The 144,179-nt window shown below is 37.8% G+C and overlaps 1 pseudogene; it reads left to right on the forward strand.

Annotated features, from left to right (window-relative positions):
- The first annotated feature begins 74,365 nt into the window (after positions 1-74,365).
- Positions 74,366-75,096, forward strand: LOC127230891 (leucine-rich repeat-containing protein 51-like; annotated as a pseudogene).
- Positions 75,097-144,179: the final 69,083 nt, after the last annotated feature.

The following is a 144,179-nucleotide window of genomic DNA, read 5'->3' on the forward strand; positions in this document are numbered from 1 at the left end:
TTGCTTCCTATAACTTTTACCAACTGCCTCTAATTTTACACTCTTCGGCCTCTTAAAAAGTATTTTTTTCCTTATATTAAAAATAGATTTTCCTCACATAATATACCCTGATTATTGTATTTCTCTCCCTATACTTCTCACAGTTACACCCCTCTTTCACCTCGTCTGGATCCACTCCTTTTCTGTCATTATAAAACAAACAGATGCCTATGGGAGAAAAATAACCAACTAAAACAAGATATAACAGAAAACAAAAACTATTTTTTTCTCAAATTTTGTGGAGTACAGGTTTTCAAAGTATGACCTGAAGATTCTCTGGATTTCCTCTGTGTTCATTGTAATGTCTCCCTTTTCATTTCTGATTTTGTTAATTTGCATGTTCTCTTCCAGCCTTTTGGTAGTTTGGATAAAGGTTTGTCTATCATGTTGATTTTCTCAAAGAACCAACTCTTTGCTACATTGATTCTTTGTATTGTTTTCCTAGTTTCTACTTTATTGATTTCAGCCCTCAAATTGATTATTTCCTGGTGTCTACTCCACTGGGGCGAGTTTGCTTCCCTTTGTTCTAAGGGTTTCAGAGCTTAGAGTTGTGCTGTTAATTCTCTAGTGTGACTATTCTCCAGTTTCTTCATGTGGGCACTTAGTGCAATTAACTCTCCTCTTAGCACTGCTTTCAAAGTGTCCCATAAGTTTGGGTATGTTGTGTCTTCACTCTCATTGAATTCTATGAAGTCTTTAATTTCTTTCTCTATTTTTTTCTTGACCCAGGAATTGTGCAATTACACATTGTTCAATTTCCATAAGTTTGTAGGGGTTCTGCAATTGTGTTGTTGAATTCTAACTTTAAAGCATGGTGGTCTGATAAGATACAGGGGGTTATTCCATTTTTTTTAATCTATTGAAGGTTTTTATATTGCTGAGTATGTGGTAGATTTTAGAGAAGGTTCCATGTGGCACTGAGAAGATGATATATTCTTTTGTGTTTAAGTGGGTTGTTCTGTAAATGTTTGTTAAACCCAATTGGGTCATAACTTCTGTTCCTTTGTTTCTTTGTTAAGTTTCTGTCTGGTGGTCCTGTCTAGTGTTGAGAGTGGGGTGTTGAAATCTCCAACTATAAGTGTGTGAGGTTTCATATGTGATCAGAGTTTTAATAACATTTCTTTTACGTATGTGGGTGCCTTTGTATTTGGGGCATAGATGTTTAGAATTGAGACTTCATTTTGATGAATTTCTTTTCTGATGAATAAGAAATGACCTTCTTAATCTCTTTGGATTGATTTTAGTTTAAAGTCTAATTTGCTAGATATTAGGATTGCTACACCCACTTGTTTCTTGGATCCATTTGATTGGATCTTTTCCCAATTCTTAACTCTGAGGTAATGTCTGTATTTGAAGCTTAGATGTGTTTCTTGTGTGCAGCAGAAGGATAGATTCTGTATTTGTATCCATTCTGTTAGCCTGTGTCTTTTTATAGGTGACTTAAGACCATTAATATTGATGGATATTAGTGACCATTGATTGTTAATTCTTGTTTATTTTAGATTTGTTGTTGTTGGAATTGTGTGTGGGATTCCCCCCATTTTTCTTTTCACCTTTGGTAAAGTTGGATTATCTATTGCCTATGTTTTTGTGGGTGTAGTTAATTTCCTTGGGTTGGAGTTTTCCTTCCAGAACTTTTTGTAGGGCTGGATTAGTTGATGTGTATTTTTTAAATCCTGTTTTGTAATGGAATATCTTGGTTTCTTCATCAATAGTGATTGAAAGCTTTGCTGGGTATAGTAGTCTAGGTTGGCATCCGTGATCTTCTAGTGTTGGCAGAATATCTATCCAGGACCTTCTGGCCTTCAAATTTTCCATAGAGAAGTCAGGTGTAATTCTGGTAGGTTTGCCTTTATATGTTGGCCTTTTTCCTTTGCTGCTTTTAATAGTCTTTGTTTATTCTGTATGCTTGGTGTTTTGATTATTATGTGGCAAGGGGACTTTTTTGTTGTCCACTCTATTTGGTGTTCTGTAAGCTTCTTGTAATTTCATTGGTATGTCTTTCTTTAGGTTGGGAAAGTTTTCTTCTATGATTTTTGTTGAATATATTTCCTGCGCCTTTTAGTTGGGTTTCTTCACCTTCTTCTATACCTGTTATTCTTAGATTTGTTTTTTCTTGGTGTCCCATGTTTCCTGAATATTTTGTGTCAGGGATTTGTTGGACTTAAGATTTTCTTTGGATGATGAGTCTGTTTCTCTTAGTGTATCTTCCACACCTAAGATTCTGTATTCTATCTCTTGTATTCTGTTGGTTATGCTTGCATCTGTAGTTACTGATTGTTTACCTAGCTTTTCTATTTGCAGCATTCCCTCAAACTGTGTGTGTGTGTTTAATTATCTCTATTTCATCTTTCAAGCCTTGTACTGTTTGCACTGTTTCTTGCAATTTTTGGTTTTTCCTCCATTTTTTTGTTTGTTTTTTTCTTCCATTTCTTTAATGGATATCTCTCATTACCTCTTTGGGGGGTCTAATCATCATTACAAAGTTGTTTTAAGGGTCATTCTCTTCTGCTTCATCTGAGTTGGACTGTTCAGGTCTTGCTGGTGTGGAGTCCCTAGACTCTGGTGGCATCATATTTATCTTTCTATTGTTGACCATGTTCTTACATTGTCATCTATCCATCCCTTCTTGAGTGTGTACCAGTGGAGTCTCTCCCTGTCTTGGTGGGTACATGACCAAGGTTCTCTTTCTGTGGGTGCAAGCAGGCCCAACACTCTGATGGCTCTCCTCTTGCAGTGAGTAGAGGCGGGAATAGGACATTGGCAGATTTTGGATGGGCTGGTCCATAGGGTCAGAATTCCATGTGTGTGCATGGTCTCAAGGCCTCAGGCAGCTCCCATCATGGTCTCAGAAGGTGGGGTGGAAACAGGATCAAGCTATTCTCTCCTGGCTGGATCTGGGGCTAGGATGCTGGCAGACTATGGATGGGCTGGTCCACTGGGATGGGTTCCTGGGTGCATAGTCCCCAGTCCGCAGAAGGCTCTGAACAGGGCAATGGAAGGCAGGATCCCTCCAACAAAACTAAAACTAGCACATTGAAGTTGTTCAGTAAAAATAAACAGAAGGAAGCGAGCCCAAGAATCAGAGACCCACTCATTCACATACTAGAGAAATCCATAAAAACACTAAACTGGAAACCCTAATATATATGCAGAGAACCAGGTATACACTCATGCAATCCTGGGACTGCTGCCTCAGTCTCTGTGATTTCGTAAGAGTTTTGATCATGTTGATTTAGAGGGCCTTGTTTTCTTGGTGTCTTCTACCTTGTCAGGCTCTTACATTCTTTCTGTTTTCTCTTCCATGGGTTTCCCTGAACCCTGAAAGCAGAGATTTTCTAGAGACATCCCATTTATGTTTGGTCCAAGGTCTCTTACTTTTTGCATTATTTCTGACCATGTGGGTCTCTGTATTTCTTACCATCTGCTATAGGAAGAAGAAGCTTCTCTGATGATGACTGAGCAAGGCAATGGCCATATTTGTCTTTCTGGGTTACTTCACTAAAGGTGTTTTCTAGTTCCATCCATTTACCTGAGAATTTAGCCCTTTAATTTTTTTTTTTTTAAACAGCAAAGTAATACTTGTTTATATAAATGTACCACATTTTCTATATTCACTCTTCTGTTAAAGGACATCTGGGTTATTTTCAATTTCTGGCTATTAGGAACAGAGAAGCAATGAACATGGTTAAGTGAATGTCTCTGTGGTAGGATAAAGTGTCTTTGGACTATATGTTCAAGAATAATATAGCTGAATCTTGGATTAGATTGATTCCCATCCTCTTAAGGAACCACTATATTGATTTCCATAGTGGCTTTACAAGTTTGCACCCCCACCATCAGTGGATGAGTGTTCCTCTTCTACTCCACATCCTCACCAGCATGAGCTGTCATTTGTTGTCTGATCTTAGCCATTCTGAAAGGTGTAAAATGAAATCTCAAAATAGTTTTGATTTGCATTTCTCTGATGGCTAAGGATTTTGAACATTTTTTTTTTTAGTCACTTGTGGTTCCTCTTTTGAGAAAATTAGTTTTTTGTGTGTGTTCTTTATGTATTTTTCGTATTAACCTCTATTATATGTGTTGTTGGTAAAAATCTTTTCCTATTCTGTAGGCTGTCACTTAGTCTGAATGATGTGGCCTTTGCTGTGCAGAAGATTTTCAGTTTCATGGGGTCCCATTTATAAAATATGGCTTTTAGTATATGTCCTAATGGTGTTCTTTTCAGAAAATCTCTTCCTGTGTCAATGAGTTCAATACTATTCACTACTTTCTTTACTTTCAGGATCAGTGTATCTGGTTGTATGCTGAGGTATTTTATCTGTTTGGTGTTTTGTGCATATGATAAATACAGATGTATTTGGATTGTTCTACGTGTAGTCATTCAGTTAAAGTGACACAGAACAGGTTCAATTAATCTTTCTTACAATTGCTCCTAAGATAACTTTTATTCAGTGGCTAAAACAGAAATATCTGTTCCTTACAGAATAGTTCCAAAGCATCTTATTTATTTCTCCCATTTCAGATATATCTATTAGTATACCAGTATATCAGTGTTTCTGGTTTCCCTTCTATTTACCTTGTGTTTGTTCACCTTGACCTTAGTCTTTGAGCCAACTTTTCTCAAGATCCTTTTTAGTCTTCAGTGAGCTCTTTAAAATAAGTTCCAAAAGAGTTAAGAGACAGGAGGAACAATACTCCACATTCTTTTAAACATGTAATAATTATACACATTTAAAGAATACAATATGCATATGCAATTCATATGCATATAATACATAATGATTAAATCCAGTTTAGCATTTTGAGTTAATGATGTATCATTTATTTTTGTTAGGAAACTTTAAACTTTTATCTTATAGTTTATAAAAAAAAAACACATTTGGCATGTTCTATTGTAACCCTACTGTACCAGAGAGTATTAATCATACTCCTATTAGTCATATCTGGTAATAGTTATCCAGACTTCCTGGATAGATTTGTTCCTCTTTTTCCCCAAGATTTGTTTTTAAGACTCTGACTCTTCCTGGCCATAAACCCTAGAGAATTTGGGGTGACAAGATTCTCTTGATTGTACAATTGTAGGTCTCTTAAGGTAGCTTCAAATGACAATCTATTGAATGGAATAAACCTAGTGTTCATGAGTTACAAAAAAGGAAAAGTTAGTGAGGGCCTTGAGGATTTGAACTTCTGTTTTTCATGCATACTTTAGACTTGTTAGAAAGTCTTAAGAATACTGTTTTCCATCTCCCCAGCATCAATTTACAGGTGTGTGCTAATGTCAAGCTTTTATGTAGTCTTGGAGATCATTTTATTGGAGAAGTCATCTTTTCAGGTCCACAGTCTCTCCATTAAGGGCCTACAGCTACTCTATGGATGTGCAAATGAAATACACCAATATTGTTAGCCTCTGATGTTAAGAAATATTTGTTATTTTGAACTTTTATTTCCTTAGTGTGCTATTTACTCCTTGAATGACCCAAATATAAGGACTTTGTTGTACACGATTTAACTTATGGATTAGTAATTTATTTATTTCATGATTTGTGATATATCTGCAATTCTAAGCAGCACTAAAAAGAATCCTTACTAAAATGTTAGCAGAAATTTTTATGATGAGGGAAAAGTTCCCTATATAAATTTTCCAAACTGACAGGCCCTCCTTATATCTGGCCGCTGAGCATATAAGGTGTTGCTAGTGCAGTATCTTAAATGTGACTGGGTCTAATTTAATTTCAAATATAAATGTGTGAGTAATAGCTATCATAGTAGTCATGACAGATATAGAATTCTGAGCTTTTATTAAGCAGCCCTCACTTGTTGTGATTCATCTTTGTTTTATTATTGGAATGATTTGTGATGTAGAGTTAGATATAATTTTTTTGGCATGCTTCCACCACCATGGACTCACTTTTATTCTTAGAGATGTTAAAAATCTTCTTTCTTGGGGGTATATATAGATACTTTTATTTCCTTCTTCTCTTAAGCCTTCTTAGAATGAAATTTTAAGATTCAGCATGGCACACAGGAAGAGATCTATTTGAACCACAGATGGGTGAGCATTTGCTAAAAGGAGCAGGCATAGATTTTTCTCCTTCTCCCCTGTCTACCTATTCCTCATGCTATATATCCAAAGTCTATTAACCATCATTTCAGTTTGTATGGGAAAAGTCTTTGAAATTTCAGGATAAGATTCAGTCTGGAGAAGGAGAAAGATGTCTTCAATTAGCAAAGTACAGGATATTAACCAGAAAATAATGCTTACTATATGGATATATTTCTTAAATAAATTATTAAAGGCTGCAGTCATGGAGTGCTAGAAAGCCACATTGCTTTACTGAGGCCCTGATCTCAGGATTGGAAAAGTTTTTATAAGAGCGTATGAGAAAGACATCAGTTGTAGCCACATCTTTGATTTTCTATCCTGGGTTGCTAGATGGACAAGTCATGATTACAAGGTGGTAGTGGAAGTGGTGGTGGTTGTGGTGTGAGTACACACATATGCACACACACACACACATACACACACACACACACGATATCTGTGGGCCAGTCAGCGTCTGTAATGACAATTGTTCTTTCCTACTTATGATTTTATATTCTTCATTTCCTTATGAATTTTTAATACATGCAACAAGGAAAATACAAGGAGCCTCATGGTGTAACTGTGATACTGCTGGGATAACCGAATGTTTTATTCACAGATTGCTAACAAAGGATAATAATTATAATCTACTTGCAGGCCTGAGTGTGAGGAATGTCTTGCCACCCTTGGTTCCCTCTGGTGCAACTTCTTCATGGTAGTGGAGGTTAGGTTGGTCTGACAGGCATAGCTCATTCGTGTACTGACTCACAGTGACAAATCTGGGACACCACATCCTTTTTGTTTTGCTGTTTAACAGATTTAAAGAATTGGTAAAATGATCAGACCAGTCGTCCAAGAACATTTGCTTGGAATAATGCATTAATAAGTGATTAAGTGTTTTGAAAAAAAATAATTCCCAAGTACTTTTATTTTATACCTCCTGACATAAGTGGCATATTTAAGGCTCAATTCTCTCCTCTCCCTCTCCCTCTCCCTTTCCCTCCCTCCCTCCCCCCCCCCTCTCTCTCTGTCTCTCTTTCTCTCTCCTCTGACACTGTTGGAAGAGACCAATTAGCTCTGGCCATTGTATTCCAAATAATTACTGATTACCTCATACCCTCTCAGAAAAGCTCTGTTGCTAGGAGAATGAAATCAAATAGTGATCTGTAGGTAGTTTCTAGTGTTTGTGGTTGTAAAACACTGCACCCAGCTCCCTTTATGCCTGTGCTGCTTAGCCTTTCTCAGCCCATGGTGATGGACAGTAGTACTTAAGCTTAGAGAAGGAGGCCCTGAGGCCCTTCCCGCATCACTGCACTAATAGACCCTGAACTTGACTGAGAGAGCAATTAATTCTTAAGCCACCTTGGCAGTAGAAGCTTCCATGCAGACTTTTCTTTGTGTCTTAGAACCAGGCATACACATCTACCCTTGTCTCCACTTTGAAAGGCAACTATATAGAGGGCAGAAGGAAAATAGAGCAACGCAGTGAACTTTCCTAAGATTTTATTTGTATTTTTACTCTTTGGTATATGTTCAGTATGCTCCAAGAAGGCAGGTAAATCTATCTATTTCTCTTACTGAAGAAAAATAAGGTTTCCTTCATTCCTCCCCTCTTTCCTCCCTTCCTCTAGTCCTCCCTTCCTTCCTACAGCTCTCCCTCTGTTCCTCCCTCCCTGCCTGCCTCCCTCCCTCTCTCACCTGCACTTCATAAATAGTGTCCGAGTACTTACTGTGGTCTAGCCTGAATACCTACTGTGGTCAGGCACTATGTTAGATGGTGATGACTGTCTAAGGCATCTAGATAGTAATGAGATGTCCTTCTGGAGTTCCTAACCTTTGCACTGTTGCCAGTATCACTCCAACACAAGTTTGTTGAGATGAGAGACACTGATTTTAGCTGGGGAAACAAGGCTTCCTGGAATCATTGGAGAACCGCAGAAAAGGAGAAGCCCAAGTGGAAGCCAGGCATTAATCATTTGAAAGAAACACATTTAAAGGTTGCCTGCTATTGTGTTAAAACCATTAGATGTGATTAACACTCTGGTAACTCAATAAATAGGAGCCTTGGTTCCTTTGAAAGAATTCTGGGTGGTGTGTGGAGGAAGCAGAATGAGAAACATAATTAGAGGGTAGGTGGAGAAGCAGGAGGGCACTTCCAGAGTGTTTACTTGGGGACCAGCTTTCTTAAAATGCAACCCAGCCGGTTCACCCTCCCCTTGTGACATGCCCAATGAGGCTTTATTCTTGTCCCATAATTGAGGGAGATTATAGCTTAGAAGCAATATTTAAAAATGGATTATCTAAATGTATACTGCTTATTATCTTGGCTCAGAACATTATGTGTTTAGGTTGTAAAGTACTTTAAGGATTAAGGTGTAATTAATTTTTTATCACTTTAATTTCTAATGTTGTTCCCTATGCCTCTTTGCCTTCAGTGTTTTCTAATAGAAGTTTTCTAAGGATACCTGAGTATTTTTTTTAACCCCACAGCTAAGAAATACCTCCTGGTATATAACACTTGTAGTAGCAATTCAGATGAAAGTATGGATATGGTAGAAGGAATGCTTTCACTTGACAAAACACCTTTCTTATATATTCTATAAGTTTATTATAAGATCATTACTTAAGCAAAGTGATTTTTGGTGTATTTTTTAAATTTTTATTTAGACAGTGTCAAGTGGGCCAAGTTGAGCTCTAACTTGCTGTTTGGTTAGAATAGATTCTCTTACCTCTCATCTCCTGAGTGCTGGGATAAAGTGAACACACCCTTCTTGAACTAGCTTTTTTCAACTAAAAAAATGGTAATGGAAATTCAGTGCTATTAGAATTGATCTTCATAAAAATCTAAGTAATAAACAGTTTATACATTGTAGACTCAGTGACTTTTTCCACTACAGTGCAGTTAAATTGGGGGTTTTGTTAGAACCCATATCATATTCTAATTGTACTTTAGAAAAGTTCTATGAACAGAAGAGCAAATACCCAGTAACCAAAGAGCCAGAATTCCATGTACAAATCCTAGAAAAGACAGCACTAAAAGCTGAGCTTTTCTGAGATGATCGACTTCCAAGCAAATGACTCTCTTACCACTGTAATGATGCTGATTAACAGTGTTATATACCACCTGTCCTGGGCTCTCGTAAAAGCTTTTAGGAAAATCCAACCATCCTTCTTTTTCCTGGAAAGAGTTTAGTACACAGAGCCATCCTTCCCTTATTATTAAAAATAGCTCACAGATGCCTTCTTTGTTTATCCATGGTGAGGCTGAGCATAGCCCCCAAACTCCCTTTCTTTACCTCGTAAATGAGAACAGCTACTCTGTTCTCAGTCTCAATTAAGACCAAATGCTTATTAATCAAGCCTTGGCTAAATTTACCTACTGTCCCTAGATCATTGAATTTTGCCTGTTCTCATACAATCCTTGTTTGGTATTCCATTCCAGAGTGAGCTGACCCCATAAGGAAATGATGTCTGGTATACAAATCTAATCATAGCCACCTTTGCAAGCTAATTTCATACACCAGACTCTTTATAGTCATGTTCACACTGCTCTGTAAAGGAAGATTTCCCCCTTACCCCAAGCCTTGAAGCACTTGGTCAGAGTGATTTTGCCTTTTGCAACAGTTCGTTACTGGCCTCTTGCAATTACCCTTTTGGGTTGAGTAATGTCTTAGTGAGGGAAGATTTTGTTCTATTTTAAATACTTAAATTTGTCAGGGAATGTGATAGTGTGTCTCAAGGAATGCAGACAAATTGAGAGGAACTTTCATCAAAATAATTTAGACATAAATCTGCTCTCTCCCTCCCCCTCTGTGTGTATGTGTGTGATATGCATGTATGCAGTTCCATTTGTCCAGGTTGGTGAATGTACACACTGAAGTTGAGAGTCTGTCACAATCACTTCTCTGCCTTGTATTTTGACAGCATTTCCACTGACTATGGATCTTGCTCTTTCAGCTGCACTGGCGGGTTAATTAGCCCTAGGGATTCACCCCAGGTATCCTCTTGTCTCTAACTCTCCAGTGCTGGGGTTACAGCAATGTGCTACCATGCCCGAGTTTATGGGGGTCTAAGTCTAGGCCCTCATGCTTTCATAGATATTACTTTATTCATGGAGACATCTTCCCAGCTTGAGAAGAAATAATATTTTTTTGGGGGGGGTTCACATATTTTGATATCTTCCTTTAAAATATTGGTGTTCTGCAGGGGGCAGACTATTTAATTCTGGTATTACAGCAAACTATGAGATTATAGAAAAAAAAAGACTTTTTAACTAGAGAAAGGGCATGCACATTGTAGTTTTGATTTTAAACTTAATGCGGTCAAAGCCAAGTAGGGTTGAGGCCTAGAAGCTTATTTTCCATTTAAAAAATACATTTACCAAGAGATAACTGGACAACGAGAAAGGGGGATTAGACTTCTAGGGGTGGTGAATGGTGGGACAGTTGCTAGGAAATTTGTGATAAATATTTATTTGGGATTGTTATGTAGAGAAGAGTTAGTCTCTTCCAGGAATGAGGAAGAGAAGCACCCACACAGCAAATTGGGGTGTTCATATGCAGATCCTATATATTGCTCTGGTGACAATGCTAAGTAATTCTTATGTTGATATTGAATATATGGAGGGGGCTTATCTGATCCCCTTCACATTAATTGCTTTGGCTCTCTCATCACGGAGGACAGTTCTCTGTGTTCCACACATACTAAGTAGATATTCACTTTAATGTATTAATAATCATAGTTGTACTCTCGAGTCTGCTGCTGCAGCTATTAGAGACAACTGTTCTGTGGTTCTCCTCTCTGAGTCAGTAACTATGGAGAACAGTAAACAAAGAGGCAGCTCTTCCCCCTGACTTCCTTCCCAAGGTCAAAGCCCTAGAGTGTCTCACTTTGCAGAACATTCTTCATGTGGCTGCTACCTAGCCTGTTGGGCTTAATTCTGTTTTTAATGAGTTGCACACCTGTGTTCCTGGCTGGTTGCCCTCCACACAGTGGGAAGGGGCTGGGGGAGTGAATTCCATCTTCACCTAGGCCCTAGGATTGTAAGTGTGTCTGCCTGCATTTTGTTCAACATCCCAAGGATGGATGGTATTCTGAACCTCTTTCTATTATGCTACGCAACCAACATGGGTTTTATTATGCAGATATTATAAAGACAGTAAATTTGCTCAATCAAATACAGGCTTACTGCAGTCTAGTGAATTTCCAAATTGCAGAAAGTACTGAAGGAAGCCATGTCTGAGTCATGTTTTGTTTTGTCAATTTCTTGCGTAGGAAATTTACTGAAGCTCAATTTAGAAAGGATGGTGGTGAAGACTATGACGTCTTGGCCTTTGGCTTCATATTCAAAATAAAACATGTAAAAAGAATAAAAACCTTAAAGGATGTCATAAACTGTCAGCTCACCACTCCGTGAGTTATTTTAATGAGGATCTGTACTGAGTGGGATGTGGGTGGATGGTGACAACTCAGATTTCAATTTGATTGTTATCAGATTCGAAGAAAATGCCTGGATAGATTTTATCAATAATTAAAGGGTATATTAGTGATGTACTGTATATGCAATATTTAGAATTCATTCCAGGGAGACATTAGAGAATATAAAAGAGATATATAATATCTTCCTGGAGATGGTAAAATAGACAAAATTAGAAGTCCTACATTGGACTCTATCTATAGATACATGTTAAGGTGTATTGAAATATGTTATGTCACCATGAACAGTGGCCAATCTTAGCAGGATTCTGATTGTGGATCCTGTTTTATGGGATGAGTTTCTTCTCACCTGACAAATCTTATGCAAGTGTCATCTAGGATGATGAAGACCTGGGCATAAGGACCAATTTTAAGTCCCTGAAAATACACTCCTTTGGTATAAGGGTTATTTTGAGTAGATGACAATCAAAGAAGAGAAAACACTGAAGGACAACCTTTTTCGTGTCTGCTTAGAACTAGGGTGTAAGTTTTCTCTTGTAGAGATTCTCCCCTTCCCTGCTCTGACCTAGAATGACCCTTATCAACATAGTCAGAGAGACAGCAGCAAGATGGAGTCAATGGTGAGTCTCACCATTACTCTTGTATTTCTTTGTTTCCCCCCATGTGTTTACATTTTTCCCTCTTAATGACCACTATCAGCCAAACCCCCTTTTTTGTCATGCCTTCGTCAACAAATTTATTGACTTTTCAAAGCAAAAATAAAAAAAAATAAAACAAAAATGTTTTGTCCCTAGTGAGTCTAACCATTCTCTCAGTACCACTTATTTTCTATCAAGGCCTCTAAACACACAAGTATTAAAGGGTGTCTTTTCTCCTGTTGCATTGTACTTTGTTAATTCTTCAGCCTCAGTCCTAGAATCTAAAACGTTAGAACATGCTTACCCCTTCCTTCCCCCTTTAGGCACCATATCAAACCTGGCTTTTTTCCCCCCTCTGTGAGTGTAAGCAAGGGCCCAATAAAACCACAAAATGTGTGTGTGTGTGTGTGTGTGTGTGTGTGTGTGTGTGTGTGTGAGAAATAAGTTAATATAACTGGGCATTTTTATGCTAGGTTTGATGACATATACAAACCTATGGAGAAACAAAGGATAAAGAATATGAGCTATGAGTGGTACACTGGGGAAGCTTTCAATGGTTTTCTCACACAACATTCGAAGGGTACGGTCATAGTGTTCTGAGCTCTTAATTTAAATTCTCATTATCTCTTTCATCCTTATGGTCTCCACCAAAGAATTCAGTTGATGCACACAGAAGAGAACAGAAGACAGATAGACTTTTGATTACAAAGTGAAGAATCCCAGTAGGCAAGAGTGGATAATAGCTGAAGGGACCATATACTAATGTACATTTTCATCAGATTGTATTCTATTCCCAAAGTCTCTAGAGCAGATACCTTTTTTTTCTGATTTGTATTTTCCTATGGGTTCAACAAATTCAGTTCATTTGATTCTGACTAAATAGTTTAATACTATATCCATGTTCTTACTGGAAAGGCTACTTGGTAATAATCTTCTAAGTTTTAGGTTGTAGTCTGTTAATGTTATCTATACCAAGAGACAGAGATATGAAAGTGGGGCCATTATATTGACCAGAAAACAGAGTCCTGCTGTTTCAATTTTGGCTTTAAAAGTTGCTAATTATGAAGGGGGTGTCCACTCCAATGGTCCCCAAGCCTGCTAATATCTAATTAGCTACCTAACAATATCTTATTTTGACCTCCTTAAGGAGACAAAGACAGGAAGATCAAGTCCTTTCTGATAGATCTTAAATTCATCCAGCTTAAAAATTTCCACATGACAGGAACTATGTTTTAGAGTAATATGTCCTGAAACTCATCACTTTGAAGACTGGTGTAATCTTCACCAGAATAAATTTTCTTGCCTCAAAGGAAAGATAACTGGTACCTCAAACAACATGTAACATATAATAGCCACTTGATGCATATTTGATAACTGAGCAAATAGTGTGTGTGTGTGTGTGTGTGTATGTGTGTGTGTGTATATATATATATGTAAAAAAATAACAAAACAAACAAAAATGCTGTAACAGTCAGGAGTGAGTCTAACACCACACACACACACACACACACACACACACACACACACACACACACATACATATACTTAGTCAAAAAAAATCCCCTATGTATGATATGAGGCATTTGTGTGGGGACTGGGGGCCCAGACTATATGTAGCAGACTTGGGACTTGGGCATGGGACTTTATCTTTGTCAAGAATACATCAAGTCACTATTTGTAGCTATTGTGAAATGGGTACTAAAAGGAGATTTTTATCTGAAGAATGAGCACTTTGTGCAAAGTAGGATAGTGCATCTCCTAAATGCTCTTATTTTAACGCTGTCATTTTTTTTTTTTTGCGGGGAGATGCTGTAGCTACAAATCCAGCTCTTGCTCTGTTTAGTTGCCTTGATTAGGGAACAATCTAACATTCCTAAATTATTCACAAGTCCCAGGCACTGCTGAGGACTAACAAATATCAAATATGGTAATTGTCATCCAAGCAGGAAGAAGAATTGATTTAAATGTGCACATTTAAATGAACAGGAATGTAGAACTAGAAAAGTGACCCCAGCTCTTCCTTAAGTGCCCACACAATTAAGTGAAAATGGTTTCCTAGGGTGTCCCATGCCAGCTGTTCCTCAAGCCTCTCAAATGTGAAGGAAATGTCATTCACTGTGCCATCCTAGGGTAGAGGGTCCGACACTCACTGAAACAACTGTAGTGTTTGTCCAGAGCTAATTTGCATAAACCCATGTAAAGAAAACATATTTTGAAAAGTTGATTGCTGCTTCTTCCTTTTTAAAATATACTCTATCTGTAATAATTAAATTCCAAGTACTTTTCCTACAGCCCGGACAGATAACCGCACATTGGCTTTAAGAGAAAGATGGAGGTCACTATATAATCATCAGAAAGGTCAAATAAACGTAATAATTCATTTGTTTTTTTCTTTGATAAGTTTTATAAGTCATTCTAAGAGTCTAAGCACTACACTGTGGTTAAACCAGGGCAAGCAAGGTCTCTGTCTCATAGAGTTTGTATCCTCCTCTGCAGATACATAATAAGCAAAATGAGTAAGCAGTCAATACTTGTCAAATATTAATAAAATCAAGCTATGATGAAGGTGGAAAGGTGGAAAGACTTAGATACCTCACCAAACAAATCTTAGCAAATAACTATTATCAATGATGTTCTCTTGAGAAATCCACAAGAGAGACAAATATAACTCCAGCATTATGTAGAATGCTGGAGACCCCATAAGATTTGAGCCCTGAGACTTAATTCTGCATTTGGCCTGCTGTATGTGGAAAATTATCTGTATCCAGTGGTTTGGAATGCTCAAAAGTATTTCTTTTCCTCTGTGGAATTTGAAAGAATGGTAAGAATAATGTGAAGGCTAAGTCTTCCTCCTGGGAACAGGCAGGATAATAGTCATTCAAAAAAAAAAAAAATGTCCACATTGGAATCCTCAGAATCTCTGACAGTATGCCTTTCCTGGTAAAGGGGAATTGATGTAGCTGGCTTTCTGACTTCAACCTAAGGAGCATTGGCCACATTATCTGGCTGAGTCAGTATACTCATATTGATGCTTTAAATGCAGAAGGAGGCAGAAGAGTTAGTGTCAGAGTGGTACAACGTGTGAAAGAGTCCATCCATGACCATCTTTAAGATGGAAAAGAGCAAAGAGCCAAGGAATTAAGTTTACTTACGCTGGAAACAAGAAAGCAGAGGTGCTATTATGAGTGCCTGATAGAAAAGACGATTCAGACATAGTCTATAGCCAATTGAAATTTTCTCTTCCAGTAGTCCCAACTGTTTAGAGCAAGGGATCTTTAAAGGAAACTCCCACAAAAACGAAAAGGAAACAAAACAAAACATATCTTGGTATCTTCCTCAGAAGCTGCAGAGAGAGATTTTGTGTAGGCAAACTGTTCAGCAGAAGCTAAGATAAGCAGTTAGCTGGAGAGGTAGGTTTGCATGAGCAGGCAGTTTAACTGAAACTATGGTAAATTAGTAGGAGCATCTTGACCTCAGTTTCCTAGAACAGAGTTGGGTAAGTTCCCAAGGGATTTGCTATCAAGGATGAGAAATTGTAGTCAAACTTAAAATAGTCTCAACATGAATATAAGAAGGAAAAATCTCTGTACTATCTTGCCCTGTAACAACATCTGAAAGAAAAAGCTATGTATAGTCTTTGCTTTCACCCCAGTGAGACCCATTTTAGCCTTCTAACATTCATAAGTGTAAGATATTGAATTTTTGCTATTATGAAATAATAAAAGAATTAAAATAATAAGACTTTGCTACAGTAATAGTGAAAAATTCACATACTAAATAAAGTAGATATAGAATAAACCAGCCTGATACCTTCAATCAAAGACAGCGACAATTAAACATGCAGCCCTTCTATACACAAAAGAGTCTTGGCAAGTGAGTTGAAGCAAGAGAATTACCTAGATGAGGGACAGAAACATAAACAATTCTCTATTTTTTTTCAAGTTCTTTCTGTGGTTACCATCTTAGCTCTTCAGATTGAATGTGAAGATTTGGGGTAAGGCTTTTTTTACTTGCAACATTGACTTTTCTATAACCTTCATTTTTGTACTTATAACTTCTTGCCATGTACAAATTTATTCATCAGACTTAGCTCAGCCCTCAGTGAATAATTGCCAAACAGGTGAATAAATGAATGAGTGAATGAATGTTTTCATTTCATTTTTAACAAAGAGTTATAACATGCCAGTGCATGTGTGTCAGTGGTGCATGCTAAGAAAACCACAAGTTAAGCTTGACTTTGTGCAAACAACTTTACAAGCTTGACAGATCCATTTGTTATGCAGGGTCATATTGTTGTAATTATTGTCCCTTAGCATAAACATATGTCAGGAGCCAAGCATTAAAATGCAGCAAATCTTTGGCATTTAATCTCTCTCTTTGTTGCTTGACCTGGTCCCTGGCAGACAAGATATTCAGTCTGAGTAGTCCTCTGCAGGCCCACCAGAATGCTGGCATAATGAGAGCTTAGCCTTTGAACTGGGAGAAGGACAATGCAGCGGCTGCTTTCTCACAGGAGATAGTGGAACTCAGCTGACTTGGATGGCTGGGGTGAGAGTGAGCTGGTGGGAATGAGAGGGAGAGTGAGAGAATGGAAGAGAATCCTGTGAGTCTTCAGGCCATTTTCAGTCTAAACATGTGCCACAGAATTCAGTGGTTCCTTGTTGTATAGGACACCTTGCTTTACCCTGAACACCATGTAAAATACCAAGAGGGAGGCAGCTGTGAATCACTCAAGCTGTCATTGATTTCCTGTTTGTCATGTGTCAAATACTGCACTGAGCACATTGCAAGCAGGATCTCACTTCATTCTCCAAACAGTTGTGAGGGGACAGAGCAATTACTAGCTTCACTAAACCAATGAGGAAAATTAAGCCTAGTGACAAAAACTTGCCTGAGGGCACACTATAAATGGCAGATCTGAGGCCTGATTCAGAAGCCATTTCCCTTAACCAATGCACAGTTTTGGTCTTTAATGACTGAATCTAATAATCTAATTGCTCCACTTTTATTCTAGTAGAGAAAATAAGACACATTAATACTGAACTTAATAGACAAAATGTGATAAATGCTGTACAAAACAAAGGAGGTCTTCAGCTTTATGTGGAATGCAATCCAGGCATTATTTAAGCCCCAGGAGTTAGCATACAATCTTAGCACCCACTGGGTTTTTACTCTCAGTCAACTGCTTTTCCTCCACTTATTTACTATTCATAAAATATTTACTGAGTACCAGTTACTCATATGATACCTTTGCTAGTATATAGGGCCAACAAGAAATAAAAAAGACAAATATTCCTGCCTTTTTGATTCTTGCATTCAAGAAGAGTCAGCAAAGGAGGAAGGAATAAATTACCTGTATGTACTTCAAGCAGAATTGTGGGTGTATATAATCACACACACACACACACACACACACACACACACACACACACACACACTTCTTTAAATGTTAAAGGGTATGGAATACAACAATAAAAATAGCATAAAGGGGAAATAGGTAATTAAATGTGATCATGAGTTGGGACAACCTGAACATCTTCATTGAGTCCTCTCAATGGTCCTTGAAACCTTAAGAGGTGTCTGCAAAGTTTGTGCCCTCTTTCATTCTGGAAAACTAATTTAGAGAGATCAATTAGTTTGTTCCAGAAGCCAACAGAGTCTTTCTCTGACAATGGGTGCTTTTTGGACATTGTTTATGATGCAGATGTGACCAAGACCTAGAACCACATTATACACAACAAAGCAAAAATGGCATCAAGAAACTCTAGGGGCTGGGGAGATTGCTCACTGGTTAATAGCATTGCTGCTCTTCTAGAGGACCTGGCTTGAATTCCCAGAACCTCCAGGGTGGCTCACAATTATCTATAACTCTAGTCCTAGGGGATCCTACATCTTCTTCTGACCTCCTCAGGCATCAGGAATGCATGTGGTACACAGACATACACACAGACAAAGCACCCATACATAAAAATAAATTGACGATGAGGGAAACAGGGGAGGACAGTAGGGTGCTAAAATTGGGATTGATATGTAAAACAGGCTTGTTCTAATTTAAATTATATATATATCTATATAAAAGAAATTCACAATAAACTTGATTTTTAAAAAAGAAAAAATAAATTGAAGAAACTTCAGTTATAGGTATGTAAATCTCTTAAGAGAATGGAGTTCAAGTTTGTGAAGAATTCACTAATGTGAACAAGGAGAGTCTGCTGGAGATCAATGGCCCATGACAGTAGGGGCAATATCATAAGGAGATTAAACCTAAGATCTAGGAAGGTTCCAACTACAAATTCAGTTAGCTTACCTACATAGTCCCCTCAAACCATGATCAGGCAACATGCTTGAGTTCCTATTGCCAAAGGGCAAAGGCCACCCTGCTAAAGGCTAAGCCCAGATAAAATATGTTCAAACCAAGCCTCAGCTGCATCCTCAGTTTCAGCTTCAAGTCAAGGTCCAAAAGGTTTCTATATTCCATGAAAATGTCATAATAAAGATCTCTGCCTAACAATGTGAGGATGGCTGAGCTTGTGTAGCCACTGTGACACCATTTTCACAGGGCTGGTGTCATTGTGCAGTCTAAACAAATAAGACTGGAGCAAAATTTTAAAATGGTGTTTGGTAAATGTAACAGGAAAACCAACTTGGATGACTTGGTTTTATCCCCCATCATATGCTGTTCTTATTGTCCAATAACTGCTGTGTCCTGCTTCTGCCTCTCTTCAAAACCACAATTGTTTCTCCTAGGCTCTGTTGGACATTCCCTAGAACCTGCTGTACTTGGAGTCAGTGAAGCCTCACTCCACAGGACCAGCTCAGTCTCAGCTACAAAATCCCCTACAAAGACTGTAAGAGCATCATCTGCCACCATCTGTTTACTGGAGGCCACCTCTAATATAGCAAAAATGACATCTGTGCAGCTTCGGGGACTCAGCATCTGTTGCTCCATTTCTCGTTTAGATCTCCTGAAACATATCTACCAGTACTATGGCCTTTGTAAACCAGTAAGGCCAGTGCAGGCATTACACTTTCAGCCTGAATATTGTTTTCCAGCCTAAAATACTAGCCCAATTTACTGACATCTCTTTCATCACAAGCTACATTTTATTGAAAATGGAAAGAGAACTGGACTGGACATTTCCAATTAACACCACAATGTGCAGTCCTCAAAATCCTGATGTTTGAGGGCCCTACCTAAAAAATGTTTCTGCAGTTTCTCCAAGTCCTATAAGAAATCTTTAGTGGGTGATTAGGTTCCTAAATATTCACCCAGTATGGGCCTTAGGAAGACTATCAGGTAGTTGATATTTTCACTTTTTTATTAAATAGTATTTTGTCATTCAATCCTTAGTACCCAGTGAGAGGATACAGACTATACTAGCAGCATCATCTAATAGACAACAAAAAACGTTAAGTGGCCAAGAAGCTTAGTCAGCCCAAGGATATATCACCAGGGAGCAGCAGAGTGGGATTAACTTGATTCCTGCTGTAACTCTTCCATGGTAGTTTCTCTAGATGCTGAAGACACATCTAGACAAGAGATTCCTGACATCTATAAACTTAAAGCCTGTTGGAATAGATCTGCAAACTAATCAACATGTCAATATGAAGTCATATTGACATTTGTAAAAGTTGGTTAATGTGTAGATAAAATAGTGAGAGAGACATCCAAAGAATCTGAAAGTCTTTCCTTGTCTTTCCCCTTTCCTACATGATGCTGGAGACAGGGATATAGCAGGAATGGGCTGTGCTATCATTCTGTTCTATATGGCTAAGGCTCAATCTGTGAATGGTAGAGAGCCCATAGCTTGAGTTTTTCAGAGGGTCTAAAGTGACCTTAATTTATATGCCTGTCACTTGCTGTGACATAGAAGGCTGAGTTCCCTCTCCATGGAGTCTGGAGAAGGTCATCTGCTGTGGAATAGTCCTTTTGTGCACCGTGAAGACATGCTGCTCTCATTGTTGTTAAAGAGCTGCTGACCAATAACTAGGCAGATACAGATTCGGTGGGACTTGTGACCAGAAAGAGAAATGGGGAAGAAGGAGAGTGAAGTCACTAGCAGGAGATGAACGTGCCATGTTGAAAAGAGGTAGAGCATTGATAAGAAACATGAGTTAACCTAAGATGTAACAGCTAGTTATCAGCAAGCCTAAGCTATCAGCTGAGCATTTATAATAAATAATAAGTCTCCATGTGTTTATCTGTGAGCTGGTTGGAGGGACAGTGCCAACTGGTTGAATAGAAAAACTTCTCCTTGTTGTGAAATATCATTTTAAGATGTATTACCTTTGTTTCTTCCATGAAATGTTTGTTTTAATGATTAACAGTTGTATTGTACTGTTTTATGTTGCATTTGTTCAACTCTGTGAAGCTGTGTTACTTTTTGCCCATGTAAACATCTGATTGTTATAATTAAGAGTAGAATGGCAGGATAGGATAGGAGGGTCTGCAGGTGAAAGAGAATAAATAGGAGAAGAAATCTGGGGGAAAAGATCAAGGAACAAGAAAAGAAGGAGAGGAGGTCATCAGGAGCCAGCTACATAGCTACAAGAGCAAGCCACAGAGTAAGAAGTAATGAAAGGTATATACAGAATAGGGAAAGATAAAAGCCCAGAGGCAAAAGATAGGCAGGAAACATAAGAAAAGTTAACTAGAAAAAATACAAGCTAAGGCTAGACATTCATAAGTAACAATAAATCTCTGTGTGTATTTATTTTGGAGCTGGGTATCACACCCTCCCCAAGGAACACAAAGTTAAGAGTGAAAAACAACTAACCACACCACCTACACTCTTAAGGACAGTTTCCAAAGGCCATGGAAAATGTAGGCAAGTTTCAGAAGCCAGAAGGTCTAACAGAGCTTGAAGATACAAAGAAATGGAGTAGTAATCGACTTCTGGAAGAGATCAAGTTTGAAGCTGCCAGCTGCCTTAAAGACTAAGTTTTCAGTAGCCTGACACTATTCTTTCATTGGTGCTGGGTTACTGTAAACACATACATGGAAAAAGGAACAAATGCCATGTCTGGATACAAGGAATATCAGATAATTTATAGCTAGCTTCTTCCAGTTCTCTGCATTTATGAAGGTTTCAATGTATTTCTAAGAAAATATTGCCACTATTCATTATTTTCAATATATCTAAGTGCTCAGATGAAACAAATATGCATGCTCAAAGATATACATTGAGTTTAATATACACATATAAACTGTTATTTTCCAAATGGTATTTTGAAAAATAGTGGAGGGTATTGAGCTATCTCTTGAAATTTTGGAATGCGAGTAATTGAGTATTAGGATGGGAAGTGGGTAGGCTGAGAATCATTGTGAGTTGTTACAGGAAAATGGAAAGGGGATTCTCAGTCATTCCAATGGGAAGGTCTGGGGAAAGTTCTGAGAAAGCAGAAAATGACCAAGGCTCAAGAAAACAGGACTCCTAGGTGCAGCATGAGAGGTAGAAGTTTCTAGAATAGTCCTAGGAGAAATAGCTAGTGGAGATGAGTGCAGATGTGCTCTTGGTTAGGGTCCTCAAACAGAGTGGACCTGGGAATGAAGAACTTCTTACACTATTGAGGGGAGAGTTACATGGCATTAGTTGAATCAGTTAAGCGGTCATTCCTACAAGAGTATATAGATAAAATCTAATTTCTTTCTATTCTTCATTAGTTTCCCTTTAATAGTCAAAAAGCTTTGCTTTGTACTATGAACACAAATATAAATAGTAAGAGAAGGATTATACGATAATTTTACATTTGTGGTTTAAGATATTGAGTACCACCATGATGGGAGACTTCAACAACAGATACATGTTCCAATATGGCACCTGATGACCACATGTAGATGCTGATGCCCTGAAATGCTATTGTGCTTACAAAATTAATTTAGTCAAATGAATTGCCTCCTGGTGATTCTATTGAATATTTTTTAAAATAGCTATTTGAAGCAAAATCCATGATATACAATATTAATCTTAACTGGATAAGTGTTGTATCTGAGAATTCCCTTACATTCCAGCAAATTTAGTTGTTTATTGAGAGGAATTAGGCAGTTAAGAAGAAAGGGCTTATGTTAATAAGGGGCAAATGCAGAGGACTCAGTTTAAGCACATAAGACACAGAGTAAACATGGATAGAAACTGAGGAAACCAGCCGCTTGCCCTGAGCAAACAAGAGGCCGAACCTGTATCAGAATGGCTTAGTTTGGTTTTGTAGAGAAGTTCAACGTGTTTTCCAGCTTTTCCGCAGATAGCAAGATGAAAGAAGTCACTATTATTTATATTCAACTGGTATAATTTGTCATTCTGCTTTTTCTGGTGGCAATAATGGAAGTGGTGAAGCTAGACTGTGTTCTCCAAGGTATAGGTACTCCGGCCAAGAGCGGAAGACTTGCATCTTGCAAAGCCTCCATCAGCCAGCTTCATATCTACCTCCCATAAATTATCAAGAAGGAACAAGTTCATTGTCTTAGCACCAGGGACAAAAGTCTTTTACGTGGCACGGAACTTTCTGACTACTGCAAACATGGCAGCTTGCCATTCTGTGTTTCACAGGTGTGTCAGCCCCTTTAACAGCCTGGGTCAGAAGTTTGAGGCTATGGCCCGAAATTTCAACTTTCTTATGTGCCGTGACTTGAGGTGGGCCCATGTCCAAGGGTAATTGGACCCACTGGTCTGTGGATTTACTTGGATCTTTTGTAGTTTTAACAGGCTTGGGAAAAGGGAGTTGAGAATTTCTGTTCCCAAAGACAGTTTCTCTAAAGGAATTAGGAAATGTCTTGACTTTGGGAAAGTATTTCCATGCTACTTCTCTGAACGCCTGGGTAGGGGCTCCAAGGAAGAGACTATTAAACTTTGTTGTGTTAAAAATTATCTATAATTGGCATGTGATTGTCATATATATGTATGTTATAGTGATGTTTCTACACAGGCAAAGAGTGTGGACCATTGCATCAGGGATACAGTACTATTTTCCTATCTTTACCACTGTTTTGTGTTAGGAACTTTCAGAATCCTTTCCATTAGCTATTTTGAAACAAGTAATTATTGTCACCCTTAGCAGTCCTACCATGCTCTTTGGAATTTGAAGCTCTTCTTCCTCTATAATTGTCTTTCTCACTTAACTACCATCCCTCCATCCTCCACACATTTTATCCTTTCTAGCCTCTGATAAAAAAAGTTTTAAACAGAAAAAAATGAGACCATAAACAAAATAACATAATGAAAATTGCAAAATAATATAGTGTGTATGCACATGTCTACCAAACTGAAATCTTAAAACTTAGGCTAGCCTTCAAGAAAGGGGACTTCGCCAAAAGACAGCATGTAATAAATGGATAGAAGTGCAATAAAAGCAGTTGTGACATAGAATAACACTCTTATCTCTTCATTCTGTAGTTCTTTCTAGATACCGAGGTTGGCTAGGTTATTAAAACTTCCAAACAACCAAGTGCATGATTACTGAACCATAGAATTTCCCATGATTCTTAGTGAGAGAAAAATTACACATAAATAGTCTCTGAACCTTATCCTTCCTTTCTGAGAATACAACTACCATAAACACTGTGTGAGGGTGTCCTGAGCACCTGCTTCTGGAACCATAATTAGGAATAGAAAAGGGTATAATAGTCTAAGATGTACAGTAAACTTTTCCCATAATGGGTCAAATAATGAACAGTTTAGTCTTCAGAACCATGTGACATTTGTTTTAATTATTTAAATTGGTAGCAAAAGGGGTAAGACTATGTCAATTAGTGAGCAATAAAAAAAGTAAATGACATTGTAACCATTCAAGCTACTAAAAACAAAGTTTAAACCTTGTAACAAACAATTAGTGCAAGGGTACTCCCCACTTAGCCTTTTAAGAGGTTCAGTGTTGCTGGATTTATATTGAGGTCTTTGATCCATCTGGACTTAGGTTTTGTGCATGATGATAGAAATAGCTCTATCTGGAGTCTTCACATCAGCATCCAGTTATGCCAGCACCATTTGTTGAAGGTGCTTTCTTTTCCCCATTGTATAATTTTAGCTTCTTTTTCAAAAAACCAGGTGTTCATAGGTGTGTGGATTAATATCAGTGTTTTCAATTTGATCCCATTAGTCTACCTGTCTATTTTTATGCCATGCCAAGCTGTTTTCTGGACTATAGCTCTATAATAGAGCTTGAAGTCATAGATGGTGATGCTTCCAGAAGTTCCTTTATTGTACAAGGTGTTTTGGCTACCCTAGGTCTTTTTTTTTCCATATAAAGTTGAGTATTGTTTTTTCAAAGTCTGAAGAATTGTGCTGGGATTTTGATGGGGATTGCATTGAATTTGTAGATTGCTTTTGGCAAGATTGTCATTTTTACTATGTTGATCCTACCTATCTAAGAACATGGAAGATCTTTCCATTTTCTGGTATCTTCTTTAATTTCTTTCTTTAAAGACTCAAAATTCATATTATATAAGTCTTCCACTTGTTTGGTTAGGATTGCCCCAAGATATTTTATGTTGTTTGTGGCTATTCTAAAGGGTGATGTTTTTCTGATTTCTTTCAAATCCCCTTTATTGTTTGTATATAGTAGGGCTACTGATATTTAGTTAATATTGTATTCTGCCACTTTGCTGAAGAAGTTTATTAGCTGGAGGAATTCCTTGGTAGAGTTTTTCAGGTCACTTCTGTAAACTATCACATCATCTGCAAATAGTGAAAGTCTGACTTCTTCCTTTCCAATTTGTATCCCCTTGATCTCCATTTGTTGTTTTATTGCTCTAGCTAGTATTTCAAGTACAATATTGAAGAGATATGGAGAGAGAGGAAAACTTTGTCCAGTTCCTGATTTTAGAGGAATGGCATTGAGTTTCTCTTCACTTAGTTTGATGTTGGCTGTTGGTTTGCTGAATATTGCTTTTATTATGTTTAGGCATGTTCCTATTATCCCTGATCTCTCCAAGACTTTATCATGAAGGGATGTTGGATTTTTTCAAAGGCGTTTTCAGCATCTAGTGAGATGATCATGTGTTTCTGCTCTTTCAGTTTTTTTTATTTGGTGGAGGAGGTGTGGGGAGGGGGAGGAGGAGAACACGTGGGGTTGGGAAGGCTGAGTTGGGGGAAGAATAGACACATACAATACCCAAACTACTATCAAGAGTGAAAAACACTCATCACAAAAAAATAGAGACCCAGTTTGCTTCATTTTATTTTATCAATTTTGCAAAAAGCTTTACTTTTTAACTTGTAAGAAATAACTGATGATATCCTGTCCTACTCTGAAGAGAGATGGAGTGAGTGAGACCCATGAATGCCAAAGTGGCCAAAGCATCTGAAGGGATTAGAGGAAACTAAAGGGGCAGCATTTGTAAAAATATATAAAGATCTGCAAATATTTAATACCTCAAAACAAAATCCATCAATAAATACGTTAGTGAATTGCACAGGCAGTTCACAAAAGAGGAAGTATAAATAGCAATACACACTTTAAAAAGTGTTCAACATCCTTAGCCATTAAGGAAATATGAAGTTAACACTACCCTGAGACTCCAGTTGGTCCCAGTCAGCAAAGCTATCAAGAAAACATTGACAGGGCTGTTGAGGAGTGGGAGGGGACAACTCCTTACATACTGCTGCTGGGAATGTGGGCAGCTATTACAGACATCAATGTGGAGCTTCTCAAAAAACTAAGATGAGAGAATGACATTTGATCTAACAGTATTCCTGGGCATATACCCGAAGGACTCTTAGTAAATTTACCACAAAATGTACATCCATGTTTATGGATGCACTACTGACAAAAGGCAGGATGGATGTGGAACCAACCTAGATGTCCATCAATAGATTATCAAATAATAAAAATGTGATATATACATATATATGTGTATACACACACACACACACACACACACACACACACACACCATAAGTAAAAATGACATCATATTTGAAAAAGAAGTTGGGTCAATCTAAAAATCATATTAAACAGTGAGACTCAAAAAGAAATAATTCAGGGTTAAAGGGTAAATTTCTGTTTGTTTTTTTTTAGGATATGAAATCACTTGTCCCCTAAATGCACAGTTTTAATTAAAATAAATGAGCCACCAGGGAAGCTGAGGAAAAAGACATTTCAACACTATTTTTCTTGTGTAAGGTTTTTCATGTTTTCTTCATAAAAACTGAATTTCCCTTCTGGGCTTTACAGTATAGTTTGTATAATTATTTTGGAGAAATGAGAAATATGAGAAGGAAAATGGGGTATTTTAGAACTGACCCTGAATCTATGCTTCATCTGGCTGATTTTGTTCATTCTCCAAACACCATTCTAGCAGCACAGATGTCAGGAATTACGGTGATGTAAAATTTTGTATTTCCCATTTCTGACACTAATTTTCATAATGTTGGCAGCATCTATGGTCATTTGTTTTTATTCTTCCTACTGGTTGATGTGTAGGAGTGAGTGTGAGTGTGTAAGTGTGTGTGTGTGTGTGTGTGTGAGAGAGAGAGTGTGTGTGTTCATATGTTTCCTTAGCTCATTCTTTTAATTTCTTCTACATTTCAAATGTTAATATACCTTTGAAAAAGGGTAATATACAATAGAACAATGTAATATGCAATAATATTGGGTAACATAATAAGTGTGTAATGTTCTCTGACTGAGGAGCATGACTATGATATAGATTACTATGCTCAAGAAACTTGCTTTGTATGAGACAGACCTAATGTTTGTCTGTAAGCCACAGTCTAATGAAAGAGCCTCTAGTAATGGGTCAATGCTAACAAATGTTTTTCTCATTAGATAGACACCACAGAGTCTTGGCATGGCTGTTGCTAGCTTCAGTGTTAATGAGAGGAGACCATAACACACACTAATATCAGATTCAAAATTTCATAGAGTAGAACTTTTTGAGACTATAAAACCTAATGAGGCTAAATATGAGATGGGAGATCTCCATGCACTTTGCTATCTTGTTATAGCAAAACCCTTAGTAGAAACAGTTAAAAGAGGCATGATATGTTAAACTCCAAATTCGCAGACACAGTTTGAAATTGGAACCACACTTAAAGTAAAAGATTTTCTTGTACAATCTTGTACTTTTCCCTAGACTCCAGGTTCAGAGTCTATTAAAGTCAATGCCAACTGCTTGCACTATGAAGTGCAATCCAAGTCAGTGAATGCAAAATCAGCTCTAGGGTCACATTTTGGTGTTTCAACATGAGCTGTGCTTCCCATCAGCTGAGTAACATTGGGGAACCTACATATAATCTGTGACTTCACCTTCCTCTTTAAAATGGGGACAAAGAATGTACCTTTAGTAGGTAAGCCCCAGAAACTAAGGCATAGGATATGCTTAGCCCATTTATAGTACTTAGGGTAGTACATGGCTCATAGTAGACATCCAGTAAATGCCATAAAACATTCCAAGAATGTCTGCTAGGACAATGTAAAAATGTAGTAACATTTGCATGCCTTTGATGATATTTCTGGAAACAAAGCATCAATCCAAGGATTAACTCCATGAATGCTTCCTAAAGTGCCCAAGACTTGGGCCAACTGGGATATATGAAGGTATCTGCAGAAGGCATATTCAGAAAGTGATATAATCATCTGGAAGAATTTCTTGAGAATGATAACTGAGCTGGTTCTTGCAGAATTTGATAGACGGGAGGGAGGAAAGAGGGAAGGCACAAGGGTGGAAAAGTAGGAATCAAGTTATTTGTGTTTGCTGATGTAATTCTGTACTTCATGTGAGAGCCATTGTAACTAGACTGATCCAACTTCTCAGGTACATTAGTTATCCAGGGATACTGTAACAAAAACACCACAGACAAAATAGCTTAAACAACAGATGTAAGTTATGGAACATGAGAAGTCCAAGATCTAGCAACTTGGCAGAACTGCTCTTTCCTGAGGCCTTTATACTGGTTTAAAGAAGTTTTCTTCCTCCTGTTGTCCTCATATGCCCTTTTCTCTGTTCCTTAAATACGTTTCTCATAAGGACTCCAGTCTTGTTGGATTAGCGTTCCACCCTACTGGACTGATTTAACCAGAAATGCAAATTTAGTTACAAGGAATATTAGGACTTGCATTAGTCAAGATTGTACAGAGAAATAGTATTAGTACGTTGCTTAGCTAGAGATACATGTGAGGGTTTTTTCCTTCATATGTACAGTTTCTATGTGTATATGCTCATAGATGTGCATTCTGTAGAGGTCAAGGGTTGATTTTAGGTGATTGATTCAATAGCTTTATACCTTATGTTTCCACCAACTGTGAAATTCATTAATTCACCTAGACTGGCTTAAACAAGACACATAGAAACTGTAACCTGGGAATGGACTTAAGAAACCATGGTGTCTGAGAAATTTCAAGATAGATAGTATAGTCTGGAGAATTGGTGATGTCAGTGTCATATCTTAGGTGAAACCCAAAGTCCAGAGAACTTAGGTGGGTGCTTGTAAAAGTTTAGAAGTGTGAAGAATAAATAAATAAATAAAAAAGAAGATTTGATGTCCAAGGGCAGGCAAAATTAGGGTCCCAGTTTTAGAAGAGAAAAATGAACTCACCCTAATGCTGTCTAGTCCCTCAGCAGAGTGGATAGTGATCAGTTGAATTAGGTAACGGCAGTGTGGTGGTTTGAATGAGAATGGCCTTCATAGGTGTATATATTTGACTGTTTGGTCCCTAGTTAGTGGAACTGTTTGGGTAGGATTAGGAGGTGTGGCCTTTTTGTAGTAGGTATGGCCTTGTTGGGGGAGATGTGACACAGGAGGTGGGATTTGAGGGTTCAAAATTACATGCCAGGCCCAGTGTCACTCTTCCTTCATACTACCTGTGGATGGGGATATAAAGTTCTCAGCTACTGCTCCAGAACTATACCTGTCTCTCACCATGATGATCATGGACTAATCATCTAAAACAGTAAACAAGCCCTAATTAACTGTTTTATTTTATAATAGCTGCTTTGGTCATGCTGTCTCTTCACAGTAATAGAATAATAACTAGAAACAGGCAGATTTTCCTTAGGTCACTAGATCAAATGCCAGTTTCTGGGATCAAGTACCCTCAGGTGTAACCAAATGTGGTAATTTTTTTCAGATTTTTGGGTATCGTTTAACCTAAGAGAGGCAAATACTGAATTAATCTTCATAGGGTCTCAGCATATACATTTAAAATGTAGTCATTAGTAATGATGAATCTATAAATGGAGAAATATGCCTGTGTTGAAGCTTGTTGCACTTGGGATCCAAATTCACACGCTCTGGATTCTAATAAGTTTTTTGTGCATTAGTTTTAAGATGTTGAATTGGAAAACATCCATTAACAATTAAAATTTATGTTTCAAATGGAGACAGTCATGCTTCTTTGTAAGAAGTTGTTGAGAGTTAAATTAAGTACTGCAAGTGAAGAGGCCCAGCACGACACTGGAAATAATTATGCACTTGTCTAATGGTTATTCTGTGTCTTAAATATTTCCCAGACCTCCTTCCCCTCATGCCTCCATTGATTACTTGCATGATCCTGTTGCAAAGGGCTGGGTCTGTCTTCATTATATGCAAAGATAACATTATGGGCATTCAGAGCCCCTGCTATAAGCATCTTTTCATCTTAATCTTATAAAACCACATAGTAGACAAGTATTCACAATAGAAGATTCAACAGAAGCTACAGTGCAGGCTCCTAGAGAGACTGAAGCTGCTGGAAGACTCCAGTATTGTTTGCAGTAGCTCCAAGAAGGTATAGATGGTTGTTTGTCCCCTCTACAGCTGGACCATTATGTTTGAGAGAGCTACAGCATTACCAAAGCCATACCTAGGCAGTGCTTTTAGTATTCATGGGCTGAAACTTACCAAAGACATGGCACAAAGGATATTTTTATTTTTGGAAAGTACATTTGATTCTATAAAACAGTCTGTTTAAACTTCCGTGGCAGATGAAATTCTACCTGGTAGATTTTGTAAAAATTTAAATTATGTATTGGACAGAAAAGATCATTTGTAAGGGAGAAATGCCACCTAGAGACAAATCATGCCTAAAGCTGGGCTCATCATTTACTCCTCAAGCTAGAGGAAGTGGTACATGGAGAAAAAAGGCAAAATAAATGGGTGTTTAAGGCTAGAGGCAGTTTGACATATAAAAGAGGGCATTGTACAATGGCTTGGATACAATTTCAGGCCTGCCACTGCCCTTGGAGATTTCCTTGTGCCTCCATGCTGTTCAGTTCATCTTCTTCCTACTGCAGACCTTGACAGGTCATTGGTCATGGAAGACACCTCCAGAGCCAACCTTCAGTATTTACAATGGAAATCTTCTCTCTCAGGGAGACACATGTAGAATATAGTACAGCTCTGCTTATTAAAAAACAAATGCTCTTTTCTGAGAGGGTCAAAAATAATTCCTCTGTTGGCTACTTGCACATATATGCAGGCCTCTACCTGTGCTTCCTGTGTTGCTTGGTTGTTCTTTCAGAGCTGTTTACTTTATTACATTATTTACACTTTCAGATTGTCCCAGGGATTAATTGTTATTGCGGCTGAGATTTAATTAGCATAAACTCCAGTAACAGCTTAATAGAAATTAAATTTTAAGCCATTTCTCTTTGAGAAATATTAGGATTTATTAGTGGTTCTCCAGAACTAATTAGTCTAAGGGTTGCATTTCAGAGTTAAGTGAGAGAGGATGGTTTGTTTACTATTGTTTGTAATTATATCCAGCACATTCCTCCTGCCCCTCTGTTCTTTCTCTGTCTACTTGGGCCATTAGCCTGGATATGAGAAGACTTGTATCTTTGCCAAAGGCCTTAGGAAAGAGATCATGGGTCAGTGAAGAAAAAAATTAGCCCTGCTGAGAGAAAATGGAGAAGAGGTGGGGAGGCCTAAAAGAAAGGAAATGGTCAAATCACAGGTCAGAAATTAAATTTTGGAAAAAGCAGATGCAAAAAAAAAAAAAAAGTGTGAAAAGAACATTTGCAGTATAAAAAGTATGAAACTACTCTCTCATTAATCTCTAAATTAGCAAAAGGAACTGTGGTGAAACATCCCCATTTGTGCCGTGGGCCAGGAAATGATTGCACATCTCTGTGCATGGCCAGTTCAGTCTTACAAAAGAAATGCCTGGTCATGTGATTTCCCTAGCCCAAGAAGAAACAGAGGGAAACGGGCCTTGGAGTCAGAGAGTCTGTGTCTGTCTTGAGCTTTCCATTGTCTGTCTTTGGGTACGGCACTCACCTCTTCTTTCATTTCTTTCGTGTATGAAGATGCAATGATAGGACCTCCCTTGGGGTTGTTGTGTGGGTGAGAAGAAATGATGTGAGGCCCAATCTGTGGGCATGTGGCCACAATCAATCTTGGCTCTGGAGAGGGTGGGATCCACCTTGAGGAAAGATGTCATGGCAGTGATGAGATAGACTTCAAAGGGGGCTTCTCTACTGGACATACTGCATCCAGATATCTTCCTGCTCTGCTTTTGCATGCAGGTCTCACTGAAGACTTGGCTAAAAACCATCCTCAACAACCTTGTCATGGACAGAACACTATGTTGCCTTGAAATTTCCCCATCATCCCAACTTTAAATACTATATCAAATGGTCCAAGGGAAGGATAACTCAAAACAAAGCAAACAGAAAAGCAAAAAATTGTATCAGAATGTGACATACATGGCCCCCAGACCTGTAGCCAAGGGCCGTGGCTCCCATTTGAAGCCTGGTGAGCATAGTCATCCCCGGATCCATTCCTATTTTCATTCTGAGATCCCACCAGAACCACCCATGTTACCAGTACTTGTAGCTTCCTAGACTTTCTCTTATCTAGTTCCCCAAACCTTTTCAAATTCCTTCCATATATCAGTTCCAAAGGTTTAAGAACCACATGGTCAGTTTTAGTCACAGCAGTTTTTTGTGTTCTTCAGTTCTCACCACCATGAACAATTTAAGAGAAGACCGATTTTTGGCTCATAGCTTCAGCCCATGGTCATTTGGCCTCATCATAGTTGTCCTTATGTCACAGTGGGGAGAGCAAATTAGAACAGAACTGCTCATCTCATGATGTTCTTGAAGCAGAGAAAATAAGAGGAAGGATCCTTTGAAAACACACTTCCATTGACCAACTTCCTCCTACCAGGACTCCCTTTCTAATAGCCCATTAATCTATGAAGTAATCAATGAGAGTGATCCATTGATCAAGTTAGTACTCTCATGATCTGATCATCTCTCAATACTACCAAAACTGGAGTCCAAGCCTTGAATACATGTCACCCTTTTGGGAAATATATCATGTCCAAACAGTAACAAACTGTTTAAACTCACCAAGTCGGGTACCAACATGGCCCTAAGTTTCCTGTGCATAAAATGAAAGAATTTGATGATATAATTCAATTAGTATAATTTCTACTTAAAATGTTTTTATTTTGTCCATTCCATTTTTTAACCTCAGGGCTGTGTTTTCAGGTTACAAATGCCATCATACTCAAAACATTAGCAAAATAAATTTGTTGCTACTCAAATGGAAAAAAAATCCCTTAGACTTTCCCAACATTATTTTTGTTCCACTATAATCCTTAACACCAGATCTATACTATACATTTTATAGAAAAATTCAAATGAAGCAGATGGTTGAAGATTTAGGAAATTCATCTAATTTCCAAGTAAACATTTTTCCCTTTCTACAGGCAATCTTCAATATTCCTTAGAATTATTACAAGAAAATCTTGCTCAGTTTTTCATCAATGAGTCTTACCTTTACAAAAATGTTCAAAGAGAATTTTGATGTCAACATAACACCTTCTTTTAAATAAGAGACAGGTGACAACCACTTATAATGTGATAGCTTCCCCCATTTGTGGAAGGCATTAGTTTTCAAATCTGTTCCCAACCTCCTCTTCAGAGGTCTGCTGTTTTCTGAGAAAGAGAATAAATAGCCTGTGTTTAGCAAATTACCCAAATTACTAAATGGGCATTGGCACTTTTGAAGAATTAAATTTACCTTATGTGAATGAGTAGGTAATTTTCTTTCCACAGGTCATTTCCTCAGTCCTAAATTCAGCCAGTCTGTGATAACACCGGTCAAATGTTTCTGATGGAGAAGATTTGGGATTTTAAAACTCTGATTTCTAAGCCAGTCATGGGCTTCTTTACCGCAGTATGTTAATGCATAAACCAGCTGAGGTCAGCCCTTGGGGGGAGGATGAAACAGTGTTTGACAGGATATCAAAATTAATTCCCATTCAATTACTGCATTGTTTTGGTAAAAATCACTGAAGCATTAATTTTAGGAGCTCTACTCTGCAGGCTTCCATGTAATCTTTAATTTGAAGTAAAACGTGAGAAAGCCAGCTCCTTTAAATTGTGACATTTCAAATGGATTTAAATGGGTTGAAAGAAACCCATTTTGTTTTTGCTCAAATTTTGAGGATTAGCTTATTGGAAGTAGTAACAGCTACCTCTTTTTTGACATTTCCTGTTGCATCCACCTTTCACAACTTCAGTCTCATTTAGAAGATATTATAATGAAAGCTGTACCTATCTTCACATTGCTTGATATATGCTCTATTCTGGGAACTTTACACAACCGCTCATGTTACCATTAAAAACCCCCAATCTGAAGCAAATACAAACAATACTGCTACTTTGGAGCCATGGTACCAGAGACACAGAAATATCCCTAGTCATGCAGCTCATAAGACTCAGGTCTGTCTCCAAAGACTAAGTTCGCTTTTTTTTTTTTTTTTTTCAAACCTGACTTCTGTCTGAACTACCCTAAATCTTCTTAATCACTCTACCAGAGTTTTGAGTCAGTAAGTCTGTATTAGGGTCTGAAAACTTCAAAATTTTAACAAGTTCCCAGGTGATCCAGAGGCTGGAGTATGTGTTGTTATGCCTCTGTAAAACCCACGACCCAGAAAAAGAATTTTGATGGCAGAAAATCAGTGAAGCCTTTTATATTGCAGAAGTCCTGACTGTGAAGCTATGGAGAGGTGTAGGGAAGTGTATACTCACTGCTGTCTTGGTTCCTTTGGATCCTGAGACTAGGAAAAACCTTCCAAGATAGAAGGGATGAAGCAAAGCATGGCAGTCACTTTTGGGTTTCTGAGAGGAGTCTAAACCTGCTTTTCTGGTCTCCTCCCCAGGACAGGTAGAGAGGCAGACTCTGTAAGTGTTTGCATATGGCTACTCTCTGACCAATGAGTTGAGTCCAGGGTTGTATGGCTCTGCCTCTCAAAAAGTATGAGAATTTTAACCAACAGTGCTCCTTAGAGGGAGCATTGCCCATATAAAACATATTTTTCTGAGCTCAAACATATAAGATTTGCATTTTTTTTTTTTTGCCTAGGCAGTGCCCATAGCAGCTGCCAAGTGACAGAGTTCTTGTTGCTTAGTTTACCAGACAAGCAACTGCATAGACCATCTCTGTAGAGAAACTTATTGTTTCAGAACCTCAGCAAGAGGCCAAAGTAGGAAGATCTTCTCAGCCAGCACTGAGGACCAGGATATGGCTAGAAGAAAGCAGATGACTTTCTGAGAGTGGATTTGGGAGAAGGCTGATCAGAATTGCACTGAGTGGACTGGTGGTCAAAACCACTAGACAGATAGGATGTCCTGTGGATGCTGTGTGCCTATACATGGACACCTCTCTCACTCAATAAGAAGAACCATATAACTGAGCTCCCAAAACTCAGAGGCTTCTTTGGAATAAGATGGTGGGTTAATTATAGCCAATATCTTGAGGGTGTCATAAGAATATCTTGTTATTTCTTGTTTGTGAGTCTGTGAGTGGGGAATCCATTTGTACCATAAATTGATTGCTGTGAAGAAATTTAAAGAATGTGACTTCAGAGGACATCTGTGTCACAAACTTATGATGAGACCCAGGGCAGGTGTAAAACCAGACCATCCTGAGTCAGTAGAGGTGACCTTGCTACCTTGCTAAAGGATGGGTTTCAACAGAAGTCATTGTCAAATTTGGAAATAACACTTCTGGACTGTAAAGGAAGATAGTTTGGAAAAAGAGAAACCATGCACTTTAAATTTACAAGGTAGAAATAAAATAAGTGATTGAAAGGAGCCAGAAAGGGCAAATGTGGCTCTGGAAGGGTTTATGGAGCAATTTGTCTGAAACACAGACTTTCCTTGGGAAGCAAAGAGATTCCAGGGCTATCAGCCCAGACCAGCAAGGCAGTGGGGAAAGTACTACCTAGGTGAAAGAATCCACTGTGACCTTCACAGAAGGAATTGGAGCCTGGGTGGAAACCTATAAAAAGGCTATAAGATCTCATATTTGTAATACAAAGGCTGACCTTGGCATAGATATAGTGTCCTTCCCTACAAAATGTGAATAATATCACACCAAATGCACCACATTTTATTTCTGTTAACTTTTTATTCCCATTCAAATTTTCAGGAATAACACATTTGTCACAATGCCAAAAACCAAGTCCTCAGGCTTTAAATTAACAAAATAATTCAGGTGGCAATGTGATAGCAAATGAGAGCTTTTAATTAAATGGAACATTTTTGACGTTTTGAAAATGAACATCAACATTTCCAGTTTTGTTCAACTACCATGTAAGAAGCACGTTTAAAGAAAGATACTTTGCAACCTTTTCACAAAAGTGGGTGTATTGCAGTACAAAACTCCATGTTCTCTTTTCCAAGATATAGACCTTTGAACTTATTAAGAGTGGCAACATATCTAGCTCAAAGTCCGAATTTTCTAATCTCCTTTGCAAATAGGCATACCAGGCTCTGGCTGACATGATAAGTGGAAGGGTTGGAAGTTGCTTCTGGAAGCATCCCTCAAAAGGGAGCATGTAGGAGTTTTACAAGCTTCAGTGTTGAGACAAAAGTCCATACTTTGTCTAATACAAAGTTAAAGTTTTCAGGATTCTCCTAAAAACAGGGTTTTTATAATTTACCAGGGGGAGTCATAGAGCTTGTAGGGGACAGCTGTTATACTCACGTGGGTAGTTAGTACATGAGAAGGATGCCAATTAACTTTACACTAGGTGAGAGGTAAACAATAAAGTCAAGTACAGGGGTCTGATATGAGCAACACTTCTGTGTATTCTCTTTCTATAAAACTAAGTGCCACATCAACACATTCTGGATTTGATACATGATAGTTACATGAACTACTAGCAACTGGGATGGGTCATCTGTATCTTGCTGTCAAGAAGTTTTTACTGGGGTCCCATCACATTCCCGAGTGACTGACTGTTGCAATTTGATCTAATGCATACAGTATTCAGCTCCTCTGGAAGCCATAGGTGACACATTGTGTAGCCTTCACCTTGAATCACATTGATAGATCTTTCAGTGGTGTCTTGGTTATGTCTCTATTGTTGTACTAAGAAACCATGACCTAGGAAGTTTACAGAAGAAAGACTTTAGTGGTAGCTCATTGTTTTGGAGGGTGAGCCCATGACCATCATTGTGGGAAGCATGACAGCAGGCAGGCAGACATGATGCTGGAGCTGGATCAGTAGCAGAGAGATATAACTGGGAATAATGTGGACTTTTGAAACAAAAGCCCACCTCCAGCAACACATAACTTCAACAAGGCCACTCCTCAGCCTTTCCAAACATTTCCACCTGGGGACTAAGCATTCAAATCTATGGGACTATGGAGGCCACTCTCATTCAAATTACTATAAGTGTATGTAGCTTCCTGTCAGAGGTAGTCCTAGCATATAGAGGATTCCAGAGACAGAGGCACATCTTCCCAGTAGCTGAAGGCAAAGACCCAACATCTCTTTGGTAACTTGGATTATTCACTACAGAGACCCATATGTTTGCTTGTTTCTTCCTCATCCTACTCATGCTAGTTTGGAGTGGTAAAATTCTTACAGTTTTCATCATCATGAGGGAAAAAATGTACATGCTAGAGCTGTTGGAATGGTCTGAGAAGGAAACAGCATCAATCACTGATGGTTTCATATTGCAAAACTCACCCAGCAGCAGAGACCGTTTCATACAAGTGAGAAATGGGCATTTATCTTACTTAAGCCATTTGACTGTTTGTTCCTTGCAATCATTAAATATAATCCTATCTGGAACTGCATGTTCTTGACATTCCAAATTAGAAAGATAATGCCTACACACTGGCTTTAAAAGTGTGCTTATTTTTAAAACTCTAATTGTATGAGATATATGATTCCAACTTTCAACCTCAAAATACACATTTTTTTGTAAGAAGTATTTTGATTGCATTTGGAAAGATGGTTCTTTATGAAATCAAAAGTTCTGTGTTAAAGCTGAATGTCTTCAAGTTTTCCTCAGTGTATTCAAAGTCAAGTTTTACTTAAGGACATATTTGATTATTGTAGGTATGCTCAGTTTGGGGAATTTGTACTTTTATCACTAGACTAACATTTCCCATGGGCCTATCACCGTGTACTTGCATCATTGTGGCTCTGCTCACCTTCTCATTCCTTGTGAAGATACCCTTTTCTGATAATTGCATTCCCCATAACCATCTCTTGGAGTGCTTGTTCACTGCGTCCTCGTCCAACTCTGTCTTGCTAGCACCATCACTCATAAAACAGAGTTATAATAGCTATAATTCTCTTGCAATCATCAGTTAACAAATGGTTTATTAGACTGTTAACCTCCATTAGCTGAGGAGTTAGGTCATTAGTTGCTCTGATAACCATTTCTCAAGGTTTATGACTTAAATAATCATTTAAATACTGACTTTTATTCTTTTATGTGGATTGAAACAAAGTTTCAGAAGAACTTCAAATTCAGGGAGAAGATGAGTAATATTCATTAAGAGTGTCTGTAAACTTGAAGCCCCAATTTGTTTCAGGAACATGACATTTGTTTTAAAACTTCAGATTAGGGTGAAGTTTAGTCAGTTCCAGTCATGCATCAAGACAGTATTGTCAGTGACAACAAAGGTTTGTCCTTGGTGGATTAGCATGTACAGGTAAGTTATTTTCCTTTTACTCTCTATTTTATTTTTTTTCCTGGGAACACCAGCAGTTATAACGTAAGCTTTGTAGCCTCAAAGGCCTGTGACTTTTTGTTGCTAAACAATTGACTGCTACCTACACAGATGCTCCTTGACTTATGATGGGGTTGCACCTTGATACACCCATTATAGACAGGAGATACTGTAAACAAAAGATGTATTTCATACTCCTCTTCTGTTGAGCATCATTTCTTAGGTTCTCTGTAGAGTACTGGATGTTTTCCTTTCTTCAAAATTGTAGCACATTACTGCCCTACACCACAAGACAGAATTATACTGCTGTATATGACATCACCTCCTGGAAAGATGTAACAGACAACTCTACTAACCCCACCCCAGATAGGTAGCCTATGCTAGACTACAGTACAGATAGCATCCAAATCCAAGTTGCTGAACCAGTAAATTTTAGTGGCCACACTTATAGGAATGTGGGTGAAGGGTTACTTACCGGAGCAAAAATGAGTCAAAGGCAGCTGCATCACCAAATGTTACCCCAGCATGGTGACAGCTCACAAAAGCTGGGGATGTGGAGTACACTGGCCAGACTATAAGCAGCTCAACAGATTAGAGAGTGTCCTTGACAAGTGACTTAGCTGGTCTAAACCTTTTCCAGGAGGTTCATCTGATTTCTGCTTCTTCCAGCCTTCTGGTCCAGTCTCAGAGTCTTCTTTCCAACTTGCCTTGAGAGAGAGTGACTCTCAGTACTCTTTATTTTTCACTTTGGGAGGGAGGGTCTATTGGATCATGTCAGTTTCAGGCATCTCCCTGAAACTATTTTGAGTTATTTAACTTCTAGTTAAAGGTGATTCCCTGTAGGATGGAATGCCTATCTTAAGGAAACTTTTATACAACAATTGCATATTGTTACCTCAGGAAGAAAGTTAAATTTCAAATTCTAATTATGGTTCTTACTGAATTCATAAGGATTTTCCACCACTATACAGGAAAAATAAAATAAAGTACAATCCTAAATTAAATCATTTTGAACTTAAGACTTGGTACTTATTAGTAGTTTTCTATGGTGAGATGTTAAATCTAAGTTGGGCCTAGTGGTGTAGACCTGCAATCCCAGTGTTGACTAAAGGGATAAGACAGGAGGTTCCCAAGTTCAAGTTTTAGTTAGGCATGGAGTCAGTTCAAGTCTAGCCTAGATGACTCAGTGAGAATTTGTCTCAAAGAATAGCAAGCAAAAGGAAAGCTGGGGATATAGCTTGGTGGTAGACTGCTGCCTAACATTAATGAAACCATAGGTCCAATTCTGAGTATTGCAGAAAACATAACAAGACAAGAAAAAGAAAAGAAGACAAGGCAATTATATAAGTGAGGAAAATAATTAAGTCTAATCTCTATTCAGGATAAGTCTTAAAAAGAAGACATATAGATTCCCAGTGTTGTCATTTGAAAAATAATGGTCCTTCAAAGGGAGTGGCACTAGTAGAAGGCATGGCTTTGTTGGAGTCGATGTGGTCTGTTGGAAGAAGTGTGTCACCGTGGAGGTGGGCTTTGTGGTTTCATATATGCTCAAGCCGTATACAATGAATCAGTTCACTTCCTGTTTCCTACAAGATATAGAACTCTCAGCTCCTTCTCCAGCACGTCTGCCTACATACTACCATCTCCTACCATGTTGATAACGAACAAAACCTCTGAAACTGTAAGTCATCCATTAAATGTTTCCATTTATAGGAGTTGTTGTGGTCACAGTGTCTCTTCACAGTGATAGAGACCCTAACTAAGACACCAAGGTTGCTCTGTCACATCCCTCTATCCCAACCTTACTGGTTCTCTGTTACCTATACAATAAACATTTTATGGGAAGAGAAGGAGGTAGGTTACTAACTCATGGAATGGTGGTTTTTATATTTATAAAGTACATAGCAACATTTTTATTTTTAGGTATTTTGAGAATGAAATTAAATGGCACATATGAAACATGCATAAATGGAGTGAGAGATAGAACTTCCATTTTGTTCCTGAAATATATCCAAAAATTAATGTTTTTGGATGCAAAAATATTTGTTTTTTCATTTAATCATTTAAATATTTTCAATTGTGTAAACCATATATAATTGTCATGGAACCATGAAACCTACTTTAATTTTTAAGGTGGACTGCAGTCAGTTCTGCTTTAATTGGCTTGGCTCATGTGCAAATAAAAATGCATTAAAGGAAATAATCATGAATAATTTGTTTCTTCACCCTGCCTGGCACTATGCCTACTACACATTAGAATAAACATTTGTTAAATTCTTCAAATAGAATAGGATTAAAAGTGAGTCTTTCTTTTTGTGAGCCCCCTTTATGATATGCTTGACAAGTCCATTTATTTAGTTTTTTTTATTTTAACTCTTGGTTACATTAGCTCTTTGGATTTATCATTAGGTCATAAGCAGGACAGTATATTTCTCTTGTATTCAATGCAATTCCTAACATTATGCCTTGACTATAATGCAACTTTAAGCCTCAAAGCAACAAAATAGAATGCCAGGTTAGTTTCTTATTATTGTTGGAACAGTAGTAATAAGAAATCTGGGAGGTGATAGAAACTTTAGGAAATTCTGGAAGAAGATTAGTAGGGTGTACCTTTGTAGATTTTGTATATCTTTCTCTGCTTCCTGTCCACCATGAAGTGAATGCTTCCTAAATGCTATGATGTTCTTTCTCACCAATGACTGAACACTGATACCCAAAGTCTATGAACTGCACCTTCTTAAACCATAAGCTCAGATGACTTTCATTAAATTGACTTTCTCTGTCATTTTGTGCATTGCAATGAAATCTGACTAATACTCCTACCACTGTATATCCATAGTGGTTTCAGCTCCATGTAGGCTCCATGTGTGGGTGGCTGTCTCTGGATGATTTTGCAACTTGAGATTTTAGGGTAGCAATTTCACCTTGCAGCCTTATGTAACTAAGAATAGTAAGTGACTTGAATTTTTCTAGCTTTTTCAGGTAAGAATGGGTCAGACAATGTGTAAGTCTTTATATGTCAGAGCTAAATGTATATGCCCTTTTGCAACAGAACAATTGGTTACAGAAACTAATTGAAAAATGAATTAAAGTTTGAGTTATCAGATGTAGCCAAAGTATAAAGAATTGAGTTAATTTTTAAAAATGTCATTATTCATTTCAAGTATTCAATGTCCAGATTGCCTCCTTACTGCCCACATGACTTTAAGTGAATGTCAATTTATTCAATAGCCTTTGGGATGGGAAGGAAATTTTTATTGCTGAAAAGGCTGGAAAGTATTGTGTTCTATATTGATGTGGTAAAAAGTACATCAGTATTTGTTTTCATAATAATGGGGCAAAAAATCTGCATTAAAGTCACATGTTTATGTTATTTACAGTGAAGGCTTTCTAGATTCACCTATCTGTGAGACATTTTCATCTTAATACATAGTAATATGTGTAATAGACTATATCATGACACCTGAAGTGCCCACTCTCAGACAACCAGAATTTATTAATATGTTACCTTACTGATATGGGATATATTGCAGATATGACTCATTTAAGAGTTTAGGGATGTCGATGTCATACTTAATTAACTGGCTAGGCCCAGTAGGATCACAGGAGTCCCTCAGAATGGGGAAGATGTTCAGAAGCAGAGAGAAGACAAATGACATGAAGAGATTTGAAGATGTTGCATTCCTGTCTCTGAGGATACAGGAAGAAACCACAAGCCAAATGAGCTTGGAGAAATAGGTGAAAATTAATTCTCTGTGATCAATAGTAAAGTAAGTAAATTACTTTTCTCACACTTATGGCTTGGAAAATAAAAATTCAAATCTTTAAATTCCCAGTTGCCAAAAAGAATAACAATAATTACAGGAAGCCAGATACATAATGGTCATTCTAATTACCATGTTTTTGCTTTTGCAATATAATTAGCTTTACATTATTATTATTATTATTATTTTGGAAAATGTGAAGGGGGGACATTACCAGCTGGTTTTAGATCTTGTGTATTCTGAGGATAATTACATCTTCCAAACAACAATGTCCAGAATCTAAGAAAAGGAGGATTAAGTGCTGAGTCTCTTGCATTGAAAAGGGAATCCAATGACAGGTTTGCTGAAGTCAGCCCTCAAGGCATTCATCGGCTACTGAGGCAGTAGAGGAAAAACTAAACTCTGCAAACTACTGTTTGTTTGTTTGTTTGTTTATTTATTTATTTAGTTAGTCATTGGCAGAGATGACTGGCCATGCTGGCATGCTGGCAGTTGTGCCTTTCCACATGTGTTCTACACTTTCTCAACACCAGTCTAGGTTAAAGTTTAATATTGAGGCCAATGACACCCCAAGTAGTTATTGAATACAAGGCTATGAATTCCTCTACTAAGACTATCCACCCTTCCTTGTCAGCTAGAGTTTATGGTTGGTCTCAATATTGTTCTAAACTAAATACATAAAGAGTTACCACTATCTCAGTAAGATCGTTGACAAGACTACAGAGATGCAATGAAGGGGCTTGCTGTGGCATAACTCTGACTGTAAAGGAATGGCAATAGTCCACTTTTATTAAGGAAGAAGCCAGTTTCACAGTGTGACACTATGGGATATCCTTTCTAATCACAGTTTGAGAGCAATTAGGATAGGGCACAAGCTCTAGGAGGGGTCTTACTTGCCTCTTTTACTGTGTACTGTGTTTGCATTTACTATTTGTTGGATGCATATAGGGCTTTGAGATAAGGCCCTGTGGTAGCAGTTTCTGGAAGCTAATTAAGTAGTGCATAGAAAATTATATCCCTTTATCTGCTTTAAATTTGCTGCCCATTAATTTGGAGCAGCCCCTGTTTCTGATGTGATGGGATAGTGCAATTAGATGTAATTTATAGCTCACTCCTGTACCATTTATTGCTTTATGGCTTGGGAAGGATACAGCTTCCAGTTGTTAATGAGGTTCCCTCCTGAAGCAAGGGGATAACAAGATGAAAATGTTTTTCCATTTGTACTGTTGTTCAGTGACAGCTGAATCAAAGCCTTCATTTAGATCCCCCTCATTATCTTCATTATACACTTGGCATGCAAAGGGCAGAGGTTCATAGGTCACTTTAAAAATCATGATTCTCTCTAACAGGGATGTCTCCATTGTGATCTAGCAGGGCACTCAGAACCCAGGTTTACATAGGTTGTTCTGTGCCATCTCTCTTCTCAAGACTTGACTCCTTTGCATTCTTGAGCTTGTATCTGTCTTCCCCTTTTCAACAGAAAATTGAGAAACCAGGGGAAAGAAAAGATAAAGGCAGAGATCAGTTCTCTGTGGGGTGTCCTCCTTGTTTTAAAAGAAAAACTTCAGAAGCTTCTGCTAGACTATCTCTAATTCAGAATTCCCATTAAAATGCATTAACTTTCAAATGTATACAAAAGAATTAAAACTGGCTTAATTCAATCATGCTTCTCCATGTGGTTCCAGGACATTACCTTTGGACAAGATAGAGATCCTCATCTCATGAAAGGATGGAAAGAGATTCTTGTGGATGAATGTCTATAATTAGTGGCTATGGTTACTTCCTCACCATGGTTTCTTTACAACATCCTGAAGCCTCCTTGTAACATGATAAATAAAAGGACCCAGAGACAGATATTGGGGTTCATGCTGAAGATCAGGGAAGCAAAGCAGCCAAGCTACCAGAGAGCTCTTATCTCTAACAGGGATGGGGAGTTCATCTTCTCAACGTGGCTAGAGAATGAATGCCTGCTCTGAAACCTTGCTTCTGTTTTATATATACACCCATAATCCTGGGATTAAAGGCATGTGGTCCTAGGTGCTGGGATCAAAGGCATGAACTGTTTCTCTTTAGGACGGTATCAATCTTTTATAGATCTGGGTGGCCTTTGACTCACAGATATCCATCTACCTCTTAATTACACGTCCTACAATCAAAGGTGTGAACCACCATTTCCTAGCTTTTGGCTGCTGGGATTAAAGGTGTGTGCCTGGCTTCTATAGCTCATGGCTGACTTTCATTTATAAATCTTCAGGCAAGCTTGAATAAATCATAAATAATATATCACCACATCCCCTTATCCTCTAAGTTGTCATGGTTTCTTACCCAGAAGTCTAGCTATCACGATTCCTAATGGTTTTATTTTTCTGCAGTTTCTCTCTGCTCAAATGAGGTAGTAGTCTACACAAAAATAAAGTGAACCTTTTTTCAAAATACTTCATTATGTCCCAGTCCCTAAGGTTCTGCATTCCAACAGTTCTTACCACAATCCTGAAACTCATTTCTCCATGGATTTTTATCCAGGTCCTGGAGTTGGCTTTGGGAGTAGGCAATAGTGCCTTCGCCAATCACTGTCATGGGAGGAGATGTTTCACTTACACAAATCCTGTTTTTGGTGCCATTGAGAAATATGCAACTTGGACAGTACATATCAACAAGCAATAACTAGAGGTAAAGTTGTGATTTTGAAGAGAGAAGACATTATTTAAAATTAAAAGGACATAAGAATACTTCTAGAATACTTTGCTTGAAGAAGACCATTCAAATAATGTGTGTGTGTGTGTGTGTGTGTGTGTGTGTGTGTGTGTGTGTGTGTGTGGTTTTGGGTGTGGGGAAGGACAAACTAGTTTGTTTTAGACAGTAAACTTGGACTGTAATTGGAGCAGGCCCCAGGAGAACCATCTAGGAGTGAAACTTGGTCAGGTCTACCAGGATAATGCACTCTTATTATTTAGACCATGTTTCAGGTAACATGAAGAAAATTAGGCAGGTAAAACACAATTGTGATGATAGGCAGAATAATCAGAATCATCACAGATGAATCATGTGTCTGTAGAACTTCTCAAGGCCAGGTGGAAATGAAGGCAAGCAAATATACAGGAAAAAATAGCTGTGTAACTGGGACTATACTTTGCCACAAATATGTTTGCTGGCATAACTGGGACTATATTTTGCCACAAATATGTTTGCTGATAACATGAATGTGTGGACTGAATTATCAGTATTAAATAGTCTTGAGTTTAGATTACAGTTTAGGTCTCCCGTATTCCTAGTTCCACCCTCTTCCAGACATAGATTGTCCCTATTGCAGCCCTGCCACTGTGAGGATGCTGCTTGTTTGGCAAGCATTTGACTGCTGTGTACCTCCCTCCACAGATCACAATCCTGTTGAGTCACTGAATTTGTTCCATTTGGAATAGAAATGAATCAGTGTGATGTGATATCTGTGACCTAGAAAGTCACCTACTGATCCTGACAGGAGTAACGAGTGAATTAGACTTCATAGGCAAACATCGAGCACAAGCCCACTGATGTGTCTTAAGCTAATCTGAGTTGCTATAAGTCAGGAGCACAAACAAAATGGAATATGAAATGGGGGTTTGGAAAGATAGTTCAATACAGGAAAACCAAGCATAAGTGTAAGAGTTAGCTAAAATAAGAAAAGAGGCTGTATTTCATTGTATACATGTATGAAATTCTAAAGAATAAAGAATAGTTATATATTTTCCTGATTGCTAAGGATGTTGAACACTTTCTTGAGTGTCTTTATGCCTTTTTGATTTCCTCTATTGAGAGTTTTCTATTCGGTTCTGTACTCTATTTTTTATTTGGGTAGTTTCGTGTTTTGTTGACTAGTTTCTTGAGTTCTTTGTATATTTTGGAGATCAGCCCTCTGCCAGATGTAGGGTTGGTGAAGATCTTTTCCCAGTATGTGGGCTGCTGTTTGGTCTTGTCAACTGTGTCCTTTGCCTTACAGAAGCCTCTCAGTTTGAGGAGGTCCCATTTATTAATTATTGATCTCAGTGTCTGTACTACTGGAGTTATGTTCAGGAAGCAGTCTCCTGTACCAATTTGTTCAAGGGTACCTCCCATGTTTTCTTCTAAGAGGTTCAGTGTGGCTGAATTTATGTTGAGGTCTTTAAAAGAGGGAGGGAGGAAGGAAAGTAGGGAGAGGAAACTGGGATCGATATGTAAAATAAAAAAATTAAAAAAATAGTTATATAAAAACATGCTAACCTTTGAGTTCCTGCTTTCTGTTATGTTAGAGTATTTACCTAGGAGTGGAATTGCTAGGTTATAATTTTATATTTAACTTTTGAGGAATCACCAAATAGATTTTCTCAGTGGCTGTATCATTTTAGAAATACTTTCCATTTAGCAATGGGGAAATCTCTGTCCAGGTTAAAAATATATAGCAATTGCAGTGAATATGGAGAAATTTGTTATAGTTTTAATATGTATTTCCTAATAACTAGTGGTGCTGGGCATATTTTCATGTGCTATGGATCACATATGTGTCTGGAGATGTTTCTATATAACTCATATTTAAAAATTGACTCACCAAACTTTTATTGTTGATGTATATGGCATCACTTTTTTCTGTTTTTAATCTACTTAAAGTTTTTTTTAATTGCTGATGTTATTCTTGATGTACAAAAGTTTGTAATTATACTAGGCATATTATCAAGCCACCTTCTAATTACTGGCATTTATACCCAGAGATGGTTCTTTTTGCAGTGGACTGTGGTTAATATAGTGACTCATGACTTATCAAGTACAGAAAGCAAGCAACTGTGGAGGACTCTGGTCTAAGTGAGACAACAATATCATACACCTTAATCCCTCTCCACAGCTCAAGGACCATTATGGAAGAGGAAGAAGAAAGGTTATAAGAGGCAGGAGTAGGGGAGGACTACTGTGAAATAGTCTTTTGGATTTGACAGCAGATGCACTCATGAACTCCCTGCGGATGGGGTTGCTCATAACAAGACCTGCACTAGATTGGCCCCATCACCACACTGTAATCACAAATGCTCAGACAGTCAACCCTATTGAAACTCAATAGATCAACACATACACAAAAAAGGCATGAAAGAAGGAGGTCTTTAAAACCAAAGAGTTTCAGGCTGAGAGGCAAGCAAGATGAGATAGGGTAGTCAGAGGAGTCACATGTACGAAACAGTCAAGCATGAAATTTAAATCACGATCTTCAGTTTATTTATCACAGCTGTTGTTACCTGGTATTCCATATGAAGGACTACACTTGCCTTAGAGTCAGGCACCAATTTTGTCATATGTTACCATCCCCCCCCCATGCAAAGAGGCCATTTTGGTTTAGGTAAGGAATTTTATTTGCAGGAAATATCAAGATACAATGACCTTTTGCTGGTGATTGTGATGTAGAGTCATGTGCTCCCTCCAACTGGAATTGAAACCAAGAGATTAAGGTCTAGAGCTCCCGGTAGGCATCTTGTGCTACACATGGAGAACCTGCCTATAAGCAGGCTACAATTAACCCATAAGTAGAGACGACTTAGAAGGTGGAGAATCAGAAACTTCAAAGAGAAGGCTTTGGTCAGTGAACACTTTTCAAGGTGGTAGATGGAAGCCTGGAGCTCATCTTGTTCTTGAATGTCAAACAATAAATTTCCTTTGCGTTTAAGCCAAATTAGGTTGGTCTGGCAGTCATGTGCAATGGAAGGAGTCCTTTGTACATAGCTGGTAACTGCCTATGTGTCTAGTGCATGTGTATGTGCACATGAGATGGGGCCAAATCTGGAACGTCATACACCAAATGGTGCATTGGGTCTCTTGATCTGATATGCATATGTTCTGACTTTGGAGCTACAAAATACTCTGCATTGGAACCAACTATCCCCAAGTTCATTCAGTCTCTTCCACAAAGCCTTGGGATCTGTAAGTTTGGGAGTTTAGTTCTTCTATAGAAGCGTCGCTGTTCATAGATAAAGGCTGATGATATCTTCTTAGGCTTGTTCAGACTTGAAACTTTTAATATTAAAGAAAGCAACCTAAATATTTAGGTAAATTTGTTCACATGCTCACCCTGCTGAGCTGCGGATGGAATGGAAGATGGCTCTAGCCGTAGTCGATGTCCTGTAAGATCTGCAAATTATTCTTCACAGAGGAAATTAAACTTGGCTAAAAGAAAGCTTTAGGCAGTTCTAAGATATTGAATAGTCCCTTTTCTCTTATTCTTTAACATCTCAAGTTCATGAACTCATTTTCTTTGGCTCACATTTCATCATCTCCCTAACAGATGGGGTTATTACCCACATCCTGGCTAGGATAGCAATGCAAGACTGCCACTTTCACTTGGACAGTTCTTTTTTTTTTTTCCTGCAGGCTGCACTCAACTGGCACACATCTGCTTAATGGGAAAGATGACTTCTCACACTGCAGAAACACAGTTTCCATTCGACTCTTTGTTCCTCTCATTTTCCCTCTCTCCCTCTCTTGCCCCCTCTCTTCTTCCCTTTCTTCCTTTAAAAATGTATCTTCAGTTTTATCTCATATCTGTTGTGACTGCATGAATGTAAGTGTACCATGTGCATGCCTGCAGAGGATGGAAAAAGGGATGCTGATGGTTGTGAGCCATCAAGTGGGTGCAGGAACCAAACATAGGCCTTCTGCAAGATCCACAAGTGCTTTTAACTGTTGAGTCATCTCTCCATCTCCTTTCTTTTCTTTTGCTAGAAAAAAAATTCACTTTGGAATCCTTTACTCCTGTCTCCTAACAGGGACAGATTTCACTGGCTCTTAGAAAGCTTATGGTGCCAATAGTGGCCATCTTTCTAATGGTAACTGAAAGAGATTCCTTTGAATTTTGCAAAGAAGATTCATTCTTTGCTTGAAATGAGAAAACAAGAAAAATAAAATTGGATTCCTATAGAGGCAGAATTTATAGGTAGGAGAAGCAAAATTTTAAGGTTTGATTGCATAATAGACTTATCAAAAGTTCACTACAAAATGCACAATGATTCTTGCCAGCACTAGTGTAATCTAAACCAATACTTTAATGGCATTGATATGTTGTGGGATAATCCTTTTGTGTACTGTGAAGATTTGTCAGTGTGATTGGTTTAATAAAGAAGCTGACTGGCCAATAACTGAACAGGATAAAGTTAGACAGGGAAGCCAAATCAGGAATACTAGAAAGGAGAAGGGTGGAGTCAGGATTTTCCAGCCAAATGTAGAGGGAGCAAGAGATGAACATGTCATGCTAATAAAGATACTGCCATATGGCAGAACATAATAGGAATATGGATTAACTTAAAATGTAAGAGGTAGTTAGTGATAAGCCCCAGCTATTGGCCAAGCATTTGTAAATAATATTAACCCTCAGAGTGATTATTTGATAGTGGCTGTGGGATAGGAAAATGTCTGCCTACACTGTTCCTTGGGCTGTGTCAACCAGAGATGCGTGGGGGAAGCTAAAAGTTCTTGAAAGTATCCTATTTAGGTGGTTATCATACTTTGCAAATGTAAGAATTCCTAGAGACAGACACCCTTGGAGTCTGAATCTGTAGGATCAGGTGAGAGTGAAGATTATATATTTTAAGAAGTACTCTGAGTAAGACTGTGAATAAGTTCTCAACTAGATACTCAACTAGATATTTTTTTAAAAAAATCTTGAATTCTTATATTATATTTCTCAATTAAAATGTAATTATGTGCTTTCACTTCTCTTTCTTACCTCCAACTGGTCTCTTGTTACCCTTCCCTCCTATTATTCATGATCTCTTTTCTTATATATAATATTTATAATATATATCTGCTGATTCCACTTTGCACTGAGTCCATCTATTGTTGCTTGTATGTATATGATTTCAAAGCTCACCACTTTTGGAAAGCTGCTCTTTTGACAGATAAAGTATGTTAGGGGAATGATGGACTTGCCCAAGGTCACACAACTGCAATTACTCACAGAAGTAAACACCTCGAAATTGAATGACAGTGACTGTTATGTATCTCTAATTTAAAAAATGTATTATTTATTTTGTATGTGTGTGTGTGGTGTCTGTGGGGACACATAATGTCCCCCTGTATGGAAGTCAGCAGATGACTTACGGGAGTTGGTTCTCTTCATTAACTATGTGGGCCCTGGGGAACAAACTTAGGTCATCATCCCTGGCAGCATGCATTGTCATGTGCTGAGCCATGTCTCTTACCCTTCCTTGTTTGTTGACACAAGTTTTTCTGATGTGTTCCATGCAGACCTTAAATTCACTGTGTGGCCTTGAACTTGCAACTCTTCTGCCTCAGTTTACTGAATGCAAGAATTATAGATTTGTGCCACCTTGCTGGATTCAACAACGATTCTTAATGAATCCATGTGAATGTCTTTAAAAAACATCTTAGTTGGTTTCCTTTGGGCAAAACTGCCACATTAGATGTAAGATAAGATTGTTAAAGTTGGAATGATTCTTGGGAGATGGCCACTGAATTTTTATTAAATAAATGATTTCAAGGTAATGTTCTTTTCCAGGTAACCAGGAAAAAAATTCAGAAAGTTCCTTGCATGTCCACCCAGAATATTATGTCAAAAATGCTAAATATTATTCCACTTGGTTATTTCCACATGAGAATTTCAGAGAAACAACTACTGATATCTGTGAAATTGATTTGAGTCTTCTCCATTGACATAGGTTTATACAAGTAGGAGGAGAGATCATCTGGGGAAATGGAATACAGTTTCATATTAAAGTAGTTGTGTTACACATTCACAGTTTGATATGAAATATTTTTATATCCTCTTGTGTAAGGAGTACGGTTTTTCCTCCCGCTGCCAGTCTTGTCCTTTTGTCGTGCCAGCCCCAAATAATGCACAGAGACTCTATATTTGACATTATGCTGTTGGCCAGATACTTGTTTCTTATAGGCTAGCTCTGTCTTAAGTATTAACCCATTTCTATGTATTTCCACATGGTCTTACCAGCGAGAGGCGGCTGGCGGTTCTATTCTCTCCAGACTCTCCATGTTGACTCCTACTTACTACTTCCTATCTCCTCCTTGTCTCCTAGTCCCTCCTATCTCCCTTTCCTATTGGCCAACAGTGCTTTATTCATTAACCAGTATGAGAAACATATATACATAATGGCATCTCCCATGACCCTTGTGCTTAGGTGGTGAACAATATAACTCATAAATCAACAAAAGTCTATATTTAACATAGAATAGTTTAAGGCCTCATGGGGAATCTAGTTTACAATTAAAATGTCCTGGGCAGCGGATCATTCATTAAAACACAAAGTAAAACTTAACTCACACCATTTAAATGTCTCCATTCATTACTACATCATGCACCATCTGGGCTTGTTTTGTGCCTCTTAGTTTCTTATCAGCAGGGGAGAGAGGGATTGACTTCTTCCAGAACTCAGTATGTCTTGCACAGCGCAGATGCACACTGTCTCCTTAATTACTAATGGGAGCCTCTGACCAAGTGTTAATGCTGGAACATGTCCTTCATCAGGGTTTTAAAAATGACTGAAATCTCAAGTTCCTACTGAGGTTTACTTTCCTTTTTAATGAGGTTGCATTTTCTGATTAGACCTTAAAATTAGACACTTTTTTTCCTCAGCTGTATTAATAGTACCCTTCAACTAGGTACCAGCTTTCATGTGCCACTCCTCATATTAGCATGACTTCTCGAATCTTCTCTGCATTCCTTTCAGCTAGATGCCTTCCTACCCTTTCTGATGTATCTGGTGATATTATTCTCAGGTTTATTCTTTCTTTTTTCTTTAAGTTGTTTTTTGCCGTTGTTACGAAGGCAGTTTTATGTGTGGATAGTTGTCTGAATTGATGTTTCCGTAGGGAGATCAGCTCTGAAGTTATCTTTCTGATGTCCCATCAGACATTCTTAAATAAATGATCAGTTTATGGGAAGTACAATGAACATGAAAGTTTCCTTATTCTGTGTGTGGGCATGTCTCTCTTTCTGTGGTGTGTGTGTGTGTGTGTGTGTGTGTGTGTGTGTGTGTAAGAGAGAGAGAGAGAGAGATAGAGAGAGATATTTATTTGTATATTGGGAAAGACTGAATTCAATTATCTTCCTTGATTACTCTCCACCTCATTACTGCTTTGAGACAGGGTCTCTCATTGAATTTGGAGCTCATTGGTTTGGCTATGATGGCTATTCCCTAGTATCCATCTGTCTATCTGATCTCTACCATGCTGGAGTTACAAGCATGTACTCCATCATGTCAGGTTTCTTTGTGGATTCTGCTATGTGACTCAGGTCTGGCCAAGAATAAGTGCTAAAGCTTTTTTAAAATATTCAATTAGTGCCTCCACCCAAAGTGATTTTCCAGTTCTTCAGATTTTTAAATTTCTATGAGTTTGGAAATTGAAGAGCTAAACAATTTAAATGCTAAAGCTTTCCGTAAAGCAAAGCCATTGTTTTCTGTGGTTCTGAGGATCAAACCTAGGGCATTGTACATTAGGCAAGCACTCTACCACTAACATACATCCCAAGAACAAACAAGTCATATTTGTTTCTGGCTCTGCTGCCCCTCTGCCAAACAGTGACAAGTTATTATCTTATCGTTCTCATTATCTTTTCCATATTATTGATTTTAAGTAGCGTCTTAATTTGTGTCAGCTTCATTAATCTGCCTTTTGACTAATCGGTAATGAGAATGAGCAATGGATTTCCTGGGTGATCCTTCACTTCTACATTCATTGTGGGAAGGATGTTGTAGCAAAGACACCCCTTCCCCTGCAAAAGAATAAAGTCCCTCATTTGCATACATCCAGCAACCAGAATTAAACTAATACAAATGTTTCCAACAACGCCAAAAAAAAAAAGCCAGACATCAACAGACAAAAGGAATTAGATCAGAGATACAGAGATATTCTGTATCTATGATTGACATGTAAATCTGACACACATATTGCAGAAGCATTGCAAGGTGTACAAAGTTGTGATGGGGGTGAAGTTCTCTGGAAGGGGCTTCTGTGAGTGTGGAATGGGTGCCTGGATCCAGAGCTACTCAGAGGTAGCAACTATTCTCTAGATGAACACACATCCTCAAGAAGGGAAGCAGGGCATGGTGAACACGAGAGAAGGAAGATGCAGGATGATTTGGAACAACATGATTTAAGAAAAACAGTCTATCTTTCTTTGTCATAACTGTCTCTGCCTTAACTGATACACTAATTTGTGTACAGAATAGCTAAATCCCTGTTTGCTCTTAATGAATGACAGTTTTAACAAGCCTGAAGAGAAAAATCACAAAAGTCTCTCAGTCTGTGCATGTTTTAATACTCTGTATGACATGAGCGTGGGTGGAATGAAAGGCACCCTTCCAGGCTCTTTATTGAGGAAATCTCCTTCTCCTGGATCAAACTTTCCATCCTTATTTATTCCAAAGCCCAGAAAGCAGATATAGAAAGAAGGTAAAGAAAGAACCTTTAATTAAAAACATATGAGGTAAATTATTCTGGTTCAAGTCTTTGACTTTCCTTCCTCCTTTATTTTAAAGAACATCAAAAGTAAGACCAGGATAGCTCATATTGCAGAAGCTAGGCTAGATAATCCATTGGCTTTACCAGGCCTCCATTCCTACTTTAGTAATCTTTTAATAATGTCTGGTCATCAGAAGAGAGTCAAGGTCTGGTGAACCTTGATTGACAGCCTAAGTTCCAGTTTCATCTCTGTGCTAATAAGGTGTGAATCTCAGGAAAGTGGAAAACCTTTCTGAATGCCTATTTGTTCCCTAGTGACACAGGAGCCTGATAGTATCTATCTGTTTGCTTTACAAAGGTTGATTAGACAAGACCACACATCAACATATCTGGCACACATCAGATTAACAACTATTGTTATGAAGTGTCACTGACAATTCACATTCCTGGAACCAAAGACCTGGAAGCAAAGTGAACTTTAGGTCAATGCATAAATAGCTGATTGGCCAAGTTCCCACTGATTCATCCAGAAGAGAGTTCTGGCTGGGTGTGGAGCTACACATGAATTCTCATATGTCCAGATTGTGGTGTAGGAAGGAGGATCAGAAGTTCAACATCACTTGGGACATGAAGTCAGCCTAGGGTATCTGCGACTCTGATTCAAATAATCATCACTACCACCCCCCCACCCCCACCCCCCCACCCCAATAAAACAATTTGAGGCTTAATAAAATTGCTTGACAACAACAGCAAAGGGCAGGTATAGTTTCTATTCATTTTGAGGAGAATAATTTTTATCAAAGTCACAAAGTAAGTATGTAGAAAGTTTCTTGTACATGGAATTCCATGCAAAAGGAACTGGGTAGTAAGTAAAAATTTCAACAGCCTCTGCATTCAGAATGCTTTCCTTATTTTTTAATCACTTAATGCTTTTTTTTTTTTTTTTTAAACGCTCTTCTAGTTGAATTCATTTACTGGTTACAGACTTTTTGATATTTTAGTGTATGTTCTAAGGAAGGTTTTATTGGGCAGTTTGGAATCTAGCTTGTTTACCACTTACTAGTTATTGAATCAGAACCCAGCAGACAGTAAGAGCTCTAGGCTTTAAAACAGGAATAAACAATTTTATCTTGTTACTTTGTTAAGAGAGGTAGGTGTTTTCCCCATTTCCCCATTATATCTCTAATCCTCTCTCCAGAGATTTCCAGAGACTGTCTACATTAGGGATTTAATTTAACTTTTTAAACATTATTAACCGACTTTTCTTCTAAAATTGCTCTCCAACATTATTTCTTTTTGCTTTTGATATTATAATATAATAACATCATGTGCCCCATCCATTTTCTCCCTTCAGTATACCCCTCTTTGTTCTCCTTCAAATTTATGGCTTCTTTTTCATTGATTATTCTCTTTAAATGGGCGTGTGTGTGTGTGTGTGTGTGTGTGTGTGTGTGTGTGTGTGTGTGTATGCGCGCACGCGTGTGATTTCCTTGAGTTTACACATTCATAATAGTATAAATGCACATGTACGGATGTGTTTGTGAAGACTAAACATTGATGTCAGATGTCTTTGTCAGTTGTCCTCCAAATTAGTTTTTGAGACAGAATCTCTCAGTTAACCTGAATCTTGCCAATTTGGCTTTGCCATTGATTCAGAAAGCCACAAGGAACAATGTCCTTAGGTCCTTAGCCATGGGATGATAGTTGCTCATCCTTGGCTTTTTCTGGGGGTCAAACTCAGGTCATCCTGCTTGCATGGCTAATATTTTACAGACTGAGTTCTGTCCCCACCTCCAAATTTATTCTTTCAATTCTTCTCATGTGTGCTTATGAACTAAACTAAAATTCTATAAATAATAAACCCACAAGAGTGCAGAGACACAGGGGTTTCTTCCAGAATCTCCACTTACTGCTTAAAATATCTGAAAACAAGCTTTTTCCCTCTTTCTCTTTGATTTCAATATAAAATATATTAACCTGAAATGTTAACACTAGTTTGTTTTCATTTCAACTTTCTTTGAAAGTATGTGTTTTGTCTTCCAAACTGTTAGGTTATTGATGCGATAAATATTGTAATCCCTTAAAGTATTAATTGATATAAATATATGTTTGGTAATATTCTGTGCTATTTAGAATAGGAATGTATGCAGATACAATAATTAATTGAAAATTTTTAGCTATTGCATCCACTGATACATTTTTCTATCTAGGAGAGGAAGGGGAGATTTTAGATAAGGGCAAGGCTAGGAAGATAGGGTATACAATGAGTGAAAAGAAAAATGGCTCACTTGACTAATTTCTTACTTTCATGGAGAGAAAGATAGACAGTTAGTTTTGGGGAATAAATAGAACTGTGTTTGGACCCAATTGCCAAGGCAAACACAGTTAAGAGGGATGCTTTTCTTTTAACTTTTATAAGGATCTCAATTATATTAAGAAATACCATTTTTATAAGGTTATGCCAAGTGGTGGAGCTCAGTATTTTCAATGACAGTTTGAGGAGTATTGAAGATCTTGTGAATAGCTTCTAGGGGCAATTATAGGTGACGAGGGGCAATCTCTTTAAGGTACCTGCCTCTCACAGAATTGTTCAAGGGCTCAAAATCTTTTTGAGATTCTAAGTTGCTCTATGGTAATAATTTTTAGTAATAAAAAATTGGAGGAATATGCTTTCACAAAAGGAAAACATATTCACAAAGCAAGCATGAAACAATTCCTCGAGGAAGAATAGACAAGCATTTTCTTTTTTCTTATGTGCCCAGTGAATTCTGATTAAGACTACAGAGTGAATATCAGAAAAAAAAATTTAAAGTAGGAAAAAGACCAGAGAACTTATCACTCAAGGATAATAAGAGAGTATTTTTTTTAAATATTGATATACTTAGAGCTAAAAAAGCCAGTAACTCATAAATACCATTATGAGCAGAATGAAATTATAGAAATGCCCTTTTTTCACTTGTCACAGGTAGGATTAACAAAAGGGAAGCTTAGGAAGGCAGAAAATGTGCCTATATCTTCTCAGCAGCAGGTTCTAAAATCTTGGTGTGTAGAATGATGCTACATGGCTAAGAAAAAGTAAGACTTATACCACCTTCTAAGAAGAACTAGGGCCCTCTTCCTCAGCCTGGTGTCAGTGAGATCCCAGAAAAGAGCAGTAATGAGGTTCTTGAACTTCTCTTAGCAAACACAAAGTATCAATGGAGACCCACTGAGAGTAAGAATTCCCCCATCTCATTAGAAAGATGGTGTCCAAATAAGGCAGCTAGAATGCAAGAGTCAAATAAGACTCAAGGTATCATAGTTCCCAAGATACATCAAAAAAAATCACTCACTCATCATATAAAGGGTAGGGAAATATAAAACCGATAAAAGGACTATCTATGGACTCAATAATTAAAATGACAGAGATATCAGAGTTATCTGAACAAGACTTTGAAGACATCATAAAGATGCTTCAGCAATTATAATGTTGCTGAAATAAATGACAAACTGGAAAGTCTTGTAAATAAATAAAAGACACAAAGAAAAACCAAATGGAAGAAGGATAGCTAAAACTGAAATCTTCAGTGAGATAGAAATGATGAGTAAGCAGATAGAATCCCAACCTGCATAACCAAGTAGTCCAAGTAACCAACATGCAGATGCACACATAAACAAGGCAGAACCTTAGGAGCCTATGGCTCTAACAAAAGCCTCAATTTTCACATTATTACAGCCATGAATTAGATAAGATCAGGACTGAAAAATATCTTGAAGCCATAATGGTTAAATATTTTCCTCTTAATTTTGGATAACAACATAAAACCAGAGTCAAGAAACTGAATGAACTGGACAACCTCAGTCTGATCCCTGGAATACACATGTGAAAGGAGAGAAACAACTCCCCTACATTGTCTTCTGAGCTCCACATGTACCCTGTAGTGTTCACACACACACACACACACACACACACACACACACACACACACACACAACCACGCAGTAATTATGTATTAAGAGACTAAATAAATTCTAATTAAGTCTATGGAAATCCACCTCACGGCAGACTTTTTCTAGAACCTAAATTCAGTGAAAAAGACACTAAAAGACAAAGTTACGAAATAGTACCTTCCACCACCCTCCCTGTGTAGTGGAGGGGGGATGGAATGGGAAGGTGCTGGAGGGGGCATGGGCTGGAGGGAGAGAAGGGGGGAGGGAGAGGAAACTGGGATCGATATGTAAAATAAGAAAAAGAAAAGAAAAGAAAAAGAAATAGTACCTTCTTTTACATCGGATAGACAACGTGAAAGATTTCTCATGAGCAATAAAGATCCAAGCAGGAAGTTGTATAGTGGTTTTCAAATACCGGGAGGAAAGTACTTCAACCCAGAATCTGATATTTGGACAATCCATTTCAGGAGCAAATGGGTATTTAATGCTGGACAGCTATTTCCTATTCCAGCTACTCTAAAAAAGGCAGAAGGATATTCTGCTAATGGAAAGAAAGCATAGTATAAGGAAGAAAGACAGCAAGAATTTGTGCCAGCACCAGGCAGTGGTGGCAAACACCTTTAATTCTAGTATTTGTGAGGCCAAAGCAGGCAGATCTCTGAGTTTAAGGGCAGACTGTCTACAGAATGGGTTCCAGGGCAGTCAGGGATACGCAGATAAACTCTGTCCTCAAAAGACAAAACAAATCAACAAAAACAAAACCAAATAATAATGACAATAATTAAAAGTATTGTGTGAATAGAGTACATTTTGCTTTTCTTAAAAATTAGGTTTGAAGACAGAAAAAAAAATTGTAACACTTTTGATTTAGTTCTTAATTTGTAAGGAAATTCATGGTATAATATATGACTAGTAATCCAAAGAAAATATAATTATTATTAACACCAGATAAAGGAGACATTTGCACAACAAAGTTACTGGAAACAAAGAAACATATTATATAGTGATAAAAAGATCAATTTCCCAAGAAGACATGGGAATATTAAATTTGTGTGTTACAACCCTAAGGGTAAAACTGTAAAATGTGTAAGTATATAAACTAGAAGGTGATAGAATTGGAAGTACAATAAATACACTAACAGATATAGAGATTTTGGCATACCTTTCAGTAATTCAGTATGTAATCAAACAGAAAATTAGCAAGGAGACAGAGCACTGAAAAATATGATTAACCAGTGGATAGTTACAGAAAATTCTGTAGACAGAAATTTCTTTCCTGCCCAGTCCCGCAGCCCTTTAGTTCTAAATAAACACACAGCTATTTATATTAATTATAAACTGTTTGGATGATGACTCAGGCTTCCCGTTGGCTAGCTATTTCTTAATTATTAACCCATTTGTATTAATCTGTGTATCTCCACATGCTCTTGGCTTACCAGTGATGCCCAGGCCTCTTTCTTTCTCAACAGCTATATCATGTCTCCCTGGCAACTCATTTTCTGTGTTTCTCTTTCCAGAATTCTCCTAGTCTGGGTGCCCTGCCTGCCTATCCTGCCTGTTCATTGGCCAAAATAGATTTATCCATCAACCAATAAGAGAAACATACATTCACAGCATACAGAAGGACATCCTCCATCAAAATTCTGCACAACAATAACCAACTATATATTCTTTTCAAATGTCCATGCATCATATACTAGGTAAAATAAACTGAAAATGGATTTAAATAACTTCAGTGATAAAGAAAGTAATTTTGGTCACAATGGAATTATTTACAAACCAATGAGTAAAAGATTACAAGTATATGTTCAAGCACTTGGAAGCAAGACAACACACCTGTCAACTTCCATCAGTCAATGAAGAGATCTCACAGTATAACCTTCCCAGTAGGGCCTAAAGACCTCGTTAGCTATGAACTTCTGAATGGCTCTACAGTAGCAGATGAGAATTCCCTCTAATCAGAAAGTGGTTAGTTACCACATAGCATACTTGCCACTACTGAACCTGTCAGCACATGTTGTTTGGTCAGATGGTAGAAGTGTATGCAGAGTCAACATTTGAACAAGACTGTTGATGCTGTGTCCCCCAGTAACCTCTCTCCCACCTTCTGGCACTGTAAGAGTTAGCCAGCAGAGAGGAAGCATTCTGGTAAGTTTCAGTTTAGTTTCTGCATGTCTTATGTGGTAGTTTGAATAATAAATATTCCCCACAGTCTACAACATTTGAACACTTGGTCCCTAGTTGATGGCACTATTTGGGAAGTCCCATACTGTACTGGGAGAGTGATAGATACATACCTTAATGGAATTGTACAGCAAACTCAGAAAGATTCCATATAAAAATATATATGCAACTAAATTTCAGTAAGGTTGTAGACAATTCAGTGCTGGAGCAATTGATCATCTCTGCTTACTAACAGCAACCACAGCATCCTTTCATAGAAACCTCATGTCTCACACACAATATGAACTCAAAACTTGTCAGTAGTTAAGTGTGAAAAAGTGAAACTCTTAGTGAAAAAAAGAAAGGAAGAAAATATTTGGGAAGGAATTAAGGCTTTAGATTTTTCAAAAAAGCATGGTCCATAAAAGGAAAAAGTAGGATGTTCTATTTCAAAAATTAACATTTTCTTTTTTTCTTGTACAAAAGATCATGCCAGGAAAATGAACCAGATAAAGTCTCTCAAGTAAGGTCTGGAGAATGTATTTGATAGCCTCATATTCTCTCAAGGACTAATATTAAGGATAAAGAATGGATATGCTCAATAAAAACAGTCAAAGAAAATCCCTTCCAGTTAAAACTTAAGCAGTATGTTGGTTTGAATGAGAGTAGCTACCATAGGCTAATGTAGGCCCCTAGTTTGTCGAACTATTTTAGGAAGGATTAGGAGGTATGACCTTGCTGGAAGAGGTCTGTCACTTGGGGTAGGCTATGAGGTTTCAAAAACTCATGGTAGGCCAAGACTGTCTGTGTCTCTGTTTCTTTCTGTCTCTGTTCCTCTATCTCTTTCTCTCTACCTCCAACTTGTGGATCAGAATGTAAGCTCTTGCATACTGCTGTAGTGTCATGCTTGACTGCCTGTAAGGAGTAAAATTTTTCCTCCTTCCACTGGTCTTCTCCCGCTGCTGCACCAGCCCTATCTAACACACTGAGACTCTGTATTTGATACAATGCTGTTGGCCAGTTACTTGTTTCTTATCGGCTAGCTCTGTCTTAAGTATTAACCCATTTCTGTTAAATATAAGTATTTCCACGTGCTCTAATCTTACTGGGGAATGGGGCAGGCCTCTCATCTCCCTAGTCTCTCCATCTTCACTCCTCCGTACTACTTCCTCTTTCCTCCTTGTCTCCTAGTCCTGCCTATTTTGTTTTCCTATTGGCCAACAGCGCTTTATTCATTAACCAGTATGAGAAACATATTTACAGAATGACATCTCCCACCGACTGCCTGCTGCCATGCTTCTTGCCATGAACTTATCCTTTAAAACTGTAAGCAAGACCCAAATTCAATGCTTTCTAAGTTGCCTTGGTCATGGTATCTCTTCACAGATATATGGGGCATCTTGTCATTAGGTAATTCATGCTTAAACCATAGTGAGCTATCAATATCCATCTATCTACCCTAAACAGTGAGGATAAGTCACTTAATATGTGGCAGATGGGAAAAGTTATTCCCCCGCTTCCTTTTTTTGTGATGTTGTTTTAAACCCAATACCTTCTAACTTAGGCAAGGGCTGTATTATTTAACTACACTCCCAAGATGTGGTTTCTTAAAAGAGTAAACATTCAATGAACTATAAAACTCAGCAATCATATTCATAAACATTCAACCCAAAGACAAGAACACTTTAATTAACACAAGAAGCTATATGTGGGGACTGAGATACGGCTCAGCAGTTAAGAATGCTTGGTGCTCTTGCAAGGGACTAGAGTTTGGCTCCAAGCATCCACAACAAATATCTTATGACTGCTTTATAAGGCCAGCTCCAGCATCCTTCTCTGACCTCTATGGATAACTACACACATCTGCATGCACACACACAGAAATAAAATACAAAGAAAGCTGTACAAGAATGTGTAAAGTAGCAATATTTATAGTAGATTCAAAGTTGAAACAGTTTGGATATTCTAGAACTACTGGATGTTAAACAAATTATTTTCTTTCCATACCATAATATGCTGTTTAACAGTAAAGATAACTAAGCGATAGATAATGCAACAACATTAACAATACAATATGAATCAGTTTTAGGCCAAATAAAAAAAAAAGGCAGTCCTAAAAAGGTATATAGAGCATGGCTGAATTTAATTGGCATTCTTGAAATGACAAAATCATTATGGTAACCCTTTTCCCTTTGCTGGATCAAATATCTGAGAAAGAGAAATCCAAAAGGTGAATTGTTTTTCTTCACAGTTTCAAAGATGTCTGTTCACAGTCATGACTCAATGGCTTCTTAGCCAGTGTTGAAGAAGAAGATAATGGAGGTGGGAATATGTGACAGAGGTTTCTCATCTCATGATAGGGAAATCAGACACACACACACACACACACACACACAAACACACACATACACACACACACACAGAGAGATAGAGAGAGACAGAGAGAAAGACAGATGGAGATAATGACTGTTTGTTCTTATTTTACCTGGGCTCTCAGCCTACATGGGATTGTACCATCCGTACATCCATATTTAGGACAATAACCAAATCACATGTGTTGTATCTTATAAATTCAAAGTGAATGATTATGCTTGAATATAGGGCTAGGATCAGTGTATGTAGATTCTACAGTAAGAATATATATTTCACTCAGTCATTTGTTTAATGAATTCTGTGCTCTCCAAACCAGGTTGAAATAAAGTTTATTAACTTTCCCAGACTCACTCTAAAATTTCTTCCTAACTTTCTAAATAAAAACTCAAATATCTTTAAGATGATGTAGCAATAAGAATCACTATTAAGCACCGGTATCAATTTATTTTGGCATTACTACATTTTTGTAAAGGTTTTAATTTCAGATTGCCTGTGTCCTTCTGTATTTATCCATGCTTAGAAAAATAGCCTTTCATACAATAAATGCTTAGTTAATTCGTTATGGATGATCTCAGCTTTATTGATGATGACTTCATCACATGGTCAATAATTTAAAAGCAAATGTTTCCTGAAACAATTACCATTTTCAAATATACACAAAGCTTGCATGCTAGCTTTTCAAATATCTTCCTATGCTATAGAAGCCCACCAGATGTTTTAATTCAATCATACAATGTCTAAATGTTCCAGCCTAGAAGCACATATTATTCAGCTCAAATGTACTTTAAAATTACATCCATTTATAATTAATCTTACCATAGTTATGCAATTATATAACACATATCATAAACATCCATATTGCAGGAGATAGGGCCTTGGAGAGACTATGAAGCTGTGGATGATTGCTTATTGGTCTCAAAATTAATTTTTTTTCTGCTTAAAGAGCCTGGGAATGCTGAAAGAGCTGAAATTCTTAGTAGACTCTCTCATTCAGAGTGGAAAGTTTGTCACACCCTGGATAGTACATAGATATATAACATTGTAATTTTTAAACTTCATTGCTTCCCCTACTTGTGTGTTTGTGTTGATGTGAACTAACCTTTTACAATAAGCTTTAAGTGGCATAATGAAAGCTTTCAATGTTCATCTCATGATTGTTTATTGTTTAGCGATACACATGTAGTTACTAAAATCTATTTAAGAGGCATATTTTGGTTTATTACCTATCTGCTCTTTTCTCCCCCAACTATGGATTGTTGTTTAGTACAAGTATGCCAAATGATTGAAGACAGAAAGTTTATAGGTTTGAAATTCTGGGTTATATTCAACAAAAAAATTTCTCAGACCTCCTTATTGGTCAACAAACTCAACCTAGAAAAGTACATAAAATTCACTTTATGTACTAACCACAGTTCTCCCTCCCACCCCTTCTTCCTCTCTCCCACCTCCCCCAACTCATCCCCCTCCACTCCTCAGAAAGAATAAGGCCTCCCACGGGGTGTCAACAAACCCTGGCACATTCAGTTGAGGCAGGACCCCCATCCTTGCATCAAGGCTGAGCAAGGCATCCTACCATATGGAATGGGCTTTAAAAAGCCAGCTCATACACTAGGGAGAGATCCTGCCACTGCTGCCAGAGGTTTCACAAACAGACTAGGCTACAAAACTGTCAGCCACATGCAGAAGGCCTGGTTTGATTCCATAATGCTCTCTGTCAGTCTAGAGTCCTCTCCCCAACTCTCTACATTTCTTAATATTCACTGTGAGGCTGCATGCCTCACATGCAGAGTCCTGAACAATGTTTACTCTTTGTATTATTCCAGATATTAATTTTCTGTGCTATAAGGAGTTAACTGATGCTCACAAGGGGGGATTTTATTTTTTTTACAAGCAATGCTAAGCAGATTATAGTGTGAGCCCAGTTTTTGTTGGCTGAGACAACTGTTTTTTTCCTTTATAGCACACTGTTACGTAGTCACACCATCAAACAAAGTCTCAACGATGGTGACCCCCTGAGATGATAATGTAATTGAAATTTTTCTGTTATTCAATGAAATTATAGGCACCCTAATGCCATGCACATTGCATTCCTTACATTTGTGATTGTGTTGTTGTGAACAATAATACCACACAGCTAGTAGTCTAAAGGTATAGCAATATAATTATATACAGTACATAAAACATGATAGTGATAATAAAAGATGATGCTACTAGTTTATGGATTTAGTTTACAATGCTTTCCTTCATTATTATAGTGTATTCCTACTTACTAGTGCAAAAGAGTGATATGAAAGAGTCTGCTATGTTATGCTATGATTAGAGTCTGCTATGTATGACAATAGTCATACATAATACCATATTTGCTACATATCTTGATTTCATTGAGAGTTCATCTTGGGCTGGGGTGATGGCTCAGTGGTTAAAGTGCTACAAATGAGAATCTGGAATCAAATCCCCCAAAACCACAGGTAACCAGGTAGCATAGCACATAACTCTGTTCTCAGTTCTCTGCTGATGAGATGGGAGAAAGAAGCTATTGACGTTTCTGGGCCTGTTATCCTTATGTGTGGACCAATGAACAACAATGAGATTCTGTCTCAAATAAGATGATAGTGGAAGGTGAGGACTGACATCCAAGGCTGTTCACTGATTTCCACACAGGCACTGGGGCATAAATGTGCCAACACATCATATACATGAGCATACATACCACCACCAACACACACACACACACACACACACACACACACACACACACACACATACACACACACACACACAATACAGATACTACCCCCTCCACATACAAAAAGATTTTTAAAAAAGTTCATGCTGATTGCCCAAAAAAATCTACATTTGTTAAGAATGTTATATGATGTTCACACAGTAAGAACATTACCTAATGACATACTTCTGAGAATCCACTCGAGTCATTGCATGATGCATAACTGTCCTGGTTCCTTGTGATGAATCTAGCTATCAAAGTCTCAGATGCAGAAAAGAGGATTAGAACCACAAACTACTTCCATTGCCAATGGAGGTATAAACACCAAAACCAGAAAAGTGTGCTTATCTGTCTGCTCATCAAATCCTGGATACTGAACTGAATGCTATTTCTTTACAGACTTCATTGCTCATTTTATTATATAGTTTCTGTTGGCTACAAAAGTCATCTTCTGAAAGTATCGCTGTGTTTTGCCATTTTAAGGTCATTTGCAGCTATATTGAACAGAGAATACACCTTCAAATATCTTGATTTTTTTCCCATTTCCATTGTCTTCAGATATGCAAAGGAGAGAAATACATTATGATGTTTGTATACTAATGAAACACACAATAGTATTTGTCAACCCGGGATGTGCTTACAGGAAAACAATCAGGGAGGTGGGATAGTCTAACACCCTCCCAAACGTCAAGGAGCTAGAACAGAGGAGCGGTGTAATAACTACCATCTGGAGTGAACACTATCATGTCATAAAAGCTAAGCCTTTTCTTCTGCCATCTGGGAGGACAGAAATCCTATGGAAAATAAATGAAGGCAGATTTCTTCTCTCTACAAGAGTTAATTGTGCTTAACAATGTAGCTTTATGAGACCTGCATGGGTTACCTAATGAGTTGGAGAACTGCTAACCACTAAATGCATTTCTTCTCAAATATTGGGTAGTTATACTTGGGGTGAGGAGAAAAAATGATTTCAAAGTAGACTTTATTAATTTTTTCTGTTTTCTCTTATATTTCTCAAATGAACTATAACCTGAAATACCAATATATACATCAGGCAACTATGATTTTTCAATATTAATTAGGATAAAACAACAATTAGGCAGCCCAGAGATCCATGGACATTGCTCAAAAACCATTTAAAAGTAATGTTTGGATGGCACTATCTATAGTTTGGATGATAAATGCCTCTCGAAGGCCCATGTATTAGAAGCTTGATGATCACATGGTAGTAGAAGGTAGTAGAACCTTCTTGCTTTTTACTCCCTCTCCAATGTTGTCTCACTGGATAGCCCTGACTGACCTAGCACTCACTCTATAAATCTGAGTGGCATTGGTTGAGCTTGTGGTAATCTTCCTGCATCTGCCTTTGGAGTGCCAAGATTATAGGTGTGTGACACCATGCTACATCTCCAGAGTTCTCTCCATTGGGTTTAGTAAGCCAGAAAAGGGATTGAGTCATTTGCAAACCAGATAGAACTGAATTAACAAAAATTTTCATAACCTCAATTTTAGGGAACATATTGTCTCCTCCCTTCATAGTAGGCATGCTGGGTTATAGTCATGTGGATTTCTCATGACCAAGTTTATTATCATCTCCAGATTGTGACTTTAACTTGAGTATTAATATCTTAATAGCTATTACTATTTATGGAACATCTCCATTTGGTTACAGGTATATATTTTCTAATTTAGTTGTCTTTACTCTTAGATTGTTATTTTATAGATTAATAGGTATGGATTTAAGGGTTATGACAGTTACTCAGAAAACCATTGGAGTTAGAGTTCACTGATCAGTCCTTAACCTCCAGGTCTTTCTACTCTCCTATCCCTTTTCATGTCCTTGTAACCAGTACCCCATAATCACACAGATATGGAAGCTGTTTGATTCATTTTTATGTCGTAAGATAAAGCTCAGCTCTGTTGAATCAGAAACCCAGACTGAGAATACTTAAGAGAACACACCAATTTTATATTGCTTAACAATCCATCAAAAAAAAATCTACATTTAGGCCAGGCATGATGGTGCACACCTTTCATCCCAGTATTTGTGAGGCTCAGGCAAGTAAATCTGAGTTGGAGGCCAGCCTGATATATAGAATGAGTTCCAGGTCAGCCAGGTTTACACAAATCCATCTTGAAAGTCCAAACTCCATCTTGAAAGACCAAAACCAAAGCAAAACAAAACAAACAACCCAACAACAACAACAAAACAAAAACACCAAACAAAAAATCCCAAACAAGAAGTCTGCTGTAAGATGTCATTGAGGGAATTTGCTTGATGTACTTTGCACAATCCCAAAAGGAAATTCCAGAGTGTAGAAAATAACCCATTCTTTCAATCAATGCATAGGAACAGTTTCAGATTGTTGACTGCAAACTATTGGTCACCTCCAAGCAACAAGACTGGAGGTCTCTGTTGGAAGGAATGTATCTATATAAAAAGGTTATTACCTGGGAGTGAAACACATAGAGTAAAGGGTCACCAGCATACAATTTACACAGCCAGAGAAGCTAGGATACAAGGTTCCCCACAGAAGGGGAAAGGGACAAGATCTCCTGAGCATATTGGGAGCCAGGGGAGGGCAGTGAGTGGAGAGGGAGTAGGAGAAAGAGAAGGGGAGAAGAGTAGGGTAGAGAAGAACATGAGAAACCAAGAAGATTGTGTCAGAGGATTAATGGATGAGAGCAAGAAAAGAGATACCATAACAGAGGGAGCCATTATAGGTTTGAAGAGAAAACTGACTCTAGAGAAATGCCCAGAGACCTACAAGGATGACCCCAAATAACAATCTGAGCAATAGTGGAAAGGCAACATTAAATGCACTTCCTTGATAATGAGATTGATAACTAACTTATCCACCATAGAGCCCTCATCTAGTAGCTGATGGAAACAGAAACAGACACCCAGTTAAACACTGAACTGAACTTCTGGAATCCAGTTTCAGAGAAGGTCGAGTGTTAAGCAAAGGGGTCGAGACCAGGGTACAGAAACCCACAAAGAGAGCTGACCTGAACAAGGGGGAGCTCATGGACCCCTAGATTGATAGCTGGGAAACCAGCATTGGACCTACTCAGATCCCCTGAATGTGGGTCTCAGTTAGAAGGCCTGGGCAGTTTACAGGACCTCTAGAGGACAGTTGAACCAGGATGTAGCCCTGGTGCACAAAGGGAATTTGGGAGCACATTCCTCATGGAGGGATACTCCATTAGCCTAGAGACAGGAGGGAGGGCTTAGGCCCTATTCCAAATGACTTGACAGATTTTGATGATTCCTCCAGGAAGACCTTACCCTCTCTGTGGAGAGGGTGGGGAATGGGATGGGAGGGAGGTTCGGTGGCATGGGAGGATGGGAGGAAGAGGGAACTGGGATTGATATGTAAAATAAGAAAAAAAAATTAAAAAGTAAAATAAAAAAATAAAATGTTAGAAAACATTTCTGCATGAACATGAGAACTTTGCCTCTGAATCTGCACAATTTGTCAGTTTCATTTAGCACAATTAGTGTAAACGACCCCTTATGAATGGATCTTAGTTCATGTATTATTTGGCTTATAATGAGCTTGCTTCACGCGATCATGGAGACTAGTGTTGCTTTGTGTGAGACTGCCTTTTTGCTATTGATCCAGAAAATTGCTCCATTGTTCAGCAAGTCCTCATTGACTTCCTCATCACAAGGGAATCAGGGAAGGGAAGAAACATAGAGCTGTAGTAGAGAAGTACACTCAGGAGTGTGCTTTTCAACCTTTGGATTTGGAAGTTGGATTGAATCCAATTAAATACATGTAGGGTGAATTCCAATCCTCTTCTGTTTTCGAATCAGGTAAATTTTAATGCTATCTGAAACAAGTCTCTCTTCCCCACATATACCATCCAATATACTTTTAAAACAAACAAACAAACAAACACCTGCTTCATCAGTCATGTCAAGATTCTGTAGATGTTATTTTTTCCCCTAAGTTGACTGAGTTTACCCATGAAATAATATTTATGTCTTGATAGTTCTTTATGGCACTCTGCAAAACTACAGAGTGCCTACTGATGGGGTAAAAGCCAATGATTCTACTTAAATAATCTAGGAAATGAAGGGGTAAAAAGCCAATAATGATACAATCATATACCTTGGGTTAGTTCTAAATTTTGCAGTAGGCTTTTGTTGTTACATGTGTTCCAATAGACATCATTTGGGTCTGCTAAAATAGGTATATTTGCTAGGTTTGAATGTCAGGTATATCTACTGCATGCATGTGCTTGACAGTTCATTGACAATGCTTATGAGGTGGTTATTGCTATAATTAGTCCAGTACAGCTAGAGAAATTCTGCTGTGGTTTTGTTAATTTTTTTCTTTAAAGCATGCTTCCCAACATTTTAGAACATGAGCTTAGATCTACTACTCAGAGTCACCTACAGCTGATTGTGTCAAATATAAGATATATATATATATATATATATATATATATATATATATATATCAATAAGGGACCACCAAAAAACAGTTTCTATGCAACTGTATTCTTAACTAACTTTATTTCAAAACAAGTTAACTCTTGCAGGAATAATATATCTCCATAATTTTTAAGCCTATAAATATTAGTTTTTAAGATCTGCTTATAATTAATTTTTATGCTATTCCTACATATATATTCCTACTAAAATCTTAATGAAATGTATTACATTTATATCATGACTTGTATATCATAGTGTACTTATATATATATTATTTTACTTCCTAAATGCCAATTGTGGCAATTTCTGTTTAAACTGTTTAAACTGTTCTTGACATACCGTCAAAGCAATGTATGCCTTTACTTAGACATGCGTGTTACTTAGTGTAACACAGTGTCACCCTGTTAAAGGTTAGTAACATGACTAGAAACTCTTTGAAGGGTAAGGCTTTACTTTATTCAGCTGAAGGTTTCCAAAACTATTTTTACTAGTCCTATGTGGAAGAGTAAGATAATAGCAAAACATGAAGTAATTAAATAGAAAAGGAGAGTTAGGTTTTCTCAGTTTTTCAAAGTGACAAAGACCTTCGGGAAAAAAGAACACAGCTAGTGCAATTCTTCCATTTCCAACATCTTTAACAATAAAAATGTGTGCTTCTCTCCTTGGCCTGTGAAAATAAGTATTGAGAAGCCTATTCCTTATGAATGAAACTTAATTACCCACTAATAATTTCTTGTAAGAGGTAAAAGTTTACTGGGTCTCCAGACATTGGTTAGTATTTGGCTCCCCTGTGCAATCATGCTCGCGACCTGTGTGAACGTCATTGAGCTCCTAGATAATTGGATCGCTGTTCAGGGCTTGATATACTTACCCAGAGAGTATTTGCTTAAAGTGAGAAGCAAAGTTTAAAATGGTAAAAGCAAAAGGAGTAAATTAGATAGACAGTTTTTTTTCAGTTGCTAATTGAATCATTAAAAATGCCATTTTGAAACAGGGCAGGTAGTGTCTATTAATTGCCAGCATTAAAAAGAGCAATAAATGTTACAGCACCTCTTTTAGCTGTGAGTGCTGAGAGTTGTTAATGGAATTTCACAAACAGTGGATTCCTACAAATGCATTTGATGAACATTTGCATATTTTGTACTTGCCTTATACCAAGCACTGCCTTGAATTTGAAGAAATTTCAAGGAAAAAGAGGATATTGAAGCTAGGGATACTACTCAATCAGTAAAGTACTACATTATATGCATGAGGATTTGATTTTGAATCCCCAGATCCCCACATCAATAGCCAGGCAAGAAGATTCACATCTGTAATTCTGTCCTTGGAGAAGAAGAGTCAGGAGAATGTCAGCTGCCTGATGAACTCTTGGTGCAGTGACAGACTCTCTTCAAATAAAAGGTGGAGAACTCTGGGGAGATTGCTCAGTAGGTAAAGCACATGCTGTCCCAGTGTAAAGGCTGGTGTTCAGATCTTCAGTGCTCACATCAATGTCAGGCAGGCATGGTGACCCATCAGTAACTCCAGTGTCCTGAGTATGGATCAGGGGATTCCTAAAAGAAGCTTCTTAGGAGACTTGTAGAATCGGTGAGCTTTGGATTCAATGGAGACACTGCAGGACATCAGTTTCAGACCTCCAAACTCACCTACACGTGTGTGAACACCCCAAATGCAAATAAACACCGATGAACAACAACAACAAAAACAAACAAACAAACTATATAAAGAAATAATATGGAGAATGCCTGAGAGAGACATATTATTTCAACTATTGACCTGACTTTGATTTCTGACCCCAACATACATGTGCAAAGAAGTACACACAGCAATACAGGCATAGGCATGCTCACATGCACAAGTATGCATGCACTCTGCCATCACCACAAAGTATGACACATGATATCCATCTTGGATATAAACTATAGAAAGAGATATCAATCACATCTAAACCTCCAGAAGCAGAGAGGAAGGAGCACTAATTCTCCTTGGAACAACTCACAGAATACTTGACTTCATGGGAGAGGTGGCATCTAGGTTGTAATGTGAAGGATGAGTTGACCTGGCCAAAGGAAAATAAATAAAGACAAAGTATTTTATGAAGAAGGTGACACCTGTCTGTGCATAAATGTGGCATTGCAGATGTTGCACAAATGTGACCAGTGTACACACAATGTACAGACATCTATGTTGGTGGTGAAATAATGGTTAGATATATGAAGTGAGTTGTTGGTAAGGAGCCTTCTTCTGTAACAATCGTGTTCACAATGACCCCAGGCAATAAAGGCTTTAAAATAGAATCTAGTGCAAGGGTGGGGTAGGTTATGATTTTCTCTATTTTAGTGCCTAGATCCAAATATTCAAGCATGAGGCAACAGTCAAATCAAGTGGAGGTCCAAATGCCTTAAGGGTAGTCTCTCCATCAATTGAGCAAGGAACAGGGTTGTGGAATGAAATAGTCATCTAGTCCCTGAATAGGTTTGCTCATTTCCTTCACTCCTGCTCATGAGCATGGATTGCAAGGCCTCAGGAAAATTATCTCTGCAACTAAAATGCTAGAATCAGTTACTGGTAAATTATTTAAACCTGAATAATTTCTCAGTAACTAGTAACTGTAGACTTTGTCAATTTCCATAGAATTAAACTTAAGAACTCTGAAAGGTTGTGAAGCTTCTCTGGAATATTTTCCCCATGCTCAACTCTTTTGAGTTTTTACAAACCCCACGTGGGGGAAGAACAACAGATAGATGTCTTTTGCAGGCAGAATAGAATGACCAAATACATCTACAATGTAATCATGAGAACTGTGTAAAGCTCTTACTTTCCTTTGGCTCTGGGGAGCAGGCCACACCAAATGAATTGACGTGCTGGGAATGCACAGCTCAGTAGCTCAATCAGCAGCTCCCTCCTCCCCTAGGAGACAGTGACTTCTCAGAGAATCTTTTCCAGTGTCTTTTCTATGCCAGTCCTTCAGCTGGGCAGGTACATATCAAACTCCCTTTGTATCTTTTGTGGAGAGCCTCATTACCTCTTGAAACCATCTTTTGCTGATAGTGTGAGTTGTTTGTCATGAGAGTCTAATGGGAAGTATAGTAGGGTTCTTGTAGGGTTCAAAATTGTCCATTATGACTTCTCCAATCAATTTCACTTAAGACATCATGCAGGCAGGTACAGATTAAGTCACAGTTAGGAGCAAGATCCAGGAACCTTGGTAGGCTCTCTCTCTTTGTGTCTCTGATCTATCTCTCTGTCTCTGTCTCTCTCTGTCCTTTTCTTGTTTCTAAGGAAATGGAAAAGTGTGAGTTTAAAGCTTAGTGCTGTGTTCATCCCAATTCTTCATTGAGTTGGTATAGAGATTCAAATTATATAAAATATATATCAAATGTGAGATAGTTATTATGTATTTGTTGTGTTAGTGTGTTGTATCTGTGTTGTATATGTGGATCAGAACTCTTATAAAATGTTAATATTTAGTTATTATTGAGCTTAAAAAAAGCCATAAATTTTAAATACAGAAATCAGGATTATTCACATGTGATAAGAAAAATCACTTTATTTTGCTGTTTTTATCTGTGTTTATTGACAAATACATGTGAGAGACTTCTTTTGGACAAGATTGATTTTATTTGGGATGCAAGGGTTGTTTCATTTAGCCCCTTCAATAATAATCTGAATGTGTTACGAGAATGGCTGTTAGAAAAAAAGAAACCCATGCTTGGAATAAGTTAGATTTAACAGGAGAATGGTAGTGATAATTAACATGACATCAGCTAGGACTCACCTTGAAAGAGATGTCTGGAAGATGGAAAGACATTAGCCAAAGTATGCTAAGAAGAGCTGGAGGGTCATAGCAGGCTTAAGCATGGAAAACACAGGCCTGAACTACAAAATAGTGTCAACAGGTTTTGCCTTTTACCCTCTTCTACCTTGCTAAAATTCATTAGATTAAAGCTAGCCACAATCCATTCCTGACTTATTCCTGAGAAAACACGAAGGTCCAACAATCAAAATTCATTATTTGGTTAATGTGTCCAACCAGGATTTAGCAACTCATCCTAGCACAAACTGCCCATCTTTTTCTAAAACAAAACAAAACAGAACAAAAAACAAAACAAAACAAAACAAAAACCCATTTGTAAAAACCAATTGATTCCTCGCTCACTTGTCTGCTGCTGTTTACCTGCCTTTGCAGCCCCCATGATAGCTGCTTGCCCTTTGCTAAGGCTTCGGTGTCTGGGTATGTCTTGTACTGACACTGAGGAGGGCAGTGTCCCTTAAAAGAATGATCTGACTCTTGATGACAATTGTTTAGGCTTAAATTGTTTGACATGCTGTCCTAATATTTAACATTAACAACAATTCCAAATTCCCTAAACTTTTTGGCTACTACCCAACACACTTACTTAGTAGATTACTCAATGTATATACCCTGGACATTGAGAGAACAAGGGATGGGGGTTAATTTTGTTTCAATATTCTAAATTTGGTAACATGAAGGTATAATAAAATATCACATGTAGGTTATGTGTACATGTTGACAGTCAAATCAACTACACACTGCAGTGAAGTGTATAATCAGTCAGGATACATTTTTTTTAAGCAGTCTTTGGAAGTAAAGAATGGTTGCATGAATGGGAAACCTGAAACTAGCCCTGTGGGTAGTTTGTTAATTTTTATGAAGGTAGTCCTAACTACTGGGTGAAGGATGCATTGGATGAAGTGAATATAGTAGGATCAAAGTTCCATTAAAAGATTATTATAAATTCTGTTTCAGATTTGAGATTATTAATTCATAGAAAACCTTCCATGTATAACATATCTTGAAATAATAGATATGAAATCTACAGTTTGGTGTCTTTAAGTTTTTGAGAGATAATAGTGGAATTCTTAAAAGTCCAACATGAATATGAATATACAGGGTGAATTGAGTTCTTTAGAAGAATTATTTTTGCCTTGATAATCTCTCTCTGTGATTACTACTACCTTTGAGGGCTAATGCTTCCTAGTTTAATGGGGCCAAGTGAGCATGGTAGGAGGTTACATCTGTAAGTTGTACACAAAGATGAGTACCCCCAAGGGATATCAATGTTGTTGGCTAAGCACCACGTGGCCATATCTTTACTGATTTTACCTGTGAATATATAAACTCTTCCTTGAGAATTGTTCACCATACCCCATGCTTGTACAAGTTTCCAGTCTCTGAATTTATAATATCTGAGCAGCCCTGAAATGCTGTCTTAATATTTAACATTAATAACAATTCCAAAGTCTCAATAAATGAATATTCAAATTCCTCTGAAATAGTAAAGTATAATTCCATCTCAAAAGTTTCACAATTTTATTCTAGGTTTAAAATCCAAATGGTATAAAATCTTTAAAAACAGAAACCTATAATTTGAACACAAAAGCAACAGATGGAAAATGAGTGTATTTGGAGTAACCATCAGGTAGTGGGATGCTGAGGCAAGAGGGGAACAATCCCTGAACCCAATGGAATAAATACCTAATGGTGGAGTTTCAGGCTTCAGTGACAGACTGAACCCAGACTCCCAGGGCCCATGCTTCCACCTGATGAATGATGGCCTGAAGTATGAGCAAATGGGACTACATGAACACTTCGGTTCAGGAGCCTCCTCCTCTTGACTACTCCTTCAAAAGCACTCACATGTTACGAGAGCTGATAAGTGAGGAGCCAAGGACAGGTCTACAACCAGTAAGGCTCTCAAAGTCAGGAAAGTCACTGGCCCAGTCCCTGTGGCTCAACAACAATGTCCTGAATGATCTGAAAGACTTCAGCCAGGTGGTTTCAAAGCTTCTGCAGCACCCAGAGAACCTGGCCTAGATTGACCTCTCCTTCAATGACCTGACTTCCATTGACCCTGTCCTAACAATGTTCTTCAACCTAAGTGTCCTCTACCTTCATGGCAACAGCATCCATTGTCTAGGGGAGATAAATAAGCTATCTGTCCTCTCTTGTCTCCGGAGCCTAACCCTCCACGGGAACCCCATAGAGGAAGCCAGGGGTACAGGTAGTATGTGCTATGCAACCTGCCCCATATCACCACATTCGACTTCAGTGCAGTCACCAAGGCAGACTGTACCACAGCCAAAGTCTGGAAATGCTTGAACATCAAGCCCAAGAAAGGCCTGGTCAAGCAGGATATACTCTGAGATTGGCAGGAACCCAGCACACCCAATGCCCTGAGTATGATCAGCTTGGTTTGACAATAAATTATTGGAGCAGTGCAGCAGGTTAAAAAAAAAGAGTATATTTAATTAGTTCTTCAGAAATAAAGGAAGAGGAAGAAACTCTCACCATCGACCTGACAGAGTTGCAAAACAAAACAAACAAACAAACAAAAATTAACTGAAACAAAATAAAAAGGATATAGGTGACATTAGAATCAATGAATGGTGGGCAACAACTGAGAGAAAGATTCACTATCTGAAAGTTGAAGATAAAGAAATTTTATATAATACTGCAGACAACTGCACATCTGAAATTTTAAGAGCTATGAAGGATAAAGGGAAAAGATACAACATGAATAGAATTTCCAGGAGACCTTATCAGAAATGCAATGCTGTAATTTTTTAACATCTGGTTGGGATTTGGTTGAAGAAATGATTAAGGTTTTATAGAAAGTATGAAAGACTACTGTTCCTTAATCCAGTATGCCAATGATCAGCAAAGGAAAAGACATTGAAACAGAACTCTATATGTAGTCATTCAAGGGACTGGAGAATCTCAGAGGCAAAGCAGAGGTTGTAGAAGTTCAAGTTAAGTCAGAGCCACTGGTAGGGACAAAGGGTTACAGGTAGATTCAAACAGTGCTCCAGTGGTTGTTGATGGGACATGATATGGATCTGAGGAGTGGGGATCAAGAATGACCACTATAGTTGCATTGCTGGTCACTGGTGTATTAGTGAAGAGGGATATATTTGAGATTTCTCCCTTCCATGTATGGGGACTTGGAATATATGAGAGGAGAAAAGAGGTGGCCTTCTGCACTGCTATTCCTCTGATCTGGCTGACCTAGTAAATGTGAGCAGAGCATCCAAGCCAGCTGTTCACAAAAAGGCAGTGAAAGGACAAGGAAAGTAGCCTCTGGAGAATTATCTGGGGAGTTATGGAACAATAACTGAACAAGTTAATTGTCAAGAAGTTCAGCCACTATGATTTCAAGAGAACCTAAAGCCAATACTGAGTGAAAAGATGACATTTCAACCTAGGTTCTTTCCTGAGACAGCAGGCAATTGTAGAGGAATTCCCACCAGACCTTTCCTGTTACTTTGTCTTCAGGCACAATCTTAATCTTGCATTGTTCAAGCCAGTCAAGCTGGTTTCCCTCAGAACCCTTTCCAGGACAATGTACTATTATAATCATGGAAAAGGGAAGAAATTTTTGTTTCAGTGGCTTGTCCTCAGCTTTGCAACAAGAAATAAAGTTCTCTGGACATCTATATTTCTCCCCAAAAAGCAGGAGAAATCATTTTGCAAAACCTGTGCCTCCTCCCAAGCTTCTTCTCTATTCTCAAGTAAATCCTTATCCCTCTCAACTGGCCTAAAGGTTGCTTTCTACCTCCATTTCATTTTTTTCTTCTGAAATTTCTTTGTTCTTCCCCCAATTCAAACCTTTGCATTTGAGCCTGATATTCTAAAGTAAACATTTCAATTAAGGAAGTGTTAGAGTTACAGAAAAATTGCAAGGATAGTGAAATTTCTGTAGATGCACTTTTTTTCTCTCAGTTCTGTAGTTTATTATTATAACTTAGAAATTAACATGGTCATTTTACTAAGCTTCTTGCTTTGCTTCATTGTTTTGAATAATGGCCTTAATCTATTAATTTAACAATTATATCTTATTCAGCTTCTCTTGGCTTTGATAGTTTCTCACCCTATCTTGACCTTTTAGAAAAGATTGCTTTATTTTATCTTTTTTGGTATATGTGTTTTTCCTGTATGTCTGTATGTTTAACGTGGTACCAATGAAGAGCAGAGGAGAGCTGGAATTATGAATGGTTATGAGCTTGCCATGTGGTTGCTGGCAACAAAATCCTGGTCCTCTGAATGAGCAACAGGTACTTAACCACTGGGCATCATTTTTAGCTCCTAGACCTTTGTTTTTGATGACTTTAGCAATTTAAAGGAGCATTGATACATTTCCCAAAATGTTTCTCAGTGTGAAGTTTTCTCATAGTGAGACTGAAGTTCAAGATTCAAGGGAAGATGATCACAGAGGTAGAGTGACATTTTACAGCATACTGGTTTAGTTGCTTTTCAATTACTGTGAAGAGACATCATAGGCAAGGCAACTTATAAAGGAAAGAATTGAATTAGGGGCTTTCTTACAGTTTCAGAGGGTAAGTTCATGATCATCACTGCAGGCAACATGACAGCAGGCAGGCAGGCATGGCGTTGGATTAACAACTGAGGGCTTGCAACCTATATGCAAGTTGGAGGTAAAGAGACAAAGCAGGCGTAATGTTGGCTTGTGAAATTTGAAAGCTCACTCCCGCTAGACCCCATGACATGAGTCCTCCAACAAGGCCAAACCTCCTAATCTTCACCAGCTTTTCTGTGCATAGTGTGTCTGTTGTCAATTCTTGATTTTGTCCAGACCATACTTTTCTTGTTTGGGGGAAGGAGGCAATGGCCAGAGTAAGTATCAAAAATAGGGAGAAGGGTTATATTTTGGAGTGAAAAAAGTTTGAGAGTACTGCTGGGTTTTAGCATGTGAAAGGTAATTGGGATGGAAAGGAAAATGAAGCAGATTCAAGGAAGTCAAGGAAGAGGGGGATCATATACATTTGTTCCCAGAGAGAGAGAAGAAAATATGGAAGAGTATCATAGTGTCTACACAGTAGGGTAAATGATGCTTCTGGGAGGATTCTGTGTGTGTGTGAAGGGAAGGCATCTGGATTTCCTTTAAAAAGAATACAGGATCACTGAGGTTTTAGGGAGTAAGCCATTAAAGTGCTACAGATGTGGAATCTGTGGACTTCTGGCTTGCCTAAGGTTGAAGCTGTTTATAGCAGACTCTGCATTAGAGCTGAACCCTCTTGATTCTCCATCTAATTCTCATTCCAGGATGCTACAGCTGTTTCCCTGTAAACTGATTCTAATACTAATAGACTGACGTTTTCCATTCCCCAGGGACATTCACAGCTATAACTAGAAATCGCCTCCATGGCATAGAAATGACTCAGAGAGGCCCAATTCCTCGAAGGTGATTTAAATGTTAATATGCTGGCACTTCTCCAGGCTCATGGGAATCTAGAAGCAGTCCTCTAGCCTCCCCCACCCCCACTCTCACAGTCCCTGTTGGTGGTTAAGTGACTCTTTTTATAGCCTTTTAAGATGGATTAGAAGCTTACAAGAAATTCCTTATGAAACTCATCTACCCTTCCCTGTTGTGTAAGTGGCAACATTTCCCTCTTATCTCTGGACCAGTGGAGATATCCTGTCAGTCGCTACTCTAGACATGCTTATGTTACAATACTGGACCTTGTGTTGGAAGAAATTATGTGTTCTATTACAGATGTACACCAGGAGGAACCTTATGGTTTCTCTGCCTGAGTGTCCTGCTTTGCTTTCTCAGCCATAACTATGCTTGTTTCAACACTTAGCTCCTTTACTAAATCCAAAACCACATGTATTGCGAGTATCTTTTTCCTGCTGGCCTGGACCCACTGTGGAGCCAGCCCCAAATAATACACATAGAGACCCTGTATTAGATAGAATTCTGTTGGCCAGGTACTAGTTTCATATCAGCTAGCTGTCTTAATTATTAACCTGTTTCTATTAATCTAAGTATTTCCATGTGGTCTCATCTTACAGGAGAGTCTGCTCTCCCCCGTCTCTCCATGTTGACTCCTCCTTACCACTTCCTTGAATCCTCCTTGTCTCCTAGTCCCGCCTATCTTGCTTTCCTATTGGTCAACAGTGCTTTATTCATTAACCAGTATGAGAAACATATTTACAGAATGACATCTCCCATCACCCATGTGGAAAACTAGATGAAACATCTGAAGGCTTTACCTTCCTATAAATGTCTAAGAATTCAGAACATCTGGGTTGTTTGTCTGTTTGGAAACTTTAAGTTATTATTTATTACTTTGTTGTTATAAATACTGATGGTGCTTTATCAATTTTCTTGGGGGGAGGTATCAGGCATCATCCAGGTTTGAGTTGTGAATGAAGGAAAACTACTTAATCAACTAAATGTGGCAATAGTCTTGAGTTTAGAAACACATTAACTTTTGTAAAATAAATGTTGGAATGCACAAATATACACTTTGAAAATTGCACATTTCCTTCATTGCTGAATACATATAGCCATCTTTCAAAGTCTTACTAAAATTTTTTCTCTTGTTATCTAAATGTGTTCTTATTAAAACATAAGTACTTTCAAACATATGACGTGTTTCCTAAACATAGTTTGTCTCTTATGTATGTAATTGGTATTTTACATGCTAATCAAATACTTTTTATGTTGGAGTGTGTGCTCACATGTGTATGGGTACTAATATATGTGTACGCATGCCTATAGAGGCCAGAGATTTTTGTCAGGTAACTTCCTTCATCAGGCTCCACATATATTGAGGCAGGGTCTGTCACCTGAACCCAGAGCCGCTTGTGGAATCTCTTGTCTCCAGCTCTGGAACTCTGGAAGAGCGAGGAGGCCACTACAGGTAGGGGTTGGGGATCTAAATTCTGTTCAACACACATGCATATCAAGTGTTATTCTCACTGGGCCATCTTCTTAACCATGATAATAAAATATTAAAATGCCCCATTTAATTACATTAAATATGTGATAACACCATAATTTACTTATGGGATTTTTCTTCCATGTTTTGTTATTTTTACATAATATAAAAATAGCTACGTAAATGGCTTTTCTTAATTATAAAGTTTTCTAGATGTATACTTTTTTAATCAACACAGATACCTAGAACTGGAAATAAATGCTATTCCTCCCTTTTGGTGCTTCAAGTTGACCAGGTCTTCAAGAAGTCACAGCTTCCAAATCTTTCCCATGAGCCCAAAACTGATATAGGCAGTTCTTTCCTTATAGCATTTTGAATGAGTGTTTCGGCATTATAATGCCAAAAAAGCCATAGCTATTCAACAGAAGTCATGCTTTGAATTGTGCATTTTGATTTTTTTCCCCAGCTAGTAGTCTGTGTTCTGATACTCCTTTGTAGTGCCTGGTTGCTTCCAAACTGCCATTTGCTCACACGGAGACATAACTGATTCTCCACAGTGCACTGGGTTGCTACTTCTGATGTCTGGCAGGACGGGTCTATTAAATATGCTTTTGACTTGAAATATTATCAAGTTATGATGGGATTGTAAGGACAAATCCTCATTGTATGTTGAGAAGCATCTGTACCTGGATTTTTAGAGTGATTTTTCAAAGTATTTAATAACTAGGATTTAGAAAAATATATATATAGCATTTTATCTTTTAAATTGCTTCTCTCTTCCCTCAAAGAAATTCTGTAATGATTTATTTCTGTGTTCATCAAATCATAGATAATAAAGTATGTCTTTACTCCCTGTCTTCTTACAAATGATTAAGACGAGACACTGTCTTAGACAGGGAAAGACGCATCTGCTGCAGCCAGAATCTTGGTTTGCAGAAAGGGATTAGGTGATTTATTTACTCTTCTTTTTTTACATACAAAATATGTCTTTTCTAGAATGTAAATCATTCTTAGATTACCTCATGTGCATGTATGGTTGTGGGATGTTTAATATGGAAGACTAATGTTGCAAAAACATTTCATATATTTTTCCACAGAAGGATGGGGAAATAAGTCCAATATTTAAAATCAGTTTAAATTGAGCAAGAGAGGAACCCTGAGTAAGATGGATCAGTGAATGAAGGCATTTGCCACCAAGACTGACAACCTGAGTTCAGAGTCTGTGATCTACATGGTAGATGGAGACACCCAACTCTTCCCTGTGTATACTGTGAAATATAGAGGTATGTGCATAAATGCATGCACACACACACACAAAAAAAGAAGAAGGAAGAAAACTCTTTGAGACAAGGCAAATAGGTTTGTAATGATTTCTATGGATGATGCTGAGGATTTCATGACTTGTCAAAGTGCTCTCTCCTGATGTATTCTGGGCCAGACTGTGATGAAAGATAAGTCATAGAAGCCAGTAAATGGCACACCAGAATGAAGAATAATAGTTATATTTCTAGAAAATATTTTGAAATATAGGAACTAGTTTATGGAATGAACTGTAGGAGATTGGAACCTCAAGTCAGAAATCATGAAAACATAGGTTTTGCTTTTCTTATTTTATATCCTGCCAAATTAACTAGGAGAGGCATGGAAATGTATAAAACAGCTTAAGAAAATGGGTCCTCTCTAGGGTCCTCCTTGTTTCCAAGCTTTTCTGGCAGTGTGGATTGTAGGCTGGGAATCCTTTGCTCTATGTCTAAAAACCAAAAATGAGTGAGTACATACATGGTCCTCTAGAGAAGGGAAAAGGGACAAGCAAATTGGGAGCATGGGGTGGGCAGTTAGAGGGAAGAGGAGGGGAAAGGTTGGTATGAAGGAGCGGAAGACTGAGTCAGGGAAAGAATAGAGTAGATCAAGAAAAGAGATACCATAATAGAGGGAGCCCTTATATGCTTTAATTGAAATCTGGTACTAGGGAAATGTCCAAAGATCTACAAGGATAACCTCAACTAACAATCTAAGCAATAGTGGAGAGACTACCTTAAATGCCCTTCCCTGTTAATGAGATTGATAACTAACTTTATATGTCATCCTAGAGCCTTCATCTAATAGCTGATGTCAGCAAATGACACTCACAGCTAAACACTGAACTGAACTTCTGGAATTTAGTTGCAGAGAGGGAGGTGTAATGAGTAAAGGGATCAAAACCAGCCTGGAGAAACCCACAGAAACTACTGACCTGAACAAGGGAGAGCTATTAGATTCCAGTCTGACAGCTGGGGAACCAGCATAGGACTAACCCATACTTCCTGAATGTGGGTTTCAGTTAGGAAAACTGGGCAGTCTATGGCGCCTCTGGTAATGGATCAATATTTATCCCTAGTATAGAAATTAACTATGGGAGCCCATTCCACATAGAGGGATACTCCCTCAGCCTAGGCACATGGGGGAGGTCCTGGGCCTTGCTCCAAATGATATGACAGACTTTGAAGACACCCCATGGAAGATTTCATCCTTCCTGGGGAGCAGAAAGGGGAGGAGATGTGGTTTGGTGGGGGGAACAGAGGAGGATAAAAGGGTGTGGGAACTGATTGGCATGTAAAACAAGTTTGTTTCAAATTTAAATAAAAAAATTATCAAAAAAAAAAAAAAGAAAGAAAGAAAATGGGCTTATTGTAAAGGCATTCTCTGGTTTGAAATTTCTTCATTCTTTCTAAGGTTTGTGTAAAACTAATCTGAAGTGCTACAATGTCAAGACATGGGGCCTAAAGGGAGAGATTTAGGGTAGGTTAATGACAATGTTAAGAAACTGCTCATCATATGGGCTTCTCACACTGGCTCAACTGCTCTATAAGGAACAGATTTTAGTATTTCCAGAGATTCAGAATTCATCTTGGAAGTAAAGACTGAATTCCCAGTCTCCAAACATCCTGTTACCTTGACTTTGGTTTTCTCACCCTCACAAACTATAGGAAATAAATGCATGTTTTTAGAAAATTATTATGTTTTAGGAATTTACAATGGAGTTTGTGCCCCATGTACCTTCCTGAGTTAAATGTCATCTCTGGCAAGGGTTCCTTGTGTTTTGAGGTCAGAACTGGTTGTCTTCATCTAACCTTTCTCTTCTCAGTCCTGAGCTCATAGTTCTTGCCCATGTTCCTATATCCTGTGGTCTGACACATGCAACACACAATAGTTATTATATGAATAATGTAAAAAGAAGTTGCAAATGAATGAAGCCAAGCAAAAAAAAAAATAGCACTAAGAAAAATAGTACTCCCTTTGTTCTTTAGAAGATATAGAATAACCATATGTAAATGAGGTCTTATCCTAAAACAGTGGAATTTTACTCGGCCTAAAATTTAATAGCTAAGAATTTAAAGAGATATTTATGTTATCAGATTTGTGCCCTGACACTAACCATTCTATGCCTCTTCACCTCTTCTGCAGACCTAATTATTCTTTCAAAAAGCCAGTTTGCTTAATGTGTATGCTAATTAAGACAGAAGTCTGGGATTTGACCTTTTTTTTTTTTTTTTGGTTATTTAAATACACTCTATTGGAATGGGTTCAGTTTTAAATAACAGTTTAATAACAAAGAAAAGTTTAAAATTTAGTTGCTAAAAATTATAGCATACACCTTAAATCAGATTGTATTCAGTCTTTCCAAAATTCTAGTATATGGGAAATTTATTAATTAATAATAATACCTAATTTGTCTTTCCAGTTCATATAATAGCATAGTTATTCAAGAAACTAAATCATATGGTTGAAAAGTCAGGAGTATTTTTGATATATTTAAACATTCTCTATCAATCAAGTCAGACTACAAAGGTGTGTTACTATAAACTCTCATTTGTTTATTTGATATGTGCATGGCTGTACAAGTGTGTGCTAATGCATATGCATATATGTGCATGTGCAGTGTTGGTGGTGTTGCACATGAAGACCAGAGATCAGCTGCAGATGTTATTACTTAGGAACAGGCCTACCTTGTTCTTTGACATGGAATCTCTCACTGGATGTGAGTCTAGGCTGGCTGGCCAGCAAGCACCAGGGAATTGCCTAGCTAGTCTCTCTAGTTCTGGGATTACAACATAGGATGCCATGCTTGACATTTTTACATGAGTCCTGGAGGTTAAACTCAGGTTCTTGTTCTTGCATAACAAGCACTTTATTAATAAGCTGTCTCCATAGCCCTACAAGAGTAATTATTATATTAAGGGCAAGAGATCTGAATATGTTTAGGGTTGCAGACTTGATTCTTGACAATATTAGTTTTGCATAAAATAATTATAACAGCTTCCTAGAGAACCTTTTCACATTAGACAATCGTTTTGGGAACAACACTGACTAAGAAATTAGACCAGGGAAAACTGGGTTCTGACTGCCTTCCATCATTCACTAATTCGTCTTGGTCTCAGTTTTCTTATTTGGAAGCTGAATATAGTGGCCTGTTACTACCCATTCATAGTTTGTGATAAATGAAGTTATACTAAAACACTATGAAGTCTGTAAACCACAAAATTCTGAAACATGATTATTAATCAAAACATCATGAGACAGGGCAGGTTGGAAGAAATCATTCCATATTAAGAGGAAGCAAACCAATGGTTCTGTCCAACTCCATGTTCCCAGGTGTGAAAATAGCACTTATTTCTTGCAAGGGAAACTCATTGACTTAATGTGGTATATATTGCCATTCTGTCTTGTCTTGGTCATTGTTTCCATCCTGAATCTACCAGATATGTGAAGTTAAGTAGTTTTCCAGAAAGAAAGCAATCAAAGTTCTCCCACACATTTGAAAAGAGTAGTGAAGAAATGTAAAATTCAGGGATATAAAGAAAAAGTGGAAGATGGGAAAGAACTCTATTTTCTGTTAAATAGTGCACACCATTTCTTTGAAATGTGTGTGTTCAGGAGGGTAGGGAAGAGTGAGACAATGAAAGGAGAAATAAGAGCACATTGGCTTTTGATTGCTAGGGATAAAGTAGATCTATTTAATCGCCAGATTGCCCTCACACTGTGTACTTCTATTGTGCTGCGCTTGAACCTAAGAGGCAGTGCTATGGTGCCTGTTAATTTCAGCACAGTATGAAATCCACCCCCCCCCCACTTACTTAAAGGGAATAGTTAGTTCAATTGATGCACATTTCACTGAATCCACAAATCAATAAACCACTCAGAAAGAAGTAAAGTGTGAATCTTCCTGCCTGGTCTCCTGATAGGAGAGAGACAAAGAGAGGCAATAAGATCTGAAATCCCCAACTGGGAGTTAAGCCTGCTTTCACTTGTCTGGCTCAGCAGATGACGTCATTTCGCGATGACTGATGAATGTTATCTCTATAACCCCATTTCTGTAGTCCTTTCGCTCTTCCAGCTGAACGTCTAAGGACTGGTTTACAATTTCATGTTGTTTCTTGGAAGCTGCTGGAGCATGGATTTTTACTCATAGTGGAACAGGACGGGGGACAGGGCAGGTGGAACCCATCCAGCTGTGGGTTTTGAAATATGAAGTAGTCTGCTGGGTAAGGCATCAGTTCACAGGGGATACTGACCTCTGGGCATAGTCCAAACCACAAACAGTCTGTAACTGGTCACAGGGCACAGAACTTGGGATAAGATACAGAACTCCATAATTAGGGTTCAAGGTAGTAGTCTATTTTATCATCCAGGGATTTTGTTTGGAAAAAGCAGAAACATACACTGCCTATTGGAAGCAAAAAAAAAAAAAAAAAAAAAAAAAAAAAAAAAAAAAAAAAGGATTTACTGTAAGGTTACTGGGGACTTATAGATGGACTGGAGGCTGGGAAACATTGCTTGAACAATTCCATGCATCAAAGCTCTCAGTGGATTAAAAACCTAAATGTGGATGTTAGATGGTATAGCAGGAAAATATCCTCATGAAATCACAATTGGGAAGGATTACATTACCAGATATCCAAAACACCATCTGTAAAGGGAAAGACATATTTTTCTACTAAAAAATTAAAATAAAAATCCCAGTTTCAAATAATTCTAGAGATGCAATAGAGTAGGAAATGCTATTTGGTACACTTTATAACCAATAGTTGAAATTCAAGGAGTTGCTACAAATATGAAATATGAAAGATGTTATATAATACAATAGACATGTATATAGAATTGAACATTTGACAAAAAAGGAAACTGAAGGGATGATAAATACATGAAAGTGTCTAGCCTCATTAGAATCAAAGTAGAAGAAAAGTACAATGATTATCCCATGTCCTCTCCTGAGGGCGAGGATAATAACAAATGGGACAGCATTGAGAAGAAATGAAAATATGGAATTAGAGGTCCCACTCTGCAGCTGTCAGAAGCACAAATTAGCACATAAACTAAAAGAACTCTTTGGCAGAGTCTTCCAAATATTGAACACAAACATCATGTGACTCAGAAATTCTAATAACAGGCATTCATTAATAACTGATGGATCCATAACAGTGGGTCCAGCATATATCATGATATCATAAAATTGCTGCAAATTAAGATATTTTCATGTCTACAGCCATCCAGAATGGAACTTCCCAAATTACCTCAAAAGAATGTAATTCTCACAATTTTCTCCTAGGGAGAAACCAGGGAAGATGGACTCTGATAATAAGAGGTGAAAACTCTCCATATCATGCCTAAGAAGATAGTCACAAACTATTACATCTTCATTTGTTATCTATTTATATTTCTTAAAAGACACATGTTGTCTTTCATTTTATTTTTTATTTGTTTTTGTTTTTGATTTTTTGAGACAGGGTTTCTCTGTGTAAAAGTCCTGGTTCTCTTGAAACTCACATTGTAGTCCAGCTGGCCTCAAACTCCCAGAGATCCACCTGCCTCTGCCTCCCAAGTATTGGGATTAAAGGTGTGCACCACCACTGCCTAGAGATATTTGCTCTATCACCAGTGCCATTCTCCATCCCCATTAACATTATATCTGCCTCAAATTCTAACTTCTTTTTCTTTAGAGAGATCAAGTATGTGTGTGTGTGTGTGTGTGTGTGTGTGTGTGTGTGAGAGAGAGAGAGAGAGAGAGAGAGAGAGAGAGAGGGAGAGAGAGAGAGAAGTGTATTCACACATGTGTATGTAGGTGTCCCATATTTGTGTTTGCATGGAGGCCTCACAAGGGTATGGGATCTCATAGAGCTGAAATTATATGTTTGCACTCTATGTAGCTTGTCATGTTGGCCCTGAGATCTAAACATGGACACTGATTTTATAGGGAGCTCGCTTAATCACTGATCCAATTCCTCAGGACCTGATTGCCTCTGTTAGCTCTATACTGTCCTTCTCAGAATATTCATTTGGGAGAACTACTGCAGATAGGATCTATGGCATATGTGTAGGCTCCTGGGTGACATGCTCACATTTCCCAGAGCCAGAAATGAGACTTGTAGCAGGGTTTATATCCTAGGGCTTGGGGATTTTTAATGGTAGCATATCATGTCAGAACCTTGGCTTTAAGCCCTACACCACCAGCTTGTGCTTTGTGTTCTGAGGGACAATCATGCAGTTAATCTGTACAGTTTCTTTCCAAGCCTTGCAGCCACAACTCTATAACATAGCAAGCAAATGGCAGAACTTGCTGAATCAACTTTTATCCTCTCATGAAATTTTCAAATGACCGTGATTCAAGTCTTACTATTGACCAAGATCAATTGACTGAAATGCCAGGCTGTATGTAGATAATTCTGGTCAAACATCTTTTAGGCTGACATGGTTCAGAGAACTCCATCTTGGAGAAGTTTGATTCTAACATCTGATTTTAATTTTATTCCTACTGGTGAGACCATGTCTCTCTCTCTCACACACACACACACATACACACACACACACACACACACACACACACACACACACACACACACACACACACACCACTGTCATCTAGAGGATTCTTTAAGTTTAGTCATGTCTGTACCATAACAAGACATGAACACACCAACAGAAGCAGAGCCTAGCTCTCCAGATGCTAAAATGTACTCCCTCCTTACACATTTTTGACTCCAAGTCCCCTCCCAGGACAGAGTAAAATTAACGTTAGGAAATGAGAGCCTTCTGATACATTACCAGCCAGCTTAGCAGTCATAAAACCAAAAGAATCACAGAGCAAATTAAGATGCTCAAATTGCATGATCTATCAAAGGGGAGCAAAGGGAAGTATATATGCAATGAATTAGCTGACTTGCATGTTCTGGAAAAAAAAATGGAAGACCTGAATCATAGAGTATGCTCAATATCACTTTGCTGTAGTCTCCCAGAGGTGTGATTATAACTACAAAGATATGTCTAGTATGGAAGATCTGAACATGTATGATATCTTGGGACAAAGGTATCACATTTATTCTATTGGAGACTCACAGAGATAAGTAAAAGATAACCAATTAGCCTAATAAGCAGCCATGTTGGTTTTCAGAGGCTATCTGAAGCCAGAATGAGTAATGGTAATAAATAAGTCAAAACTTCTTAGATGCAATTATTAAGTTATATTTCTTGCCTCCCTCTCATAATGCTCCTTTCCCTAATTTTCCTTGTCCTTCTCCTTCTTCTGATGGCTGACTTTGAAATCCCTGTGTAGCTGAATCCTGATCCTCCTGCCTCCACTTGCCCACAACACGTTCTGAGATTATAGGTGTGTACTGACATGCAGGCTTTACTTTCTGGATTTTCATTTCACACTTAACACCCTGTTAGAGTTGCCTGTATTCAATGCACTCTTTTGTTATTCACTACCACACTTCAAATACCTTTAACATTTTGTCTGTATTTATAAACTACACACCCCTTCATCCTGTGGAACTGAATATTCTCAAAAGCAAACGCATACCACACATCTAATTGACAGAGGCTTGCTCAAGTGCCCACCATCAGTGCACAGACATGCAAGGCCAAGGAGAACAAAAACCTATAACCTCTTTGACTCAGTAAGTACTGCTTTCTATCCACCATGACTTCTCACCAAGAAGAAATTAGCTATGAAGGAGCTCAAAGTACAAATAGGAAGGGGATATTTTACACTTGATAGCTTCTAATAAAAAATATACATCTATAAAAGGGATATTTGTAGGTAAGTAGACTTAGGAATAAAGTGAGAACATGGTTATTGGAAAAAAGACACTGAAGAAAGTACAAATAGGAAGAAGATATTTTACACTTGATAGATTCTAATAAACAAATACGCACACATCTATAAAAGGGATATTTGTAGGAATAAAGTGAGAACATGGTTATTGGAAAAAAGTCACTGAAGCCATTATAGTCCTTGGCTCAAGAAGATGGGCCTTGGCTTCAGATTTTATGGATTTCAGTAAGCCACAAAATCCTGCATTTCCATTGGCAATCATATTGAAATTTTCTTAGCACAAATTCCAATCAATTCTTCAAATCATTCTTCTGGAATGGTAGTTAGATAATGGAGTAATAGAGGCTCTCTCTTTCTCTAACACACACACACACACACATCCATTCTAGAACCTTTGGATACATACACATACTTATTTTTACCTTTCAGAGGAAGCTAAATTATTGCTATGGAATTTGACCATAACTCAGTAGTGCTCAGGACTCTTGATAATTTAAATAGATTAGAACAATTATTGGATACCTAGCAGCCTGCTTTTGGAGATTGTTTTAATTCTCTAATAGATGTCTTGAAGATTCCCAGAGTACTATAACAAGATTGAATGTCATTCAAGTCTAGTAGAGTCTTTACAGAAGTTGTTCACTGTTCTTTGATGTTGTTATGAATACATCTTTCTTTAACCATCTTTAGACCCAGAAATATCTTCAAAGTGTCCTGTTCCCTCATCCCTTTTCTCACCCGGTGACAAAACTGTACTTAGGCAATACATTTGACACTGTGTTTGCTTTGGTATCAAAATTGACATTTAAGATTCCACATTTTCTTTTCATATTCCTCTCACATACCATAGAGGACTTAAGACTATTGGTTCCAATCATAATGTAGCTGGGAAACATTGCTAAAGGTAATTTTCAGAAATAAAGGCAAAATAATGGCAGTACAAAGGTCTCAACATATGTTAAACATTTTATTTTACTTATTATTGTGAAAGGAATCAGAATTTGTCACTACAAAACAACCTACTTTGACAAAGAGGACATTTTGTCTGGAAGTCAACTGGGAATCAATAAACAGAAAGAATTGTCTACCTTGATTTTCTGTCCTTAGAGGCAGGGCATAAAGAGTGATATCAAGGTGGTTTCTATGAACATATCTTACTAATAAACATTAGCAATTTCAAGGTCCTTCATGTATTTCTTAGCCACTTTCCTATGGTCTGGCATCCTTTGAACCCTGTTTTTTTTTTTTTTTTCAGTAAAATGAGTTAAGACCCATGAGTCTAATAATTCTTTAAATTTTGTTTCTTTTATGCAAGCTTTCATGCACCTAAATATTCATAAAAGTTGTCAGCTATTTGTCCTGTTAAACTGTATTGTGTTATCTCAATTTACCAGCCCTAAGTAGGAAAATTCAGAGGGTACAAGAATAGTCACAAATTTATTGAGATAAACAAAGAAATCTTTAAATGAATTGCCAAGAGAGGTAAAGTTCATTTTTTTTCTGTAGGGGTTAAAAGAACTGATTAAATCTACTAGAATAGAAGACTACATGTCTATCAGTAACCCATAACTTGAAAGGGTTAATAAAATAGCTCCAAGCCAATAAAAGTATGGAATCTAAAACATGGAAAGGCATGCTGTATGCACTGACAGAAGATTTCTACAGGAACTTATTTAGTTTTCTATAATGTGCAAAATAGCTAATACTTTTATATATATATATATATATATATATATATATATATATATATATATATATTTCTTCAAGCATTTAGCAAGCTCATTATATACCAGGGTTTTAGTCCTGGAAAACCTTAGTGTTCTGAAGGTCAGTGTTTCAAAGGTCTTAAATTTTTTGGAAGGGCATTTAGAGAAACCCTTAGGGCTACTTGAGATTGGATTTTAGGTGTTAGGTTTTGAGAACTGGAAAATCAATTACTAGGCCAGCTTCCTGGATGTCAAGATCAGCCAGTGTTTCACATAATGCCTTCCAAGTAATAAAGCAGTCGACATTGTCCCCATTCAATAATTTTTCATACCAAATGTCCAGTTTGACATTCCCCTTGAAAAAAAAAATCACTGTGTATGATACCTATGTTGAGATTTTTAGAATTAAGGGATATTTACCTTCCAAATTTTCACAATACCTATCTGTCTGCATTATTCGTAGGGTTTTATTTACTGTTTATATTGTTACTAGGGAAAATAAGGCAGTCAGCCATTATTTTTAGATTTTATATTTGCAGAATTGTCTGTTTTATTCCTTTTATGATATTTTAACAAAACTACATGGATTGGGTAATGTATAACTGACATAAATAATTTTTATTTAAATTTTCTTTTTGATAGTTTTATTTAACTTTTCTCCTTGATAGTTCTATGTATTTGTATAGTTCATTTTGGTTGCTGTCACCCTCCTACCCTCTCTGAATTCCCCCAACAAGTTTTATCCTAACCCAGAAGTTCTTTTCCTTCTTTCACATCTCCTTGTGTAGTTTTGTGCTGATTGAATTGAACTAGGGACATCTATTTGATTATGAGTTTGGTGTGCTTATCAGTGGGTACATAACCAAAGACAATGGAAGCCCTGCCTACCAGCATCTAACCCACAGAAACATTTCCTGCTTTTTGGGAGGTGAGAAATGTAAGGTGAAAGTATTGACATGTTCATTGTTCAGTGCAAGGTGTCCTTTACTTCCAAAATGGAAGTGAAAAAATTCTATGTTCCCACATAAGGGAAGAGCAACATAGTGAGCCCACTACCTTGATTACCAACATGAATGGAATAAATCCCCCAATTACATCAATGACGTCTTTCTTTATTATCTAACCCCGTTTCAACAAGGTCCAGTTTTTAATTCTCTTATATCAGTCATTCATTTTATTAGATGAATTTTGAGGAACAGATTCTGACCATACCGTTCTGTTCCTGTCTTCTCATATACTCTCCTTCCATGTAAAAGATATTCTATCCCAAGTTCTCTCAAAGTCCTGCATTGTTCCAACACCATCTCAAAAGTCTCAAGTCCAGACTTGCATGTTTGTTGGATTTAACTGAGACCCTCTAGTACCTTCCAGTTTGAGGAAAATTTCATTCCCATCTGTGAGTGTGCATAGTCAAATAAATTTTAGACTTCCAAAATACAATGGTAGCACTGGTTGCTGATGATACTGTAATTCCAAAGGGGGATGTGGAGAAGCACAAAAAGTATGAGGGAATGACAGGGAATGGCAAATACAAAATCCAAGAAGTCAGATTTGATTAAAATTTGGGACCTGGGAAGATTTGAACTCATGTTCTTCTTTCTGGACATAGTGATGTGAAGGAGTAAGCCCCAGCTCCTGAGGGGAGCTACTCCTATGACTGTGTGCACAGCTAGCTTAATAACTGCCAGGGACTGGAATTTGGGGCCTAAAAGTCTGGAATTGAACTTCGGAGGTTCTTCAATGGTGATATTCAGGTTTTTCTACTTCCTATGACTCCACTAGGTACCTACAAATTGGAGTACCTCTTCAGGAGCCCTGTATGGAGACTCTGCTTTTCACTTCATTAGGGTGGACCTTCTGTAGTTGGCCTCTACCACATGGCTATTGCTTATGGTCACTGATGCTCTTTGTGGTCATTCTTCAGAATCTGGTGGAGACACCAAGGCTTCTACAGTTCTTAAACTATGTCCATCTGCAGAATAGGCACTATGTGATCGATAACAAATTTTATTATCTTTGTTTTCTGGTACAGAGGTTAGAGTTGTATGTGGGGCTGTTTGAGCCAGTTGGAATGGTTAAAGAGAATGTTGATGGAATTCTGGGTACAAAGACTTGTTGAGGTATCTCTGAGCAGCATACCTCCAGGTTCCACAGATACTCAAAGACACCTTTCTTGATACTGCTCTGCTGTGAATGTTCTATTGGTCTTGGCCAGTGAAGAGAGTTACAGTCAGTCCTAAAGATCTTACATTTTTTTTTTCTGCTGTCTTGATCAATAGTACTCTACTTGGATTTTTAATAACCACATTAATCTTACTATGCATTTATTTGTCCACTATCATGGTTACTATGGATATCACCTTGAGAGGATCCAAAATTGGTTAATAGACAAACCTCTTGGAGATTATAGATAAGTGTAATTGAGGTGAGAAGACATCCTTTAATGTTGTATGTTAGCACTGGATGGTCTTGGGTCCTGGACTGGATAAAAGGGAGAAAGCAAACTGATCACGAACCTTCCACTCTGCTTCCTAATGGTGAGTGCAGTGTGACCAACTGCCTCATGTTTCTGTCTTCATGCTTGTTCCGTCATAATGGACTGTACTCCCAAAGGATGAGACAAAGCAAACTTTTCTTTAAGTTCTTGTTAGATACATTGTTACTGAGATGAGAGAAGTAACACTATTGTTTCTACAGCTGCAGTTGCCTATGTTCAATTATGACCTGAGCATACTGAATAGGGAATCCCAGAAACAAAGAGTTTGTGAATATTAAATTGCATATTATTCTGAAGCATATGACTGGATTTCTTGTCCTCTGTCTTGAGGGTAGTCTAGGCCTTTCTTTTATCCAAACTATGCATACTGTATAGTGTGTCTGTTACTTATCAGATCAATTGTCTGTCATAATACTACTATAACTGTCTTCAATAAACCCTTAGTCTACAATGGCTGCAGCGCACAAAATTAGACATATATTATCCAAATATACTGAAAATATGCAAAGTAATTTATAAATGAAAAGATGAAAATTCTCAATGTAATAAAGGAAAAAATAAACTCATCAATGAGTTTGCTAAAGACCCATGTCAAGAACAAATCCATCTAGCATAAAACTGTGATTAAGGAAAAAGAAAATCATATTAGTTTAGCAGTCACATGTCATATGCATCACTGTTTTTAGCTAGTGTGTTATAAGAATTTATCCAATGTCAAATTTGCATTTGTATGTATAAAATTATATATACTGGGTTTAGTACCACCTGTACCAGGCATACAACCATGCACCAAAACACACACTCTACAGAGACTTTGAAAGCCATTTTCTGGCATTTTTATCAACAGTATTCCATCTATCTTGTCTCATTTTACTTTTCATCTATTGTGTCCTCATTATATAACACCACAAAATGAGTTAATTTGTGAGCCATATAAATTTATTTCTCAATTATTTTTTAAATTTTAGTTTAGGTTTTTATTTTACATATCGATCCTAGTTACCTCTCCCTCCCTTTTTCCCTCTCTACACCCCTCATATGTACCCCGACCACCCTCCCCTCCCATCCCTGCCACTCCACATGTAGGGTGATGCCCTCAAATTTTTAGAGGGTGAGACATCCAAGATCAAGTTGCCAACAGGTCCAGTGTCTGTTAAAGGATGTTCTGCTTTCAGAATGGAGCCTTTCTATTCCATCATCCAGAGAGAGTGATACCTGAGTCCTTACATGGTGGAAGAGCAGCAGAGAGTGAGCAGAGAGTCCTTAGTTTATCAAAAGTTGCATAAAGCCTCAGTCCTATATGTGGGGGCTTACTGCCTTCATGGCTTAACAACTTTCTATAGGTTACTTCATCATACAATTACTTGGTTATTAAGTAGCATGGAAAACCATTAAGCAAATGGATAACACATTTAACCATTAGAGTTTGTTTGGAAAACACTACTTGTAACTCTAAAATTACTACTAGAGGTATCTCCACAGTGACTATTTGACATGAATATGGACAAAAGATTGAAGTGCCTGGCTTCTGTGTTTCCCACGGAGGTTGAATAAGACTCTTTGCTTCTTATTTCACCTCTCATACTATAAATAGGTGTCTAATATCCTCATGGTTTATTTAACTGATATTTGTTGCATTTTTGCACACAATTTTGGTGATTTTGTTGCTGGAAATAACACTCACATGAATTACTGAAGTGTTCTTCACTGTTCTAAGCATGAGGAAACTGTGATGTGTCCTATGTGTGTGTGTGGGTAGGGGAGGGTATATGTTAGATAAGCTTTGTTAAAACAAACATGAATTATAATGTAGTTGTCCATGAGAGTTCAATGGTAATGAATCAACAATATATATTAAATTAAGTGTCCTGATTCAGAGCTATATATAATAGAAATGTTTGTATTGATCATTTGACAAAAAGTGCTTGCAGGAATCTGCCCTTCTATTTCCCTTAGGGGCAATGATTCAGTATTTACTAATCCTGTTCTTGTGGTGACTTTATAGAACCTATGCACTGTGAATAATGGGAATCGACGGTATCTATATCACAGTGTTGACACGCACAAACTGATGAGTTTTCTTCAAGGTAACCATGCAGTCCTTCTCTTAATTTTCTTCCTATGTTTAGGATTTTCATTATTTATCTCATTTGGAGAGATTTGTCTGTGTCTTCAGAATTTGATTGAAGTAGGAAGAGGGCAGTGCTCTTTGGTGGACTTTTTATTTTTTCTTTTGGAAAGCGTCGACTGCCTTCACCTTCAGGGTTGTTTTTGGTTGTTAGTGAATTGATTTCTGGAATGCTTCACCTTTAGTAGTTTGCAGAATTTCAATTGGAATCCTATTTATATGGTTTCCATTGCCCTTCTAAATTCTGATTAACCTGCTCATTGACACTTTGGCCCTTTGTGGGTTTCTGGATAATTATGAAAATATACATGATTGCTGAACAGTCCTTATTTACTTTATCGGAGTCATAACTTACCCTCTCTCCAAAACATAAACTAATTGGGGTGATCCAGGAATCAGGAACAAGAGATAAGGGAAAGAAGTCATGAGGACAATATTATAGCAGGAAGCTTGTTAAACATCATTGCTCAGAACAGTTTTAGTTATAACAATTGCTCCTGCTGTTTCCACTAGGCTCTCCGAAGCTGACACAGGCTGATAAGAGTTTACAATTGTAACAACACATTTTATTCTCAATGTGACAGCAAAATGTAAGACTGACATAGGGTGGAAGCAAGAGGAAACCATGGAGATGTATCGAGTTAGGTGCCTGGCTGCCCTTAGGCTACCACAATATTGTTTTGTGCCAACCTCCCTTTGAACTTTCTCTCTCTCTCTAGGTGCATAAATGATTTGGCCTCTTGCTTTCTACTCAGGAAATGAAGGTTATTTCTAGTCATCATGACTTTTACACAAACTTAACTCTTTAATTTTCTGTCCTTTGGCACATTTATTTTAAAAACTTATTTTGTACTGAAGAATGAGAGAATGACCCTTGAGTATGTGTGTGAGTAAATAGACACAGGAGGATCTATGTTTTATAGATACTGAAATAATTTCATATAGTCAACATTGGATTGGGACAAATGAAACACAGAACCACCTACCTTTGTAGAATTAGGATGGGGGTCCATTTTTTGTTATCCATTAAAAGGACAAATTTGAGCATTTTTTATCGACCTTCAAAGCCTGTTTTTTTTTTTTTTCCATATGTTTGACTTAACCAGGTTTGTAAGCTTTTATGCAATGTTTCTTCAGTTCTGCTGATTCAGGGCAAAAGTGAACACAGGTCATACATCATGGACTATATCAAGGTACATTATACATTCAATTAAACTTTGAATTTGGCAACAGTCTTCTGGCCTGATTGAACCATTACATTATTATTTGTTGACTTAGGCCTATAACATGGGAATACCGATTATATGTAACTTTTTATTTGTTGGGAAGAGTCTAGGAGATGATACCTATAGAAGAATTAGCATAGATCTGAGGCCTATTCTTCATGGGTATTGCATATTTGGTATAATAAATTAGGTAGAAGCATGTATATGGAGAGGCCATAGGTTCTGGTGTGTGTGTGAGGTGAGGGGACAAGCTACTCCAGTAGTTTTCCTCAATAGACATGATGTGCCTGCCAAATTGCTTCCTAAAAATACTGCATTTTGCCCACAGAATAGTGATGCTGTTACCTTTGACCAATCTGCAAAGACTTCCAAGTTTAAATGGCCAAGTTGCTAAGAATAAAATGGGACATCATTACTGATGTCCCAACTCAGGACTTAGGGAAAATCATGGAAAAAGGAATGAGAAGAATGTAAAAGCTGGAGGACAGAGCTGTGAAATTATACCTTCCAGGTATGGGGTATGACTGGTACAGACTCAGACTCAAAAGAGCTGTGATTGACTGCACAAGATCTGTACAAATTTGGTTATGGTGCCAAACTCTAAGGATTCATACACAATCATCGTTGATGAGGGAAGGAGAGGAATTTTCCTCAGCTGCTATATGCATTGAGGTGCCTAGGAATGACATAAGAAAACTCTTATTTTACCTCAGATATGCAATAGTAATGGAAATTGTGGATTCACTAAAATTGAAAATGGGAGGGAGTCAGTTAGAATGAAAAGAGCAGTAATGGCACAGAAAGGGCAATGCAGAATGAATATGATTGAAATGCGCTGTGTGTACATATGAAACATATAAATTATGATGAGACCCATTAGTGTGCTTAGTTAACATACACTAGTAGAAAATACTTAGTGACTATTCACGGGAAATATGATGGGAAGTATAATTCTGATTTTTCATGTAGATACTAAAAGAACATAGTTTGATATTTTACTAACCATTTTTATTAAGGAGGAAACCAGGCAGGTACTGCAATAGACTCCAAGGAGATATTACAAAGAACCATAAACATCAGAGATTTATGGATCAGAAACAATGAAATTTATTTGCAAAATGACACAAAGCTGGCTGGTGGTAAAGATATTCTCCATCCACTGAACATTTCATTTTATGTTCACAGTCAAATCTTTCCCATCATAATGTAATTTTGTCCAATTTACAGAGTTGAGTAAAAAATACCTCAAAGCCAAGAAAAGTGAGAATCCAATCCAGAATACTATTCTACAAAGAAACCCTAAATGCCCCACTGGAGAAATCAAGTACTCAGGCTTGTTAGTGCAGCTTTTATACACACTCAGATTGTAGCTGTTAGAGTGGTTTAGACATGAGCTCTGCTTAAACTGACTTGTAATACTGCTAAGAAATTCTATGCTCCTTGGACACTCAGGAATGGACCAAAATCTTCCTCACTGAGAAATTCTTACATTTTCTTGGTTTGCTCTGAGGATTCTCTTACCTAAATTAATGTAGTCTAAATTTTGGCCCCACATTATTTACCTTCTTTGAAATATTTATCCATTGAACACATGGCTGAGAAGACACCAATGTTCAGCTCTGTGCATACATGGGGAGCTACAGGTAGTTTAAAGCATTACATATTAGAGATTTTTTGGACAATTGAGGATCTAACCAGGCTTCTATAGCAGAATACTGTGGACCAGGGAGCATAGAGCCACTGGGAAGCATTTTTAACTATTATGGAAGCTGCATTCATGGGACTTTGATGCCAGATGACGTGGTGACTCCCTAGTTTGGAGTGACAATATTTCCAGTGAGACAGAGGACATCTTTTAACACTAGTTTCATACATATTGATCCACAGTGATTTCCAAATATATTTTTGGAATTGAGCTTTAATATTTGGACTTTTGAAGGCAAATATATCTATTATACCTATTCTTAGCAGTGATTTTTTTTCTGTATAAATGCAGGCAATTGTAACCATCATGATTTTTTCTTCTTTTCTATCATTGCTTTAAATTTTGGGCCATTTATTTTATTAAATAGCCTTTTAATATTTTTTTTATTGGCTAGAACCTTTAATTTGGCAGGCTACCTTTAATATCAAGAGAGCAATCAAGTTATTGAGATAAAAGACAAATCAGTATACTGTGACTTGCAAATGGAAGTCCTTGTTCTTATCATGACCATCACTTGAAGTAGAACATAGTTCACTGGTATAAATGAGGCTTTTGTAAATAATCTCTTGCCTCTCCTAACTGCCAAAAGCTGCCAAAACTTTGTCTTAACATGAACCTAGATATATCTGGAGAGAAGGAATCTTAACTAAACAATGCCTTCATTAGATGGGCCTTGACAAGCCTGTGGGGTGTCATTTTGACTAATAGTTCATATAGGAGGGCCCAGTCCATGGTAGGTGGTGCCAACTCTAGGTAGGAAGTCAACAAACCAGGCTGAGAAAGCCATGGGGAGGAAGTTAGTAATCCCCACTCCTGCATAGCCTCTCTTTCAGTTCCTGACTCCAGATTGTCACCCTAACTGAGTTCCTGCCCTGACTTCCCTCAATGATGGCCTGTTATCTGAATGTGTAAGGTGAAATTAACATCTTACTCCAAGTTGTTTCTTTTTGATATTTATCACAGCAACAGAAATCTAACTCAAAAAAATGCTATTTGACTTCCATGTTTCTTAATCAGTTATAATTTCCCTAATTTTCAGTTTTTAAAAGATCTTTCATCCTATTGCATATGTATATATTTGTATTTGTGTGTATGTATATATCAATGTGTGTGGGGGGTTCAGAGAAAGGTGTTAGATGCTTTCCTCAATTACTCTCTACCTTACTATCTTATGGAAATTTTCTAATAGGAGAATTAGTAGTCAGGATTCCTGATTTTAAGAAAGATGAAGACTGAAGCATCATGGGGAAATGAACAACCTAATCACTAGGATAGTCAAGTATCAAGAATGACTCTAGCTAAACTGACTTAGAAGCCAATGTAAAACTAGTGTAGGCAGATCAAAGGATAAGAAGCGTCAAGACTGAGCAATAGTTGAGAAGAGCAGAGAAGCCTGACTAAGTTTGGTAACAGAATCCTTGTCGTTGCTTAGGGCAGGTCTTTTTCAAAAGTTGAGGTTTGATCAAAGGCTTAATAGATACAAGAAAGTTAAGCACACAGATAACAGGGGAAAACATTGTAACATGAACAAAGTAAAGGAGCAAAGCATAAATTTATTTGACAAAATGAAGGCAAAAGCAAGAAAGCCAGAATGCTCGATGCTATGGCATACTCATATCATGCATTACTACATGATATTGATGATAATTTGCTTGAATGACAGGTCTGCATCTTTTTGTAGTAAAATGAGTGCTGATGCTATTCAGCTTCTGAGGTATGGCCCTAAGAATACCATGTATTTGAACCACATTTTGCTGGAATATTCATTCTTGGAGTCAGTCATCATAAACACAGACAACCCAGGCCAAATGGAGCCTTAACATAGCAAGTAGCTTGTATAAACTCTTGATGTCTGAATGATTGAGTCTACAGCTAATTCCAGGCCATTACTGTTATGTCATTCTATCTCCTGAAGCTAATACCTCACCTTTCCAGATTTCTCAGGAAATCTTGGATCTTGTGAAGTCATATGTTTTTCTGTACTCCTTTTTTTTCTATATTTGACTTCTGATTCTATGAGCATATTAAAACTTGTAGATGCTCATATTATTAAGAATTAGGATGATTCATTATGTAACAATAGTACCTGGGGCATCAAAATGGCTAAAATTGAATGCATGAAGAAAGACAAAATGGAGATGAGCTCAGAATGGTATTGAAAAAGGGTAAAACATATAAGGTTGACACAGGACTATTACCATAAGCAAAAAGAATAAACATATGCATGTAAGAATGATTATCAAATGATTTGGAAGGAGGTACTCTCAGAAAAGAAGAATCGGTGTGACTGTAATAAGGAGTACACCATTGAAGGCAGGGATAAATGGGTATTTATTAGGGAAGTACTTAGCAGTATTCCTGCTCCAGAAGATGCTGTCTCTGCCTTTCCAATGGTCTCACTGAAACCGAGGAGAGTAAGCAAGCCCATCCTCTACCTTATGAGTGGTCACTCTACTCACCTGAAGCCAAGCCCATAGGCCACCACTGCAAGTTCACTGGCAAAGCAAGATGCCACTATGTACTACAATTTCTGGTTTGGACCATACTACAATTTCTGATTAAAGGTTTTGATACTTATTTTTATATGTAAAATAAGCTTATAAGGACTAAGAATTACAATATTTAGAATACTTCCCATTAGGTCTCATCCCTCAACATTTATTTGTTTTCTCCTGTTTCTACTCTCTCTTTGTATTTGAATGCCTGTCCCACTAAGGCATTGAATTGAGTACATCTCTATTCAAAACCTGTGGATCTAGTAGACAAATGTAGTTCTGTATAAAGACAGGTAACATAATAGTGGAGATGTGGGTGAGCCAGCCCTGAAGTTTTAAGCATGAAAGGGCTGTTCCCACTACTAGTTTGTAATGCGATAGTGTGGGATGCCTCCCATACCCCTTGCCTTTTACTGCCTGCAACAGACAAGAGAGCTGATTCTCTACCTGCAACATTCAGGAAAGTGGGCCCTGCCCCTCACCTAGGCAGCACAGCAGAACTGTCTGGTTTTCTGAGGTCAGAGTAATCTGGCCCCAATGTTGTGAGCAAGGGAGAGCTGCTCCAGTTACATATCTGACAAGTAGCAGCATTTGCAAAGAATAGATTCCCCCTCCGCAGTGTACTTCAACACTTGAGACAGGTGAAGGAGCTGGTCCTGGGGTCATAAGAGTGGAAGGGCTGGCCTTGCTCCTAACCAACTGCAGCACTCAGGAGAGTGGCCCCTGTACCTCTCCTGGGCAATACAACAGAGCACAAGAGCTGACACTGGTTATGATGTAAGGATGGCAAAGCAGGAGTATTGGCCCCACCCCTAGCTCATTGCTGCAAGATTTGAATTAGCTGGGGCAATGCTGGAGAGCTCACCCTGGTGGTAAGGACAGGGGAGAACTGGCAGGCTGATCAACCCTGAAGCCGCCCAAGCCCAGAACCAGGGTTATGACTTGACCACCCCATCTATGATCTGCTGGAGCACTTGAAAGAACCTGACCCACAGACCCAAAGCTGCAGGATCTCCACAGCACACAGCAACAGCAGGATACAAGAAGAGTCCTTGTGAGGCCCAGGCATTGATAGTGTAGTAGAAACCAGAGGCCTCAAACCAGACCAATGACTCTTCACTGAACACTTGCAAGTAAAGATATATGAACAAAGGAGTTTGCTGTGTGACTCACTGCATCATACTAAGTTTCCGTGACAAGATTTTTAATTCCATTCCTTTCTGAGTTTTTCCTCTTAATTTGTTTTTTTTTGGGGGGGGTTGTGTGTGGGTGCAGGAGTGGAGGGCAGATGTGAAGGGATGGGAAAAGGAATGGGATCAAGATGCATGATGTAAATGACACATAGAAGTATAATAAAAAAACAGGTAACATAATACTCATTGGATACAGTTACATAAAATTCAACCTGACTCCGTATTTATTAGCTTTATGATCTAGAACAAGTTACTTAAAATTTCTAGACCTCATTTTTTAAATTAATATGAAAGTAGAAATCTCTTTATGAATATTTCTTATATTTAAATATGCTAATATATAGAGTAATTAGCTCATGCTTGATATCCAATGCTTATGATATTGCCAACAGTTGAAGCAAGGAATGTCATTATGAAGATTAATTTCTCTTACTGAAGAAACTATTTATTGAACAGTTTTTATTCTAAATTTTACCTTTTTACATTGAACTCATTAGATTTCTAGTTCCTTTGATCTATAATTGTATAAACCTATTTTCTATTTTCATTATAAGCCTATGAAATTCTATCAGGATTGATTACATTTTGTAGCATATACAACCTCCAAATCTTAGAAAGTTAACAAGAGTTGTTTGCACAGTGAATTTTGTATGACTTTCAAATTAGTAGTTATTATCTTACCATGGTTGATAGAGTGGCCACAATGAAAGCTCTAAAATAACACTTAGCTATGATGGGAGATGTCAGTATGCAAATATGTTTCTCATACTGGTTAATGAATAAAGCACTGTTGGCCAATAGGAAAGCAAGATAGGCGGGACTAGGGAACAAGGATGAAAGAGGAAGGGGAAGTCAGCATGGAGAGACGGGGGAGACCAGATGCCTGCCCTACTCCCTGGTAGGTGAAACCATGTGGAAATACATAGAAATGGGTTAATACTTAAGACAGAGCTAGCCGATAAGAAACTAGTACCTGGCCAACAGCATTATATCAAATACAAAGTCTCAGTGTATTATTTGGGGCTGGCACGGCGGTGGGACAAGACCAGAATGGCGGTGCAGAAAAACCTTACTCCTTACAAAAGTAACATGTATTTATGAATTTTATTTATGTAATTTATAATTTGTCATTTTTACTGTTCTTGGAAAATATTAAATTATCAGTCACATGAATATATGACTTTACAATGTTAGATTTCTGTAAAAAAATTCTAAATGCTTAGTTCTGTCTTTGTTCTACCTTGTCATGGTTTTAGGGAAAAGTAGTGAATAGGATAGTCTCTTATTTGGAGAAGTGCTGATCTCACACTGGCAATTTAATTATCTCATGTGAATATAATATGTATTGTTTCATCTGAGACTCATGGATCAAAATGACTCATATGTATCTTCCTTTAATGATAAGCAATCCAGGGAATTTATTCCTGTTGGAAATACTTTCAAAGGAAAGTATGGCTAAAGGAATAGTCTCTTTTAATTTTAAATATGAAATTCTACTGGCATAGCTTGAGTGACTCTGATACAGTAGGTCTGGAAAAGGTAATTGTACTTCTCTTTCCTAAATTCCTAGTGAAGTAACTAGTTCTTCATGAGAACTGTTATTCAGGAAAAATAAAAACATTGTCTCATAGGTCATGAGAGGAACTTTATATAAGCATGTATATATTTCTTTATAAACATGTGCCATTACAGCTTTTAACAAATAGATTTGAAGGCAAGAATAACTGCAATGATTTTACTAAGAGAAATTACTTGTGAGAAAGGAAACAAAGAAACCAAGAATTTGAAGGATCCATTAGTTCATAATGTAGATTCAACCCTGAGAAAAGTAGAGAAAGTTGGGTTGAAGCATTCTGGGTGGCTGTGTAGTCTACAAAACATTCAGCAAGATTGTAGGGAGACTCTGAGCCAATGTTGGATGACAATGGAGTGGTACATTCCTAGAATGCATCTACTTTCCCCGCCTTGTTTTCCAGTCATTTTTTAGGCACAAGTGGTTATGGTTTTTAAGGCACAGAAGCTAAGTCAAGTTTGCTTCCTATGAGTTGTATGTTCATGGCTGCCTCATGCTTGTTCTAGTCTCTTGCCTTCAGTGTTTTAAAATATTTATTCCTGTTTTATGAATTAGTTACTGAGGTCAAGGGAGCTTAATGGATTAAGATACTGGCACAAGGTCCCACAGCTATTAAATTTGGAAACAGAGATCAGCCCCTCTTATACTCTGCTGTCTCCAGTGATATACTCATAGTCTCCCTAATTGAAAATATTCTTAGTAGATATTAAGTTATTTTTAATCTTTAATCTGCCAGGCACTCTCCATTTTTGCTGGAAGCAGCACTTCCTTTTCCAAATAATGAAAAATTTGTAGTATCCTGTCGCCTGATGGCAATTGAGTTGTCTAGGAAGGAGGACCTACTCAAGCTGGGCTAATTATGCTCTTCTCTGGGACCTTCAAGGCTTGAACAGCTTCTGAGTGCTTAGAGTATAGAGTAGGGGAGTTGTTGGCAGTCACACACCTCACTGTGGTATAGTGTAGTTTTGGAGGATGAAATAGAAATGCACAAAGAAGCTGAGATGAGAATCTGATGTCCTTGAGCACAGCTGCATTTACTTTCCTTCTAGCCCTTAAGCAAGATACTTCAGGATCCTTCTAAGGATGTTCCCATTGTGCCTAAGTTGTAAATGGGTTTCTTGACCTTGATTGATACAGTTTCAGAGAAATGTAGATTTTGAGTCTTTGCTAAGATAGATCAATTGAGACAGTATCAGACTGAAGAAATGTAGACTTTGAGATATGTTATAGTGCAAGTACATGTAGTGATTACATTCTTTCCCATTTCCTTTAAAAAACAATGTCCTTGACCAGCTGCCAGAAAGTGGTGATTAACACTGGTTAATAAGAGAGGCCTCAACCCAGTCTTGCAAAGCATATGTAGCATGCCAACAAACCAGAAGAAACTGTTAGTCAATAATGCAGGAATTGATCCCATTGTTAAAGCTCCCACCTGGCTTCACAATTAACCAATGTGCAAGTAATACTGATGGCATCAGGATTCAGTGTTAAATCAACACAATTTCTGAATGAAATAAGAGAGATGGTGATATCAAATAGATTTGCATTAAAGATATAACAAGTTGATTACTGTAAGCATAAGATTAATACTTTGAGTTGGTATTGATATTTCATTGCTACATGACCAAAGAGTCTATACCTTAGACAACCAAAATATAAAGACACATCTATTTAATGTTCTAAACTCAGGTACATGGACTGCATTTTAGAGATAATGACAGGAAATCTTCATAGCCACATGATTTCTGGGTAGATCAATTATAATGCACCAAATGCTCTAGCAGATCAAAAAATGGGGAAAACTCACAAAGCTAGGTTCTGGTTGTAGAATAATCCCCTTATACATTGTAAAGATTTGTCACTTGAATAGGTATAATACTGATTGATCAGTAGCTAGGCAAGAGGTATAGTCAGAGGTGACCAAACTAAGGTTAATGGGAAGGAGAAGGGAGGAGCCAGGAGATGCCAGCCAGACACAAAGGAAACAGGAGATGAACATGCCATGTTATTAAAGGTACTGCCATGTGGCAGAGGATAAATGAGGGATATGGGTTAACTTAAAATGTAGGGCCTCATTTGTAATAAGCCTGAGCTATTGGCCAAATATTTATAATTAATATAAGCCTCTGGTGATTTTGGAAGCAGCTGCTGGGTATTTGGGACCTAGAGGATCTGGGACAGGAAACATCCTTTTGTTATTTTCTAAGGATCTCTGAGAAAGCTATGGTTTATATTAGATCTCAACATGCCCCTCTCCCCAACACAAAATTAATTACTATATTTAATAACATCCCAATAGACAGAACTTCACATTCCCATGTTATACATATCCATACTTCTTAAATATCTGTCCACAACTTGAATTCACTCTGTTAAAAGATTTATTTTGAATTTATGTGTTACATGGGTTATCTGTAGCCTGTGTGCATGTAGGTGTCTGCAGAGAACAGAAGAGGATGCAAGACTCCCTGGAGCAAAGATTGCAGCAGTTGCAAACCCCATACTACGCTGAATGTTCAGTGAGCTAAAGCTGGGTCCTCTGTAATAGCAGTGCTTGCTTTTAACCATAGAGTCATCTCTGCAGCCCCTGAATTCCTCTTTGTATAAAACTGTCAAACTACAAGAAATGCCACAGGAAGATAGTCCCCAATGTCTTTGTTCTATCAAGATGTGTCTCAACTGCCAAGAACCATATGGTTTATGGCCAGTTGTATTTTCTAGGACAGGCTTAAGATGAAAAAAGAGTTAACTTTTTTCTCTTTATGATTATCTACCAAAAGGGTACTATTATGTTCCAGTGCTGAGAGTGGCAATAATAGGCTACTTTGGGTTTATTATGCCGATAAAGATATTCTGATTTAATTATGTAATTAATTAACGTGTATTGCGGTAAATAAGGATCAGGATAAACAAATAGGCCGAATAGATGTTTATTCAGGGAGAAATAACTTACAACCTAGACAGATGAACACCAGGAAATTCAACCCGATCCTCTCCTGTCCGAGTCACGCCAGAAAAGCCTTTTCTGGCCCCCTCCGACCTCCTTCCACAGGTCACTTCCGCCCATGGCTCCACCCCCAATGGGCGTGGTCAGTGCTACAGAAGGACTATCTCACTACAAACGTGTGTCTTTCTTTCTTCCTTCCTTCCTCCCTCCCTTCCTTCCTTCCTTCCTTCCTTCCTTCCTTCCTTCCTTCCTTCCTTCCTTCCTTTCTTTCTTTCTGTCTGTCTGTCTGTCTGTCTGTCTATGTATTCACATATGTGCATTGTTACTTGTGAAGCCCAGAAGAAGGTGGGCGGCACTGCATGGCAGGCCACTGTCCAGTCTGATTCATAGACACTGATGCAAACAGACAGAAGAACAAAGAATAGTGAAGACTTATTGAGAAACTGAGTGCAGCCCACTGTCCCACCTCAGCTTTATTCTTTTTTTTTTATTATTTAATTTATTATTTTACATCTCGATCCCAGTTCCCTCTCCTTCCCTCCCTTTTACCCTCTCTGCCCTCTCACATGCACCCTAACCACCCTCCCCACCCATCCCTCCACCCCAATTCCATATTCTTACTGGAGTTTTAGGAATGTGTCAAACAAGTTTAACGATCTTCAGAAAGTGCTTGAGAATAGTCATCAAAAATGTTCTGTGTGTAAATGGCAAGATTCAACACCATGATTGTTTGTGCAAGTGTGTGTGAGACACCAATGGAGAAATGACAGATGACAGTAGGTATTGGAATCCTCCTAACTGGCTACTTGACAACTGAGGAACTCTCACAGTAGCACAGGAAATTCACTTTTTCCTTTTTTTTTTTTTTTTTTTTTCTGTTTTGGCCAGGGGGCCTTTCTCTTCAGAGTTTTGCTTTTTCAAGAACCATACACATTCATTTTATTGCACTGTGTTCTTCAGCACAGATTTTTTTCCCTGGGCTAAGAATGGAATTACTAACATTGCTTGCTCTGTATTCTGAAAATCACTGTCAGGTGTGAATTAAATGCTTTATTTGAAGGGTTCAGCTCCTTCTGATCCATCACCAAGGGGAATTTTTATAGAATAATAGTCATTGGCACTAATGCGAATCTTTTCAATATAGTTGCTCTAAGTGCTCCAAACAGCCCTCTCCCTGCTATCTACATTTCAGTGACTTCTATTACCCTTCCATCCAGGTTCACAAAGCTTTATATGAACTACTTTAGCTCTTCCAGAACAGCTCCAGCTGAGACTAAGTGAAAACATTTGGATAATAGTTTGGGGGTCCCAGAGCAAGGGATAAGAACACTTCAATGAGCTGTGGGTATTTTATGTGTTCAGAATTTAGGAGAGGTGCTGATGGTAAGGTTTTATCCTTGAACTGAGGGGTTAAAAGCAAGTAAGATGCCATTAATCTCCCCCAAACCCATACCAACTTTTTGATCATAATGAGACTACAAATAGGTTCTTTAATGTATTCTGCATTCCCGTCTGGGTGTTCATCTTGTAAGTATTTTCTAATTACAAGTGCTTACAATCATAACATGTTTAGTTAGAAGAGAAGGTAAACACCATTAATAATCATTAGTAATTCAGCCAAGTAATTCTATAGATGAGGCTTCAAGGATCAAAAAGGTCTCTTGATTTATTCAAGATCATGCTCCACAGTAATTAATACAAAACTAGGATTTCTCAGGGCTTCTCATTCCCACAGTCTTGTACTAACTTTTCCATTCTAGGTCTCTCTCTTTCTCTCTATTCTTTCTTCTTTGTATCTCATTTTCTTTCTTTCTTTATATTATGGCTAGGTTTTATTCAGATGGTCAAACTTTGTTTTTAAGTATCAGAGGGAAAACAATAACAAAAATGACAGAAGAGAAAACAAACAGACTTTTCCTGCCCACCAAAAGAAGTGTTTGCACATAATTTGTGTGACATTGAAGCCTAACCATATTCACTAAATACATATAGTTTGTCTGCAAAACATGTGTTGCATGTGTGAATGAAATTTGTAATGTGCCATACTTTTTAATAAGACATTTATTAGTCATAAGATGATCATAGAGTGTATACCTTCAAACTGAACCTTCTGCAAGACTTAGCTGACTGAAACTTCAATGAATGTTGCCATTCAAGAGTCAGATTGTCTTGGACCACTATTAATCCTCCTAATAGCCATTTATTGCTTTCCTCTCTACTTGACCTAATAATTTTGCAACCATTAGGTAAATCATTTGGAGTGTACGAACTGAGCCTCAGTTTTCTTTTCTTTTTTTTTTTTCTTTTCTTTTTTAAAATATTTATTTATTCTTCCCTCATATAATGCATCCCAAATGCACCTTCCCCTCCCTCTACTTCCCCCAGTCCCCTGCCACATCATCTTACCCTCAGATGCTCCCTCCATCTCCCCCTAGAAAAGAGAAAGCCCCCCCCCACAGGACATAAACTGAACATGGTACAATAAGATACAATAAGATCACGAACAAACCCTCACATCAAAGCTGGGCAAGGCAACTCAATAGGAGGAAAAGAGCCTTAAAAGCAAGCAAACGATTCAGAGACAGCCACACTCCTGCTGTCAAGAGTTTCCCTCAAACATTAAGCCAAAACCGTAACAAACACCAAGCCAACAACCATAACAAACATGCAGAGGGCCTTGCCTAGACCCATACAGGCTCAGTGATTGTTTCTTCAGTCTCTGTGAGCCCCCACAAGCCCTGCTTAGTTGATACTATGGGCTCTCCCATTGTCCTAGACCACTTTGTTTCCCACAGTTCCTCTACTCCACTTTCTCCAGGAGGGACTCAATGGAGACTTCCAGTCTGTGCTCTCCCCATCTAATTTAATTTGTTCAGGGTTATGTGCATTCTTTCATTAGCTGCCAGAGGCAGCTTTTTCAATGTCAGCTGGACTAGGCACCAATCTATGAGTACAGCGCAAGATCATTAGGAATCATTCCATCAATTAATTAATTTTTAAATTTATTTGTTTTTGGCCTGTAGTGTTTGGATCTACCTTAGGTTTCTGGGCTATCCAGCTTCAGGTTCCTGGCAATCCAGGCAGGGTCAGGCCTGGGCTCCTTCACTGGCTTCAACTTAGACCAGTCATTTGGTTCGCCACACTTACAAGTTCGGTGCCATCATTGTCCCAGCACATCTTGTAGGCAGGACAGATTGTAGCTTAAATGTCTTGTGGCTGGTTTTGTGTCTCAGTCCCACCACTGGAAACCTTGACTGATTACAGAAGACGATAGTTCAGGCTCAGTATCCTTCATTACTAGGAATCCTTGCTAGGGCTACCCTTATAGTTTCCAGGGAGTTTCTACTGCACTGTGTTTCTGCATCTTCCAAATACCCTCTGATTCTAGTTGTCTCTCCCTGAACTCTCTCCCTCCATCCCTCACCCACAATCTTATCCGTATGATTCCCATCCCCACCCAGTTTTCATTTGAAATGCATCAGTAGATCATCATCTTTGACCAGCTTACAAGCTAAAAGTGTCATCAGATAACATCTGAAGATATGAAACATATAACAGGTTTCTTCTACACTTTGCTGCAGCTTACCTTTCTGATGTTTCCATGGATATATTTGCACAGTGTCTTTCTTTGTTCTGATACTATGCAAACATCATCAAACTGCTTTCATGTTGGAACACAGAATTTGGAGTAACCCAAAACTGTGTTCCCAGACCATGGTCATTAATATTTGACTTCAGAATAAACTATTTAATTCTCTTTGAGGTGGGAGTTGGGCTTTTGCACTTACAGAGCCTGCATTCTTTAACACATGAATGTTTTTTTACCTTTTATTCACAAGCAGATTTTAACCTTTTGAGTTTTAAGTCATTGTTTAGAACTTTGATAATTTGAAACCATTTTAAATTTGTTTTCAAAATCCCATGGAAGAAGCAGAATTAGGTATTGACCATTAAAAATACTTTCAGTCAAAGAAAACCACCTATTGTTTAACATTTTGAAGGGCAGCTGAGGTATATGTTTCTTTCTGCAGGGGTGTAGTATCTCTCTCTCTCTTTGTGATTTTATTATGATACTCAATTGCTGGGTCACACTTTTACAATAGAATCATATAATGCCAATGCTAGAATAGAGATAAGATAGGCAAAACTCATCATGCAACCGGAGAGATTCAGAAGGATAAAACAACATATTCAAGGACTCATAATTCTCTTCAAGGTGAGATATACAGGTAAATTTTTTTTTCATCTCTGGAAGAATTTTATTCTAGCATAAGAATGATCTCTGTGGTTGTTCTTCCCTGGGGGATTTTTAAACAGAGTAGGAAATTTTGAGTTATGATTCACCCAACAGTTCTGTTTTGGCCACAGTCCACATTGTCATTCTGATAGAGTTTGCAGAATAATTCATTAGCATGTATGCATTCTGTTTTTAGCTTTAAAGAATATAATTGAATTGTAGATTGTGCATAAGCTGGGTAGTTGCACATATTGAGGGAAGATCTTTTTCTCTCAACCAAAGATACTGTCTTAGAAGAAAAATAGGAAGTACAATGTAACTGACATCAGGTCTATTTCAACCAAGGATGAAATGGAAGCAATGACACTGAGCTGCTTTGCAAAGCATGGTAAATTCTCTCTTGCTTGCTGCAAACACTGAATTAAAAGGTATTCTATATCAATCCTCATCTGTTATATCTGTCATTTTATGAATTTTGTTGCTGTTGTTGTTAGAAAAACATCATGGTGGCATTCCTATCTTACCTTACTGTTTTGGCTTGGGACGAACATATTGGAGAATCAGTTGGCAGGATGGCTGACTGTTTCTCCCAACAGACTAGGGTAGCACATGAGTAACAGAACATACATGCTATGCAAATGCGGTAGAAGACAGTATTACATAAAGGTTAGGGTCGCAACAGTTCTGGTTCACGGCCTTTGAACCCCTAAACTTTTTAGCTCTCAGACATGTTTTGGGTTTTGGAAGTGCTTTCTTAGTAAACAGTTTATATATCTCCCACTTTCCATATATCCTTGGTCCTTTTCTAGGACACAAGGACCTAGAAATTACAGTGAGTACCTTCTGCATCCTGAATCATTCCTACAGTATCAGGGCTGTTTGGCTATTGATGGTTATGCTGTACTTTTTAGAATCAATTGCAAATATTTATAGAAGTTTGACAAGGGATAATACTGCCACTATGTGTCATGTTTGTGGGGCCTTGTATTAGATCTTGTGTAGCCTCTTAGGGGTTTCATCCTTAATGAAAACTGAGCCTCCCTCCTAGCAGTTGCCATCAGCTCCTCACCTAGTATTTGGACTTTGTGAACAAAAACATCCACATGACGTTGGGAGGAAATAGTTGTGGGAGGGACAAAGAAGGAATTAAGGGGTTAGGAATAAGGGATGAAGTTGATCCAAATGTATTATATGTATGTACTAAAGTCTCAAATGATATTACTATGAATGCAAAAAAAGAAATTTGAATATTTTAAAAGTAATATATCATTCTCTGGATGCTATAAAGCAAGTTTGGGTATAGTTTTCATTCCCATTTTTTTCTAGAGTCATGTGAGATTTTTGGTGATGATTTCTTTCCATCCTCTCAATTTACACAGGGATGTCACAAGTGTAGACAGGAATGAGAGAGATAATGGTCATAACTATAAGTCTATAATCTAGTATATAATCCAGTATTTGAAAATAAAGTTAACTTATTCAGAAATAAATGAGCCCAAGTTTATGAACTTCCAATTATTATTTTTCTATTTCATGATGATTATCTGCCAGTTAGATCTCTCATTACAATCTTTATCATTTATCCTTTCAAGGGATGCCATTAAACTTGACTCTGGCTGACTGGCATTCATGTGGGGCACTTGAGCTCTCACAGCCAAGGCAGTCCGCGATCTATGTCTTTGTACATGGCTTGAACAGGCACTTCAATCAGTGCACTAATTTGGAATTGCTGAGAGCTCAACTCCCTATCTACTTGTTTCTTTTAACATGGACATTTTTAATCAAGTGCTTAATTTGGTCCTGGGGGACTTAAATCTGCTTTAATAATACATGTGACAAAATTTACCTCTTTGCTTTGAAAGTTGTTAATTATGGAGTGCATTTCAAATGAGCTATCATGGTCGAGAAAGCATCCCTTTTGGATGCTTTTATATTTTAATACCGGGAAGAAGTAACGAGCAGTGAAGGGTTATGAAACACCTGTCCATATGGATAGTGGTGCATTGGAGAAACAAGCAGGATAATTGTGAGGACTTTTGGGTGATGAGCACATATTAAGTTGTTGACAGGTTATGCTATAGGTTGTACATAACCCAGAGGGCTTAACCTCTTTTCACAGAAGATAAAAGCAGACTCAGGGAGGAAGAACTTTAGACAGATGAATGGGTTACACCACTCAGCCTTTACGGAAGTAGAATCATTGGCTTCCAGGGAAGATTGCTTTATTTTAAGGTCTTACACATGAGAATGGCCAGTTGGAGGCTGTTCTAGGCTTCTGGTGATTTTTGCTGGTCTATTCTCAGGCTCATATATATTGTGAATTCTATGGCCACTACAGTTATTACTTCTTACTTAATAAATTAGCAGAAGGTTTCCAAGAGATTTGTAATAGGGCCTCTGGTCTTCAGATATACAAACACAGTTTAAATACCAATGCAGTTAAAAGGATTTAAACAAGCTTCTAAATTACTATGCCTTAAAAGCAGTAGATCCCAGCCAACCCATTTGTACATGTTAGCCTCCAAAGATGGCTTTTAGTGGCTTAGTTCCAGAGAGTCCTCTATTATTTTCTCATTCCCTGAAATGATTTCTGGTCTTTGCACAAGACTGTGAGTGCCATGCAAAATAATAACTTTTAACCATCTGTGGGACAATATCTAGAAAATATGGTGGCTCAGAAGTTGAAGTATGGAATAGGCCTTCATGGGTGAGCAGTGTATGTCAGCTACTCAAAGGTGTGCTTGCTCTTGAACCAGGCACTAGATAGAAGACAGAAATGAGAAAAGCTTTGTGCTCTGTTTTGTGAAAAAAATTCAGGAACTAAAAAGTAAGTAAATCCAGAGTGAGTTCAGGTTTCCTTGGCTATCACAAACTGATGAGAAATTATTTGAATACTCTATAAAAATATGATATTTTATTTTATATATAATTTTTAACTTAAATTTTAAACAAGCTTGTTTTACATATTAATCCCAGTTACTTCACCATCCCATCCTCTCCTGTTCCCCTCACCAACCCCCATCCTATCCTGTTTCTGCTCCCCAGGGAGGGTGAGGCCTTCCATGGGGGAATCTTCAAAGTCTGTCATATCATTTGGAGCAGGGCCCAAGCCCTCTCCCATGTATGGAGGCTGAGGTGGTATCTCTCTCTGTGGAATGAGCTCCCAAAGTCCATTCATATACTAGGAATAAATACCGATCCACTACTAGAGGCCCCATAGACTGCTCAGTCTTCCCAACTAACACCACATTCATGGAATTTGGGCTGGTCCTATGATGGTTTCCCAGCTATCAGACTGGGGTCCATAAGCTCTCCCTTGTTCAGCTCAGCAGTTTCTGTGGGTTTCTCCAGCCTGGTCTTGACTCCTTTGGTCATCACTCCTCCCTGTCTGCAACTGGATTCCAAGAGTTCAGCTCTGTGTTTAGCAGTGGGTGCCTGCTTCTGCTTCCATCAGCTACTATATGAAAGCTCTAGGATAGCATATAAGGTAGTCATCAATCTCATTATCAGGGAAGGGAATTTAGGGTAGCCTATCCACTATTGCTTAGATTGTTATTTGGAGTCATCCTTGTGTATCTCTGGACATTTTCCTAGTGCCAGATTTCTCTTAAAACCCATAATGGCTCCCTCTATTATGGTATCTCTTTTTTTTTTGCTCTCTATTCTTTACCTGACTCAATTTTCCTTCTCTGTCATGTCCACGCAATGTTATCGTGAATTTGGCAAATGAATTTTCCTTCTGGGAACTGTCCTAATAAGGAAAATATTTCCATTAAAATTTTGAAAAGTAGTAAGAAAAGGATAGAATAAAATTAGGCAAGGAGTAGTGAGATGTACCACTCCTGAGTTGTAAGGAGAGTCTACAGTGATTACAAAGGGCTCTTAGGTGGAATTTGATTCACTAAATATCTTTGCCATTACTTCCCTCTCTGCCATTTGAGTAATTTGCAGAAGGTGATGACAAATAGTTTTTCTATTATGTAATAATAGTTCCTGAGACATCTGAAATGGCTAAAATTGAGTGAATGTAGAGACAGGAAATAGAGATGAGCTCATAATTGTATTGGTTAAAGAGTAGAACATATGCAGTAGGATGCAGGGTAGAGTAAAAGATAAGCTGCTGTCAGAAGCTTGGGGTCTAGAGTCAAGTGTGATTAGGCCATGTCATTATTTTAGGTATTTATGACACTTATTTTTGCAAAGCACTTACATGTGCTAAGCAAATACTTTGACATATATATGTATATATATATATGTATATGTATATATATGTACTTACTTTAACTGAGTGCTATGCTGAATGTTTTCTCATATGAGTATAAGTCTTTGGAATAAGTTCCTATCATTAGATTAATGACAGTGATCTATGAATGATTCCTAGTGTTTAGGAAAAGTCCACTGACCACCTCACCTTATATAATATTTTAAATCATTTCATTGCATATTTGGTACTGTAATATCAAACAGGAGTTATAATAAAAGTAAACTGTCATCAACAGGAATTTGAAAGTGAATTAAAGATGAAAACTCTTGCCTTTCAGAAAACTTAAATGAGTTAAAGTATTAGTCTATAGCATCCACTCCTTCTCACATACAAATACCACAAATATAAACTCATATGTGACTTCTTTTTCCCTTTTCTTCATTTCTTACTCTTTACCCTAGTAACTTTCAGTTGTCAAACTCTGTGCATGAGGTTTCAGAATTTGGTTATTCTTCTGTGAGCATCAGAAATAGATCCTAGCCATATCTAAATGCAACAGGAATGTCTGTCCTGCAGCCCCAATTGTAGCATCCCAATACATCACCAAAGGAAAGTCTAAGATCTTGGAATTATATGTATCATTTTTTTCCCTAGCAAATTTTAACTCAATTTTATTCTTAACTTCCATTTCCAGAGAGTCTATAAAAGAAGTTGTTAGAGGTATAAGTCACATCCTTTGTTATAATTGAAACTAGAGAGGGCAAATGACTTTTCCATTACCCCTACAGTTCTTCATCAATAAAAGTAGAGTTCTGGAGTGACAAAAGTTTATTAGCTTCACCAAGGCAATAAATAAATGATAGTGTGTGTGACATGCAAATTAGCAAGAAATAGAGTATTTTTCAATATTTATCCCAGTAAAATATACATTAGTTCTTATATGTCTTGGATATGTCATTTTTGAATCTTGTAGATATCTTGTACAAATAATTTCCTCTTTCAGGATCTCAAATTGCTCTATTAAAAAACACAGATTCTTTGATTTAAGCAAGCTTGGATTATTTTCTCTAGGACATCCTGGTGACTCTCTACAAGGCTGATGTGTCCATAAGGGTATTATTCCTAGTCTAGGAAATCTCCAGATTTCATTTTTCTGAATTTTACTAGTTGTTATTGAGCAGAACATGGCACATAAAAGGACTTGCTTTTTGTTCTCAAATTCTCATAATTAGGAAAGGATTTAAGTTTAATGTGAAAGTATCAATGCACTGTAGTTGAATTCAAGTTCAGGTCTCAAAGTAGACATTATCACACTTTAAAGTGTGGAGAGCATTTGCGTTCAGAGAAATTCTGGAATTTTCTCAGCCAAAATGAATCTAACAATTTCTCACACATGCCTAAGGAGTCTGTAATACAACTGTATTGTACATCTAACATCAAAAGTCTTATTTTCCTTCCTAGATTTACTCTACCAAAGACAAGATGTACTGTCTGATCTCAAATTTCAGAGAAGAATAAGGGGAAAAATATACACCTAGGAATTGTAACATTGTTCAGTAGACATAATAATAGGTATGGGTGAAAGATACAAAAAACAAAAAACAATCAGGGGGTCACATCCATACATGCCTTGGAGAGGTAGAGTAAGGATGCTTTATAAAGAAACAATGTTGAGTGATTTACCCAACAGGATACCACTAGCTGGCAGAAGAGTAAGTCTTATGATTCCATAGTCAGTCTCTCTCCTGAATAAGTTCTCAACTCACTAACACTTAGTATATCTGCTATGACCATGAAGGGATGAGAGCTAAGGACAATATGAAATTTTTATTATTTACATTTGTTGATAACTAGTAATGTATCTGTTGGTAGAGAACTATATTTAGTGAATTTATATAAATCTGTTTTTAACATAGGCTTCAAAATTTTTCTAATTGTTTAGTTGAATCATTTTTATGTACCCTTCAGCTTTGAAAATGTATTGAAAAGTCAAGAATATGGAAATTTTGATTAAAATGTACCTTTTACACAAGAAATCTTGAGAATACTGAATTAATAAGAAAACAAAATGCCTTGATTTAATTGATTAGTGAAAGAATTATACAAGAAGTCAATGGACAGTTCATTATCTTCATTTCTTCATTTTATCCCAAGCATAATCAAATCTCTCTTGCTATTATACTATAATTGGATAAAATATCTCACTTTTACATTATGTTTAAAGACTCCAGTAGGTAGGATTACTGTTGCTAATCCTTCTCATGTTATGAATTATTTAGCTACATACTACATAGCCTAAGGTGAAGGAAAGGTCCTATTATTTTCCAAGTGCATAGGGTTCAAATTGAACTCATGACTTTTTTGTTTGTTTGTTTGACCAATGGGATCTTAGTAGAACTGACACAAATGAAGGCACAAGATATGTTTGGTTGACTGTCACTGGTCTTGTCTCAATAGTTGTGTTAGTAACTAAAGTTAGTCTTTAGTCCCATCCTGATGCATCAGTTCTAATTCTGATTTGCTATCCATCATCCTAATTATGTGATATATTTAATGTTACATAAGCTAATAAACAAATTTGTCTAAGGTTGTTATTAAGTAAAAGGCTTGAAAACTATATATTGTTAAAAATAAAGTCAGTTTAGGGTGAGATTGAAGGAAAAGGGACAACTAGAAGGATGCTTTATTGCAATTGCTTTCTTGATGTTTTTGGCTCTGACTATTTTTATCTCAGAATTAGAACTGAGAATCTTGGATGATTAATATATGTGGTTTCATGACATAAAATTTAGCTAATTATACATGGTGGTACATTTTTATAATCCCAACTTGTGGAAGCTGAGGCAGGAAGATTATAAATTTTGGACTAGTCAAGGTTATATAGCAGAGTGCATTCTTGAAAAACCATATCTACACCCCAAACAACAAGCAACAACAAAAACAATGACTTAGTATAAAATATTATTCAGGAAATTCTTACTTCCATTTAAAGTAAATAAAATGTTTAATTTCTGAATTCATTTTGTGAATATCTTCAACCTATGTTTGTGGTTAACTGAACTAGAACCACTTTCAAATGCAGATCCATAAATTCAATAGCATGATAAAAAATTTTTGATTCTCTGTAGAAATTCTAGAATAGCTTATACTACTGTTTGAACATTTTCCTGAAAATGAATATATAAAGAACAAATCCCTCTTTCCAGCTTCACCCCTACTCTTTATGGCCTCAGGTCTGTCCCAGTTTGTAGGTACATGTTTTTGGTTAATAATTTTTGCTCTAAGGCAGACACCCCTTGCTAAAGACCAGTTATCCAGTTCATTTCCAATGTAAGTACTTTTCATAGCGGTTGAGTAAATTTCACTAATGCTGGACAACTCTGGTTATTGTCACTGTTGTTTACTCCCATGTTGTTCTAACACATCTTTGGAAGGAAAAGGACATCTAGGCATTACTCCTTTGTTTTCATCTGTTTTTTGGTTGCTACCAAATGAAATCTCTGCATATTCATGGTTTGTCTGAAACTATATTCTTTACAAAGTATGTATAAAATAGAGCCAATTGTCAGGGGAATGTTCAGTAATATTTTCCATGCATCTGGACTTGGATTTGGTATTGGAAGAACTTGGATTTGTTTCAAATTCAAAAGAAAACGCTGCACATATTGATTGATGAAACACACTTGCTGGTAGTGGGTTTGAGACTAGACGGTCACCTCCTTGGAAAAACTTTGAGATGAATTTTTTTGTGGTGTTGTAGGTTCAAAATCAATCTATAGGTGATGACATTTCATCAGCACTGGCTACAGTTGGGATCGAGGAAAGCACTCCAATTGGAAAAGTAAGCTTCACACAACATTGCCCATAAGTCAATAGCTATGAGTGCAGTGACTAACCACACAAGGACATCCAAAAGCCACTCAGCACCAGATCATCAACAGTTTGGAACACGTGTGAGTCATTTGGAAAGAAAGGCAGTTCTGGGTTTAGCATTTTGGTTGTTCCAATTTCAGAAGTGTCAATTCTCACCTGGAAAGAAAAGGTAGACCAGAAGGCCTTGGCTTTAGTAAAGTACACAGACTCTAGGCAGTTTTTAATATAGTGATATTAGCATAGGATCTTAAAGCAGCAGATTCAAGACAGCAGGCTGTGGCTAAAGAATATCAGACAGTGTTTTTCAGTGATACTGAATATGTTCTACTATTATAGAGTTTTTTTTCATGATAGTATCTTCAAGAATTCGGAAGATAAGGGGCTTTAAGTGGCTTATTCCAGGCAAATATGAAGGAATTCTTGGCTAGTTTGTATAAAAAAAAAAACAAAGTGACAGTGACACAAACAAGAAGTCACCATGAGTAACATATATGTTGTTCACCTCTATGGTGATATAAGTAATTTTTATTTGTCCATTCATTCATTCATTTGAGCATGTGTGAGTGTGTGTGTGTGTGTGTGTGTGTGTGTGTGTGTGTGTGTGTGTGTGCGGGTGCACATACTTATATTCTCAGTGGCTAGATGATGTGTTTGGATTCTTGGAATTGGAGGCTTGTTAAGTGGGTTTTGGGATCCAAACTCTGGTCCTCAAGCACTTTTAATTACTAACACATTTCTCCTGCCAAGTTATTATTATTCTTATTGATTAATAAACCAACACTAGACAGATGTCCATGAAACTGGCTTTATATAAACCATAAGCACAACTGTGTTTTTCAGCACTTACCTAGCAACAAAATCCAAAGCTTCTCAGCTCTTATCTAATGGAAAACCTGCTAGACTTAGAAAGAATTTGAGTTCAAGCTGTTACACTGCAGCCCTGAGAACTGTGAGAAAATATCTGGACCACAACACTATCTGAACACTCAATATAACCAACTTCCCCAGAGTGGTTCAGTATTGCAGTATATGCGAGAGCAACCCACACTGTTAACAGTACCTTCCATTTGGTGAGTGTTGTATAATCAGTGCATGACACAAACATTGGCTCATTTGGATATTCATGTAGCACTTCGATATCCTACTGTCTTCTGTTGTTTTAGGCAACTGTTTGCTTTTAATAAATGGTATGTTTAATGTCTGGTAGACAACACTGGCAGCTGTGACTCTGATAGCAGCAGAGAAGGCAGTATGAAAAAGCATATCATCGAAACTCTGGCTATATAGACTGCACAGGATTCCGTGACCTTCCACCTCTATAGTTGATAAGCATTCCTGGGAAGAAATGGCTTTATTAAGCATGCTGTTGACAGGCTGCCCTTTACGATCTGAGCAGATGGCTGTCACTGGTCCCCTTGCTTCTTCCCTCCTAGGAGCCCAACTGTCTTTGTGCCTAGAGAAATCAAAGGGAATAATATATAGCTCTTGGTAACAGATAAACACAAACTCCATCCTTTTCTATTTTAATTGGACCCTCAAGCAGGGAAACAGGAAGAGGGTGGCAGCTACAACACTCAGCCTCAGATGCCTGCACTTTGTCTTCTGCATATGGAAACAAAGAGTCCTTTATTCTGTTCTCAGCATGGTTATTTTTCATAATGAAAGGGGATAAAGGCAGTTGATATATAGACTTCATTCTTGTCTGATGTTATTTTTTCACATTTTCATCATTTTCTTTCTACGTTAATTTCTGCCTTGGTGTTTTTACCTTTGAAATATTCGTCAGTGATTTATACCAATATGCTCTTTTAACTGACAATAAGCCAAAGCCAATGGTTAAGTAAAGGGATTATGAATTGAACCTGATTAGGTTCCTCTATTTATTCTGGGAAATACTGCAGAACACCGGGGCATGTTACAACTCAGATGCTTCAGCTAAAATATGAAGAAAAAAATTTTACCCTTTTCCAAGAACTCTAGGCTCATGAAGTAAAATTACTCTGCCATGATTAGTCAGTCCCAGTTAATATACTCAAGTGTTCGTTAAGAGTTTTGTAAAGCTATTCTAATTTATTAGATCAGGAACACTTTAAATTTCCCAATTTTCTGCAGCTGTGAGTCTCCAGGAAAAGCATGTACAAGGAAATTTTGACATTCATGATTGTTGATTTCACTCAAGTTAGTGGTCATTCAAAATGTAAAAGATTAAGAATATGTCTCCTTAGTTACCCCTTTCTCTTTCCTTCCCTCCCTCCTCCCCTCCCTCCCTCCCTCCCTTGCTCACTTCCTGTCTCTCTTTGAAAAGCAATCACTTTTGCATTACAAGTCTCCAACACAACACAAAAACAAAGGACCAATTATGTATTGAGTTTTCTTAGAGAGCATCTTAAACAAAATAGAATTTGCACACACTACAACCCCACCTCAGTTCCACAGAAAGATAAATTTATATCAATGTACCCTTAGTGTTAGCAATGCTTTTGAAAAATCTTCCTGCAAAAATATTCCTTAGTCATCGACTAAACTCATCATCCAGCAATATGTGCGAACATTTATGAAAAAAACCCCAAATCTTCATAGTTTTTGTTTGCCAATGATATAGATTTTCTTGGTAAATTTCAATAAGATGGCTTCATTGTAGTAAAGTTAGATTTAAGCAGAGTTGGAAAGCTTTCACTGCAGAAGTCAAAGTAATATTAATTAGCAAGTACCTTTTCTGTGCTCACCCTCTGCTCTCTGTAACTTGCTAGAAGTATATGTTTCTGGGCTGGAGACATGGCTCAGCTGTGAGAGTATGTGTCTAAACTTGGTTTTTAGCACCCATTTCTGCTGGCTTATGACAGCCTGTAATTTCATCTTCAGGAGGAACAAATACTTCTGACCTCCATAAGAATTGTACTTAGGTGCACATATTCACCCCACATGCTTAAGTATAACTAAGAAAAATAAAAATAAATCTTAAAAATGGGTAAATTGGTCTCCAAAATGGCTGTACAAGTTTGCACTCCCACCAGGAGGAGTGTTCCCCTTTCTCCAGATCCTCTCCAGCATAAGTTATTATTGGTGTTTCTTAATTTTAGCCATTTTGGCAGGAATAAGATGGTATCTCAGAGTTGTTTTGATTTGTATTTCCCTGATAGCTAAGGAGGTTGAGCACTTTCTTAAGTGTCCTTTAGCCTTTTTGATTTCCTCTATTGAGAATTCTTTCTTCAGTTCTGTACCCCATTTTTTAAATAGGGTTAGTTGGTATTTTGGTGACTAGTTTCTTGAGTTCTTTGTATATTTTGGAGATCAGCCCTCTGTCAGATGTAGGGTTGGTGAAGATCTTTTCTCATTCTGTGGACTGCCATTTGGTCTTGTCAACTGTGTCCTTTGCCTTACAGAAGCCTCTCTGTTTGAGGAGGTCCCATTTATTAATTGTCGATCTCGGTGTCTGTGCTACTGGAGTTATGTTCAGGAAGCAGTCTCCTGTACCAATTTGTTCCAGGGTACATTCCACTTTCTCTTCTAAGAGGTTCAGTGTGGCTGGATATATGTTGAGGTCTTTGATCCATTTGGACTTGAGTTTTGTGCATGGTGATAGACAAAGATCTATCTCCAGTCTTCTAGACACCATCATCCAGTTGTGCCAGTACCATTTGTTGAAGGTGCTTTCCTCCACCTATTGTATACTTTTAGCTGTTTTGTGAAAAGTCAGGTGTTCATAGGTGTGTGGGTTAATATCAAGAATTTTAATTCGATTCCATTGGTCTATCTGTCTATATTTGTGCCAATACCAGGCTCTTTTCAGGACGATACCTCTATAGTAGAGCTTGAAGTCGGGGATGGTAATGCCTCCTGAACTTCCTTTATTGTACAGGGTTGTTTCATTTGTTTTTCCATATAAAGTTGATTATTATCCTTTCAAGGTCAGTGAAGAATTGTGCTGGGATTTGATAGAAATTGCAAAGAATCTGTAGATTGCTTTTGGCAAGATGCAGAGAGGGAGGACAAGACCAGGCCACAGAAACACACAGAGACATCTGATATGAACAAGGAGGAGCTAATAGGCCCCCCCCCCAGAGAGATAACTGGGAAACCAGCATTGAACCAACTCAAACCCCCTGAACATGTGTCTCAGTTAGAAGGTCTGGGCAGTCTAAGGGACCTCTGACAGTGGAACCAGAATGTATTCCTGGTACACAAAAGGACTTTGGGTGCACATTGGCTATAGAGGGATACTCCCTTAACCTAGAGGCAGGAGGGGGGCCTAGTCCCTACTCCAAATGATTTAACAGATTTTGTTGACCCCTTCTGGAAGGCACCACTCTCTGAGTGGAGTGTGGGGAGGGTGGGGTGGGAAGGCAGATGAGGGGCATGGAAGGGAAGGAGAGGGAACTGAGATCAATAAATAAATAAATAAATAAATAGAATCAAAGCATTTTAATGGATGGTTGGTCATTTTCCCAAACTCTTTGCTATCTACTGCAATCCTCTATTTATTTACTAAGCGATTAGTAATATTTATACTTTTGTCTACCAAATTAGTCCTGTGGCATTACAACTAAAAGTTGCCTTACATACAAATAAATATTTTCAATAAAAAAATGGGTAAATTACTGACACAAAAAAAAGTCTCCTATGCTTTCCTTTAAGCTTCACTTTCCTTGATGAATTTGGCAGAACCCAAATAGTCATAGGAGAGAGTACAAACCATATTCATTTCTTAGTTGTCTGACATCTCATGACTTTTAACTGAAATTGGTTTCTAAATCTTACAGAGTATCTGGGGCCCGAAGGCCAATGAAATTGGGGAATTGGTGAGGCCATTGAGGGGGGCCGTGGCTTGGATGCTTAGTGGCCCTCTTTCAAGTAGTTCCAAGGTTAGGGTGACTTGGTACATTTCACTGTCTACCCAGCCCTGAGTGAAAACAGCTGAGTCAGCAGCTGGGCCTGCAGAGGAATAGGATATTTCACTGTGTTGGAAAGCAAGTTGCATTGTGGTCTTTTTTTCTTTGGGTTGGAATTTTATTTGTGATTGAAGAACAGAGTTCCATCTCAAAGGATTTTTTAATGCATTACATATCATATATATTGCGAAGGTTAGGTAGAAAGAAAAGAAAGGAAAAAATGTACATTTGAGTAGTTGTATAAACTAGGGCTGTGAAAGCTGTAATTTGAAAACTATGTGGGTGGCAGTGTTGTTGAAGAGAGGAAGAAAAAGATAATTATGGGAAAATATTTCAGATACATACATCAAGAGATACTAATTACATAACATGGTTAATTTCGGAAATGTGGCTGACTTAGAGTCACATTACATCATGACTCAGATCTTGATCAGTAGCAAACTAACCCTGGGACAGGCTGGCATAAGTTTAAGGGGAATAAGAAAAATACTACTTAATGTAGTGCTTTATGCTGTAGTATTTGCCATGTATTTTGCCTTTGTTTTGTTCTCTGTGTTTCTGAAATAATATTTAGGGTAGGTATTGCAATGTCTGTCATATAAAAGAATGGAGATCAGGAGTGGCCCCTTTAACTATGTGTGAAAACTGAAGGTCTTTTGGATGCACAGCTTCTATTTCCTGGGATATTCTTGCCAAAAATGTTACTAAAAAAGATACAAATAAGAGCCCTTACCCAGGTAAATGAGAGTGAGTTCAGGATATTTGCCACAAGAAAAGAAGGAAGCTGAGACTCTTTGGCACAGTTTCTAAAAAGTGAAGCCTCTTTAACTTTTTGTTCTACAGTCCTGTGACTTGTTATTACTGTTACCCAACTTGAGGGCATCAAAAGGCATCCATTAAATTGATATTTTATTCACAAGGATGTTATTTTGTAATATTGATTGTAGCACCTTTAGGGTCTAGGCTAAATCAAAATTAAACCTGTCTTTAATACACATAAAGATGGGTCCTAACAAATCATTGGAAGAAATTTGTTTTTTGGAAGAAGACAAAATCATTACCCTCTCTTTGGGATACTCATTTTGTTTCCATTTTTGTTGTGATTTTTCTGTCTCTTCTGATGGAGATTAGACTTATAGAGAGAAATAGTCCTTCTCTCAATCTTTGTGTCCACATGCCTTTCCCTAAGTTAAAATAAACCCAATTTCTTCTCCTCAAAAATGTATTATGTTGTTTGTTTCAGCACAATGACTAGAATACTTTTTTTTTTTTTTTAAAGCAGGTCGAATCTCAAATACCAATTTGTCAGCAGCAAGTATCAGTGACAGGTGGAGATAGAGTATTATTTATTCTGAGATATCCAATCTTTACTTCTATGGATGCTTTCTTGAAAGATGATGTTCTGGGAAATAAAACCCACTATTTAACAATATTCAGTTGACTGTGTGAAGTGGAGTTTGCTCTGTGATTTGACCTCATTGGTTCACACAGCAGAGCCTTGTAGAACCCTTCCGGTCAAACTCTTGCTTCTGTCTTACCCTTGAGGACCCTAGTACTGGAGAGACTTCTGAATGTCGTTATTTGAAGTGTAGAGCAATGCTAGGATAAACCATTTCAAATAGAGTGTTATAGGATCTACCTTCCACAAGGTGTCTGTTTCAAAGTTAGGCAATTTGTGTGTCATTTACAATATCACCCGTTATTACGTTATTGGGGATGGGAGGAGAAGAGGGTGTGAATACCAGCTTGGAAGGATAGGGGCAGCTGATAGAATTTCAAGGGTAGAGGGAATAACTACCTGCTTACGGGCCATCATAACACTGTTGTTCATGGAATAGTTCAAAAATAAGTTATTCAGAAGATACTAATGAATTTCTCCCCAAAGTCCCTTTGCTTTTCAGACTCTTGACACAAGATCTGTTGGATTTAAACAAACCATTACTATCATCCTTTGTGATAAGTTTGATTTTATTAAGATGTTTTGTCTGGAACCTCTCCTTTCTTTTTGCATGGTGCTTTCATGATTCCCTGGTTTTGGAACTTTCTTGGTGGTGTTCCACAGGCAACACCATTTTGTATATAATTTAGTGTGCTAGTTTCTTATTAAACACTTGCTTTTTATGTTAAAAATCTCTAAAGAGAAAGGATAACCACTGCTGACTACCCAGTGTGGGGGTTTGAAGCCATGACATCCCCCTTACCTCATACTGTTACATGACAGTGTTGGATCTCACTACAGAACTGGAGGAAAGTGTGTCTTTTATGCATATTGTCTTGATATGTGGCAAAACTATGGATGTAGATTGAGTTAACCTCATTTTATTCACCTACCATGCAGCTCTATTATGTTGAAAAGAAATGTCCCCAAGGGTGTCATGACAAAGAGAGCTCAGAGAATTATTTTCCACTTTTTGTCTTTGATAAATTGACAGTTTTGATTTGGCACATCTATTATGTAGATGGCATTAAACTAAATGATATTATTAGTTGTTGTAAAAGGGAAAATTTAATTCTAAGATACTTAAGGAACTGGGTGATGATGTGATGAACAGAAAAAAAAAGACTAAAGCCATTTGAAAAATCTTGACTAGTATGTAGGAATAAATGCCAACTCTGTGGTTCAAAGGCAGTGCAGAATTCATTTATAACTCTTCATTGCAACCAATGAATGCTGAATCTCTAAGGAAAAATGGAGTTTATTTCAAGTGTAATGGTTAACTCACAAAGTTGTTGGAGAGCAGAGGAAAGCTGCCCACATGAAGCAGTCAGAAAGTCCTTCAATGTGCATCTATATACATCTGAGTAAACACTGCGAAACACCACATTCTGGCTTTTTCATGCATATGGATTCTGATGTACCTTGAGACCTGCTGTCACAAACAAAATTTCCTTTATTACATTAGGTATATGTTCAGGGTGGTGCTCATCTGATGGAAAGAATGTTGGTCAATGTCTGATTCCTAACAGAAGGAGGTGCTAGAAAATGGCCGTTTCATTTTCTAAAAGTGGCATTTGCTGCTCATTGAAGCCTGAGGATGGGAACTGAGAAGCTCAAAAGGTAAATCACAACTCTAAGAATCCAAATAAATATTTTCATCTTACGTTTATGGATGCCTATCTACATATGTTAGGTATGATGGAGGTTTACATGCCTCATATTTCTGGTATATTATTTATGAGGCTATTTTATGTAGCTAACCATACTTTACTTTTATATTTCATATCTTGATTTGAGGAGTTCCAATTATTTCATGTATGATCTTTCATTAAACAACAAAAAGAAATATTGGACTGAAGTGCTTTCATTGGACAAATACCTATCTTGTGAAGATTTCCATATTTAGTATGGAAAACATTCTAGGAGATGATGGAAAATATTCTAAAAAGCTTGTTATATTCTAATTAAAATGGTATTTATAATATTTGAATTTTCTGGATAACATGAAAAAGGAACAATACTTAGAAAAATTTTAGAAAAGTATATCAGCATTAAGGGACATAAATGACACACAAAGTCAGAAATAAAGGATTCCATTGTAAGCACATATACCACCTGTGGTGTGTTCCACAAATCTTGTAACATATACGGTTGGGATGGAATAGCCATAGACATTATGTGCAAAGGTAAAAGCACATTTTTTCCCCAAATGTGGAAATAATTCTAGAAGAAATGTTTCTTTGGATAGGCATTTTAAAGGTATTGTCCTTGCTGATAGATTCAGTTTATCAGCCGTACCACCACCATTAACGTTCTCCACTGTCCAAAGACAGGTCTGCACATGGAACTGAGTCTATCAGTTCAAGGCATATATGACCAGTCAGCTGTTTGACCCAATTTACATCTACATAGCTAGGACTTCATGATCTAAGGACCATTGCACTCTAAGACTTGTGGAATGTGTTCCAATTACATCAACACCTGTGTTGAATTGGATGGCCTTGCTTCATTATGACATCTTGCAGTGCTCAATAATCTTCCACAGGGCATTCCCCCACTGGGGGTTTGAGGGTCTACTAGATGAACAGCCAGTAAGTAAGTAGAGCCTAAGAGGTAGAAAGTCAAGTGTAACAGTGTCCTCATTGCTTGCAAATACCTTCTGTACTGGGTCTTTCCATCACCCATGCCTTAAGACTCATTTCCTGACAATACCCATTGGGGTATCTGTTTTTTCTTATATTATTTCCCCTCTTAGGCTGGGAGTCAAACTCGTTCCCAAAGCAGTTTGTAATGGGAAAACAAAAGAAGTAAAAATCAAATATATATAATATATATATGTATATATATTATATAACCAAGTCCATTTAAATGAAAACAAACATTTATAGACAATATTTGGGAATTTGGGAGTCGTTCTTTCCAAACTACTTCCTGCTGGTAAGGGGCGCTGTCATGGGGGATTCTAAGAAGATGCAGAAATCCTGGCTGTAGTTGGTAAGGCTGCTTTGTCCAGCTGTTTTGAGTGTAGAATCACCTGGTACTCTGCTTCAGGCAGTCTGGCTTGATCAAACCACATTAGTCTGGAAGGAATCTGCAGCTTTTCATTTTCTGTGGAAACAAAAATAGATATCCTTTTCCCCAGTAACTTGTGGAGGGAGGAAGGGAGGGAGGGAGAAAGGGAGAAAGGGAGGGAGGGAGAGGGAATTGGGATCGACATGTAAAATAATAAATTAAATTAAAAAAGATGCTTTGACTCCAAAAAAAAAAAAAATCAAATTTTAAAAGAATTCTAGTTTAAAAAGAAAGTAAAATCTTGGCAAATCACCAGAATACAGAAGTTTCTCAAGGTGCCCTTCTGTGAGTCTTATTCCCTTGAGGCAGGGTCTCTCACTGTTTTTACAGCATTTGCAGCTAATTCGTGGCCAGCAAGCCTGTCTTTTTGCCTACTCCCATCTCCCCATAGTGTTGTAACAGATTATCCATGATCACACCACACTCATAACAAAACCACACCCAGATTTCTACAGGGATACTGGGGTCTGAACTTGTGTCCTTATGTTTGCACAGCAAGCTTTATTGCCCACCATGTCACCTTCTCAGGCCTCTTCACATCCCTTTAAGGAAAATTTCTTCTGTTCCAAATGTTCTGTACTTCCATAATGATAGCTTCTTCTTGATACTTACTACAAATTGGACACTGATCTAAATGACCTACACATGTTCAGTTTACTTGATTCTTCTTTTTTTAAAATTTTTCTTATTTTACATATCAATCCCAGTTCCCCCTCCCTCCATCCCATTCCCCCCATCACTCCACAGAGAGGGTGATGGCTTCCAGGAGGGATCAACAAAATCTGTGAAGTCTTAAAACAATACCAAACCTTCAGCATAGTCTCTAGCCTCTACTTTGAAGGCAAGAAGATAAGGGATTAGAGAGTTTTGAAAGCTTGGATTTGAACTCCTGCAGTCTACATTCAGAAATGTCCTTTATTCCATCTTGTTGAATGTTCCTCTGTGATGTGACATGAGGTTTCTGACCCTTGCTCATGGCATGCTTTTGAGCAGTGCTATAGTCTTTGATTTAAAGGAAACTCATACACACTTGCTATGGATTTTGCAATTAAATTGTGTGACTGCTCAGCTGAGCATCTTGTATAGTGTTGTTTTTATCCTCAGATTCCTGGAAACATGTTGAGATGCATTTATAGTGGGCTTAAAATATGGCATGGCCATTTTCCGGAATCGTTGTAAGAGTGGTGGTTGGATGCAGACAGTAAAGAAACTGCTTAAAAACCCTTTCACCCTTACATATATCAGTGCTGAAGCTCCTGAGTGGGTATTCCTTCTATCTCTACTGTTATCTTCCTTCTAAGATGCATGTATTCAGTTTTCTCTGCATCTGCTCAAATCAAAGAACAGCTAAGTGTGACCAAACCAACGATCTGAGTATACTCCTTTAGATTTTTAAAAAGCATTATTTTTTTTCAGACCCTTATGCTTTCACTTTCTGTCTTCGAGACTATTGCAATAATTGGGCTATAACTGAGTCTTTTCTACTATTCTTCTACATAAACCAGTACAGAAGTATGTGGACCCATGTACCTGACTTTCTCGTTTGTCATTGACATTCTTCCTTCCTGTCAGGGCCTTCCTAGAGGAGCAGAAATTCAATTTCTGATATTTAATGATAGCTCATTGCCATGGTATCATTATTCTAGGTAGTTTTGTCCTTTAATGCCACAACTTCAGAGTTTATTATTATTGTTATTATTATTGTTATTGTCATATGAAAGGAAGTAAGCAGCAATGGCAATTAAAAGTGGTAACAGCCAGTCTTTATTAAAAGCTCATGTACATTTGCAAGAAATATTAAGCACATACCACATTTAATCTTCATGTCACCACATCAATGAATGTATGGATAAATATGTAAATAATGATGCTATGAAGAAATGTCATAATTTCCTACTTTGTGTGGGGAAGGGGTTAAAAAAACTGCCCAACATTTCAGGCAGCAGGAACAGTTAGGACTAATCTTAACAATCTATATAATCAATGTTGCTACAATGTTCCTCCTCTGAGCTTCATGAGATAGACATATTAATATAGATGTATTCAAACACTAGTCCAAGGAATGAGGGAGAAAGGCTCTTTCCCGGTTTGCACAAGAGGGACGCTATTGCTCTACTACAAGATGCATATGGCTTTGTGACTTGCCATAGAAATTCCTCTTCACAGGATTTGGGTTTTCCTACAGAATAAAAAGAACTTCCCCAACCCCCCACTTTTCAGTTCTCTCCCTTTCCCTTAAGAAAGTTCAGAAGCCTGCAATTGTCTCACAACGGAGACCAGTAGATGGCAGCAAAAGGCCGCCTTAGACCCCAGAACCAGCTGGTGAGTGGCCCAGTGAAGCCCAAGATAGCTTTTAAAGTATCATCAACCACCTCCTTACCTGACACGACAGAGGGGCTGATTTTCCAGGTCACACATGTCTTATTACTTTAGAAAATAATCATGTAGAAAGGCTTTCCATTGCATTTGTTGCTGCGTTTGTGCAGGATGGAGACTGTCAAGCCCGAATCAAACTAATGGCAGGAAAAATAAATGGCGACCCGGGAGAAGTGCAGATAATTTCCATTAAGAATGTTCCTCATGGGTTTTTCAAAGAATTTATTTTCATCATCAAATCTGATCAGTGAAGCAGTGTTCTTCATAAATTATTTATTAGCCTCTCTTCCCTACCTTATCTTTCCCCACTAAGCAAAATCCCCAATAAGCAAAATCCAACTTTGGTTGAATTCTCTTTGAAGGCTATCTGGATAAAAACATGTCTTTCTACCCTATGTGTTGCAAATAAAGCACAATTGTGCCAAAAATCAAATACAACAAGAGGTGTTTTTACTTTACATTAGAATTTTTTCTTTGAAGAACATTAGCCTAGACATCTAATACTTTTGTTAATATTTATTTGATTTTAAGCATAATTCTGGTTCACTTATCTGGGCCAGTATGCTCTGTATTTCAGCTGAATTGGTTCTATAATCTGAATATGAGGTTTCTTCAATATATGTACCATGTTGGCAAGCAAAAATATCTCCAAGTGCTTGCTCCATTGTGTTTAAAATGGAAAGTATTTTACATGATTGTTATGAAGGTTATATACAATTAAATGAATTGGCTAGTGAGACTACTAACTTGCCACTGAGTAAGCTCACTGTGACTTAAGCAGTGATGTGATTATAATGGCTAAGATTTCTCCTAGCTTTCCAGGCCTGTGAGTCTATTGATCAGTGTCTCCCTACTCAGCCACAGAATGACAGACACCTATCCAGAAAAAGGTGAGAGTTGAAAGATGCTGAGAAGAAAATGATCTAGAGGATGAGAGATTGGCTCAGAAGTAGTGTTTCTTTCATGACTAATAAGTACCAATGCATCATTCATCTCTGCCAAGAGTTCATTATGCATCAATGAGACCTAATAGAAAAAAAAAGAAGAAAAATGATACTGTTAGAGAGGAGAAAAAAAAATCAAAACAAAGTTTCTGAAGGAATAGAAAGAATGTCATCACCATTATCTGTATTTGATCTAAGGAAGATTAACCAGGATTGATCATGGCCTGGTGGCATAGTCCTGCAATCACAGCCATGCAAGAGGACAAGGCAGGAAGATAAGTTCAAAGCCAGAATGAACTACACAGTGAGCTCAAGAGCAACCTATGCAGATTAATGAGTTCCTTCTTCAGAATAAAACTTATAAAGGACAATAGCGATAGCTTTCAATAGTGAAGTGGTTGTATTACATTTGTGAAGCACCATGTTCCATTTCCAATACCATTCCTGAAAAAAATTCCTAAAAAGAAATTTTCTTGGATCTGATAACAGAATTGATGACTAAGTGCTTTAAAATATAATTCCATGAGTAGCCTTTTAATACATATACATATATGTGTGTATATCTATATATACACCACTTTGGTGATTTTTTGAGCATTTGGGGAAGTTCATGCATTTCTGGTCATACTGTGCCATGAATATTACTCTGGTGCATGTTTATAGTACATAGAAGCCAGAGTTTTCAGGCCCATTTTTCAAAGGAGCAAATGGATACATTTTTGCTAAGGGCTAGCTAACTGTAGTGGAGGATGTTCTCTAGAGTTCTGTGCATTCTCTCACTATTACTCCTGTCCCTCTGCTTCCAAAGCTTCTAAAACAAGCAAGAAACAGTCACCAAATGTATATCCTTAAAGGTGAATAGCTACTTGGTCTCCAGTTTCCCTTGTCATCCCCAGGCTGCAACAGTCTTACCTCAAGGAGTCTACAACTGGCAATGCCTTAGTCTAAGGTTAGCTGTCATTTTTCTTGTTTAAAGAACATTGTAGTCCATCCTTATTTACCCATCAATGAACATTTATAGGAAACACAATATGGGATATCTTGGAAAAGAGGACACAGAATGCTTTTGAAAAGCAAAGACTTTGAAGATAAGAAAGAGTGTCATAATTTGACCACACTTAGAAAATAAACAGAAAATTACCTAGTATCTGAACACAAAGGTTATTGAAACCAACACTGAGCTAAATCTTGTTTGATATCTGAATAGCCATAGAAGTTGCATTGTTGTAAAATGGCATGATGAGAAAACACCTTTAATAGACTTAATCTATTTATCTACCATCTGTCCATCTGTCTATCTGTACTTAATTTAGCCTGTACATGACGAAATGATAACCATGATATTCTTATGTAGAAGGTAAAGTTGGCACATCTTAGCTTCTACAGCTACTACTGTGTACTCCCTACTCCCGTGTCCTCAAGAAAACTCCAGTAGTTGCCAAATGTTGAAGATCTATTTGACACTGGATATTAAACTTAGCCTACATTAGTGCAACCAACAACAGAATTTCCTGAATTCAATAAAAGTGATTAAAAAAAAAAACAAACTTCCCAGAGAAAGTGAAGTACCTTATCTTGGCCTTAAACTTGAAGTACATTTACAGGACATGTATATTGTAATTGACTCTCTTTTTCATTTATTTGTTATGGATTGGATTTCCTGTCTATGGAGGTGGTTTTGATAACAAAAATAAGCAGTTAAAATGGTCTCTGACCTAGTTTCTGAAAACCAATGATTGATGAATGATCTGTTTAAATCTGAAAGAAAGATTTAAACAATCTCTGATTATATATATTTTTAATATCTAAAAATACAACTCACATTAATAAAGCTGAATATTTTCAGGTGGACCACAGAAATGTTTGGTCCTGTATTATGTTGCCTTATCTGAAAAAAATGTGAGGGCCTGTAATGGTAGATTGTATCTACTAGATATGTATTCCTTTTTTTTTTTTTTACAGGATTTATCATGTGCCAGGCCTTGTGGCAAACATATTGCATATCTTTCCATGTTAAACTGACAGAAAACCTTGCAAAGTATGTGTTATTTCTCTTTTATAAAGGTTGAGTGGAGCTCCATAGGTAGTGAGTAAGTCAAGATCCTGTAGCTGACATATGACTTGAATTCTAGTTCTCTGATTTTAAAGCTTGGGTTCATAACTGCACAAATATAACATTACTATGAAGAGCTCTCCCATCTTGAGACAACATTTCAAGTATTCCTTACTGTAGGAGGTAAAAGCGTTTTGACATATGTCTTCAGCTGGAGGGGGTACAAGGACAACTTAAGGAAAATACATACAGTGCATCACACATAAACGTAGGCATTACCACTTGAGGCATAGAAACATAACATTTTAGTTTTCTATATCTCAATTCCATTTTGTTCTCAAGTTCCCCCAAGCTACCTAGAGCAGACAATGTATTTTATGGTGTTCTGGTATGCTTAGTCCTAACTAGTTCAAGTTGCAGTCAAATCTCTAAGCAGCTCTATTTTAACAGTTATGTTTTGTTGTCGGAGAAGTTCAGTACTTCAGATTGCTGATACATCACTTTTTAAAATTTAAATATTTTATTTATTTTTCACACAACCACAGTTGCCCCTCCTGCTGCTTGCTTCCTTTCTACTCCCTCTTCCCCTTTTACTTCCCAGAAGGGGTAAGGCTTCCCATGGGGAGTCAACAAAACCTGGTATACCAAGTTGAGGCAGGATTCCCCCCCCCCCACATCAAGGCTGAGAAAGGCATCCCTTCATAGGGAATGTGTTCCAAAAAGCCAGCTCATGGGCTAGGGACAGATCCTGGTCCCGCTGCTAGAGGACCCACAAACAGATAAAGCTGCACAACTGTCACCCACATGCAGAGGGACTAGGTTGGTTGGTCTCATGTAGGTTCCCTAGTTGTGGGTCTCTGGTCAAAGACAGGGAGGAGGGAAAGACAGGGAGGGGGGATTATATGAGTAGGGAGGGGAGTGGTAAAGTCATGACTAGAAAACCCACAGAGACAGCTGACAGGAACTTGTGGGAGCTCACAGAAGCTAGATACTTCACTTTTATCTAACACTTTTCTTTTCCTGGTGCCATGTTTTTTTTTTTTTTTTTTTTTTTTTTTTTTTTTTTGAGAAGCTGCAACTCTTACCCACAGAGGGGAAAGATATCTCAGGCTAGGATGGTAACCTCTGGTCCTTGCTGGTCTCTGGTTATGAGGAAATTCCTCTTATTTGACTTATATCATGATCAATCTTCTGTCTGCTATGGGTAAACAAGCTTTGTGAACTGCATCATCTTTTTCCTTACTTACTATGGTTAGTATTAATTGTTAACCCAACAAAATCTGGAGTCACTTAGGAGATGGGTCCCTTGCGATGACTCTGGGGGATGATTGCATCAATTGATGGGAGAAGAACCATGTTAATTGTGTGTAGAACCATTCTCCAGGCAGGGGACGCTGAATGGCATAAGGTATGCTGAGGAGTAGCACGTATGCATTTCTGTATTTCTGGTGTGACCAGCTGCTTAAAGCTCATGTCACTTTGACCTTCCCAACATGAAATTTCAACAGGTAGAATCAATCATCTCTAGGTTAGGGTTAGGTTGTTTCCCCTCTTCCCTTTAGTCACTTTTGTGAGGGTATCTTTATCACAATAAGAAAACAAACTAAGGTATCACTGCACGTGTACTTCAGTGATGCTTGACTTTCTTGGTCTCTCATTAGTATCTATGGGAACTACTAAATTTGCTGCAAGCCATGATGATCTAGCTGGATGAACCAACCAGTGGAGGAATGGAGAAGTTCTCAGTCTCTGTCTTTGCTTTATCAGCCCATTACGCCTTAGTTCCTTGAAGATTGACTTGGATTGGTATTCCGTTGGGCTCTTCCCTCAAGGTCAGGGCACTCAGGGTTAGTGAAGTACAGACATAGCCCTTAACCCTTGACTCATTCATTTTAAGACTCCCTGTTCTCTAGTGTGCATGTCTTAGATGCCTACTTTCTACTCTGCTGGCATTCTAGGTCCATTTCTTGATTCTTTGCTTTCACTGGGTAAAAATAATACAGTGCTCTGAGTTTTCAGGAAACTATTTTCTGTTTTATGAAGACTTGCTTGCAGGAGTATTGTTTAATTATGGGTCTATGGAAATGTACTTTGATGAAACAAAAAAGCTTAGTAATGGCTCCCTTATTCTTGGCATGCTTATCCATCCCTGGAAGCAATTACAAATGCCTTGACTATAATTTGTTGAATGGTAGCAATCCTTGGGACAATTGGTAACAATTAAGAGTTCCAGGAATAACAGAGAACTCTAGCTCTATTGAGGCTTTTGTTAACCTGCTGAAGTTTAGAGTTTTCACTGGAAAATGAAGGCCAATCCTGCTTTACTATTTCTTGTTTACCCTTGCATATAAGTGTATTCATATGCTGATATAAAAATAAACATTTAAAGAATATTGTATGTCAATTTCAGGTCAATGTAGTTAATAAGGATATCTTTTTCTGAATCCAAGTAAACTTGGGATCTGGTGTTACTTCTGGTTGATCCTTTGTCAGTTTGGATGCCAGAACAACTGTAAGTAGTGGATGTCTATTGGGTAGAAATCCTGCTGCATTAACTATAAAAGCAAGATGGAAGGAACATTGGTGTACTATTGTCTCATGAGCTTCCTGGGGAAGTAGAAAAGAAATGTCATTCACCTCAAATAGGGAAGGAACCAGTAGGCTGAAGAAAATTCTGTCATATCCAAATTGACAAATACATGCATTTATTTGAATTGCTTACAGGAGCATGGGTAAACTACAGCACATCTCAGTTTATAATTTACCTCTTCTACACTTGGAGTTATACTGGATGAAGAGGTGGTAAAATAGGGTCTTTTGAAACATCTACTTCTAAGGGGACTATTATCACCTGTGTTATCATTCTACAGACTTAGATATCGGTCATACCATTGTGTTTATTTTGTCATAATTGGCACTAGACCGAGGACCTCTATAGGGAAGTCATGGCCCCGCTTCAAAATAATCATAGTTATATCAAGTTTGGAGAAAACAACTATAATACATGTTTAAAATTCATATTGGTAATGTGTTTAAAACTATTATCTTTGCTTCAACAGTCAAGTAAATTTTCCTAAAAGGAATCTAGATGTCTTCCATAAGAGAAGAAAATGAAAATGTAACTCTTTCTATTCCTGATTTGGCTTGAATGTAGACACTCCCCTTCAATGCTGGGTATAAGTCAGAGCTTGGGTGACAGACTGAGGCCTGATTTCATATGGCTTATGAGCTACAAATAGCTGTAATAAAGCACAACAAAGAATGGTATGTAGCAGAGATCAACCTTGCCTGGAGGTTTAAACTATTTGATGTGTTGTCCTTTGTGTAACAATTACCATTCTCTGAACATAAAGAATAACTTAATTTGTTTGGAGTTGGACTCTGAAGTTTAAATTCAGACATTTGAAGTCAATAGTAGCTGTATGGAAACTGTATCCTTCACCTAACAACAGTAGAAGAAGAGAGAAAGCTTCCCTAGATCTCCATATCTTAAGTCTTCAGAACTGAAAACACTGTGGCTCTTACAACAGACTTATTAGTTTTGAGGCTGACAGTAAGTGTGGTATTATTCAGACATAGCCAGACAGGATAAATTGCTCTTATTTTTGTTTATTTTGGATTGTTAGCTCCCTAAACCAAGGTTAGTGACTCTTGGATTTATAAAGTGAATGAAAGATTTTCAGCACTTTAGGAAAAAAAGGGAAACTCTTGAGAGATTTGGATAACTAAAATATAGTAATGTTCTTTTCTTTCTCCATTGATTCACAAAATCCATGCACATTTGTTCAGAATAATCAAGATCAGCCATCATAAATATGTAATTTTTGGTAGGATGGCAGCCAAACCTGTCCACTAAACCCTCTTGGGTCACTGATAATAATTAAGAGGCTGTACTTGTGGCTTCCTAGGGGGACCAAACTCAAGACTGTAATATGATTAAGTGTCTGCTTGTGATATGTGCCAGTGAGCAATATTTGTTTAAGTTGGCAGATTTTAATGCTTGTATGATTTTTTTTATTTTTCTGCCTCTAATTATGTTATGATTAAGTTACATCCACTAGAGTGTAATTATCTATTGCATAATACTTTTTATACGTGGGTCCCTAGAAATTTGTCACTTCAATAGTGCTGACTGAGGCCTTGCTAGGGCTTTTTAATGATAAAACTTTCTTTGACGTAGTTAGATTTATCTTCTTTTCCCTAGGAGCCCCTTAACAATCATTTTCAAAAGAATAAAATCCTAGCCTGAGCTGTTTATCTTGCAGATTGGGTTTTTCATCTGGCCCTTATGAATTCTGGGACAATCGTGATCATAGTGGGTCCCATGTGAAGCAGGACTACTCAGCAATAGCAGTGAGTCACATCACCAGTGATGGCACAGAGACTTTACTTCCATTTCAGCTTTGAGTTTTTCCAAATTCACAGGTAAATGGTACAGGTTTTAATTGATATTCCTTTTTTATTTTATAATGTTTTTACTAGTTTTTTCTTTTATTGAAAATAGACATTTTTTCTCACATAATATATCATGATTATGGTTTCTCCCTTTTCCTTACATCTGAAACCACTCCCTTTATATTCTTAGAAAACATTCTTCTAAGGGGTAGTAATAAAATGAAATGAAATAAAACAACACTCATACTTCAGAGAATCGGTGTGGCATTGTTTCTATTATTTTGGAGGGGGTGGATGATATATTCTTAAAAGTAGCACAATCTTGATTCTTCTTTTGCCTCTTTTCCATATTATATCTTAAATACCAAGATGGCAAAGACCAACTCTTAAGAATCTAGGATTCCTGGCACTGGGCTGCTGAATGGTGATAGGTATCTCCCAGACATCTCTGCCGCTTGGTGTCTTCCAAGTCTCTTCTTAACCTCTCTTGAGTTTGTTTTATATTTCTTGGAATTAAGTAGTTAATTTACATTAACTTGTTGTTGATCTATGATTACTTTCAAGTGTCCCTTCTATGTTACACCTTGATATTACAACAGAGGTCTTCTTCTTACGAGTGGCCTTTTGTTGCTTGTGATGTTTAAAATCACAAGTAGAGTGAGCTGCACTGCTAACATTCAGAGGAGTGACAGCTGCGACACAGCAAATTCAGCAGTGGTGAAAGGATGGCTGGAACAGTTCCAGAGAATGACAAGTGGCAGAAATGGGAAGGAGCTGAGGACGAAAAACCAGTGAAGGGCTATTAAAGTCTAAAGAAGGAGAGAGCCAAGACTGCTGCTGATGGACAGCTGTGATAAACAAAATATGAGAGACTATGAGCTCTCTCGGTCTTAAAGGCCAAGGATTCCAACAGGAAAAGCAGTAAGTGCTGACTGGTGCTGGCTGCTTCTGTGGCTGACTTCTGCTTCGGCCTGAGGATTTCATTAACTCCTGAGTGGTGGGCCATTGCCTGCAGTCTCTAACAAGAGTGTCTATAGCTATATATCTCTTAGCTTGTAAGGCTAGAGCTCAGACTCAGAACTCCAAGCTTCTGAGTTTTCAGCCTAGCCCGTAAGCCTTCTGGCCTTTAAGGACTCAGGACTTCCAACACTAGACAAGTGACCCCTCACATACTCAGGATTTCTACTCAATTAAAATACAAAGCCCTCAGCTAGCCCACTAGTAACAGCAAGTGGTATATTTCTGTTCTCTGTGCAGGGGTTGCTGGAAGAGTTCTTCATGTAGAAACCACAATATGATTGGCAGGAGTGAGAAGGGTATATTGGAAGCGCAGTGGAGCAGGAAGATGAACAGCAAATGGAAGGAAGCTCCAAGCATATTTGGAGGTGAGTGGCTGAATTTCAAATTTGGATAAGGAAACTGTAAAAATGAAATTAACATCTACCATAAAAATATAAGAAGGGCCTTTGGGATAAAGAACAAAATGTCAAAGGTTATTTCTTGACCTTAGTCAGTCTTAACATTCACAAACATAAGGTAAGCCTTGTATCGTAGCATCTAAATGTGGGACATGCACATGACAGCCTTCAAAAATGGTCAAAAACAAAACAAGAAAACATTCTACAACATTTAACCTAGAATGCATTCAGTGGGGAAGGTCTTTTTTTATCGAAAGCAATTATACTTTACAACATGTACTTTTCCCTGATGTCTCAGCTTCCCACAATGCCTGGCTTCATTAGGACAGACAGGAAACAGATTTCTGTGATGAGCTGCAAATAATTGTTTTGATTAAAATAAAAAAAAAATCACAGTGTAATATTGTATGAGAAGATCAATGCTTCCATGCTGGCAAGCTTAGAAAGGAAGAAAACAAAGAGAAAAATTAAAACAGCATAGTGCTTTGTGTCACATTTTGGAGATATGAAGCATCAAGCCAGAAGCCAACTTAGCTTAATGATAGACCAGAGTCACTTGAACAAAACCTCAGTATAGCTTGTTCCTGTTAAGTCTCTGCCTCTGTTTCTGCCTCTCTCTGTGTGTACTTGTGTTCTCAAGCAAGTCACTTGTTTATTCTATTACAGTCCCAGTTTCCCAAGTTTTTAAAAAGATTTAAATTTTAGTTATGCATATATGTGTCTGTATGTGCAAAGAAGTGTATGCTATGTGCATACGTGTGAGATGCTTGTAGAGGTCAGAAGAGGATGTTAGCTCCCCTGGAGCTAGAGTTATAGGTGCTTGTGAGCTACCTGACAGTGGATATTAGTAACTGAACTCGAGTCCTCTGTAAGTACAGAAGCAAGTACTTTTAATTGTTGAGTCGCCTCACCATCCTACCATAGTAGGATGGTGGGTGGGTACATGGGCTGGGTACATTTATTGAGAGCATATCCCAGGATATTCTGAGCAGTGAAGAGACAGGAAATAACTACATTGCTATTTTATCCTTTCTGCTCATGGTTAATAACAAACAATAGTCAAAATAAGCTGTGCACTTCTTTGCAGACCCAGGGAACATTGGGCTCAGACTTACTTCCCCTCTGAGGGAGTTTATGGGCCATTTTCCATTCTGGGAACTTTGATGTGGGCAGTTGTGTTTTAACAGATTACAAATGACACTCTTCTGCTCAAAGACTATGTTTCACAGCTTTCCTCGTGGACTATGAAGTCACTTCTACCACTAGAAGGAGGCACCTTCAGTCTTCTTCTCTAGAACTTTTGACCATCCACACAGGTGTGTGACAAAGATGTCCCTTTCTGTTGATAAACATGGTTCCTTCCAAGGTCAGACCACCTCTCCCTTTTTTGTCTACCTTCCATCTCTCTACAGCTGCCTTGTTCATAGTCTGACAAGTGAAGGCCTTTCTTGTGGTGAAGTTCTGTGTCTCTGCATACGTCAGGTCTTAATGAACTCATCATGTATTTTAATTTTATAATCACAGGGCCCATGGTTTATCTCCCAAACAATGTTTTGATGCCTGTACCTAAAGGAAGACGGCAATTACACAGAAAGCCATTTTATGAACAGTATATTTTCAGGGAATAAAAAGTGTTTACAATGACCAAACCCTTTCTCTTTCTATATAGAGGAAACAAAGTCATCAGAAGGAGAGGGATGGCTAGTCAGCTCCAAGTCTCTGCTTCCTAAGTGTGGTGCATGAGGCAGCAACAACTGAGTAATTTGGATATTTACTGGAAGCACAGAATTTCTAAGCTGGACCTGCTCAGTCAGGATCAGCAGTGTCCTTTCAGAGTCAGCACGTTAAAATCTAAGACAGATTTTAGAGGAACAGGCAATAAGGTTTCTTAGAAAAATCATTTTATCTCATCTAAGGGTGAACATGCTGTCCCTGCAGGAAACCCCAATGGTTGATCTGCATCCAGACCTTAAAATTTTATCTTGAGTCACTTGCAAAATATTGTGATGTCATAAAGCAAGAGCCTGTTTTTAACTTCCTAACTGAAGTGAATGATACCAGAACTAACTGATCTAATGATGCCATTTGGCATTATCAGTTGCCCTTCAGGCTTTTAAATTTTTTAACCCCATCTCTGCGAGCTGAGACCAGCATATGTTTAAGAAACATCTATTCTGGAAAAACAATACTCCAGTTTAGCATAAATTAAAAGCAACCTCGTTTAAAAATAAAGATTAAACTAATTCCCATTTTCCTGAGAACCACCATACAGATTTCCAAAGTGGCTACCAGTTGGCACTACCTCCAGCAGTGGAGGAGTGTGCCCCTTTCTCTGCATCCTCTCCAGCATAGACTGTCTTCAGTGTTTTTGATTTTAGCCATTCTGACAGGAGTAAGATGGTATCTCAGAGTTGTTTTGATTTGCATTTCCCTGATAGCTAAGGATGTTGAGCACTTTTGTAAGTGTCTTTCAGCCATTTTAGACTCCTCCACTGAGAATTCTCTATTTATTTCTGTACCCCACTTTTTAATTGGATTATTTAGTGTTTTGGTAACTAGCTTCTTGAGTTTTTTGTATATTTTGGAGATCAGCCCTCTGTCAGATGTGGGGTTGGTGAATATTTTTTCCCATTCTGTGGCCTGCCATTGTGTTGACTATGCCCTTTGCCTTACAGAAGCTTTTCAGTTTCAGGAGGTCCCATTTATTAGTTGTTTATCTCAGTACCTGTGCTACTGGTGTTATGTTCAGGAAGCAGTCTCCCATACCAATTTGTTCACTTTTTCTTCTAAGAGGTTCAGTGTGGCTGGATTTATGTTGATGTCTTTGATCCATTTAGACTTAAATTTTATGCATAGATATGGATCTATCTGCAGTCTTCTACATACCAATATCCAGTTGTGCCAGCACCATTTGTTGAAGATGCTTTCTTTTTTTCCATTATATGACTTTAGCTTCTTTGTCAAAAATCAGGTGTCCTTCATTGTGTGGGTTAATATCAGGGTTTTCAATTCAATTTCATTGGTCTACCAGTCTATTTTTGTGCCAATACTCAGCTGTTTTCATGACTTTAGCACTATAATAGAGTTTGAAATCAGGATCTCAAGACCTAGTAATTCCACTCTTAGGCAAATACCCAAAAGATGTACATTTATACAACAAGGACATCTGTTCAATTATGTTCATATCAGCATTATTTCTAATAGCCAGAACCTGGAAGCAACCTAGATGCCCCTCAACTGAGCAATGGATGGAGAAACTGTGGTACATTTAATCAATGGAATACTACTCAGTGGAAAAAATACAATGGAATCCTGAAATTCTCTGGCAAATGGATGGAAGTAGAAGAAACCATCCTGAGTGAGGTAACCCAGTCACAAAAATCAAAGTATGTACTCACTCATATATGGATTTTAGACACAGAGCAAAGGATTACCAGCCTACAATTCACACTGTCAGTAAAGCTAGGAATCAAGGAGAACCCTAAGATTAATATACGTGGTCCACTGAAGAAGGGGGAAGGGACAAGTTCTTCTAAGCAAATTGAGAGCATGGAGGGAAGAGAGAGGGAGTTAGGAGAAATAGAAGGGGAGAGGTGGGCATATGGAAATAGGCAGACTGATACAAGGAAAGAATAGAGGAGAACAAGAAAAGAGATATCATAATAGAGGGAGCCATTGTAGATTTAAGGAGAAATCTGGCACTAGGGAAATGCCAAGAGATCTACTAGGATGAACCCAACTAACAAACTATTGCTTAGATAAGCAATAGTGGAGAGGCTGCCTTTAATGCCCTTCCAAAGTAATGAGATTGGCAACTACCTTATATGCCATCCTAGAGCCCTCTTCCAGTAGCTGATGGAAACAGAAGCCGACACCCACAGCTAAACACTGAGCTGAACTCCTGGAATCCAGTTACAGAGAGGAATGAGTGATGAGCAAGGGGATCAAGACAAGGCTGGAGAAACTCACAGAATCAGCTGACTTGAACAAGGGGGAGCTCATGGACTCCAGTCTGATAGCTGCATAGGACTGATCCAGACCCCTTGAATATGGATGTTAGTTAGGAGGACTGGGCAGTATATTAGGCCTCTAATAATGGATCAGATATATCCCTAGTGTAGGTATGGACTTTGGGAGCCCATCACACATAGAAGGATATTTTCTCAGCCTAGACACATAGGGGAAGGCCTAGGCCCTGCCCCAAGTGATATGACAGACTTTGAATTTTCCCCATGGAAGACTTCACCCTCCCTGGGGAGCAGAAAGGGAATGGACTGGGATTTGTTGGGAGTCACAGGGGAGGATGGGAGGGTGAGGGAACTGGGATTCACTTGTAAAGCAACCTTGTTTCAGATTTAATTTAAAAAAGGAAAAAAAAAAGATTAAAATGTTTTTCCAGTGTCATGCATTCAGAGAGAGAGAGAGAGGGAGAGATAGTGATAGAGATAGATAGGGATAGAGATATAGATAGATAGATAGATAGATAGATAGAGAGATCTGTGTGCTTGTGTGTATACGGAGGGGAAAGCAGTAGAAGGATATTGGTTTCTGGCAAGTAATACACTCATTTTTGGTCTATGCTTTAGGTCACAGTACAGTGGGCTCAGCAATGATTGTATGGAATGTATATTTCATTTCCATTTATTAGTGCTTGAAATTGAATAGGTGATTTCTGTACCATAAAAGTATTGCCTTCACCATAGAAGGTAAAAATGAGGCACCTGGGAAGCAGTTTTGCTGCTCATTATGGCTGTGGTCTGCTGTGTGGCTCTGAGAGATTAGATGTACTTTCACTGTATCACTTGGTTGCTTCTTTCTCAGAGAAAAATGTTCAGTGGATTTCTAAAGAATTCTTATAAGTCTTGCCCTTGACTTAAACAGGAGCAGACCACAGACCACACAGTACAGGAATAGAAAATCTTACAAGCAAGAAATGGGATATCTTTTGACACCAAGATGGCGATATTTGAATTGGACAAAAGTAGAAGTCAATGTGGCTTTACGAGCTGAGTATGTGTTACCTGGCACTGTGCACATTGGGAACCTACAAATATTGTTTATAATAACTTAAGAGATTCTAGGAA

Source organism: Phodopus roborovskii, unplaced genomic scaffold, assembly GCF_943737965.1.
Source record: "Phodopus roborovskii unplaced genomic scaffold, PHOROB, whole genome shotgun sequence".
Lineage (NCBI taxonomy): Eukaryota > Metazoa > Chordata > Mammalia > Rodentia > Cricetidae > Phodopus > Phodopus roborovskii.